The sequence below is a fragment of the Capsicum annuum genome, chromosome 8 (genome assembly GCF_002878395.1).
Source record: "Capsicum annuum cultivar UCD-10X-F1 chromosome 8, UCD10Xv1.1, whole genome shotgun sequence".
NCBI classification, from domain to species: Eukaryota; Viridiplantae; Streptophyta; class Magnoliopsida; order Solanales; family Solanaceae; genus Capsicum; species Capsicum annuum.
This window is the reverse complement of record NC_061118.1, coordinates 126,009,304-126,153,482: the sequence shown is the minus strand read 5'-3', so window position 1 is coordinate 126,153,482 and position 144,179 is coordinate 126,009,304.

Sequence of the window (144,179 nt, the reverse complement as noted above, 5' to 3'; positions counted from 1 at the left end):
TGAAATTATGTAGAGTTTTTTGGTTGAAAATACTTGAGTTACTTTTCTCTTGTTTTTAATGGTTTGTTCATACATTAATTGACTGGTTTTGTAACTAAATTGACACATTGTTGTAAAGGTTGGAATGGGTGAATGGGTTTCACCAAATTAATTTTTTTTGGCATGGTAATGGACTTAACATCAACCCACATTGAAACATTGGTTTTAAATATGGATTTTTACAAAAAATTTACTTATCTTTTGACACCATTGCATTGCATTAATGTATAAATAGACAAAATGGTTTTGGATACCCTTGGTGGCTATGGTTTTGGATTTTTAATTAATACCTGGAGTTAATATGGTTGAATGGTTTTGGTTTGGTATAATTGGAATAACTTACAATCTTATTGGTATGATGATACCAAATTTGAAATGCCTAATTAAAAAGACTACCTAGTTTATGGTTGGTTTGTGTGTAAATTGTTTTAGTTTAGGCTTAAAGAGAATTATGTAGCTCATCCAGAAGGTGTAGCACCCCCTGGGGACCAATACTTGAACCATATTTGTCAACGTCAGAGGTCTATACGACCATATATTTGGATACACATTATATTTTGGATAGCTATGACCTTGGTGTCTTTAGCCATTCCTCGATACATGTGGCTAACAAGGACTGAGGCCCTTACGACAAGGGGAGTCTAACCTATATAGCCAATGGGTACCTTTAGGTCGGTACGAGCTACATAGGTTAGGCTTAGGTTATTAAAAGATCATGTTTTATGTCCCTTTTCCCTATCCCGACATCTGATATATATATAAATTATTTTGTATGTGGTTTGTGACTAGATTTTGATAAATGCATTACTATACCTTGAATTATGTAATACCCCGTATTTCCCTAGCCTAGATTAACCCTCAGTAAATGGGTTATCCTAAAAAAAAATTGGGAATACTCAGTAATTTTCAAATCTGAGCCTACAATTGCGTAGGAAAGTCAATCATCTTTTCAATGATATAAAATTCATCTAAATCTGATAATCGGGTAAGAAGTTATGGTGATTTTAAGTTTCAATCATTAAACATCGCCATTCAGGCCAGTAGCGCATCATGGAGTGTGTTAAAATAGCAATTGTCAATTTCCAGTGTTGCTCCATGATATTGGCGCGTCGCTCCATAGACCCAGTTCACAATTGTCGATTTCTAGTGTACCAACGTGATTTTACCACATCGAGGAGCACTTTTAGTTCACAAACAAAGTGGCAACGTGATACCACCATATCGCGCCATCATGAAATTTCCTAGTCGTCATTTTCCAGTGGCCTAGCATGATAGCGACGCGTTGCGCCAAGGGTCCAGATCGGGAAAATTTCTCAAAAAATTAAAGTTGTGCCCAAGGTTAAAATAGTCTTTTCCCATGAATTTATTCAGCCTAGATATGGGGTTTAAGACCTAAATACGTGTAAAACCTTTCATTATTCACTTTTTCCATAATCAAAAGATAATTCTCTCTTAAGAAAACAAACCCTAGCTCTCAAGAATCATGGTTAATCCCAATAATTTCCCCAAGAACTCATCAAATTAAGGTATGTTAGATGTTCATCCATGGAACCTTAAATTCCATGGAGATCAAGAATCCTTTTTCAAAATACAAGATTTATGATTTATGATTTCAATGTTTTAATTAGACTGAATTCATGTTCATGATGTTGTTTGCATTTTAATCCATGATTTATATCACAAGTTATAAGAATTGATTTTAGTATGTGTTGAACTACATGATATTCATGATAAACCCTTCAATTTGCAAGTTGATTTTTGTAACCATGTTAACCGTAAGTGTTTATGATTTAATGAACCAAGTATGTTTCTTATGTGTTTGATAAATTGTCTATGAGGATGAAATAATTCAATTATAGCATTCTAACATGTATTCCCCATTCATGTACAAGTTAATGCATTACAAGTGGTTGATGGAATGTCTATGAATGAAATATGACCAAGTGAACATTGTTTTGTTATTCAAGATTATGCTTTTCTTTACTTTTAATGCTATCGAGTCCTGGGGGTATTTAATACCCGACAACTTAGCTATTTATTTAGATCCAGTGTCAGTTACAGAATAATATCAGTAATGTCACGATCAGAAGTACTCTCAGTCCGTTATAGAACTCAGTAGAATTCAGTCAGTTATAGAACTTAGGAAAACTCAGTAATCTCAGTGAAATCAATCCAGTTCAGTCCAGTATAATAGTTTAGTGTCTTTTATTTAGGAGTAGGATTCAACACTGAGTGAACCCAAGGATGGGATCTCACATGCCAGTAGAGGGTGTGATCCTTAGAAACAATCCTTGTATTCCAGAACTACGTAACCAGCATAGGTTTAGACATCAAACCTCCAAGTTGAGGGTTGATAAGGTGCTCTACCTGCCAGTAGAGGGTACCACCATTCTCAGTTAGGGAACCTTCCAGTAGAGGGTTACTCTTCAACTTGTCTTTACCCGTGGCATGGTACTGACACCCTTCTAATTGTAGTTATAGATTAGACCCCAACTCAGTTATCTTATCTTTTTTAAGGCATACCGATTAGATAATTACCTCTCATAGTTTTATTTTTGGTCTTAGTCTTCAAAATAGAACTTAGTTCAGTTCTACAAAATTAGGACTATCTTTTACAATCACTCAGTTAATAGGAATTTAGATTATTAGTGATCACAGATTCTTATATATTCAATTATCAGTTATCAAATTCAGATCCAGTATACTTAGTCACAATAGGCACAGTATGTTCAATAGTTACAGATCCTCTATATATGCTAATTTAACTCTTGCATATCATTCAATTAGTTATTGATCATGCATATACACCCATGCATTCAGTCTTACCTCGTATAGCATACCAATACATTCCCACATACTAATCGCATACCTATTTTTTGTGCTATGATATTTTATATCATTAGTTTGAACTGTGCTTAGCCAGATTCAGCCAGTAGTAGTATATTTAGCAGTGAGTCCTTATCTATCGAGGATATGCTTTTATTTCAGTACTTCAGCTTAGCAGTATTTTAGTAGATGTAGTTAGTTGGGGTATTGTCCCATCAACTCCACTTTTAGACAGATTCAGTTAGAGGCTTTTCATACTAGATTTTCAAATAGTATTCAGTTTTCCAGACATTATATTTTATCAGTATTTTAGATGTTTTGAACCTTATATCAGTTCAGCCCATTAATCCATATTTATTTCAGTATTATTGTTCAGTGCTCATAATAGATATTATTCATGGGTTAGCTTGTGGTCCTTCGGGGTCGTAAGCACCGTGTAATGACTAGGGGGTAGTCTCAAGTAGTTATAAACTTGGTATCAGAGGCTAAAGTTCAGTAGAGTCCTAAGGAGTCTGAAAAGACTCATCGTGTATAGTTTTGTGCATGGGTGTGCAACGTGCCACACTTATGGACAGGAGGATATAAGATGTTTTATGAAAAGCTTCCCTTCTATCAATATTCATGTCGTGTGAGTGAACATGAGCTCAAGTTAATATCTTAGTCTAATCCGCTTCTTTCTCTCATTTATAGAACATTCCTCCCAAAAGAACTAATGAAAGAAGAACCAGAAACCATTTAGCCCCTCAGCCCATTCAGGCAGATCCCCTGGATGAGCATGTCTTTCATGCAGAATTTAGAGTTGTATTCACTACTCTAGCCAGTTTAGTAGTAGCTAAGAATGAACGGCCAACTGTTGTTCCGACTAACCCAGTGGCCAATACTGCTACAGCTAGGATTCGGGACTTCGCCTGGATAAATCTTCCTTCCTTTATGGGATCTAAGTCAAAAGAGGATCCACAGTAGTTTCTCGATCAGGTTCAAAAAGTCATAGATATCATGGGAGTGACTTCCAGTGAGAGTGCTGAGTTAGCCACCTATTAGCTACAATATGTAGCCCATACGTGGTTTAAGTAGTGAAAGGTAGACAGTGGTATAAATGCAGAGCCCATAGAGTGGGAAGAGTTTGGTATTGCCTTCCTAGAAATATTCTTTCCCTTAGAGCTGAGAGAAGCCAAAGTGTTAGATTTCATCAATCTCAAACAAGGTAGTATGATCATAAAAGAGTATTTCCTCTAGTTTGCACAGTTAGCCAGGTATGCTCCCCATATAGTGGCACACAATAGGTCCAGAATAAGCAAGTTCGTATATGGGGTGTCAGATATTGTGGTTAAGGAGTGCAGAATAACAATGTTGATTAAAGAGATAGACATATCTAGGATTATGGCTCATGCTCAATAGATTGAGGAGCTGAAGCTTAAGAAGAAGGAAAGAGAGAATAAGAGGGCTAGAATAGATAGCTTTATTTCAGTCGACCTAAGTCAAAAGGTAGTAACCATTCCCAGTTTCATCTAAAGTCTTCAGTCCCAACTCTGTCCTCAGCCAATGTACCGATGACCCAGGATAGTGTAAGCAATGGTTATACTAATCCAATTTGTGGAGAGTGTGGTAAGAATCTTAAGGGTATATGCAGAGCTGGTAGTGATATTTGTTTCGGGTATGGAAATCCAGGCCATAGAGTCAAAGATTGTCCTCAGTCAGTTTCTTAGGGATAGTATAGTCGTCCTTAAGCTCAGTTAAGTCACGCAAATCAACAAGGTGTCTCTTCCAATACCACCAGTGGGCAACGCCTAACAGATTTTACACACTTCAGTCTAGAAAAAATCAGGAAAGTTCTCCTGATGTGGTCACTGGTAGGCTACTTATCTCTAGTTTACATATTTATCCCTCGATTTCAGATCCCAGATATTCTATCATGATTCAGTTTGTGCATGCCCCATCCATCATTTTATGCTTTCCTTAGTATCTCAGCCAAGTCAGCATTCTCGAGGGACATAGTGTCCCAAGGGGGAGATGCACTATAACCCCTGAGAAATCATGATCTAAACCTTCCATTTTCTTTTTAGGTAGCAAATCCAGCTAAAGTAATAGGTCCTTATAGTTGACCCTCAAGTCCCAATCTTAGCCGTATGACCATCCCCTTGTCATGACATGTATCAAAGGAATCAGTTCAGTTAATATATTATGATTCAGACTTAGTCATGTCCCTATGTTCCTATTCATACATATTTAGTCACGTATTTGTTAATCCGTTCAGACATTTACTCATGCATCAGACATACATGTTCAGAATGTAAGTTTAGTCTATTAGACCAGTCACATAATAATGCTTCAGTTTTGCATGTCTAGTTCAGTATGTAAACTCAGTCTATCCGTACTCGCTCATCTTAACTAGCCATATTCGAGGTAGAATGTTCCCAAGGGGAAGATATTGTAATACCTCATATTTCCATAGCCTAGATTAACCCTCAGTACATGGGTTATCCTAAATAAAAAATTTTAATACTCAGTAATTTTTAGGTTTGAGCTTGCTATTGCGATGGAAATTCAATTAGCTTTCCAACAATATAAAATTCACCTAAATTCGACAACCTGGTAAGAAGTTATGGTCATTTTAAGTTTCCATCATTAAACATCATCATTCAGGCCAGTAGCGCATCGCGGAGTGTGTTAAAATAGAAATTGTCAATTTCCAGTGTTGCTCTACGATATTGGAGCATCGCACCATACACCCAGTTCACCACTGTCAATTCTAGTGTAACAACGCAATTCCACCATGTCGCGGTTCAATTTCAGTTCACAAACAAAGTGACAACGCGATACCACCGCGTTGCACCACTATGAAATTTCCCAGTCGTCATTTTCCAGTGGCCTAGCACGATAGTCGCGCATCACGCCACGGGTCCAGATCGGGAAAATTTCTTGAAAAATTAAAGTTGTGCACATGGTTGAAACAGGCTTTCTCCATGGTTTTATTCCGCCCAGATGTGGGATTCAAGCCCTGAGAATGAGTGAAACCCTTCACTATTCACTTTTCCCAAAAATCAAAAGATAATTCTCTCTCAAGAAAACAAACCCTAGATCTCAAGAATCAAGGCCAATCGCAATAATTTCTCTAAGAAGTCATCAATTTAAGGTATGTTAGATGTTCATCCATGGATCCTTACCTTCCATGGAGCTCAAGAATCATTTTTTCAAAATACAAGATTTATGATTTATGATTTCCATGTTTAAATTAGATTGAATTCATGTTCATGATATTGTTTGAGTTTTAATCCATGGTTTAGATCACAAGTTCCAAGAATTCATTCTAGTATGTGTTTAATTACATGATATTCATGATAAACCCTTCAATTGACAAGTTGATTGTTGTAACCATGTTAACCCTAAGGGCTTATGATTTAATGAACCAAGTATGCTTTTATGTGTTTGATAAATTGTCTATGAGAATTAAATAATGTCATTATATCATGCTAACATGTATTCCCCATTCATGTACAAGTTAATGCATTAAAAGTTTTGATGGAATGTCTCTATTAATGAATTATGATCAAGTGAACATTATTGTATTATTGAAGATGATGCTTTTCTTTACTTTTAATGTTATCTAGTCCTGGGGGTATTTAATACCCGATAACTTCGCTTTTAATTTAGAGCCAATATCTATTACAGAATAGTATCAGTCATGTCACGATCAGTAGTACTCTCAGTCTATTACAAAACTTAGTAGAATTCAGTCAGTTGTAGAACATAGGAATACTCAGTAATTTCAGTGAATTTTGCCCAGTATAACAGTTCAATTTTTTTCAGTTGGAAGTACTATTCAGCACCGAGTGAACCCAAGTATGGAGGCTCACCTACCAGCAGAGGGTGTGATCCTCAGAAGCAATCCTTGCATTCCAGAACTATGTAGTTAGCATAGGTTGAGACATCAAACTTGCCAGTTGAGGGTTGATGAGGTGCTCTACCTGCCAGTAGAGGGTACCACCATTCTCGTTTAGGGAACATGCCAATAGAGGGTTACTCTTCAGCTTATCTTTACCCATGGCACAGTACTGACACCCTTTTAATTAGGGTTACAAATTAAACCCCAGCTCAGTTATCTTATCTTATTTGGGTCATGTCAGTTAGATGATTACCTCCCATAGTTTTAGTTTCAGTGTCTGTCTTCAAAATAAAACTCAGTTCAGTTTTATAGAATCACGACTATCAGATACAGTTGCTCAGTTAACAGTAATTCAGATTATCAGTGATCCCATATTGTTAGTATATTTAGTTATCAATTATCAAATTTATTTATAGTGTACTCAGTCACAGTAGGCATAGTATTATCAATAGTTACAGATCCTCCATGTATGCTAATACAGCTCTTTGATATCATTCAGTTAGTTATTGATCATACATATAAACCCATACATTCATTCTTACCTCATTTAGCATACTAGTACATTCCCATATATTGATTGTATACCCATTTCTTGTGCTGTGATATTTCATATCATAGGTTTGGATACTCAGATTCTTGAACGTGCTTAGCCATACTAAGCCAGTGGTAGCATATTTAGCAGTGAGTCCTCATCTATCGATTATATGCTTTTATTTCAGTACTTCAGCTTAGTAGTATTTTAGTAGATGGAATTAGTTGGGGGATTATCCCATCAACTCTACTTTTAGATAGATTCAGTTAGAGGCTATTTAGACTAGTTTTTTAGATAGTATTTTGTTTTGCAGATGTTATATTTTATCAGTATTTTAGATTTTTTGAACCTTATGGCATTTCAACCTATTATTCTGTATGTATTTTAGTATTATTGTTCAACGCTTATAGTAGATACCATTAGCTTGAATTTCTTCGGGTACCGTGTGACGACTAGGGGGTAGTCTCGAGTCGTTGCAAATTACATGCTAGTCCTTGCTTCACTAACAATCCCCAATTGCTAAATTATTTAATGATGTAGGTTTCAAGGACTTTTTTGTTGCTCTTTTGTAGTGTTAGATAGTTGGATACTTTTGTTGATCAGTTGTTGTGTGGTGAGCCTCAATCCTTTTGATGTCCAGTCATTTTATTAGGTTTTCTTTATCATTCTAGTATTTTTTTGATTTCTCTTATCATAGTCGAGGTAATGTCCCAACTTAGTTGGTGTTTTTGACTTAGATGTTTTCATGGATAGTATTAGGTCATTGTGCAATTTTATTTACTCATAGATTTTCAAACTGGCCTATCTAACTTCTTATTACTTTAGTTGGCTTTTGCTATTTAATTTTATTATTCTCTTAGGGTAAGGGTGAGGGGATTATCTCTGGCTCTAGATGAGTTTGAGATGCCTGTCATGGCCGGGCCTGTATTTAGGCCATGACAAGCTTGGTAACAGAGCATTATTTAGGTTTGTTGGGTATTTACAAAGACATGGTGAGTAAAGTCCCTCATAAGGATATGTATCACTCCAAACTTATAAGGGGGAGGCTATAAGGAATTTATGAATGTTTCCCTTATTTGAGTTCAATTTCATGCTAGAGGATCTACATTATTTTTCTTTAACTCGTAATTTACTCGTACTTTAGATCATGCCTCATTGAATATTCGATATTAGTGGGAACTCAGCTATAACCTCCATCTCAATTGGTGAAAATATAGAGGAAATTTATCTCTTTTATGGAATGCAGATTCAATCTAGGGCCCCTACACCTGATTATGTCGCTCCACCTAGGATTATAACGGTCCCTACTAGTTGTTTTCGGGCTTTTCAAACTAGTAACACTCATGCTCAATATTCCTAGGGAGATATTGCATATGTTGAGTTCTGCCTGTCCATCCATATGCTTGCTCAGCTTGTGGTATTACAGCCTCATCGAACTGATCATATTGGTTCTATTTTTAGTTCATCTAAGGTTACTGAAGTTGGCTAGTTTATGAGGTTAAATCCCCCAGCCTGTATAGACTCTAAATTTGAGAAGGATCCTTAAGGTTTATTCATGAGATGGAGAATATCATTAGAGTGATGCATGCAACTGATTCATAAGGTGTGAAATTTGCTTCTTATATATTAAAGGATGTGGCTTACTAGTGGTATTAGGAGTGGGATGAGTGAATGGGTTATGATGGAAAATACCCCAAGTATTCAAGCTCTAGACCCATCAAACTATAGGCCATAAAATTATCTTTCCAATACTTCATGTATCACCTTAATTCATTGTTATGGCAAAAAGTTATGGCATTTTGTTCAAAGGCACTATCAAGCTGCCAATTGTAATAGTTCAGGCAATGACTCATTACCTGATGTAACAAGTGATGACCTAGACTTATTACCATGGCACTAAGTGACCCAAGAATTCATATCAATGGTAACGATTCTAGTTCACGACTCTTTATCATACATAATGAGTCATCGTATAGAACCATTGCCACACCAGAGAGGAGGAATCCATAAATTTAGTCTTAGACCATGACTACTCCTAATGACTCATGAGTAGAACTAACGAGTTATTTGGAAGGGTACACTTGATCACAACATAAAGGGCCTAGACCTTAGAACCTCACGTCATGACTCAAAACATGACTATGACCAATCGTAATATGTCGTTGTTTTAGTCCTGACGACTGGAACTAGAAATCCTTCATGATTTTAAAAAGGGCTTTTTGGTATTTTTCCCATCTTTTTTACCCCAAATCCACATTGTTTGGGCACTCAAATATTAGTTTTTAAGGGATTAAATTACCCTAACACTTTATGAACCTAAAAATCCCCACACTTAGAAAAAAGAAAGCGATTCTTTTCTTCTCTAAAATTGATTAGGGTTCTCCAAGTTCAAGCACAAGTTCCAAGCTATTCTCTAAGGAATTTATTCCAGGTATGTGGGATTTTATCAATGGGTTATTTCCACCCATTGATCCTAAAATACATACCAATTCTCAAGTATATTTTTCCCGTAAGTTTGGATCAAATTCAAAGATGAGTTTTCTTTAAACTCTTAGCTTATGATGAAATAATACCATGAATACATTTTTTTCAATTAAAATGTCATTTTCTATGTTCAAAACCATGAACTCCCTTATCATGACATGTTGTTGAGCTTATGGGTTTAAATAATTAATTTCCTCTTAATGTCAGTTGATGTCATCATGTGTAGAGCTGGTAGGTTATGAACACCCAATACCTAGGAATTTAGTTATACCTATCAGTTTACATATTATTGAGTATTTCAGATTTATACCGGTTTTGTTATGCATAGAATACCATGAATTAAGCATATCAATTATCAGTTCATGTATTAGTTTATATTTTAGTGTCATTCAGTTGGGAGTAGTACTTAGCATCGAGTGTGTATGGAGATCGTAGCTTACCTATTTTATAGGCTTGAGACTGTTAGTAATAGTCCCTATGTTCTACAACTATGGTGCCACCATAGGTTATAAGGGGCCTCCTATCAATTTAAGCTTGACACCATAGTTCTTCAAAACATCATCTTAGTGGATCCATGCTATCCAGTGTCAGTACCTTTGGTAAGGTACTAACACCCTCCCAACTGGGGTTACAGGTTAGACCACAATTTTTCTCAAATTGGGGTAATGTCAATGGTAGTTAGCTCCCACATTCCTCAGTTTATTATTTAGTTCATGCTTTGGCTTCAGACTTTATATGACCTTATTTTTAGATACATAACTTATTTAGAACATGTTATTATGCTCATTCTTGAATTCAGATTATCATATTTGTGTATTTATGTTTAGTTTATGCTATTAATTTTCCACTCACATACTTACTACATTCAAAGTACTGATCGCATACTTCTTTGTGCTATATTGTCGCATAATATAGGTTCGCACACTCAGTACCCTGACCACACTTAGCACATTTCTATTTGATTCCATATAGCCTTGATGAGTCCTCATAAGTCGAGGAATAGTTATCATTTTTTTATTTTTAGTATTTTAATTTATTTCAGCTAGTCAGAGTTAGTTTAGGACTTATCCCAATAGCTTGTATTGATTTAGGGTCTTTCTAATAGTCAGACAAATGTTTACATTTTTAGTATTATTTTTATCAGTCACTCTTATTTCTAGCTTTGATTGATGTTCAGTATTTTATTATGAGTATGTCATCAGTTGTTTATTTCAGTTCATCTTCTACCCTAAATATTATTAATATCTTCCAGTAATCATAGGGTTTTCCAAGCCATCGGTTAGCTTGGAGTCACTTGTGACTCTAAGCATTATGTTAAGACTAGGGATTGTCTCAGGTCATGCCAATCTTAATATTTGAGCCAGGTTTAAATTATCCTAGGGTGTCTTAAAGCTATGTTGAGTAGAGTCTTGTTCATTGGTGTGAAGCACGCCACACTTTTAGGCAAAAGGCTACAAAATATTTTAGGAAAGTATCACTTCTTTTATTATTAATGTCATGTGATAGAGCATAATCTCAATTTAACTTCTTCTGCTTACTCATCCTTTATACGTTTATAAAAAAGGGCTAATAAAAAGAGAAATAGTTTCCAGCTAGTGCCACAGCCTGTTCCCAAAGACTTTCTAAATAAGCAGGTCTCTCATGCTGAATTTAGGGAAACTGTTACATCATTAGCCCATTATATGGTTGTTGAGATTAATCAATAAGTTATTATCCAAGCCAACCCTGCAGTGAATAAATCAACAACTAGAATTTGGGACTTCACTCGGATAAATCCTCCAGTGTTCTTCGTATCCAAGGATGGGGAGGATCCCTAGGAATTTTTTGATAGTCTAAAGAAGACTATGAGATATTGGGTTTCACCTTAAGTGAAAGGGCTAATTTAGCTTCTTACAAATTGCAAGGGTTGGCTCACACCTGGGTTAAGCAATGAAAGGAGGATACAGGATTCATTCTAGGTCCTGAAGAGTGGAATGAGTTTCATAATGTTTTTCTAGATAAGTTCTTCCTACTTCAGTTGAGGGAAGCTAAAATGCAAGAGTTCATCAACTTTAAGCAAGGCAACATAAGTATTAAAGAGTATTCACTCAACTTTACTTAGTTAGCCAGGTATGCATTGAATATGGTGGCTAATTCTAGGTCCTAAATAAGCAAGTTTGTACCTAGTGTTTCTGGGATATGGTTAAGGAGTGTAGGATAATGATGTTAATTAAAGAGATGGACCTCTCTAGATTGATGGTTTATGCTTAGTAGATTGAGGAAGAGAAGATTGAGGATTAGGAAAGGGAAAATAAGAGAGCCTAGTCCAGCAGTTTAAATTTCTCTCAGTAGAGGTTACAGAGTGGAAATCATTCTCACTTTTGCCTAAAATCTATAGTTGCAGCACAATCGTCTGCCAGTGCTCCAGTGCCTAGGTTCAAAAAGAATACTTATGATAGGGTGCCAAGCTCTATGTATAAGGAAAGCATGAATAGTGGTTGCGCTAACCCAGTTTGCCAGAGATGTGGTAGGAACCACAATGAAGAGTGCATGGATATTAGTGATGTTTTTTTTTTTTGGATATGGAAAGATAGGCAACATTGTAAGGGAGTGTCTGTTGGTTGAGCGGAAAGGTAGAAATGATTAACAGTAGCGTCACACTAACTCTTTCATCTTTCCAGTAGGTTGTGTGACTCAGTAGGGTGCCACATTAAGCGTTACTAGTGGATAGCATCATAATAGGATGTATACCCTTCAGACATGACAGGATCAGAAGGGTTTACCTGGTATGGTTACTAGTACATTATAAGTCTTTCACCTTTATATGTATACATTATTAGATCTTAGAGCCACACTTTCCTTCGTGACTCCCTATATAGAAGTAGATTTTTGTGTCATCCCTGAATTTCTTGAAGAGCCTTTCTTAATTTCTACCTCATCGATAGTTCAGTCATAGCCAGATGGGTATACAAAAATTGCCCAGTCATAGTGTCCCAGAAAGTCACCTTAGTCAACCTTGTAAAGTTAGAAATGACTATTTTTTATATTATTCTTGTCATGGATTGGATCTACTCTTTCTATGCCTTATTTGATTATAGAAACAAAGTAGTCTGATTTAGTTTCCAAAAAAACCAGTCTTTAAATGGAGGGGTAGTACCTCAGTGCCTATTGGTTAGTTTGTCTCTTTCCTTAAGAAAAGAAAAATAATTTCTTAGGGCTGCATTTATCATCTTGTTCATGTCAAAGGATCAAGGTCGGAAATTGTAATTCTTGAGTCAATTCGAGTAGTGAGTGATTTTCTAAAGTGTTTCCTGAATATCTACCTAGACTTCTTCCTAAGATGAAAATTGACTTCTGAATAGATCTCCTTCTAAATACCCAGCCTATTTAAATTCCATAATATAAAATAGTTCCAGTTAAGCTTAAGAAATTGAAATATCTCTAAGATAAGGGATTTTTCAGGCTGAGCATCTCTTGGTAGGGTGATCCAGTTCTATTCGTATGCAACAATGATGATTCTCTCAGTATGTGCATCAACTACCATCAATTGAACAAAGTCACCATCAAGAATAAGTATCTTGTATCGAGGATTGATTACTTGTTTGACCAATTGTTGGGTGCACACTATTTCTCTATGATAGACCTTAGATCCAGCTATTATCAGCCTAGAGTCAGAGAATGTGACATTTAAAGAAAACCTTCAAAACTCATTATGGTTACTTTGAATTACTAGTTTTGTCCTTTTAACTAACAAATGCTCCTGCATATTTTACGTACTTGATGAATAGGGTGTTCAAAAAGTACTTATACATGTTGGTTATAGTCTTTATAGATGATAACCTCATTTACTCTCGGAGTGAGGGTGAGCATGTATATCACATGAGGATTGCCTTAAAGTTTCTTAAAGATCACTAGTTATTCACAAAGTACAATAAGTGTGAATTCTAGTTGAAATCAATAGCATTCCTTGGTCATATCATTTCTGGTAAAGGTATTTAAGTTGATCCTCAAAGACCGAAGGAGTAAGGAACTATCCTAGACCTATCTCTCTATTAGACATCAGGAGTTTCTTGGGTTTAGCTAATTATTACAGATGGTTTGTTGAAGGATTTTCTCTATTGCTTCTCCTATGTCCAAACTGACTTACAAGAAGGTCAAATTCTAGTGGTCCGATTCTTACAAAAAGAGTTTTCAATAATTCAAGACTCAACTAACCTCCGCTCCAGTTTTGACTATACCAGAGAGTTCAGATTATTTCATAGTATATTGTGATGCTTCTAGAGTTAGTATTGATTATGTTCTTATATAGCGGAGAAAGGTTATAGCATATGCCTCTAGACAACTCAAACCTCGTAAGAAGAACTACCCGACTTATGATCCAGAGTTGGTAGAAGTTATGTTTGCCTTAAATATTTTGGGAAATTATCTTTTGGGGGGTTATGTTGATGAGTTCACAGTTCACAAGAGTCTTTAGTATATTTTAAGTCAGAAAGATTTAAGTTTTTACTATAGATGGTGACTTGAACTGTTGAAGAATTATGATTTGATTATGCTGTATTAGTCAGGTAAGCTAAATGATTTGGATGATGACCTCAATGGATTATCTATGGAAAGTGTTGCCCACGTAGGGGATGAAAAGAAGGATCAAGTTTATGAAGTTCAAAAGCTTTCTAGGTTGGGAGTTTAGTTCATTGAAACTGCCGAAGGTAGTGTGCAAGTTTAGAATAGTTTGGAATCTTTATTAGTTGTCGAGGTAAAGAAAAAGAAAAATAGTGATCCTATTTTGTTAAAGTTAAAGGAGGTAAATCGGGATCAAAAGATTAAGGTTTTCTAGATTCATTGCCAGGGCAGGTTAAGTGTACCAAATATGTATGATTTGAGGTGGCAAATTTGTGTAGAGGCTCGTTATTTGTGATATTCTATTAATCCAACAGACACTAAGATGTGTTACAATTTGCGGGAAGTCTATTGGTGGAATAGTATGAAGAAGGATATTGAGAAATTAGTGGCGAAGAGGCTAAACTTTCAGTATGTTAAGGTTGAGTACCAGAGGCCTAGTGGTATGCTTAAGGAATTTAGATTCCCACTTTGAAGTAGAAAGTGGTGAATATGGACTTCATTAAAGGGTTGCCTTATACTCATCGTTCGCATAATTACATTTGGGTTATTATGGACCAAATAACTAAGTTAGCTTATTTTATGCCAGTTAATACTCCATGTTGAGTCATAGATTATTCTAGACTCTATCTTAGAGAGTTATGAAATTGCATGGAGTCCCTTTGACCATTATTTCAGACAGAGTTACCCAGTTTACCCTTAATTTTTTGAAGACATTTTAGAAGGGTCTTGGTACCCAAGTTCATCTTAGTAATCCTTTTACCCACAGACAGATGGTCAGGAAAAGAGCACCATTCAGACTTTAGAGGACATATTGAGAGATAGTTTAATTGATTTCAAGGGTAGTTGGGATGATCATTTTCTTTGATTGAGTTTGCCTATGATAATAGCTATCACACTAGTATTAATACATCTTTATAGTATGAGCTTAATGGTAGGAGTTGTAGGTCTCCTATTGATTGGTCTGAGGTGTGTGAAGCTATATTTATAGGGCGTGATTCAGTGCATAAAGCCATGGAGAAGGTTCAACTGGTTAGAGAAAATTTAAAAATGGACTAACACCATTAAAAATCCTATGTAGACGTAAGGAGAAGGGATATTGAGTTTAATGTTGGTGATTTTGTTTACTTGAAAATCTCACCCATGAAAGGGGTGAAGAGATTTATTAAGAAAGGGAAGCTTAATCCCCTCTATGTTGGACCCCATAAGATTTTGGGTAGGTATGGGAACGTAAACTATGAGTTGGAATTGCATGTAGAGTTGGCATCAATGCACCTAGTGTTCCATGTCTCCTTGTTGAGGTAATACATTGGAGACCCAGCATAAGAAATACCTGTAGAAATAATTGTCTTGGAAAATAGCCTATCTTATTAAGAAGTCCAAGTTGAGTTCATTGATATTTAGATTCTAAAACACCTTGTCTTTAGACTTTTAGAAAATTTCCTATGAGTTGTTGGACAAGGTATAACTTGAAGGTACAAGTCATATTCTAGGGTTCAATTAGGGTGCCTTCTCTTGATGATGATCAGTGTAGGTTGGTTTCATTCTATCCAAGGTATGGTTAAGCCTCTCACTAGTCGTATAATAGTGTACAAGGTGTATGTTTCTAGGTTGTATGATTCCTTAAACTTAGCCTAGTGCATTGTGTCTATGATATGGGTTATAGGGTGCTTCTCATATTTTAGGATATGAGTTAGACTGGTGTGGTCATATGTTGGGCAGTATGGAGGTCTAATATGAGTCCTAGGGTATGAGATATGGATACCACTCGTACCCTAGGGTACTGTTTATGTAGGGGGTTCATACCCTTCGATGGCTAAGCTTTCATCTTTTAATATAAGGATATTCCAGATATTTCTCACCCCAAAACCCATAAGGCCCCACATCCTATAATATGTTGTGGCCTGTCATAACATATTTTTTAAAGATCAAACATTCCAAAAACACTCAATAACTCTCTCTTAAAGATTAGGGCTAGGGTTTCTACTAGTGTTCATCTTTAGGATCAAGTGTCAAGTTTCTCTCCGCGAATCATAGTGAATAAGTCATGTGATTCTTCCCTTATTTTTAGTTCATAAATATCATATGTTTTAAAGTGTGATTTTTATTCTTAAATGGTGGTTTTGAAAACCAAAATTGAGTGTTTTGTTGCATATGGTTTAGTATTGTTTACTCTTGGTTTAACTTTTATTCATACATGATTTTAATAATGTTTTTTACATATGGATTCTTGGTAATTGTGGTATAACAAATGGTTCATGGATAACCCTAAACTCGATGGTTTTTTACCTTGATTTTGGCCTTGATAGAAGTATGCCCTCAAAGTGTTTGTGAAAATGCCTAAGAGAATAAACCAGTCATAAGATGCATTGGGTTTGGCACTAATATTTGGTATGCTAATGAAGGATGAATGATTTTGTAAAGGGTTTGAGTCCCTAAATATTAAATTAAATTATGTTTCTATTTGATAATGGGTTCAAGTCCCTAAATATTGAGTTTAATTAATAGTTTGGTATAGACAATGAGTTTGAGTCCCAAAGTTAAATGAAAATGGTTATGGAATTATTGTAAGCTTGCAGGTGGGGTTGGTATAATGATACAAACGAGATGCCTTTGGTATGTAATTGGGTTAATAGTTGTGTATGTAAAATAATGGCTTTAAATTGGACTTTAAAGCGGATCGTGTAGCCAGAACGTGAAAATTGAGTCCAAAGGACTAACACTGGAAACCATGCTAGTCGGTGAGGGTGTCTTATGACCGGGTGATTAGAGTCCCCTATAATGAATATATGAATAGGAGGTTCGAGTCCCCCATGTTATTTACATTGGTGCTATGTCACCTTGATTATGCTGGGAGGTTCGATTCCCTTATATAGTCATATCTAATTATAGATATTCTCTAGTTCATGCGGCTACACGTACTAGGGCCTTTCAAGCTAGGTAAGAGCTTGACCCATATAGCCCCTAGGTTCCTTGTTCTATGACATTTATGCTACACAACAGATTAATATTTTAAAAGTTCACACTAATATTGTTCCCTACCTCGGTATGGTATATATGTATATGTATATGTTGCATTAGTTATATGTATTTTGTTGAATGGTTTTGAATTATTGTCACTATCCTTGAGTTACATGCCAGACCTCTATTTGCTAACATCTTCGGCGGTGTATCCCCATGTGATGCAGGTGTTGGTCATATTCCAACATATTTTACTTAGTGATTGGACTCGGGATATACTTGTGGTAACTTAAAGTGGTGAGCTTTCATACTTTGAAAGGCTCCATTTCTTATTTTGAGTTTTCTTATATCTTTATTTTCTTAGGCTTAGATATTAGTTTTTGCTATGGTTGGGGGAATGTCCCAATCGGATATTCTTGGATTATTTTTAGAGCCTTTGTATGGACAAACTGTGGACTTAGGTGTGTTGTGTGATTGTATGGATATGGACTTTGTTATAATATTGGTTACGTTATGGTTTTTAGTTGGTTAGATTGGATAGCAGGGTGATCTCTGATCCTTGTTGAACTTAAGGTGGCCATTATGACAAGGCCCTGGTTCAGTTCATGTCAAGTTGGTATCAGATACTAGGTTCATGTTCAGTTGGGTGTCCACAATGGCGTGTCAAGTAGAGTCTCTTTCATGGGTGTTTAGCGCACCACACTTATAAGAGAGAGGCTATGAGGCATTTAGGAATGTTTTACTTTCTTATGATCTTACTTTGAGCTGTAGAGTTTAAGGTCTTGAATTTTTCTAATTTTTGTTTGCTTGTCTTTCTGATCACGCCTCAAAGAATATCTAATATTCATGCAAACACTAATTTTGCAACTAGGGTCAATATTAATGAGACATACTCTACTTCTGAAGTCCAGACCTGGTCAAGGGTCGCTGTGTCTGACTATCCTAGTAGGGTTCCATCTGCCCCAACCGATGTTTCTCCTAGGGGTGAACTTATACTCAGCCGCCTTTAAGAGAGTAATGTTGTTTTCCATTGCTCTATTACTCTTTTAATTTAGTTGGTAGCTTCTCAGTCTAAGTGTGGTGTTCCTGTTACTCCATTTACTAAGGCCATAAAGGTTGGCCAGTTCATGAGGTTGCATCCTCCTATTTTTATGGGTACTAAGGTTGAGGAGGATTCTTAATCTTTTGTTGATGAAATAGAGAAGATTCTCTGGATTATACATGCTTCAGAGGTTGAAGGTGTTGAGTTTACTTCCTATTAATTGAAAGATATGGCATACTAGTGGCATGAATAGTGGGAACAATTAAGGAGAGAAGATGTTAGTTTTCATTGTATGAGGATTTCTCTAGTGCATTTTTGGATTACTTCTTTCCTTAGGAGTTGAGTGAAGAAAAAGTAGAAGATCTTTTGAACTTAACGAAAGTTAGAATGTCTGACAAAGAGTTAGCCTTTAAATTCCATCAGTTTTCGAGGTATTCTCTTGAAGTGGTTTCTACTATGAGGGCTAGAATGGGTATATTTTCTTCAAGATTATTTCGTAAGTTGATTTCTAACAGTAAGGTTGCCTTATTAATCAAGGACATGGATATCTCTAGGTTGGTTATGTATATATTATAGGTACAGAAAGAGAAAAAAAAGCAGGTTGAGTTTGGTGAGAGGTAGGGAAAGAAATTTAAGCCTTTTGAGCAAGGTAGTAGATGTGGTGGTAAGTGTCTAATGAAGAAGTTAGGGAGTTCAGGTTCTTTCTCCACAACTAGTGCTTCTTATAAAAACTTGTTAGCTGATCGTTAGTTACAGTAAGATAGTGGGTTTCGAGTACATGGTGCCTAATCTCTGGCTAGTGGGGCTCAGTGGGCTCCATCACAACCTCCTAGTAGATTTTGTAGGCGATCACACGGTGGTTTATTTTAGGTAGAGAGGAATAGATGTTTCTTTTGTGTTAGATTAGTCATATGCAGCATGGCAATCGTACTAGGATGGATTCTAGGGCTAACAAGGTTCTCATTGCCTCGTCATGTACTCCTATACCAAAGGGTGCTTCTTCTATATCTGTTTTTTCTTATGGTAACAGCACTGTCCGAAATTAGTTATATGCTCTTTCGTGTTGCTCGAATTCTAAGGCATCTCTAGATTTGGTAATTGGTATGTTTAAACTTTTCTCCCGTGGTGTGTATTATTTACTTGATTAAGGGTCCACTCTTTTTTATGTGACCCCATTTATGGCTGTGCATTTTGGTTTTGGTCCTGAGTGTCTGTTAGTTCCTTTTTCTATTTCTACCACGATAGGAGAAGTTGTGGTTATTAAAAGAGTCTATAGGGAGTTTGTGGTAGTTGTTGGTAGTAAAGAAATGAATGTGAATTTGATACAGTTGATTATGGTAGACATTGATGTCATATTAATAATAGATAGGTTGAGCTCGTGTTATGCTTCTTTTGTTTGTTGTACTTATATGGTCATGTTTAAATTCCCTAATAAGCCGCTCATTGTATGGGATGGGGGTTCTTTAGTTCTTAAGAAAAGGTTTATCGCATATCTTAAAGCCTGAAATTTGATCTCCAAAGGGTTTTTGTATTTTTTGGTTTGGGTTAAAGATTTAAACTCAGAAAGTCCTTCTCTAGGATCCATTCTCATGGTGAATGAGTTTCCCGAGGTTTTCCTTGATGATCTTCCTGGTATTCCTCCTAATAGGGAAATTGATTTTAGGATTAATCTTGTTTAGGACACTCATCCTATCTCTATTCCTCCTTATAGATTGGCTTCGACTGAGTTGAACGATCTTAAGGAGTAATTGAAGGATCTCTTAGATAAAGGTTTCATCCATCCTAGTGTGTCTCTTTTGGGTGCTCTTGTGTTTTTCGTGCATAAGAAGGATGGTTCTTTTTAGATGAGCATTGATTATCGTCAATTGAATAAGGTGGCCATAAAGAATAAGTAACCTTTCCTAGGATCGATGATTTGTCTATTCAGCATTTGGGTGCGAAATCTTTCTCTAAGACTGATCTTAGGTTGTGTTATCAATAGCTTAAGGTTAGGGAGGTTGATATCCCTAAGACTGCCTTCAAGGCCCAATATGGTCACTATGAGCTCCTAGTTATGTTATTTAGGTTGACCAGCGCTCCGACAGCATTCATGGATTTGATGAATAGGGTCTTTCGTTAGCTACTGGATTTGTTTGTTATTGTGTTCGCTGATGATATCTTGGCTACTCTAACAGTGAGGCGGATCATGTCGATCATATTTGTGTTGTTTTACAAACCTTGAAGGATCAGGGTTTGTATGTCAAGTTCTCTAAGTGCGAGTTTTAGTTGAAAGTTGTGACTTTTCATGGTCATGTTATCTCTAGTGAAGGGATAATTCTGGATGCATAAAAAGTTGTTATAGTTATGAAGTGGCCTAGACCCGCAACTCCATCCAATATTAAGAGCTTCTTGGGTTCATCCGGTTACTATAGGAGGTTAATGGAAAGTTTTTTTACTATAGCTGCCCCATTGACTAAGTTAATTCAGCAAAAGGTCAAGTTCTAATGGTCGGATACGTGTAAGGGTAGTTTTGAGAAGTTAAAGGAAAAGTCTACTTTAACTTGGTTTTGACCCTGCCTAAGGGTAATGATGGCTTCATAGTGTGTTGTGATGCTTCTTGTGTTGGGCTTGGTTATGTGTTAATGCAGTATGGTACAGTGGTGGCTTATGCATCTAGTCCATTCAAAGTTCTTAAAAAAACTACCTCACTCATGATTTGGAATAGTTAGTTGTGGTATTTGTGTTAAAGATTTGGCATCATTATCTCAATGGGGTTCATTTTGACATCTTTTTTACCATAAAAGCCCGCAGTATATGTTTAATTAGAAATAGTTGAATCTAAGGCAAATGAGGTGGTTTCAGTTGTTGAAGGTCTATGATATGAGTCTCTATTACCATCTAGGTAAAGCTAACGTAGTTGTTATTGCTCTTAATAGGTTATCCGTGGGGAGTCTAACTCATGTGAATGAGGATAAGAGGGAGTTGGTGAAGGACATTCACTATTTTGCTAAGCTTGGAGTTTGTCTCGTGGACTCTGATGATGGTGGTATATTTGTGCATCAGGTATCGCAGTCGTACCTTGTTGTTGACATAAAGGAAAAGCAAATATTGGATCCTGATGTGATAAAGATTAAGGGGAACGTGGGTCAACAAAAGGTTGTTGATTTTGTGATTAGTGGTGGTGGTATCTTTTGATACCATGGTAGTTTATATGTTTCCGATGTTGATGGATTAAGGGAAAAATTTTGGCTAAAGCTCATGGATCTCGTTATGCTATTCATCCTAGTTCTACGAAGATGTATAATAATCTTAAGTAGTTCTATTGGTGGAATAATATAAAGAGAGATGTGGTTAAGTGTGTGGTGTGTTAACAAGTGAAAGTTGAGTACATGAGTTTCGGGGGTTTGTACCAAGAGATTTGAGTTGGCCGAATGGAAGTGGGTGGTGATTAATATGGATTTTATTATTGGTATTCCTTGATCTCGAAATCAATATGATTCTATTTAGGTCATCGTGGATAGAATGACCAAGTTTGCTCACTTCTTGCCAGTAAAGACTAGTTATTCGGCAGATATCATGCTAAGTTGTACCTTGTAGAGATCCTAAAGTTTCATGGTGCTCTATTTTCTATCATTTCAAATCGTGGTACTCCTTTCTCATCTTATTTTTAGAAGTTATTTTAGTAGGGTTTAGGAACTAAGGTGTTCCTTATACAACTTTCCACCTGTATTAAGATGGACAAACAGAGAGAACTATTCAAACATTGGAAGATATGCTTCGTGCTTGTGTGATTGACTATGGTGGTAGTTGGTTTGACCATTTGCCTTTGATTTAATTTTTTTTTATAATAATGGTATCATTATGGATCCTTTTTAGGAGTTGAATGGTAGGAGATGTTGTTCTCCTATTGGGTGGTATAAAGTTGGTGAGGGTAAGTTGTTTGGCTTGATTTAGTTCACCAAGCCTTGGAGAGGGTGAAGGTGATTCGTGATAGATTGAAAGCAGCTAAAAGTCACCAAAAGTCCTATGCGGATGTGAGGTGTAGGGAGTTAGGGTTCAATGTTTGCAATTGGATGTTCTTAAACATATCTCCTATAAAGGGAGTGATGCAGTTTAGTAAAAAGGGGAAGCCTAGTCCCTAGAACGTTGGTCCGTATTTGGTTTTGAAGAGGGATTGTAATGTTTCTTATGAGTTGGATTTGCCTACTAGTTTGAGCTTCATTCATCCAGTTTTCCACGGCTCATAGTTGAGAAAGTGCGTAGGTGATCCTTCATCAATTATCCCTTTGGAAAGGTTGGCTGTCTCAAATTCTTTATCTTTTGAGGTAGTCCAGGTTAAGATCTTGGATTTTCATATTCGTCGGTTGCGAACAAAGTGGCTTTGGTAAAGGATCTTTTGAGGGACCATAAGGTTGAATAATCTACTTGGGAGGCAAGAAAGGACATGAAGTCCATGTATCCGCATTTGTTCCGTATTTCGAAAACTCGTGCTTAAGGTATGTGTTGTTCCTCTTATCCTTTGGTTATGTCTTTGTTTACTAGCTTGGTAAAAAGTTAGTTTGATGTGTGATAATATGTTAACTCGTGCATGTGTTTGCCTTTACTCATCATTCAAGGACGAATGATCCAAGTGGGGGAGAATAGAAACACCTTGGCTTTGGACCCTTAGAGAATTTCCTAAGTTTGAGTTGCTAGACAAGGTGCGACTTGAAGGTACAAGTCATACGCTAGGGTACGGTTAGCGTCCCTCTTCTCGTATGACGATTAGTGTAGGTTGGTTTCATTTTGTCCAAGGTATGGTTCGACCTCTCCCTAGTTGTATGATAGGGTATGAGGTGTATGCTGCTAAGTCATATGATACCCTAAGCATAGACTAGTGCATTCTATCTAGGGTACGGGTTATAAGGTACTTCTCGTATATTAGGATACGAGTTAGCCTTGTGTGGTCGTATGTTGGAATTATAGAGGTCTAAGATGAGGCCTAGGGTATGAGGTATGAGTACCACTCGTACCCAAGGGTACGGTTTGGGTAGGGTGGTCGTACCCTCCTGCGGTCAAGCGTTCAGCTTTTAAGCTGAGTGTATTCAAGACATTTCCCACCCCAAAAGCCTTAACTCCCCACATCCTATAACATGTTGTGGCCTCTCATAACACACTTTTGAAAGATCAAACATTCTAAAAACACTCTCTAACTCTCTCTAACTCTCTCTTGAGGATTAGGGATAGGGTTTCTACAAGTGTTCATCTAAATGCTCAAGAGTCAAGTTTTTCTCCGTGAATCCTCGTGAATAAGGCATGTTACTCTTCCCTCATTGTTAATTCATAAATATTATCTGTTTGAAAGTGTGATTTTGATTCTTAAATGGTGGTTTTGAAAAGACAAATTGAGGGTTTTGTTGCATATGGTTGAGTATTGTTAACTCTTGGTTTAACATATATTCATAGATGTTTTTAATGATGGTTTGCACATATGGTTGCTTGGGAATTGTTGTTTAAAAAATAGTTCATGGATAACCCTAAACTTGGTGGTTTTTACCTTAATTTTGGCCTTGATAATAGCATACCCTCAAAGTGTTTTTGAAAATGCCTAAGAGAATAAATTAGTCATATGATGAATTGGATTTGGAACTAATGTTTGATATAAGAATTCTAATGAAGGATGAATGATTATATAAAGTTCTTGATAACCATAAATAGAATTAGAATATGTTTTTTACAAAGGCATTAGCCTATTGAATATGAATGGTTGGTAAATGGTTTTGTAAATGCCTTGTTGTCCATGTAATGATCTGAACGTTAACCTTGGTGGATTAGTTGGTTAAAAGGGTTTGAGAACCTAAACTATAAATTGAATTATTCCATCCTATGGGTGCCTTGTTCTATCATGGTTATACGACACAACCCAAGTTAATGTTTTTAAACTTTATGCTATTCTTGTTCCCTAGCCTGACATAGTATATATGTATATATATATATGTTTATGTTGTATTAGTTCTATTTATTTGGTTGAATGGTTTTGAACTATTGGAACTATTTTATCCTTATCCTTGAGTTATATTCTAGCGCTCCAACTGTTTACCATCTTCGACGTTGTATGTCCATGCGATACAGGTGTTGGTCATATTCTTACACCTCCTACTCAGTGATTGGACTCAGAAATAGCTTGTGGTGACATGAAGTGGTGAGCTTCCATACTTCGGAAGGCTCCATTTCTTGTTTTGAGTTTTCTTATGTTTTTATTGGCTTAGTCATGGATATTGGTTTTGGATAAGGTCGGGGGCATGTCCCGATCGGATATTCATGGATTATTTTTAGAGGCTTTGTATGGACAAACTGTGGACTTGGGTGTGTTGTGTTATGGTATGGATATGTACTTTGTTAATATATTAGCTATTTTATGGTTGTTGGTTGGTTGGATTAGATAGCGGGGTGATCTCCGGTCCTTGTTGTACTTGAGTTGCCCATTACAACAAGGCCCTAGTTCGGGCCGTGTCAAATACATAGGCTGAGGAATAAAGTGGTCTCTTTAGTGAATGTTATGTAGAGAAATGAGTTAGTCGAGGAAGTTACTTGGGAAGCAGAAGCAGACATAATGACCAAGTACCCCCCTCCCCCCACCTTTTCTCTTCGAATTTAGTTCCAACTTGAGGTAATAGTTCCCCTAAATTAATTAATTCCTTAATTTCTATCTTAGTGCATGCATTTATGGGTTCAATTCAGTTCATGCATTAGGTATAAGATTAGATATCGGTTCATGATTTAGTCCTTAAGTATTCAGTGCAAGATCCCAGCTTTTCCCTATCCTCTCAGCTTAGTTAGTTTCATTCGAAGATGAATGATCCCAAGGGGGAGATATAGTAACACCCTAAAATTTCAAGCTCTAGACCAATCAAAGAATAGGCCATTAAATTAGCTTTCCAATAAAACAAGTCTCGCCTTAATCCAATGTCGTGGTAAAAAGTAATGGCATTTTGTTAAAAGGCACAGTCAAGATGCCAGTGGTAATGGTTTAGAAAATGACTCATTTCTAGATGTAACGAGTTGTGACCTAGATTTTTTACCATAGAAGTGAATGGTAGTAGAATTCATCTCAATGGTAATGAGTCTAGAACACCACTTGTTATCCGACATAACGAGTCATCATGTGGACTTATTGCCACACCAGTGAGGAATCCAGAAGCTTAGTCTCAGACCACGACTACTCCTAAGAACTCTTAAGCAGACCTAATGATTCATTAGGAGAGGGAGTTGTGATCAAATCAGAAAGGTCCCATACCTCAAAAACTTAGGTCACGACTTAGACTACTACTCGTGACCAATCGTAATGAATCATTGGGTGAATCATGACGACTGGAATAGCTTTTTGGTATTTTCCCCATCCTTTTTACCCTAAACTCACGTCATTTGGTCACTCCAATATTATTTATTGAGGGATTAAATTACCCTAACACTTCACAAACTCCAAAAATCCATACACTTAGCAGAAAAAAACTGATTCTTTTCTTCTCCAAAGAAGACTCGGTTCTTCAAGTTGAAGTAGAAGTTCCAAGCATTTCTCCAAGGAATTCACTCCAGGCATGTGGGATTTCATTAATGGGTTCCTTTCACCCATTTAATCCCAAAAACACCTCAATTCTCAATTATATTTTCCCATCAAGTTAGGCTCCAGGTCAACTATGAGCTTTCTTTAAACTTTTAGCTTATCGTGAAATAGAATCATGAATACATGTTTTTTGAATTGAAATAGCATATTCCATGTTCAAAACTATGAAATCCCTTATTATCACATATTGTTGAGATTATTGGTTAATACTGTGAATTTCCTCTTAATATTAGTTACTGTCATCATGTGTAGAGCTTGTAGATTATGAACACCCTATATCTAGGAATTCAGTTATATCTATCAGTTTACATGCTATTGAGTATTTTATATTTATACATGCAATGTTATGTACAGAATACATGACTTGAGTATATCAGTTATAAGTTCATGTATTATTTCATATTTCAGTGCCATTCAGTTAGGAGTAGACTTAGCACCGAGTGAGTGCAGGAATTTTGGCTTACCCATCAATTAGGCTTGAGATTATTTGTAGCATCCTCAAAATTCCAGAACTACGGTGCCATCATTGGTTATTAGGGGTCACCAGTCAGTTTAGGATTTAGAACCTAGTCCTTCGAGATATTTGTTTAATAGATTCACGACAGCTGGTGTTGGTACCCTTGTCAAGGTACTGACACCCTTCAAACTAGGGTTACAGGTTGGACCCTAATTTTTCTCAAATTAAGTATGTCGGTTGTAGTTAGCTCCTATAATCTTTATTTTATGATTCAGTTCATGTTTAAGCATCAGATTTTTAATGACCTTGTGTTCAGATATACAACTTATTCAGTATATGGTATTATGCTTAGTCTTAAATTCTGACTATCATTTTTATATTCTATTTTTGCCAGTTAGTTTTCCATCTCGCATACTCAGTACATTCAAAGTACTGATCGTATACTTCTTTGTGCTATATTATCTAATAATATAGGTTCGGATGCTCAGTACCCGAACTGCACTTAACCTGTTCCTATTCTTCTTAACTACAACCTTGGTAAGTCCTCATAAGTGGAGAACTAGTTATCATTTATTATTATTAGTATTTTCATTTATTGTTGCTAGCCATAATTAGTTAGGGACCTATCCCAACAACTCATCATGATTTAGAAGCTTTCAAATAGATGTTAATATTTTCAGTATGGTTTTAGTCAGTATCTTTTATTTCCAGCTTTGGTTGATGTCCAGCATTTCATTATGACTATTTCATTAGTTTTTTATTTTAGTTTAGCTTTAGCCCATAAATATTAATATTTTAAAAAAAAACATAGTGTTTTCCAAGTATGGGTTAGCTTGGATTCACTTGTGACTCGGGTAGTCTTGAGTCATGACATGATGCTGAGCAAACTGTGTGGGAAGAGTTTTCAGCTGCTTTTCTTGATCATTTTTTATCGAGAGCTGAGAGAGGCTAAGGCTGAAGAGTTTGTGAACTTGAAGTAGGGTAAGATGAGTGTTAAGGAGTATGCACTGAAGTTCCAACAGGTGTCCAGTTATGCTTTGGAGTTGGTGTCTAATATAAGGTCAAGAATTAGGAAGTTTGCTTCAAGTTTGTCCCATAGCTTAGTGTTAGAGTGTGAGACTGCCATGCTGAATAATGATATAGACATATCTAGGTTGGTGGTTTATATGTAATAGGTGCAAGATGAGAAAAGGAAGTAGGTAAAGATTGAAGAAAGGGAGAGCAAGAATCTTAGGTATGTAGAGCAGAATGAAAATTAGCAGAGTAGTGAGAAAGATGGAAGGCCATGGACTAAGAATTAAAAATGGGTAAATTCTTATTCGTTAGCCAGTTCTCCTTATCCAAAATATTTAGGTGATTATCATTTTCAGTCTAGTAGTGGTCCTAAGTCACAGGATGCCCAGACTAAGCCAATGGAGCTTAGTCAGCTTCACATAATCCTCCTTGTTGATTTTGTGGATAGCTTTATCCTGCATATTGTGAGTAAGGAGGAATTTATGTGCTAATTATGGTCAGCCTGGTCATTTGTGCAGAATTCTCCTATAGCTAAAGTTTCCACTCAAACCAATAAGGTCCTAGTTGCCACTTCTTTAGCTCTTGCACCTAAGGGTGCCATATGAAGTACCAATAATGACTGGAATTACCTCTATGTACCTGTTACCCTTCAATACTCTGAGGCATCCCCAGATGTTGTCACTTGTAAGTTACAACTTTTCTCCCTTGATGTTTATTATTTTCTTGATTCAGGTTGTACTTTATCATATGTAACCTGTTATATGGCTGTGCACTTTGGTTTATATCCTCAAAATATTTTCGACCTCTTTTTTATTTCTAGATCAGTAGGTGAGTCTATTGTTGTTAGCAAAATTAAAAGGGGCTGCTGTTATCCATTCTTCATAGGGAGACGTTGGAGGATTCAATAAAACTAGATATGTTGAATTTTGATATAATCTTGCAAATGGGTTGGCTCTATTCGTGCTATGTTTTTTTGTATTGTAGGACCCAAAAGGTCACTTTTCAATTTTCTAATAAATTGGTAATCGAATGGAAATGGAGTTCCCTAGTGCCTGGGGAGTTTATTTCTCACCTGAGAGCTTAGAAATTGATTTCCAATGGGCATTTGTATCATCTAATGCGGGTCAAGGATTCTTACAATAAAAGTCTCTCTTCGCAATTTGTCCCGGTGGTTAATAAATTTCATAATGTTTTTCTTGATGATCTTCCTAGAATTTCTTTTGATAGGGAAATAGGCTTTGGTATTGACCTTATACCGAATACCCATCCTATTCTTATTCCTCCTTCCCAGATGGCTCTAGCCAAACTAAAGGAACTAAAGGAGAAATTAAAGGAGCTTCTTTATAAGGGTTTTATTTGTCCTAGTATTTTTCCATAGGGTGATCTTGTGCTTTTTGTATGGAAGAAAAATGGGTCTCTTTGGATGTGAATAGACTATTGTCAATTGCTTAAGGTTACAGTGCCTTCCAGTCAAGTCTTTGTTCTTTTATTCTGAAATATGGGTGCTAACCAGATTCCCCATGTTATATGCGAGGTCAATAAAATTCTCCAGAGAGTGAGTTTCTGATCATAATGACCACCTAAAGTTGGATTTCCAGTTGTAGTTTTTTATCATTAGTTGAAAATTACGGAGGTTGATATTCCCAAGACTACTCATTATAAGTTTTTTGTTATGTCATTTAGGTTGACTAATTCTTCAGTTTCTTTCATGGACCTTATGATTAAGGTGTTTAGGTAGTTTATGGATTTGTTTGTTATAGTCTTCATTGATGATATCTTGTTGTACTCTAAACGTGAGGAAGATCATTCCAATCACATCCAAATTGTGTAGCAAACTCTTAAGGACAAAAAATTGTTTGAAAAATTTTCTATGTATGAATTTTGGATAAGTGTTGTGACTTTTATCGAGCATGTTAGTTCTAGTGAAGGGACCAATGTAGATGCCCCAAAAGATGGATGCAGTTAAGAAGTTGCCTAGACCCTTGACTCCAACCGACATTAGGAGATTTTTGGGCTTGGGTGGGTACTATAGGACGTTTGTGGAGAGTTTTTCATCTATTACTACTCCAATGATGAAGTTAACACAAAAAAAAGGTTAAGTTTTTGTGGTCCAATGTTTGTGAGGGAGATTATGAGAAGTAAAGGATAAGTTGACTTTTGCTCCTATTTTGACTCTACCTGTGGGCACTAAGGGTTTTTTGTGTATTATGATGCATCCCAAGTGGGACTAAGTTGTGTTCTGATACAGCATGGTGAGGTTGTCGCCTATGCTTATAGGCAAATTATGGTTTATGATAGGAATTACCCAACTCAGTATTTAGAGTTGGCGAATGTGGCCTTTGCTTTGAAGATTTGGTGGCATTATTTGTATGGGATGCATGTGTACATTTATTTAAGCCATAAGAGGTTATAGTACGTGTTTACAAAAAAAATTAAATCTTAGGCAGAGGCAATGGCTCGGGCTACTTAAGGATAAAGACATGAGTTTGCAATACCATTTAGGTAATGCTAATATTGTTGCTAATTCTCTTAGAAGGTTTTATATAGGGAGCCTGTCCCATGTTAAGGGGGAGAAGAGAAGATTGGTGAAGGACATTTACGGGCTCGCTAATTTAGGAGTTTGCCTCTTAGACTCCAAGGATGGAGGGGTAATCATTCAAGAAGTTGTTAAGATTTCTCTTTGTCTTGAAGTGAAGGAGAAGCATATTTTGGATCCCATGTTCATGCAAATAAAGGATGACATGTTCTAGCAAAATATTATGGCTTTTGACATTGGGAGAGATGGTATGTTGAGATATCAAGGAAGGTTGTGTGTTCCTGATATAGATGGGCTGTGGGAAAGGATTTTGGATGAAGCTTATGAGTCCAGATATATAGTTCATCCGAGTTCAGCCAAAATTTATCATGACTTTAAAGAGATCTACTGGTGGAATAATATGAAGAGGAATATGGAAATATTCTTTGCCAAGTATATGGGCTATCAGTAAGTCAAGGTAGAGAATATAAGTACTTTGCAAGAGATAGAATTTCCTATGTAGAAGTGGGATATGATTAATATGAATTTTGTTACTAGTCTTTCGCGGTCTCTGAATTAATTTAATTCTATTTGGTTCATTATAGATAGAATGACCAAGTCTGCTCACTTCTTGCCTTTAAGGACTAACTACACTAGAGAGGATTATGCTAAACTATTATTTCACGAGATAGTTAAGCTGAATGGAGTACCAGTGTCCATTATTTCAGACCAAGGTATGCAGTTCTCTTCTCATTTTTGGCATTTTTTTCAGAATGGTTTGGGTACTTAGGTTAACCTTAGCACAATTTTCTTACCTCAAATGGATGGACAAGTAGAATGTACTATCCATACTTTGGAGGATATCCTAAGGGCCTGTGTGATTGAATTTAAAGGTAGTTGGGTTGACCATTTTCCTCTTATTGAATTTGCTTATAACAGCATTTATCATTTTGGCATCTAAACAGCCCCTTTTTTAGGCTCATTATGGTAGAAGGTGCAAGTTTCCTATTGGATAGTTTGAGGTGGGTGAGACTAGCTTGTTTGGCCCAAACTTGGTTCACCAAGCCATAAACAATGTGAAGGTAATTCAAGAATGACTTAAGACTTCTCAAAGATGCCAAAAGTCTTACACAGATATGAGGCGAGGGGAGTTGGAATTTGAAGTTGGCGATTGATCTTGGGTGTATTTATACACTTAAGTACTATGTTTTATCCATATTTAAGCTATTTTTTTAGAACAAAAAGTCTCAATTCATACATTTTATCTTAATTTTGATGTAAATAATCTAAACAATGTGATTAGTACTATTTCAAGAGTAAATGAAGCATATGGAGACATCGGAAAATCATGAAACACAAAGAATACAAGGAAAAAGCAAAATAGCATGTCTGAAGGCTATATTTACATCATAACCCCCAAGGTTTTGCACTGAGCTTTGCACCAATACCCTTGGGGTTCGTGCTAAACTTTCCGCAGTGACCCTTAGGGTTCGCACTGAGCTTTGTGCCACAACTCTTGTGGTTCCTGCTAAGTCTGCACTGCAATGCTCTAATCTGAGACAATTTTTTTCTTTTGAATTAACTCTAGGGGTTTAGGGGTAATTTTACAAGGCAATCATAAATACGTCAAGCTCAGTTTTGAATGTTTGTTACGTATTTTTTGGAGCAGAGAAATGGAGGCTAATCATTTCCATTAGTGTTCATCTTGTAATCTCAAACAACCTTGGATTTTGGTATGAATAGTTAATTTATTTGATATTATTTCTAACATGAGTGGCTAAGCTTTTTAACAAGGGTTATGGGAACCTTTTAATTAACAATCTAAACTATGGGTTTTTGAGTTTATATTACAATTGTTCTTATAACTTATTTTCTTCACTTTTAATAAATTCTCATGGTTGCAAAATTAAGAGTGTTCCTTAAAACATAACTTGCAAGAACAAAGGAGTTGTTGTTTTGAATAGAGAATAGTGACAAGGAGTTATAGTTTTCAATCGCTAATTTGTGAATTAATTCCTTAATTGGATTAACGTCTTGGAGAATACATCTACTTGTCATATGACTTTAAGTTTGATAAAATTAAAATATGTCTTTCCTCTATAAGTACAATCTGCATATGAGTTCTTATGACCCATAGTTGAAAAGAGTTGAAATAACAAGGTGGACGTAACCCTAGTTTACTATTTATCTATGTTAAAAAATTAAATGAATTTTCTTACTTTCTTTAAACTGAATTCAAATTATACTTTGCATTAAACCCCCTTTATTTTGTTAAAACATTTGACTAAAAGGAAAGTAATCTACACACAACTTAATTAGCACTCCATTCCCTGTGGGATTCGACCCAATCCGGGTTATATATTTGATGACGACCACTTAAATTTCCATAGAAGAAGTTTTGGTCTGGATGTATCAAATTTTAGCAATGTTGTTAGGGAATATTTTTGTCAATTAAGTTTAAGTGTGTTAACTGACTCTTACTCAAGTTTCCTAAACATTAGCTTTATTTGTTGTTTTATTAATTGAAAGCTATTGATTATGTATGCCAGATATATGACGGTCTATCGAGCCTCTAGTACCATACGATCCTGAACTTCAAAGGACTTTAAGAAGGAAAGTGGAAACACAACATGAGGTAGATAGGTTGGATGGATTATCCAATGCCCAGAAGAACCGTCAGAACATTAATGCACTAGGTCATGTAAGAATTATTGATGATGATGACCTGGGAGATGATGAGTTGATTGACCTAATGAATAGGCAACATGTTGGTAATGTTGCACCAGTTAACTGTAATCAGCAAGTACGAGGTAAAAGATGCCAATAAACTTTGGTGGAATTTTCTCTAGATGATGATGATGATGATTTTGATGGTGCTAGTGCTACTGAAGCAATTATGCTACCACCATTGGCCGCAATAGTAAAGTTCAGCATCACTAGCATAATAATTCCACTATGCAACTTGTAGGGTTTGTTTGGTGGACTACCTGGTATGATCCGAACATTCATTTGGTGAACTTCATTAACATTTGAAAGTCATTTAACTATCTTGGAGGTGGAAAAATTGTTATTTGACTGAAGTTGTTTCCTTTTACAAAATCTAGGAAGGCAACTCTGTGGTTGACAAAATTGCCACCTGATTCTATAACAAACTAGAGGAAATTTAAATATGCTTTTCTAGAAAGGCTCTTTCCTCCTACCAAGATGTTACAACAGAGGGATGAGATCAGCAACTTTAGGAGATTTCCTAATGAGGATCTTCATGAAATGCGGATTAGATTCAAGAAGAAATTGACTCAATGCCTGAATCATAAGCTTACTTATGAGAATTTGATGGAGATATTTTACAGGGTTTTGAACTCAAACACAAAGCCTACAGTGGATAACGCAGTTGGTGGAGATTTTACGAATTGCAATTTTACCAAGGCTACAGAGTTATTGGATATGATTACAAAAAAAAAGTAGAGTTTGGTATACTAAGGATTCTAAGGTAGAAAGCAATACTTATTCAATTAGAATATTAGCAGAATAGTGTCAAAGAGTGGAGGAATATAATCAGGATATAGCTCATAAGAAAATAAAGATAGACTTACTCAGTAAGAATTTGTTGTTTAGTTATATGGAGAAGGTCAAAGAAGTTGGGTATCATAGTAGGTCAATTAAATCTGATTATGTGGAGGAGGCTAACTACTTGCATAACTAGGGGTTTCTAGGCATGTGTCCAAGGAAACCTAGGTCGGAACTATCAAAGGGATGATTATTATAACAAAGTTGGTTATAGATATCTTGATTAAGGAAATTGGAAAAATAAGAGTGATCGAATCAGATTATATATGCCACCTGAGAGTCGAGATAATGTGACCAATGATTCAAGGAAGATGCCTATGAAAGCTATGATGGATAAGTTGCTTAAAGGGGTAGAAATGATTGATACAGGTGTAAAATAAATGCGGGATGATCTATCATCCATGAGCCAATTATTTGATTCCCATTCTACCTCTATTAAGCACTTGGAGCAGCAAATAAACCAACTATCAGCCACTTTTAATCAAAGAAAAAGTGGAATATACAGAATAATATGGTGTAAAACCCAAGAAATGATGGTACATATTTGGTGATTAGGACTAGGAACGGCAGAGGGCTACCAGACCCACATCCAATACTACATCCACAGGTTGATGATGTTGAGTTGGGCTATGAGGTAAATGATTATACACCAGTTGCGTCTTAAAATCTAGGAAATTTGGAGGAGAAGAGTATAAAAGTAGAAAAAACATCTGTGTTGAAGAATGCTACTAATGTGGGACATGGGAAAGAGAAGGAGGTAGAGGATACCCCAATTAAAATTCAAAGGACACTACCTCCCTTTCCACATAGGTTGAAGAATAAAGTAGATGAGAGCAAGTTTAGCAAACTCATGGTTGTTGAAATAATTATCAGTAAATGTTCCTTTAGTGGAGGCATTAGAGTTGATGATGGGATACGCTAAATTTATGAAGGACTTTGTGACAAAGAAGAGAATAGTTAGTTATGAGCCTGTGGATAATCTTCAGCATTGTAGTTCCATTGCTACTAGATCACTGGTATAGAAAAATGTTGATTCTAGAGAATTCACCATCTTGTGTATGACTGGAGAATTTATTTTGCTAAAGTACTTTGTGATTTTGGGGTAATTATCAACCTCATAGCACTATCAATCTTCAAGAAATTAGGTTTAGGGACTACTAAACCAATGTCTATACATCTGTTTATGGTATACCAATCAATGAAAAAACCATTAGGTATTCTCTATGATGTGCTCATGAAAGTGTCCAGCTTTATATTCCATACAGACTGTGTAACCTTGATTATGAAGGGGACATGAATGCACCCATAGTATTGGGCAGGCTATTTTTTGTAACGAGATGAGTATTGGTTGATATGGAGCTGAATGAGCTAAAATTTAGTCTCAATAATAAAGAAGTTAGTTTTGTTGTTTGCCAATCTATGAAAAAATTAAGGGAGATGAGTGTAGTGTCATTTATTGATGTTATTAATGAAGTTGACCTGGGTGTACCAGTAGAAGAAAGGTTTGCAATATATACTTTAGCTGCAGTCTTAATGAATTTAGATAGTAAAGGAATTGATGAATATGATGAGACCATATGTGCATTGACTGAAATGGGGTCATACTCATATGCTCCTAAGAAGATGGATTTGGATTTGAAAAATTTACTACCACCACCTTCTAAAGTAAACTATTGAAGAACTACCGGTGTTGGAGTTGAATGAGCTATAGAGTGATTTTTTGTATATGTTTCTGAGTGAAGATAATACTTTAGTGGTGATCATTGCAGCTGATTTGGTAGAGTATCGGGTAGATGATCTAATTTCAGTATTGAGGCGATACAAGAGAGCCAATGGGTGAATTATTACCGATATTATAGGCATTTTATCGTGGATCTATACTCATAAGATCAAGCTATAAAAAGACTGCACTCCTACCATTGAGCATCAGTGCAAACTAAATGCACAAATGTAAGAAGTACTGAAGAAAAAGATAATTAAGTGGTTAGATGCAAGAGTGGATGACCCAATTTTTTATAGTAAATGGGTAAGTATAGTTTTAGTGTGTGCCTAAGAAAGGAGGCATGATGGTTGTAGCTAATGAGAAGAATGAGCTTATTCTACTCAAGCCCATGACTAGACAGAGGGTTTGTATGGACTACAGAAAGTTAAATTCTTGGAATTGTAGAGATCATTTTTCAATGCCCTTCATAGACCAAATGATTGACCAGTTGGTAGGAAAGGGGTTGTTATTTCTTTTTACATGGATACTCAGGTTACAATCAAATATCGATTGCACCTGAGGATCAAAAGAAAATGACCTTTACTTGTCCATAAAGAACCTTTGCTTTCAAGAGAATTTCATTCGGGTTGTGTAACTTCCCTATCACTTTCAAAAGATGTATAATGTCCATTTTCTCAAACATGGTGGAAGATACTTTGTAAGTGTTTATAGATGATTTCTCAGTGGTTGGTTATTCGTTCGATAGTTGTTTTGTGAACTTAAGCAACACATTGAAATATTGTGAGGAGTTCAATCTTGTACTCAACTAGAAAAAATACCACTTCTTGGTGAAGATGTCATAGTCTTGGGGCAAAAAATATCAGCAAAAGGTATTGAGGTGGATCGAGACAAAATAGAAGTTATTGAAAAACTACCTCCTCCTGTCTCGGTGAAAGGAGTTCATAGTTTTCTTGGCCTTGCTGGTTTAAACTGTAGATTTATAAAACATTTTTCCAAAATTGCAAACCCACTTTGCAAATTGTTGGAGAAAGAAACAAAGTTTGCATATGATTATGAGTGTTTCAAGGCCTTCTAATGCCATAAAGAAAAAATAGTTGTTGCACCCATCATTAATTCTCTAGATTGGTCCAAACCGTTTAAAGTAATATGTGATGCAAGAAAGGTTGCACTTAGGGTTGTCCTTATGAAAAAGGAAGAAAAGCTTTATCATCAAATATATTATTCCAGTAAAGCCTTGAATGAAGCACAAAATAACTACACGATTATCGAGCAAGAGGTCTTAACTATAGTTTTTGCCTTCGAATGTTCTGCACGTATCTATTTTGAACAAAAGTCGAAGTGTATACTGACCATGCAACGCAATAATATTTATTAGAGAATAAGAATGTAAAATCGAGGCTTATAAGAGGGGTGTTGCAACTTCAGGAGTTTAACTTTGAAGTCAAAGATAAAAAAGGTGTGAAAATCAAATAGCGGACCATCTGTCTCAGATGGGGAGTGAATGGAGGAGATCAAAAGATTTGGAAATTAATGATTCTTTTCTGGATGAGCAAGTTCATTCTGCTACTTTTGATTTTGTGCCATGGTATGCAGATTATGCAAACTATGTGGTCAATGATATTATTCTAGAAAACCTCAGCTTTCATCAAAAGAAGAAGTTTCTACATGAGGTAAGAAGGTATTTCTGGGATGAACATTATTTTTTTAGACGTTGTGCTGACAATATTATTAGGAGATGTGTACCAAAGGTAGAGATTTTGAATATTTTGGAGCCCTCTCATTTCTTCTCGGCTAGAGAACATTATGCAGGTGATCGGACTACCAAAAAGGCCTTGCTAAGTGGTTATTATTGGCCCTTAATTCACAAAGATGCATATGAATTTATGAGGTCTTGTGATCAATTCCAGTGACAGAGGTGAAGCTATTTGACGTATGGGGTATAGATATCATGGGGACCTTTGTGAGCATCTATGGTCACATATATATTTTAGTAGCTATGGATTATGTGTCTAAATGGGTAGAATTTGTGGCTCTAGAAAAAAATAAAGGAAAGAGAATGGATGCATCTTTGAGAAAGAACATTTTCTCCCTTTTTGGTGTTCCAGAAGCATAATAAGTGATGATGGTTTTCATTTATGCAACAAGATATTTTGGGCTATTTCAGCAACATATAGAGTGAAGCAACACAGGGTAGCTATGCCTTTTTACCCACAAACTAGTGGCCAAGTAGAAGTGTCTAACTGGGAAATCAAGAGTATTCTGGCCATAACCACTAATGCAAATAGAAGTTATTGGTCGAGAAAACTTGATGATGCACTATGGACATATTGAACTAATTTCATGACACCCATTAAAATGTCTCCTTACTAATTATTCCTTGGTAAATCTTGTTACTTACCAGTAGAGTTAGAACATAAGGTGTTGTGGGCACTCAAGTAGTTGAACTTGTGTTGGAAAAAAGCAGTTGATATGAGGCTAGATCAACTAATTGAGATAGCTGAGTTTTGCCTCTAAGCTTATGAATGGGCTGATCTTTACAAGGAGAGGATGACGCAGTACCATTATCATAAAATTGAACGAAGATACTTCAAGGTGGGTGATTTGGTCTAGCTGTGCAACTCAAGATTAAAGCTTTTTCCTGGGAAGTTAAAATCATAGTGGTCGGGATCATTCAAAATAACTCAAGCTTTTCCATTTGAGTGGTTGATCTAGAGAAAAAAAGATGGAAGTATGTTTAAGTTCAATGGACAAAGTATCAAACAATACATTTGTCCAATAGATAAGCTAAAAGAATTGCTAACGGTTTATCTTGATGAAGTTTGAGTAATCAAGATAACCGAGTCATGCATCAATGTTAAATCAGCCGCTGTATGGGAGGAAACCATGAGTGCAATGTAATAAGAAAAATAAGAAAAGCAAAACAAAAATCAGAAAAACAAAAACATAAAAATAAGTGTCGAGCCATGACCAAAACTGCGATGCTTGGTGGGAGGCAACCCACTATTCTAATTATTTTTTGCTTGTTTTGATTATTTTGTAGCTGTATGAAATGTTATTAAGGTGCGATAAGTATAAATTAAGCTTGGACCCAAATTAAATCAAGTGCGGTATGTTTTTGGATTTAAATGAGCCTTAAAGGTATGTCTAATTAGTGCAAATTGTTCTTCTAAACTAGATTTACGTCGCAAATCATCAAATTTTTCCCATGTTTGCACCGAGATGTGAACTGCGACCATCTACTGGTCAGAACTTTGGTACAAACTATGTCACAGACCATCATTTTAGCAATCTATTTTGCCCCCGCATAATAGGGGTTCCATGATTGCATCGCATCGCATACTCCGTTGTAGACAGCTATAGATTCCCAATTACCATAAATATCGCAATCCATCCTCCGCATTGCCTATGTGGCGATACCCACTGCACAACCTCTCAGACCTAGCTCATGCCACCATAGTCACAATATGAAAACAAACTTTTGTGTTACCTTCCGCGGTGCAACCCCTTCAATTCCCAAATAAATCCCAAATTAGAACTGAGTCAACCTGACTCATTTTTTCCATATAAAAGAACCCAACACCTAAACTGTCATTCTTCCTCTATTTCTAAACCTAATTTGCACTGCCAAACTCCAATTCTCTCTTAAATCCGTTCCACAATACCAATTCACAAAGAGTTTTTATTCTTTTCTACTACTTCTTTGATTCTAAGGTTTGTTTTCTCTAACTATTTCCTTGTTTTTACTACTTTATTGCTAGTGTTTACTTAGTTTATTATGGATTATGGGTGAATACACACCATAGCTATACAAAATGGCTTCTTGGTAATTTTTTTAGGATGAACTCCATGGTTGTAGTTGATGAAGCATGTGGTTGTGTTTCAATTTTTCATAATTAGCATGATTTTTTTATGTTGCCAGTAGTTCATATTCCAAGTTATCATGAAATATCACTTTTCTTAAATTGTTCTAGTTAATAGTGTGTGTTGTTCTTGTTGATATGTTTGAGGCATTATGGCATGATTTTAGTGATGGTTAATTTGAAATAATTATTGTAAAACTCATATGGTTTATGGAATTATGGTGTTGTCTTTAGAATAATAATGAAAAAGTTGAGGCAACCCATGATATGATTATGGTATTTTGAAGAACATTGGTGCGCCCTTGTTAAAGTGTACATCAATGAAGTCTGATTATTCGATAGTAGCACTTAAGTGGGTCATGCTAATAAATTAAATGTAGGGTGGTCATTGTACCACTCTCCTATTAATTTTAGATAGACATATTGATCTTGACTAATGTTAGGTGATGATAGTTGTTGCAGGAATTATGGCACCAAATGTTAATAAAGAAAAGAGAGTGGCATCTAGCTCCTACAAGGGCCAAACAAGTTCACGAACAGGGCAATCTTCTAAGGCTAATCCTAATGACCTGTTAACTCTTTAAATTCCCCGTCATAGATTTGGTGTATAATGGGTCAAAAGTAGGGTGTCCAGTGGTACATAAACAATAAGGAGTCTTAATATCACTGGCAAAGGTTATTGATAAGGATGGTTTGGCATGGTACTACCCTCGCATATTAGTCCGTATTATGCAGGTGAAACTTGACTTCATTTATGAGGATATGGACGAATTAACCGTATATATGATAAGGGAATTTTATGCAAATTGGTTCGCTAATACTTAAGGGAATAGTGTAAAGATTTGTGGTCAAATTGTAAAGCTAATTACCAAGGTGCTAAATTTTATTCTTGGCACACCTGAGGTTGATCACTCCAGATTTTGGAAACTATATAGCAAACATCCTTATATGGATATCAAGCAAACTTTGTATGGATCACTCTGCATGGCTCGTTGGGAGCATCACAATGAGAAGGGTTACCACAGTACCTTTCCCTATATTTTCTAAGCAAGGAGACATATATTTAGTTAAGGAAAGCCAGAGGTTGCCTTATTTTAGGGTCACACTTTACGAGTATTTCTTGTAATTGTGTATGTTTTAGCTATGCTCTTATGACTAACATCCCAATTAATACTAGTGCAGTGATCCACGCATCTATGTAGAAGGGTAGAGTACATAAGAAAGTTTGTTTCAGCATAAGAAGACTTTTGACTAAGTTCTTGCGACTTGAGGGTATTGAGGAAGATCTGACAGACTATAAGCTACAACAAAATTTGAGGGGTGCTGATGTGACAAAGGTCAAGGAACCCGATTCTAGGCAAGGACCATTCCTCATGATTTTAGAGTAATATGCGAGGGATGATAGCTTTTTTTTTCATCTTTATGGAATGACAACTCCATTTATAATGTGTGGTGGTCAAGAACCCACCTCTAATGAGTTGCTCCAATTAGATTACGACTATCCAATGACCGAGCATGTTAGAGCCATATGCCGAGTGGGTCACACTTTTAGGGAGCTGGTGGATGATGATGTGCCAACTTATAATGAGCTATTGTTGGTCGATTTTGTTATTGATTTAGATTTTGAAGTGGGATATCTGAGTCCCGACATTAAGGAAGACTATTATAAGGCCCAAGAAGTTCTTTTACCCATCTTCTTGTTTTATTTTATCTTCTTTGGGGACATTATTGCATTTAAGTGTGGGATGGGGTAAAATATATTCCTTGGGTATGGTTATTAGACTTCTTAACTGCTTATATTTTCTTTAGTAGTTTGGTTTGTAATAATCAGTAACTTGACTTTGGTAGACTTGTTTAATTTAATAGGAGTGATGATTATGGTTTGTTTTTATTTTTTTTTTGCTAATTTTTATGTTCTTTTATCTTTGGAGTAAAAATTGTGAAATAAAGTCATAAGTTAGGTGTTTTCTCAATGATGGATGGGTGTCAGCCGTCTTAGAGAAAAATAATTATTTGTAGAGATTAGAAAGTGGAACCCCTCTTCATGTAATTGAATTTAAGTTCTCTTATAGGTTACATGACCATATGACACAAGCATGACATACATTGGGAAAAACATGTGTTGTAGGTAAATGAATATTCACTTTTGAAACTCCTAAGATCAATTATATGACTCTTGGGTAATTCTAGCTTGAAGTTAAATTCATGTCATGGCTTGAGTTAGAATCTAACATAGGTCCATCGTGATTTGAAAATGTGCCATGTGTGAGTAAGTATTTACCTATTCCATGTTATATTATGAAGTATTTACCTATTCCATGTTACATTATGGTGTATTTACAAAGCAAAATGATGTATGTAAGGTTTAGGAAATGATATAGGCCTTCTTTGGCTAGCCTTGTTAAATGCCTTTGTTAACGACCCATTATTTATGACCTTAGTAAGCCTCATTGAGCTTTTAGCCTATTATTTGGTAGCTTCAATTTTTTATCCTAATCCTTTTGTTTGTTTACCATAATTTTATCCCAAAATTCCTAAGAGCTTTATTTGAAAAGTTTAAAGAATTTGAGTTGGAAGTGCAAAAAGAAGAATTGGTAATGAAGTCCTAACATAGTAGTTTTTTGTTCGAAAAAGAGACTGTGGATGGTGGGATTGAATTATATATATATATATATATATATATATATATATATAATATTTAATATAAAATGAAATAAAATTCCCTACATCCACTTTGTACTCTAACCCAAGGAGATAGGGCTGAAACCAAAGAAGTGTAAATTGTAAGTGGTAGAAAGGAAATGTTGTTGAGTTAAGCTTTATTGTACGGTGATGTATGAAAACTCTTAGGGAATTTATTCACAATTTCTACCCAAAATAGTGCCTATCCGTCCCTTAGCCTACACTACAACCCACTAAAGTCCTACTTGATTCTACAGCTTAACATCCTTTTATTAGTAGATTATTACACTATAGGAAAGTTTATGGGTCATTCGAGGTACATGAGAATTCTTTGAGAGAGTGAGCGTAATTGTTTTTATTTCCTTGCCTCCAAAAGTTTTTGAATGATTTGTATGTGGTGAGAAATGTGGGGGTACTCTCTTGTGGTAAGGGGCACAGGTTTAATGACAGATTGAGGCTTTAAGTAGTTTGTTAATTGGATAATGTGCATGATTTTGCAAATTTTAGAGAGTCTATTATTGAGGGTAGAAGATTTTGACTAGTTGTTCATAGATCTACATGACAAGATTGAAAGTAAGACTTTACTCATATGTGTTGAGTGATTTTAACATGAGTATCTTATTTTTAATTAGAAAGATTGGAGCCTTATGTGCAGTGCAAGTAAATTAGGTAATTGTTTGAGGACGGACAAAGCTTTAAGTGTGGGGTGGTGATCTTGGGTGTATTTATACACTTAAGTACCATGTTTTATCCATATTTGAGCTAATATTTGAGAACAAAGTGTCTTGATTTTTATGTTTTATCTTACTTTTGGTGTAAATAAGCTAACCAATGTGATCAGTACCATTTCAGGAGTAAATAAACCAATGGAGACATAGGAAAATTATGGACTGTACAGAACACAAGATGGAAGTAAAATGGCATGTCTAGAGGTTGTATTTGTGTGAAACCCCTTGGGTTTGCACTAAGATTTGTGCCGACCCTTGGGGTTTGCACTGAGCATCTGATGCGACCCTTAGAATTCGCGCTAAACTTCATACTTCGTTCACACTGAACTCTACACCGCGATGCTCTAATCCGAGACAAATATTTATTTTTAATTAAGTCTAGGGTCTTTGGGGTAATTTTGCAAGGCAATTATAAATACCCTCAGCTCAGTTTTGAATGTTTGTTACATATTTTTTTGGAGCAGAGAAGTGGAGGCTAAACATTTCCATTTGGATTCATCTTGTAACCTTAAACAATCTCGAATTTTGTTGTGAATAGTTGGATTTATTTGATGTTATTTCTAATTATGAGTAGCTAAGCTTTTTAGCTAGGATTATGGGAACCTTGTAATCAACAATCTAAACTATGGGTTTTTGAGTTTATATTACAATTGTTCTTATATCTTAATCTCTTAATTTTTAATGAATTTTCATGTTGCAAACTTGAGAGTGTGCCTTAAAACACAACTTGCTTGAACAAAGGGTTTGTTGTTTGGAAATGAGAATAGTGACAAGTAGTTAGAGTTTTCAATCTCTAATTTGTGAATTAATGCCTTAATCAGATTAATGTCTTGAAGAATATGTATACTTATCATTAACACTTTATGTTTAAGAAAATTAAAGTGTGTCTATCCTTGAAAGTTGATAAACACTTGGATAGAAATTTTAATTAGGTTCCTCTATAAGTGAAATCTACATATGAATTCCTATAACCCATGGTTGAAAAGAGTTGAAATAATAACGTTAACATAACCATTTCTATGTGTTCAAACATTACAAGATCTTCTCATTGTTTTCAAACTGAAATCACTAAATTATCCTTTAAATCAAATCGGTTTTATTTTGTAGAAACATATGGTTAAAAGTCAAATAATCTGCATACAACTTAATTATCACTCTATTTTCTATGGGATTCGACCCCGACCTTCGTTGGGTTATATATTTGACGACTACTTACATTTCTATAAAAGAAGTTATAGTTTTGGTGTATCATCGATTGGGTATTCTTGAAGGTTTCTCTTATGAAAGGATTCATGAGATTTGGAAAGAAAGGGAATCTCACTCCTCATTACATTGGTCCATATCAGATTGTGTGGATAATTAGGAATGTCGCTTATGAATTTGATCTACAAGAGATTTTAGACCTGATTCATCCCGTTTATCATGTGTCCATGCTCAAGAAGTGTGTCGGTGGCCCTTTCTTGATAGCTCCCATAGAGAATGTTGGTGTGGAGGATTCATTATCTTATGAGGAAGTCCCGATTAAAATTTTTGATAGGAAGGTTCATAGTTTGAGAACTAAGGATATAATTTTGGTAAAGTTGCTTTGGAGAAATCAAAAGGTGGAAAAAGCTTTATGGGAGTCAGAAAATGATATGAAAGCCAAATACCTGCTCGTGTTTCCAACGTTGGATGAAAGTGCTTAAGGTATGAGTTTTATTTCCCTCTTATCGCATTTAAAATTTGTCCTCGGATTCTACAGTGTTCTTTTTATTATCATGCCAAAAACGTCCTAACTTCTCTTTCTGAGACGAATGATCCAAAGGGGGGGATAATGTAAGATCCCATAAAATTTTGATGATTTTGTTTTTGACCCTCCCTGTGTGTAATGTTAATTTTTTATTTGAATTATATTAAGGATAGTTTTGGAAAGTTTCAAAACTTTTGGAATGGGTTCGGGGTAATTTATGACCTCGAGACAGTGAGGATCCGCAATAAGGGTGTGTTATGCCTCTTAGTCACCAAGATAAGAGTGCGGCACGCTGTCTACTCTCTGCGATATCGTGTTCCATGCTGCTATGCAAAAATTGCAAATTTATTCATTTAATGTTTTGGGATAGGGTCCTTTTTATCCTTTTCACTTTAAAAACGTCTTAGCATTCACCCAACTCCAAAAAAATCTCGATGCCTCATTTTACACACTACTCCTTCTTCTCCAACTTCCAAGTCAAGAAACTCAAGGATTTTAATTATTCGAGCTCCAAACTTCAATTTCTTCTATATTTCAGTCATTTTTCTCATTCCTTAACTTGTATTTTCCCTTGTGGTATAAATTTATCTAATATTCATGTGATTGGGATTGATGAGTTTGAAATTGTATTGAGAATTTTTGGTTGTAAATACTTGGATTACATTTCTCTTGTTTTTAATGGTTTGTTCATGCTTTAATTGATCGTTATTTGAACTGAATTGGTGCATTGTTATCATGATTGGAATGGGTGACATGGGTTTCACCAAATTAATGAATTTATTGGCATGTTAATGGAATTAACATCGATGTGAATTTTTACATAATTTTAACTTATATTTTGACACTATTGTATTGCATTAATGGATAAATGGATAAAATAGTTTTAGATGACCTTGATGGCTATGGTTTTGGATTTTTAACTGATAACAGGAGTCAATATGGTTAAATGATTTTGGTTTTTGCTTGGCATAATTGGAATAGCTTGCAAGCATATTGGTATGACGATACCAAAGTGGAAATGCCTAATTAAAAAGACTCTTGTCACGACCTGAACTAGGGTTTGGCCGTGATGGGTATTTCAAGTCACACGTGGACTAGAGATTATCCTATGCACCTAACCAAACCAAAACCACAACACCCCAAGGTCGGCTAAATTCCGAACATATAATCAAATAGCGTACAATAGTCTAAGAAAGTTTTAAATGCATGTCCATAACCAACCACCAATGACCGGCCAAACAACCGATCAACACCACCCAATAGCCACAGTAGTCAAAACAAAGCCTTCTAAAGTATTATAAAAAATTGAATATCAATAAAGTGTTGGTACATTCCCCCGATAATAGCCAAAAAACCAAATCCAAAGGAGTAATAAAAATATAAAGGAAACCATAGTCATCAAATAGGGTCTTCTGGAGTATGGAAGCTCACCACTTCAATTTAATTCTCTAGCTGGTCCCGAATACGAGTCACTATGCAGGAGATGTGGATGTATGGCCAATTCCTGCATTGTGTGGGGATACAATATCTGGAGATGGTTAATGGGGTGAATTCTAGCATGTAACTCGGGTGTTAGGATAACATAATGAATTGATTAACAGTTTAAAATCATTCAAGAAGAAGTACACATAATCAAATGCATTTACATATATATATATATATCATATTCCGCGGTAGGGAACAAGGCTTAACATGCTTTTCAAAGGTGGGCCCATAGTACCCACGGGTTATATAGGCCCTGGCTCTCACCCCCTGGTTGGGCCCCAGTGCGTGTAGCCACAGGAACTGGAAAATAATATCATACATATGCACATGGGGATTCAAACCACCTAACATATACAAAAGTGGCTTAAGCACCCGATCATATAATGATTTACAGGGGACTAGAACCCCTGGTCACTTTGACCCTCGCGTCGGCAAATGTGATTTCCAGTATTGGTCACTCAGACCTTCACTTTCATGACTCGGCTACACAACCCTTTTTTGAGCCCAATTAAAATAAGTATCACACATTTCCATAAGGAATACATTGTTGGTATTGTCATACAAACTACACTTGCAAGATAAAAATATCATGCCTAAACAATTCCCATTAACTTGAAAAAACTCCCCTTGTTCACTAATACACAGTGGGGGTCACTGCCTCCCTTTATTTTTTAAGTCATACCACTGTGTTTCAAACTCCTCTTTATATCATGCAATAGTTCAAGACTAGTTCAATTTATAAATTCCCAAATTTCTCACGATTAAAACAAATTTCACATTATGGGGTTGGGATCATAACCACTTAAAAAGCCACAACTTTGGAAAAATCATGATTACTTAGTTTATTCACCATACCCATGCACCCTGACTTCAAAACCATATTTAAATAATGAATAATAACAATTAAATCATGGAAAAATATCGTGCAATAAGAAGCATTCAAAAAACCCCAACCTTTGTTTCAAAACCAACATAACCATCTCATGAAGAATACTTTAAAAACTCATGCTTTTACAAAGTTAACAATGAGGGAGATACCATCAAGAACACCCAATCTCCAACCTCAAACTCCAAATCCCTACGCATCATATCCGCATAGGACTTTTGGTGACTTTGGACAGCTTTAAGTCTATCCCGAATTACTTTCACCTTCTCTATTGCTTGAACCAAATGTGGGACAAAAATCACTGCACAACAAACCTAGACCATCCAATAGGAAATATACACCTCCTACCATATAACGCCTCAAATGGATCCATCCCAATACTAGAGTGATAGTTTCTATTATACACAAACTCTATGAGAGGCAAATTATCAGCCCAAATACCACCATAGTCAATCATGTAAACCCAAAACATATCTTCCAATGTCTGAATAGTTCTTTTTGTTTGTCCATCCTTCTACAAATATAAATAGTACTAAGTCTTACCTTAGTTCCCAAACCTCTATGAAATGAATGCCAAAAGTGTGATGAAAACTGAGTACCATGATTTGACATAATAGAAATAGGCGGCCCATGCAACTTCACAATCTCCTGGACGAACAACTTCACATAATCCTCTGCTGAATAATTAGTCCTCACTGGTAAGAAGTGAGTAGACTTAGTCATCATATCCACGATTACCTAAATACAATTAAATTGATTTTGAGACTGAGGTAGACCGGTAATGAAATCCATAGTAATTATCTCTCATTTCCACACCAACATTTCATTCTCTTGAGTCAACCTACCGGGCCTTAAATGCTCAATCTTTACTTGTTGATACACCATGCATCTAGCCAAAAAATTGGCCACATTTTGCTTCATATTGTTTAATCAATAAATCTCCTTAAGATCATGATACATCTTCATCGAATCGAGATGAATGATATAATGCGACTCATGGTCCTCAACCAAGATCCTCTATCGCAACCCATATACATTGGGAACACAAAATTTGCCTTCGTACCTCAAGACACCATCACCATCAATATCGAAATCTATAACCTTTTGATCTCCCACATCCTTCTTAATCTTTATTAAGATAGTATCTAGTACCTGTTTCTCTTTATTTCAGCAGCAAGAGATGACTTAGCCACCTCTTGCATAAACACACCACCATCCTCAAAGTCTAAGAGACAAACTCCATAGTTAGACAAACAGTGAAGATCTCTCACCAACTCCCTCTTATCCTCATCCACTTGAGCTAGACTCCCCATGTGTAAACTACTAAGAGCATCAGTAATCATATTAGTTTTACCTGGGTGATAGTGGAGACTCATGTTATAGTCTTTCAGTATCTCAAGCCACCTCATCTGCCTGAAATTCAACTCCTTCTCGGTAAATACATATTACAGACTCTTATAATCAGAAAAGATATCTACATGGAATCCATACAAATAGTGTTGCCAGAACTTCAATGCAAACACCACAGCTAACAACTCCAAGTCATGAGTCGGCTAATTCTTTTCATGAACTTTCAACTATCTAGAAGCATGCCACTACCCTACCATGCTACATCAACACACAACCAAGTCCCACACAGGATGCATCACAATAAACCACAAATCCATTAGTACCCTCGAGCAGGGTCAAAATTGGAGCAGAACTCTACAGAGGTGAAACCCAAGAAACTTTGAATATGAGTTGGCGTCACGGGCCTAGGCCACTTCTTAACCACCATAACTTTTTTTGGATCCTCCATGATATCTTCAATAGAAATTAAATGACCAAGAAAAGTAACAGCTTTTAACCAAAAATTCACACTTTGAAAACTTCGCATACAAATGATGATCTTTCAATGTTTGCAACATAATACAGAGGTGATCGGCATGATCTTCCTTGATCTCAAAATACACAAGAATATCATCTATAAACACGATGATGAATAAATCTAGAAGCTGATAGAAGACTTAATTCATCAAGTCTATGAATGTCGGAGGTCCATTAGATAAACTAAAAGACATGACTAAGAAATCATAATAACCATACGGGGTTTGGAAGGTAGTCTTAGGGATATCCATCACTCTAATCTTTAGCTGATGATAACCTGACCTAAGATCAATCTTAGAGAAAGATCTTGCACCCTAAAGCTGGTAAAACAAATCATGAATCTAAGGAAGAGGATGTTTATTCTTTACTGTAACATTATTCAATTAAAGGTAATCATTACATATTTCTCTACCACCAAATGATACCACACAACCTCTATAGGCTCTTTTAACAACCAAAAAATCACCCACCAGGGTAGAAATAGAAAAGGGATCAGGGATACATTCGGTACTAAAACCAAAATATAAAACAACAAATGGGGTCACATAAGAAAAAGTAGGCCCAGGATCAAGCAAGTAATACACATCACAAGAAAAGAGTTGTAACATACCAGTGACAACATCGGGAGATACCTCAGGGTCCTGGTAGATAGCAAGATCATACAAATGACTTCGGCCAGTGTCGACACTAGAAGTAGAAGTTGCACCCTTTGGTGTAGGAGATGATGAAGTTGTAATAGGAATCTTATTTTTCCCCGAAGAAACCTTAATAGGATAATCCCTCTACAAGTGACTAATCTGACCATATTTAAACACTTGTTCCTTGTCTCTTGACAAAACACATGGTGCACCTGCCCGCAGAATCTACAAAAAGGATATAATGGAGTGGACTGGGCTCCACTAGCCTGAGATTGGGCACCCTGCGCCCTAAACCCACCGGCATGTTGAGAACAATAGTCACTTGATGGCTTCGAATAAAGAGCACTAGTTGTATAATAGGAACCAGAACTCCCCTACTTCATCTTAGACCACTTTCTACCATCACTACCACTCTATTGTTGACATCACCCTGATCTAAAAATCTAAACTTCTTATTATGACTTTCCCTCATCTCTGTCTGTTTTTTCTTATCTTTCTCAACCTGCTGCATATACACAACTAATTAGGAGATGTCCATGCCCTTGTTCAAAAAGACAACCTTACTCTCTAAGATCAAATCACGCAATAACCCAGAATAAAATTTCCTTATTCTAGCCCTCATTTTATACACTAACTCGGGAGCAAATCGAGATAACTAATAGAATTTCAATCCATACTTCTTGACTTTCATCCTATCTTGCTTCAGATTAACAAACTCTTTAGCTTTTGCCTTCCTTAACTCTTGAGGAATGAAACAATCAAGAAAAGGACTAGAGAAATCATCCCACAGCACGGATTCACCATCATCTCCCCTAGACTATTCCCATTCCTTATATTATTGGTATGTTATATCATTTAATTTATAGGCATTAAATTACGCACCATCCATATTAGTAGCATGCATCATGCGGAAGAACTTCTCCATCTCATCTATAAAGTTTTGAGGATACTCCTTAACCTCAACACTAGTTAACATAAGAGGACTCAACATCATAAATGAGCCAACCCTTTTGGCCTAAGAAGATGGAGTAACAGAAGCTACAGGCTCAGACTGAGAAGCTACCAACTGAGCCAAATATGAATAGACTGATGAAATCCCACATTCGACACATTATCCTGAAAATCTCAAGGAGGACTAGAGGGGAACGGTGGAAATCCAGGAAGGCAATCAGCAATTGGACCCCTAGACCAGGTCTGCACCCCATAAGTAGGGCATGTCCCATCAGCGTTGTCCTCAGGTGGGACAGAGGAGTTTTCATTAGCTTTAAATCATCTGGGAGGCATGATCTGAAAAGCAAACAAACGGGAATTAGAGAGACTCAAGACCTTAGACTTTATAGCTTGAAACAAAATAAACAAGGAAAGGAATCATTCCTAAATGTCTCATAACTTCTCCCTTATAAGTGTGGTGCGCTACACACCCATAAATGAGACTCTACTTGACACAGCTTTGTTAGACACCCAATGACACCAAACCTAGGCTCTGATACCACTTTTACCACATCCCAAACTAAGGCCTGGCCATGATGGATATCTCAAGTCCCATGTGGGCTAGAGATCACCCCATGCACCTTACCAATCCAAACATGCCATACCCCAAGGTTGGCTGAATTTTGAACATATAATAAGATAGTATACAATAGTCCATAACCAACAATCAACGACCAGCCAAATGACCAATCAACACCACCCAATATCTGTAGTAGAACAAATAAAGCCTTCTAAACTATGATACAAAACTAAGTATCAATAAATTTCTAAGACATACCCCCGGCAATAGCGAAAAAACAAATCCAAATAAGTAATCAAACTATAAATAAAATCATAATCATGAAATGGAGTCTTCTAAAGTATGGAAGCTCACCACTTCAATCTGAATCGCTAGCTGATCCCCAATAAAAGTAACTAAGTAGGAGATGTGGAAGTATGGCAAATTCCTATATTGCGTAGGGATACAGCATCCAAAGACGGTTAGCAGGGTGATCACTAGTATGTAACTAGAGGATAAGGATAACATAATGACATGATTAACAGTTTAATATCATTCAAGAACCAATAGACATAATCAAATGCACTTACATATATACACATATATATATACATATACCATATGCCGGGATAAGAAAAAAGGCTTAACATATTTTTTAAAACTTCATTCTTGATTGTGTAGATCAACCATCATATAATAGTACCCACAAGCTATATGGGCCCCAGCTCTCCCCCCTGATTGGGCCCCTGTGCGTGTATCCATACGAACTGAAGAATAATTTATGTGTATGCACATGGGAGAAACGAGTCTCCCAACATATACAATGGTGACTTAAACACTCGTGTATATAATGATTTGCGGGAGACTCGTACCTCCCATATCATAAAATAATAATAAAGGTGACTCGAAACTCCCTGGTCACTTTGACCCCTGCGTCGATAAATGTGGTTTCCAGTATCGACCACTCGGACCTCCACTTTCACGAATTAGCTACATAACCCTTATTAAGGACCAATTAAAATAAGTATCACATATTCTCATTCATTTAACCATATTCTCCATTAAGACATACATTATTGGTATCGTTATACCAACTACACTTGTAAGGTAACAACATCATGCCAAAACAATTCTCTTTAACATAGAGAAAATAACTTTTTTTGTTCATTAATACATGGTGGAAGTCATCGACTCCCTTTATTCATAAATTCATACCATTGTTTTTCAAACATCTCTAATGAATAGGTCTTATGATTAGCGATGGGGTCCCTGGTCACTTCTTATGTAATAGTTCAAGACTAGTGCAATTTAGAAATTCCTAAAGTTCTCATGATTAAAATCAATTTCATATTATGGAGTTGGGATCATAACCACTTCAAAAGTAACAGGTTTATGAAATTATAATTCCCTAATTCATTCATAATACCCATGCACCCACAACTTCAAAACCATATTTAAAGCATGAATAATCACATTTAAATCATGAAAAAATATTATTCAACAATAAGCATTAAAAAAAAACCCAACCTTTGTTCCAAAACCAACATAACCATTTCATAAACAATATTTTAAAAACTTATGCTTTTATAAAATTAATAATGAGGAAAGAGTAACATACCTATGATAATAAGATGTACAGAGAGAAATCGACCTTAAGAGCCCTAATTGGTCAACCTCTTGAAAACCTTAAGTGTTCTTGACCTTGAGGATTTGAGAGTATTTGAGACGTTTCTTAGATTGTTTTTGGGTGACAATGACACCCTAAAGAGGTTATAAGATGTGTGTTTCAACTTGGGTAAGAGGAAAAATATCTAGAATGCTCTCAACTTAAAAGCTAAAAAAACGCCGCCTTTGATTACGAGTCAACCCTTTAACTCGTAACCACTATTTACAAACCGTCTCCATGAGTTGTAATCAAGACAGTAATACAATTATCCTTATGACTCAATGGCACCACTCATAATGGGACACTACGACTCATAAGGTCCAGTCGTAGTCAACATAGAACCCAATTTAGGACTTACACTGGACACCCTACGATTACACCTAAGGAATCATAACATATCCTTTCACCTCTTAGTGAGCCACTCGTACTCAGAGCAGAATCAAGCCACAAACATATTTGTTTGGTTACTACTCGTCAGGACACCCTACGACTCATAGGGTCTAGTCATAACCAGGGCAGTGAGCTTAAAGCTTAAGAAGTTTTCAAGAGACAAAAATCTAGGGTGTTTTAACTCCATGGTTTATGGTTTTTTTACGTGAAAATTATTTTTATTCGGGCTTATAGGGAATTGTGTAGCTCAACGAGAAGGTGTAGTCTTGGGGGACCAAAATTGGAAACCACGTTTGTCGATGTTGGGGGTCTATATTACCATGTATCTAGATACACATTATATTTTGGACGGCTACCACCTTGATGTCTTTATCCATTCCTCAGTACATGCGGCTAACATAGACCAGTGCTCTTTCGGCAGGGAGTCGAACCCATATGGCTTGTGGGTGTGTTTAGGTCGGTATGAGCTACACAATTCAGCCTTAAGTTTTTAAACGATCATCTTTCATGTCCCTTTCCCCTATCCCGACATACTATATAAATTTATAAATTGTTGTGCATGTGGTTTATGACTAGATTTTGGTAAATGCATAACTTTATCCCTTTTCCTTGAGTTACATGTCAGTGCTCCGCCTACTGACCGTCCTCAAATGCTACATCATTTCATGATGTAGGTTTCAAGGACTTTTCTATTGATCCTGTGTAGCGTTAGGCGGTTGGGTTCTTCTATTTTTCAATTGTGGTGTAGTGAGCCTCCATCTTTCGGAAGATCGTGTCATTTCATTAGGTTTCCTTTATCATTCTAGTATTTTTGAATTTCTCTTTTTCATAATCGGGAGCATGTCCCGACTTAGTTTGTATTTTTGATTTAGAAGCTTTTGTTGATAGTATTGAGACGTCATGATTGTTTTGTTTTGACTTATAGATTTTTCAGTTGACTTATCTATCTTCTTATTACTTTAGTTGACTTCCGCTATTTACTTTTATTGTGTATCGCTATTTACTTTTATTGTGCTCTTGGGATAAGGCTAAGGAAATTATCTCCAGCTCTCGGTGAATTTGAGATGTCCATGTGACAATTATTTAACGGTGCAGGGAGATAAAAAGGTACATACACAGCTCACCTGATCATATAATAAATAATCAAACATCCACATCTTTTTCTACCAACGGTAAAGGTCTCCCTCCCATCAAAATGTCACTTTTTAAAAGTTTATATAATTTCTTTCCTATTTGTTTTTTTTTTTCTTTTTTTGTAGGTCTTGTTTCTTGATTATGTAGTATTTTTTATTTCAAGAAGTGGTACTACTCTTGATGCTTCATTAGCAAAACATACTAATACACTTCAGAAAATAAAATTGATTATGTTATATTTTTGTGTTGAGCTAAAGAGATTATGATGTTTGTCCTTGCAGTAAGTTTACTTTTTCTCATATATTATTAATTAAGTACTTTTTGTAGTTAAATCTAATTTTAAAGTTTGGACTTATTAATAGTTCTCATAAGAGATTTTACCTTTTTACGCAATATAAAATATGAGGTTGTCGCATACTGAAAGTATATGGGTATAATGTATGAATTTACATAGAGTTTTACATTTATATTAGGCATGCTCATTTTTATTTTCCTTTAATCTATGTGTTAGGTTTGAAGAAGGAAAATATCTTGTCCTTCTTTCTCATATTAGGCACAAATTAAAAATTTTCTTAACTAATAAATAGTTGAATTATTTTTTTTTTGATTTCCCTTTTACTTGAAGTTGATAATCAAACTGCAGTATATTGATACACCATGGTGAGAACTATTATGTTGGGTAATGCTTTTATGTTTCTGGAAAAACAAAATGAATGAGTGTTGTTGCTAGACATCTTTAAAATAGTTTAATTTTACCAATTTCAAATTTTGCATCATTCTTAATTATCACTAAATCATACTCAACAGAAGTATAAATTTATTATTAAATTCATGTTTTTAATATTACTTAGCTCATATTTTGTTATTCATAGCACATTTCAATAATCTTCTGTAGTTATTTATTAAGTAATTTAAGATCCACATGCAATGCAACGCATATATCAAGAGACCAGTACATAAATAAATATCATCTATTAAGCTTCTTATTGATTAATTAATTACCATTAACTTCTGCAATATACGACAATTTCTCTAACATAAAAGTATTATTAATCCCCACAATTGTTCAATTTTCTTCATGGGATAGATTTCAATTAATATTGAACCACATCAATATCCATTTTTTACCCGACATCTATTAAAGTAATTAGTGATTTTTTAGTTTTTAATATCTCTAGATTGATATTGCATAATATCTATCGATTGAGTTTGAATATCCTTCAGCATACGTCATTTGTTCAACCTAATTTTATGTATTTTATTATTTATGCGTGTATTTAATTCTGACTCTGTTTTTGAGTAAAATATCATTTATATTGAACCTCATTTATCCAATTCCTTCATTAAGACATATCATGGATGAACTCTATAAGATTAGAACAAACAAATGACGGGTCAATTAGAATTATGATAAATAAAGTAACATTACAAGTTTCCTTGGCATATGGATGTTTTTGAAGCAAGTAGGCTTTGATTTTTCAATAATGTCAAAGAATTAGAGGTTAACAACATCAACTTCAAGAACGCTAAAGTATGTCCACATACACAATATCAATCATTCAATAAATGGTATTTTAGAGATGAGATCATTAAATATTAATTTAAATAAATGATATTGTAAAGATAAAGATCGATAAGTTTTTCAAATATTTTGAAATCGGGTAGATTGTAGAGCAAACATAGATCAACTTTCAGATATTTTAATTACTGAAATGAGATAAGCTGTGAAGGTAAAAATATTTGCTGCCTAATTATAAGAGAAAGGTAAATTTCTGTATCGAATGATTAATGTCAGGATGCATTTGATGTACACTTCTTCTTACAAAAAACCGTCTAAGGATTTACCTTTCACGTATGCCTAGGCAACAAACCTAATTTACCTTCTTATCTTTTCACATTCTAACATACGAGAAATCTAAATATTGATAATTACTTGACATACTCCACCTAATTTCAATGATTTTGAGAAGCTTATTACTCTTAATATTCACTATATCATTTTTCTCCATCTAGATTTAGGGATCTCATCTCGGAAGTAGTATATATTTGGATTTATTTGATAAATTTATTAATTATGATTTATCTGATAAAACTAGATTTAGATATTCCCCAAAATATTATTTAGATGAATAATGTACAAAAATTACCAAAATATAAAGAATTAAAGCAAATAATATCTAAAAAACATAAAGAATTAAAAATAAAGATAGAAAGACTACAATATAACATAATTGTCGGAATTAGTAAAAACTCAATAAATGCACAAAAAGAAGAAATATCAAACTTAGAATCAACAATAAATAGTCTAAAATATACATACCAACATGATCTATTAACAATTAAATAAAAAATGAACAAAGAAGAATTTATAATACAACAACAACAACAAACCCAGTGTATTCCCACTTAGTGGGGTCTGGGGGGGTAAGATGTACGCAGTCCATACCTCTACCTCTGATGAAGTAGAAAGGCTGTTTCCGGAAGACCCCCGGCTCAAGGCACAAGATATCACACAAACACATAGTAAAGTACAGAAGCAGATGACATAACATAAATACGGCACCCATAAGGATTTTAAAACATGATCTATTAACATTTAAATAAAAAATGAACAAAGAAAAATTTATAATAGATGAAAAAATATATGAAAACCATGAAGAATTAAAAATAAAAATAGTATTTTCTAATCTAGGAAGAAGGTATAAGAAAATAGGTGAACATTTATATTTAATGTTAGAAAAAGAAGAATTAAAATTAGAAGATAAATTGACAGCTATGGTAAGAATAAAAAAAGAAAATGAAGAAATAGATAGAAAAAAGAAAATAGAAAAATAAAACAACAAACTACAGAAAAATACGAAAAATAGAAGAAACTAAAAATAGTAAGATTGTTGAATTAGAAAAAGAACTACAAATGTTAAAAGATCTGTATGAAAAAAGACAGAAAGAAAAAAGAAGAGAAAGCTAAAGAACAAAAATTATTAAATGAGATAAATCAATTTAAAGAAAAAATAGAAATAAACAATAAAGAAATAGAAACTAGAGAATTAGAAATAAATACAATAGATGTTGAAGAAACAAATAATTATGATTCAGAAGATAGTGAAACATATACAGAAATCTTAACAAATACAAAAAAATTTAGAAATCAATGAAAAACAAGAAGTAATTAATGAAAAAAATTTAGAAAATAGAAACACAGAAATAAATACTCTTGATAAAAAAGAAGATGAAAATATAATACCTAGAACATCAGAAATAAGAAAACCTACATATTATAAGAATAAGTTTAAAAGATATAATCTAAAGGATGAATATGACAAATGGATACCAAAACAAATAGTTAATAAAAATTATAACTTTTTAGACTTAGATTGTGTAATAGATACAGAAAAAACAATACAATTATGGATAGGATATATGACAAAAAAATTATTAGATAATAATATAAATGTAACAGATGCACCAGAATATATAATAAGAACACTAATAGGAACAGTGAAATTATGGTTTTCAAATCTAACTGAAAATAGTAAAAGGGTATTAAGAACTTACAAACCTACAGAAGAAACATCATCAACAACTATAACTAAATTAACACCTATAGAATTATTAAAAAAAATATGAAATAGCTATAAAAGATGAATTTAGCAGCATGACAACAACAGAAGAAGAACAAAATGAAGAGAAAGATACAAATTGGAATTTAATGTTAAAATTAGCAATATGTAATATGTGTTACATAGATGAATATACTTGCGCATTTAAAGAATATTATTATAAAGGAACATATAATACAGAAGAAAGCAAATAAATAAGAAAATTATATTTTAATAAATTACCTGAACCATTTAGTTTAAAAATAATAAAAAGTTAGGATAAAACAAAAATAGTAGATACTCTAGGAGCAAGAATAAATTTTTTACAACAATGGTATAGAAACCTATGTGAAAAATATAGAGAAGAAATAAAAATGGAAAAACATTAATAAATTTTTTACAACAATGGTATAGAAACCTATGTGAAAAATATAGAGAAGAAATAAAAATGGAAAAACATTAATAAGAAATTTAGCATGTTGCAAAGATAAAATAGCACCTCAATTTGGATGTGAAGAAAGATATTATAAGAAAAGAAAAAGACATAAGAAAAATAAGAAATATAAAAAATCAAAATATAAATATAAGAAACCAAGAAAAAGATGTTATGTAAAAAATTATAAACATAAAAGACCATATAGGAAAAAGAAATTTATAAAAGAATCTACTTGTTATAATTGCGAAAAATTAGGACATCTAGCAAGAGATTATAAATTACCTAAAAACCCAAAAAATAAACAAATATCAGAAACAAAAATAGAATATGCAGAATATATGCAGATAGATTATATAGATTACGAATTAGAAAGTGAAGATAGTATATATGAAATTTCATAGAATGAAATAGATAACGAAATAGATAGTGAATTAGATGAATTAAATGACTGAAGAAAATATAAGAATAAACCAAATAACTGAAGAAGATATAAAAATAATAACAAAAGAAGAATATTTAAATGAAGAAGGAACAGATCAAAAAATAATATTTGATAGTCATATATTTGATGAAATAAAAGAAGAAGAATTAGATTTAAGTGTAGAAAAAATATTTAAAATACCAACAATAAAAAACATATTTAGTAGAAGAAAAGAAGAATACTACGTAGTAAGTCAAAAAGAACATGTAATAGATTGAAGATATGTAAAAGGATTAGCTAGTCTACCACTAGTAACAAAAAGAATAATTAATAAAGAAATAAACAATATAAAAAGTAAAGACCCAATAAAATATGTATACCTTTGAGGAACAGAGATATTGATAAAAGCATGTTTTAGAGAAGGAATAAATACACCAATAGAATTATACCTAGCAGATGATAGAATTATAAAACCTATAGAAAAAAGTATAATAACTGCCATAAAAAAAATTTAATATACCAAAAATTTAAATTTATAATAAGTGTGAATTATTCAGTAGCAATAATAGATAAAAATATAGATAAATCATTAGTATTATATTGGAAAATATTAAGAATATAACTAACTGCGGGAAGTAAAATATTTACAGCAAGATGTAAAAATCTATATGTATTAACAACAAAACATAAAATAACGGGAAAAAATAAAATTAACAAAATACAAAAAGAAAGTTCTTTCGAACAATTTGTAAAAACAATTGATAATAATGATTATAGTTATAGAGACATAGATATAGAAGAAAATTTAGAAATAATAAATGATAAAATAAGTACAACAAAAAGAATAGCTTATGAAAAATCAGAATCATCAAGTTCATCAAAAAGAACAAGTTATGAAACAAGTTCAACAACTAATTTAAACCAATATTACATTACAAGAACAATAAATGAAAAATAATATTTAATACTCTTAAATACAGGACAAGAAGAAAATTATATAGCAAGATATCTAGTAAAAAATGAGAAAATAAAATTTGACAATAATATATGCCCAGATCTACCAAGAAGCTTAATAAACACTAAAAATATAGCAGAAAAAAATAACAATAGGAGTTAGAAAAATAAAAATAGAATTTGAAATAAAGAAAGAAATGCAAAAAGCAGACATAATATTAGGAATAAAATGGCTAGAACAAGTAAAACCATATAATATAGAGCATACACAATTATCTATAACATATAACAGAGAGAAATTATTCTTAAGAAGAGCTTTAACATGATATGAAAATATATGTATTAATGAAAATAGTAGTAGAAGGGTATTACAGTAGATATTATACGCCTGTGATAGATATAGGAGCAGAAGCTAATTTATGTAGATATAATTATTTATCAAAAAGTAAATGGGATAAATTAAAAATACCAATAATAGTTAAAGGATTTAATAGCGAAGGAAGCTTAATTACTTATAAAGCTAAGAATGTAAAAACACAAGTATGAGATAAAATATTAACAACAGAAGAAATCTATAATTGTGAGCTAACATCAAAAGATATACTTTTAGGAATGCCGTTTTTAGATAAATTATACTCACATATAATAACTAGAACGGATTGGTAGTTTACAACACCATATAAACAGAAAGTAAGAGAAAAAAGAGTTACTAATAAAATAAGAAAGAAAACTGATTGGATGAAAGGAAGTGAAAAAATTACACAAAAATTCGAAAATATAAAAAATACTGAAGATACAATAGAACTAGTCGTATTTTCAATAAATAAAAAGGAAATAACTATATTTTCAATAAATAAGATAGAAATAATTAAGAAAAAATTAAAGCATTTATATAGTGAAGATCCGTTAAATGGGTGGAAAAAATATAAAACTACTATAAAAATTGAATTAATAGATAAAAATAGCATAATAACTCAAAAAATATTAACATATACTTTTGACGATTTAAAAGAATTTAAAATGCAGATAGATGAATTATCAGAAAAACAATATATACAAAAAAGTAATAGTAAACACAATAGTCCAGAATTTATAGTAAATAAACATTGTGAACAAAAAAGAGGAAAAAGTAGAATGTTTATTGATTATAGAAATCTAAATGCAAAAACTATGACATATAATTACCTAATACCAAAAAAGATATTAAAAATAAGACAAATAGAAGGATATAATTACTTTAGTAAATTTTATTGTAAATCAAGATTTTACCATTTAAAGTTAGAAAAAAAATCTTAGAAAATAATCGCATTTACGGTACCACAAGGATTTTATGAATGGAATGTACTACCATTTGGATATAAAAATGCACCAGGTAGATATCAATATTTTATGGATAGTTATTTTAAACAATTGTCTAATTGTATAGTATATATAGATGATATACTATTATATACAAAAACCAAAGAAGAACATTTAAAATTATTAGAACAATTTACGGATATAATAGAAAATTCGAGAATAAGTTTAAGTGAAAAAAAAGATGAAATTATAAAAAACCAGATAGAATTTTTAGGAATACAAATAGAAAAAAGTGGAGTAAAAATGTAACAACATATAGTATAAAAAAATAATAAATTCAAAAGAAGAATTAGATACAAAAAAGAAATTACAATCATTTTGGGGATTAGTAAACCAAGTAAGGGAATATATACCAAAATTAGCAGAAAATCTAAACCCTTTACAGAAAAAAATTAAAAAAGAATGTAGAATATAATTATAACGAAGAAGATAAAAAAACAAGTCCAGAAAATAAAAACACTTTGTAAAGAATTACCAAAATTACAATTCCCAGACGAAAATAGAAAATTTAATTATATAGTAGAAGCAGATAGTAGTGAATGTAGTTATAGAGGAGTACTTAAATATAGGTATGAAAATGAAAAATAGAACATCATTGTAGATATTATTCAGGAACGTTTAATGAAACAGAAATAAAATAGAAAATAAATAGAAAAGAATTATGTTCATTATATAAATGTTTATCAGCATTTGAGTCATATATTGTATATAACAAGTTTATTGTACGAATAGATAATACACAGGTACGTTGGTGGCTAACAAAAAAAATACAAAACTTGTCACACCCTTTTTTCATACTCCAAAAGATTGAATTTTAAGTTCGAAAGGGTTTTTATTATAAAGTGACAAAATGAAGATTTATTTCGAAAAGGATTCACTGTATTCAATACTTAGAGTCGCCACTTGGTATAAATCGGGTGTGCCAAGTCACCCGTGGATATCCTTTTTCAAAACGGTTTTGACTCTGTAACACTGATCCGAGAATAGAGACTCCGGCTAAGGAATTCTGTTGACCGAGGAGAAGGTGTTAGGCAGCCCTCGATCCCGTGATTTGACCACGGTCGCTTGGTGGAGCGTATCGGCTAATTTGACATTATGAATATATAAACCACACAAAATCACACAAAACAATTAAACAAATAAACAAACAAAACAAATCCAAAATTATAATGTCCAGTCCTATTATTACAATCCCGAAATAGAAAAATGTGAATATATAAACCTATTCTATTCTATGCTAATTCTAAACTATACTCCATTGCTTTATCCGTCCGACGTTTCGGGCCTTTATCGTGCGTCGTCTTCAAGTACATGGTACTTCGGGGCATTCCCCGGATAAATCAATACAAATCTCTCGGGGCATTCCCCGGCCAAATAAATACAATAGAGGTCAATGCATAAATCAAAATCATTCCACAAACATTTCATCCTTCAACAATGACAAATCCGAAACTTTTCCTACCCAACTTACGTTTGCCTATTTGTTTCGATCTAAAATGTAATGCTATCGAGTTCGATTAACATCCATTTCTAGTCAAACAACCAATGAATCAAACTAACTAAAATTCACCAATTATGTCAAGTTTTAAATTCTCACCCCCAAACTTCTTTTTTATCAATCAACAATTAACAAATGCTATGATTATCAAATCACGTCTCAAAATTCAAAACCAACATTGACACAAACAAACAACGAAGATTCCAACTAAGCACACAACACATAAATCATCCATACACAACATCAATAAAGAATAAAAATAAGGATCGGGAGAAGAAATAGACCTTAATGTCACTTTTATTCAATCAAATGGAGGAGCTTCGCGGATTCGGCACCTCGACTTAAACCAACTTTGAGCAAAACCCTATTTGGTGTCGAATTTGACCTCAAAACAGATTTGGAAACCGATCAAAACCTCAATCACGACTAAACTTGCAAACCTCAATCGACAGATGAAACAAAATAAAAAGAAAACTTGAACGGAGGTGTGAAACCGCGGTACTGGTCACCAATTTTGGTGAAGGGAGGTAGTTGGGTTGCTGCTAGTACTTTGCTGGAGCTCCGACGATCTCGGTGTTTGGATGAAATCGAAGGAGACGGGGGAAATTTCTAGCCCAGTGGCCCTTTTCTCTTCCTCTCTTCCCGTTTCTCTATCTCTCTAACAACTTCTCTCTAATTTACTCAGTCTCTTTCTCGCCTCTCTTTTTCTCCCTCATGATCTCCCTCTCAATCTCTCTGTGTGTTATGTTCAGTGATTTGTGAGCGAGCCAAGCTGTGAGAGTGTGCGAAGAACAAGAAAAGGAGGGGAAAATCATCTCCCTAATGGCTTCTCTATCGATCTTTTTGAATTCACCCCAAAAAAATGGGCGTTAATGGTGAATTCTATATGGCCGTGGTGACTTTTTCTGGAAGAATAAAATATCCTGAGGTTGGATCCTTTTTGTTAGGTGTACCCTATGGGTCCCCCTTCTTTTTGTTGTTAATGTATTATGTATCATCATATGTTTCCATGAGAGAAAATAAAACATGAATGGGTAAATGGGGTCACGTAAGTGGGGTGGGCTGCCTAGGGGTGAGGTGGGGTAGTGAGGGTAAGGGTATGGGTAGGGTGTGCTGTCATCTTTTAATTGGATAGGTTGTTAGGATAAGATAAATTAGTTAGAGGTATTGTTTTTGTTTATTTTTGTATTTTTGTGGGATATAATTACATGGGGTTGGACACATGGTAAGGTGAACTAAAAATGAATAAAATTAGACTTCGGGAGGGACAAAATTAGGTGTCTACATCATTCCCCCTTTGAATGTAAACACGAAGTGTTTTCAGACAAAGAAGTAGACAGCGAGACCAAATTTTGACCCGACCATTATTCAAAGAAAGAAACAGAAGGAAGAAGGACAACCGGGTCTTGACTTAAGACATCCTACCTACCTAAGTTATGAGAGAATCAAGTCACGAGTATTTCAAAGGATTGGAAAGAGAAGGACTATGCCGAGTTGGAGAGTCGAGTGAGGTTCCATCGAGGTTCCAGTCTGCGGCTCTGTTATTACATCAAAAATAAAAATTACAAGTTAAAAACATAAATGAAATTACAAAATCTATCTATGCAGCTTCTTCTGGACTTTTCACTTGATTTTCATTACCCTATTCTTCGGGCGGGCTCCTGACTTTCAATTTGATCAACATGTTGTTTGGCTTTCAATTGTTTTACCTCGTTGCTTAACTTTCAATTTCCTCACCCTATTCCTCAGGCGGGCTCCTGACTTGATATTTTTCAATCTGCTAACTTTCAACTTTTCACGTTGTTGCTTTGTTTTCAACTTCTTCACCTTTTTGCTTGATTTTCAACTTCTTCACTTTGTTGCTTGACTTTTTATTTCTTCACCCTATTCTCCAGGCGGGTTCTTGACTTGCTATTTCATCAACTTGTTGCCATGCTTTCAACTTCTTCACCCTGTTCTGCAGGCGGGCTCCTGACTTGCTATTTTTCAATTTGTTTAACTTTCAATTTCTTTACCTTGTTGCTTGGTTTTCCATTTATTTGTCCTGTGCTTCGGGCAGGCTCCTGAAATTACATCAAAACTAAAAAGAAAATTATCCCAAATAAATATTATTGTACAGAGGTTTTATTTGCCAGAAAATTAAAGTTTCAAAAATAGAAATTGAATTTTTTCCCCAGTTTATCATCAGAAGACTTTTGGAAAAGTCACATCATACCTACTTGCATGTTGCAATAATGAATCAAAACTCTGACCAAGATATGCATCTCTTGAGAGTACAATTGAATAAGCAAGACTAGGAAGTGCATCTCCTAAGAATTAAAGTGAGGGATTCTAACTAGAAAGTGTGTCTTATAGAGATACAAGTTTAAGTTAAAAGTGTGTCACCTGACAAATAAAAACTAGCAAGGAAGTGCGTCTTCTAAGGATTAAGTTCAATAACTCGACTAGAAAGTGCATTTTCTAGAAATCAAGACTCAAGTTAGGAAGTGCATCACCAAAAAATCAAAATTCAAAATACCCAATCAAGGAAGTGCATCTCCTTACCAATGTTGCTTAAATTATCAAAACAATGAAGTGCATCACCTAAAAATTAAAATTCGAAATACCCAATCAAGGAAGTGCATCTCCTTACCAATGTTGCTTGAATTATCAAAACAAGAAAGTGTATCTCCTTACCAATGCCACTTGAATTACTCAAACAAGGAAGTGTGTCTCCTTACAAATGCTTCTTGAATTAACTAAACAAGGAAGTGCATCTCCTTAGAAATGTTTTCATGAATTAACCAAACAAGAAAGTGTTTCTCCTTACAAATGTTGCTCGAATTGCCTAAACAAGGAAGTGCATCTCCTTACTAATATTGCTTGAATTAACTGAACAAGGAAGTGCATCTCCTTACCAACACCGTTCGAATTACCAAAATAAGGAAGTGCGTCTCCTAACAAATTTTGCTTGAATTAACCAATCAAGGAAGTGTGTCTCCTTACAAATGTCGATCGAATTACCAAATAAGGAAGTGCGTCTCCTAACAAATGTCTCTTGAATTACTCAAACAAGGAAGTGCGTCTCCTCACAAATGTTTCTTGAATTAATCAAATAAAGGAAATGAATCTCCTTACAATATTGCTTGAATTATCCAAACAAACAAGTACGTCTCCTTACAAATGTTGCTTGAATTAACCAAACAAGGAAGTGCATCTCCTTATCAACACCGCTTGAATTACCAAAATAAGGAAGTGCGTCTCCTAACAAATTTTGCTTGAATTAACCAATCAAGGAAGTGCGTCTCTTTACAAATATTGATCGAATTACCAAATAAGGAAGTGCGTCTCCTAAAAAATGTCTCTTGAATTAAACAAACAAGGAAGTGCGTCTCCTCACAAATGTTTCTTGAATTAACCAAATAAAGAATGTGCATCTCCTTACAATATTGCTTGAATTGTCCAAACAAGGAAGTGCTTCTCCTTACTAACATCGCTTGAATTACAAAAACAAGGAAGTGTGTCTCCTAATAAATGTCTCTTGAATTGCTCTAACAAAGAAGTGCATCTCCTTACAAATGTTGTTTGAATTACCCAACCAAGGAAGTGTGTCTCCTTACAAGGAAGCGTGTCTCCTAGAAATCTTTAATTATGAGTTTTACCAGGGCTTTGAATACCAAATATGTGTAGAAATATTATGTCCTTCATTTGTGGAAGTGCGGTATTGCAAATTAATCTGAAGGTCTTTCTTTGGTTGTAACTTGGCTTTTGGGTAGGGTTAGAAAGAAAGGATGGCATGAGGCCCAAACGACACTTGAAGTGGGTTAGAACTTACAACTTTTGGAATCGACTCAAACAAATGAGGATAAACTCATGCCCCAGTTTCTTTTGACCGGATGATTTTAAATTAAATATTTGGTTGGACCGAGCCTTTAGTAGGGCAGCCTACGTATCTTACCCCCAAGAGAGGAGAATCAGGTTATGCGTAGTTCTGGCAGCTTGTCCTTTTGATTTGATCTGATTTTTTTTCTTTTATTCGCTCTTTTCACTTTGCGATTCTTTTTTTCTAACTCTATTTTTCTTGACACTCTTTTTTTGGAAAGATTTTTGTCTCTTTTTTGTAACTTTTGGACTTTATCTTTTTACTTGACACTATTCTTTGAACTTTGCTTACTCTATCTTAATTCCAAAAGAGAGGTATCGAAGAAAATAACACTAAGGCTCAAATGGGGTAAACAAAGAATGACACAATGTTTGGATAGTAGAATAAAATGCCTTCATTATATCAATCCTTGAGAATGCAAGTACATAACATGCAATTGGAAGTGAGAGATGAAGATCATTTGCAATATCTTTTTAAGCAGATTGAGTCTGTACGTCACTACTTCTTCTGTAAACTCCACCTTTGTTGTGCATTCCTCATATCAAATGACTCATGCTTTTGTGGAGCTGCTTATCTTCTTGTTTCTCTTGATATAGCGATTACACGTCTACTATTTGACCTAATTGGGACTTACCTTTTGATCGATGACAAAGTTGTTCTTGTGATTCTCAAAATAATTGCTTTAACTTGTCACCAAATATCTCAGCACTCTATCTATTTTCTCATATGCTCTTTTTTTCTAACTTTAACCCTCTGATTCAATGTTCATGGTTAAACTGGATTTTAAGACCTGGCTGAAAATTTCACTAGCATGTCATATCACTAGAGTTAACACAAAATGTACTATGTAAAGAAAACAAACAAACAACACATATTTAAAAAACAAAGGAAAATGAGACACTTCATTTAGTCAAAACAAAAGATAGAAGGGTTTGAACATAAACAACAAAAGGACAAAACAAGATAGATCACGAACTGTAACCCTGAAATATTTTGGAGAACAGAAAATAAAACAAAATAAGCTACCAAACCCCTTCCTATTAAGGAGAGGGTCGACTTCTCAATTGCTCATCCTGACATCTTAGCCACTGGTTTGCATATCAGCATGACTAGAGCTTTCCTCACTGTCAATGTTCTGCAGCATGATTGATTTATATTGAATCATATTTTCAATTTCTCTTTTCAAAGCACGACAATCTTCAATACTATGACCCTGAACATCAAAATGATATGTACATCGTACATTAGGATAAAAAATTCTTGAATGTGGGTCAGAAGTATACCCAAGGAGTGGAGTGATTATGCCCTGCTGTACTAATCTCTGGAATAAACTTCCATATGACTCTCCAATGGGTGTGAAGCTATCCTTCGACTTCTGTCTCATTTCGTTATTTGGCTTAAATTGAAAACCAGGCCTAGAAGGGCTTCGGTATGTATGTGGAGTTGGAGGATAACTCGGCAGAGTTGGCGTGCGCCAGTGTGGGTAAGATGGGGGTTGAACATATGGTTGCACATTATACACTTGATATGGAGATGGTGGAATGGAATATAATGGATTTTGGGAAGGATTCTGTAGAACTTGGCTATAAACTTGGGTTTGAGCCTGTGGGTAACGATGGTATGGTCCTCTTGCCCGTGCCTGTTGTCCAACTATAATAGCAGATGCATCTTCCTCATTCTTCTTTCCTCCAACACTTCCCAAACCTTTTTGAATTGCTTGAGTAGTCGCTTTCAATGTTGCAAAACTCACAATGCGACCAGTCTTAATTCCATCCTCTATCATCTCCCTCATTTTTAGGACCTCAATGAATGGCTTGCCTAATGTAGGTAACAAGTGTTGATAATATGTTTTATCTTGCGCTTGAATAAACATCTCCACTATCTTGCTTTCTTTCATTGGCGATTTTACTCTAGCAACTTGTTCGCGCCATCTGATCGCATACTCTCTAAAACTCTCAGTATTCTTTTTTTTATACCAGTTAAGGATTTTTCGTCAGGTATCAACTCCACATTGTATTGAAATTGGTGCACAAATCCATTAGCTAGGTCATCCCAACTAATCCACTTGTCAATATCTTAATCAACATACCATTTCAAAGCTAGGCCTGAAAGACACTCCCCGAAATAAGCCATGAGTAGTTCTTCCTTCCCTCTAGCGCCCCTTAGCTGGTTGCAATAGCATCTCAAATATGGTACAGGATCACCATGTCCATCATATTTCTTAAACTTTGGTATTTTAAAATCAAGAGAAAGATGTACACCTAGAAACATGCACAGATCTTTATATGAGACACTTTTGTAACCCCCAAGTCCTTGCAAGTTTTTCATGGTCAGTTCCAAACTTCTTAATTTTCTGTCTATTTCCTTTTGTTCTTCTATCATAACAGGCTTATCAGTTTTAGGAGGAAATTCATGCGGTTCAGGGCAATCGTAAGGACCAGTCGACTTAAATGTGGGCTCGAGAGCATAATGTTAATCACTAAAAATATTCAATGCAGGATCTCTTGTAGAGTAGGGAGGCACAACTTGTGGATGAACATCAAAAGTAGGAGCTTCAAGTGGGGGTGGCATCGCAAAAGCATGAATAGCAGCTGGAGCTGAATATATGGTAGTCTTAGATTGGGGAGTGAGGAAATGAACCTTGGAAGTGGTTGGATATTGTTGCCCTGGAGTCGATCCTGATGCATGTTGTGGAATATCAACAAAAATGGGAAATTGTTCATATGACACGAGAGGCAAGCTAGAAAGATATTCCAGATTATCAGTGGGAACTGGAGGAGGCGGCAACCCATTATCTCAAGCTCGATGCATTTCTATTATTTGCCGCCTTAATTTCTGAATCTCCTTATTATCTCCTACATTCTCATTCCCCGAACTTCGTATCTGATTAGTGATAACTAACTCGGTATCCTTGTTGGCCATAACTTCCTCTGTGACTTGGAGCAATATGGAGGACCAGTCAAAATGCCACAAACCAACCACCTTAAACTAATTGGACAAGAGATAGCAAATAGTTAGAGTTCAACAGTTTTTTTAAAACCTCTTTTTTTTTTCTTGAAAAGATCACCGAACCCAAGAAGAGCACCTACGTATCTCACCCCCAAAAAGAAAGAATCAGGTGTGCGTAGTTCGTGAAGTTTTGCCAAAATGGCCAATTAAACTCTTTTTTCTTTCTTGAAACAAAGTGTCAAAAGAATTGACGAAAATCTTTTTGCATTTTTTTTAGGTTTAAATCTCTATACAAAATGAAACCTGTGATTACCAAAAAAAAATCTTTTTAGGTTTTCGATTTTTGAATTTCATGTGAAAATGAAACTTGAACCTATTAAAGGAAAATCTTTTTTGTAGTTTTCTTTTAAAGACGTATATGAAACACCTACTCTAAATGAAGAGTGAAGAAATATTTTTGGATTTTTCAAATAAGATCTCCGAACCAACAACAGGTTGCCTATGTATCTCACTCCCGAAAGAGGAGAATCAGGGGTGCGTAGTTCGTCCGGATTGGACAATTAATGATTAAATAACAGGCTAGACCCTGGCTTAAGAGATACGACCAAAGACAGACGATGAACCATGTTAATAAAATCTTTTGAGTTTTCATTTTGATACTTCACAGAAAAATGACATCAACAACTATGAAAGAAAAATCTTTTTGGTATTTTCGTTACACGAAATGTAAAAAATTTCTAACATCTTTTTTTTTTTGCATTTTTTTTATAAACACATCCTATGTGAATTCTTTTTTAAGTTTTCAAATTGTGAATGCATGCTAAACGAGACAAAGGAAAATCTTTTTGATGTTTTTGAGAAAATGAGTGCGGGAGGTAAAAAAGTCCTTTTGAATTTTGGAATTTTGGAAAAAAAGCCATAAAAAAATCTAAAAACTACGAAACTCTTTTTTTTTTCTTATTTTTTTTTCATTACCCACACACTTTACTTCTAACACATGTTTTTCCCAAATCAGTCCATCAAATGACCATGTTATCCTCAAAGATGTAATATTTAGCATGTAGGGATGCTTTAGAGGTGAGTCTCCTACAAAGGACCAAGTGGGCCCCACTAGATCTCAATATGATGCACATAAGCATGACCTAAAGACTGACTACGTTGGGGTTCACTAACAAGGGTGTTCGAGGGAGCATATGGTTGATAATGGCTGCTTTGCTTTCCACCTACTCTATAACACCGACGGCTTCCCCCCTAAAATAAGGGTGACTCAATTAGAGGTCGTGTACAGCACGTATACTACGGACTTATTACAGAAAGAAGGCCTGGGGGTAGACACATGATGCCAGATATAAAAGCAGTAACATATAGGATAAATACTGTACACAAAGAGCACGAAAATGCACAACAGTGATAACAATAACACAAACAATAATCACAAATAATGTTTATACACCCATAATGCCAAACAAAGCCTATACGACTCCAAAAATAAGACCGAATTCTGAAAAGATCCCCAGCAGAGTCGCCAAAGCTATCACACCCCTTTTTCATACTCCAAAAGATTGGATTTTAAGTTCGAAAGAGTTTTTATTATTAAGTGACAAAATTAAGATTTATTTCGAAAAAGATTCACTGTACTTAAAACTCAGAGTCACTACTTAGTATAAATCGGGTGTGCCAAGTCACCCATGGATATCCTTTTTCAAAATGGTTTTGACTCTATAACACTGATCCACGAACAGAGACTCCGGCTAAGGAATTCTGTTGATCAAGGGGAAGGTTTTAGGCACCCTTCGATCCCGTGGTTTGACCACGGTCGCTTGGTGGAGCGTATCGGCTAATTTGACATTATGAATATATAAACCACACAAAATCACACAAAACAATCAATCAAACAAACAAACAAAATAAATCCAAAATTATAATGTCCAGTCCTATTATTACAATCCCGAAATAGAAAAATGCGAAAATATAAAACTATTCTATTCTATGCTAATTCTAAACTACACTCCATTATTTTTTCCATCCGACGTTTTGGGCCTTGATCGTGCGTCGTCTTCAAGTACATGGTACTTCGGGGCATTCCCCGGATAAATCAATACAAATCTCTCGGGGCATTCCCCAGCCAAATAAATACAATAGAGGTCAATTCATAAATCAAAACCATTCCACAAATATTTCATCCTTCAACAATGACAAATCCGAAACTTTTCCTACCCAACTTACGTTTGCCTATTTGTTTCGATCTACAATGCAATACTATCGAGTTCGATTAACATCCATTTCTAGTCAAACAACCAATGAATCAAACTAACTAAAATTCACCAATTATGTTAAGTTTTCAATTCTCACCCCCAAACTTCTTTTTTATCAATCAACAATTAACAAACGCTACGATTATCAAATCACATCTCAAAATTTGAAACCAACATTGACACAAACAAACAATAAAGATTCCAACTAAGAACACAACACATAAATCATCCACACACAACATCAATAAAGAATAAAAATAAGGATTGGGAGAAGAAATGGACCTTAATGTCACTTTTATTCAATCAAATGGAGGAGCTTCGCGGATTCGGGACCTCAACTTAAATCAACTTTGAGCAAAACCCCATTTGGTATCGAATTTGACCTCAAAACATATTTGGAGACCAATCAAAACCTCAATCATAACTAAACTCGCAAACCTCAATCGACAGATGAAACGAAATAAAAAGAAAACTTGAATGGGGGTATGAAACCGCGCTACTGGTCACCGATTTTGGTGAAGAGAGGGAGTTGGGTTGCTGCTAGTACTTTTTTGGAGCTCCGGTGAGCTCGGAATTTGGATGAAATCAAAGGAGACGGGGTAAATTTCAGGCCCAGTGGCCCTTTTCTCTCCATCTCTTCCCGTTTCTCTATCTCTCTAACAACTTCTCTCTAATTTACTCAGTCTCTTTCTCGCCTCTCTCTCCCTTATGATCTCCCTCTCAATCTCTTTGTGTGTCATGTTCAGTGATTTGTGAGCGATCCAAGCTGTGAGAGTGTGTGAAGAACAAGAAAAGAAGGGGAAAACCAGCTCCCTAATGGCTTCTCTGTCGATCTTTTTGAATTCACCCCAAAAAAGGGTGTTAATGGTGAATTTTGTATGGCCGTGGTGACTTTTTCTGAAAGAATAGAATATCCTGAGGTTGGGTCCTTTTTGTTAGGTGTACCCTGTGGGTCCCCCTTCTTTTTGTTGTTAATGTATTATGTATCATCATATGTTTTCATGAGAGAAAATAAAACATGAATGGGTAAATGGGGTCACATGAGTGGGGTGGGCTACCTAGGGGTGAGCTGGGGTAGTGAGGGTAAGGGTATGGGTAGGGTGTGGTGTCGTCTTTTAATTGGATAGGTTGTTAGGATAAGATAAATTAGTTAAAGGTATTGTTTTTGTTTATTTTTGTATTTTTGTGGGATATAATTACATGGGGTTGGACACATGGTAAGGTGAACTAAAAATGAATAAAATTAGACTTCGGGAGGGACAAAATTAGGTGTCTACAAAATTCAATTACAACAAAAGAGATTCTGAGACTAGTATTGAATATATTAAATTTTACATTTACAATTGAAGTAATTAGTACTAACAAAAACGTTATTGCAGATTACATATCAAGACAAAGCTACACAGACTGATATAATAGAAGATGATGCTTTAGAAAAGATATTCAAAACCCTAACTATGCTTTCAATGAAAGTGGACAGTATGGGTAATTAAATCAATTGTAGGGGGTGCAGATAACTTGTGTGGTAAAATAGATCCATTATAAATTCAATGGATCTATTTTTATTTATGCATAGCTATTTTTAACTTCTCTAAATATTTTTATTTTTATTTTGAGTTTATTTATGTTAGTTTTATCGATATTCATATCTTGGGGGTGATTATATGGTAATTGATTAAATGCTTTACTATAGTATTCTTTATTTTTTTTTCTTAGTTTTTGTAATTCTTCTATATTATTTTGAAGGTATTCTAAATATTCTATATCTTTTGTTTCAAAATATCCAATTAGATTGTCTTTCATTAGTTTTTCTAATAATATTATTTCTTCCATATTTTCTCTCCAGTATTTTAAATATTCATAGTCTATCATTTTATCCTGTAGTAATTGTAGATTTACAAATTTCTATATAATAATTTATCCTAATTGTACTATAATGTATATCTAATTCTAGATTTTCAATGTTATTTATTATCTTGTGTTGTTCTTCTCGTAGCGAGTTTTTTAAATTATATAAACTATCACATGTACTTTTTCCTAAATTTTTTAGGGTTTCTTCTATCCATATTAATTTTTTTTAGATTCTCCATTATTTTTCTATTCGGTTTCTATAATTAATTTCTTTATTTAGATTATCTTGATTTTCTCTAGTTTTTCTAATATATTCTAACATTTCTTAATTTGAATAATATCCATCTGGGTAATTATCCAGGTATAACTGTTCTATCCAATTTATAGTTTCAATTTCATAGTCTAATACTTTTTCTAATATTATTCTCTTAATATCTATAATTTCTATATCTCTAAGTATATATAAAATTAATATTTTAAGATTATCTATCATTTAAAATTGGTTAAATACTTTATTATAATACTTTTTAGTTGTTTGTTTTAATCTCATTAATTCTTCTATATTTTCACTAAGAAATTATAGATATTTTATATCTATTTTCCAAGATTCTAAATATACATAATTTATCATAGTTAGTGTGTGGGTTTGGTATGTAAGTATTTATAAGAGTAGTTCGGTAGGTGTGGTATATAATTAATACTAGTCATAAAATATCTATCAAATATTTTTTCCAATATGATTTTTCCTATATCTACTATTTCTATATCCTTAAGTACATATAAAACAAGTATTTTAAATTTATCTACCATTTCGTCGGATAAATAATTATCCATTTTTCATAAAATTGCTATTTTCAAAATATTCCCTTCAATCATGCACATAACCAAATATGATCACTTTAGATTGCTATATACTAGATTATTCTTAAATAATATATTCTTCGGTCACTATTAGCATGGTAATCTGGATACTTTTCTCTTAAACAGTGCCTCTACTCTGGTTACTCCCCTATCACGACTTTCTTACCTCATCGGTTTCACCATTAGGATGACATAGTTCTTAGGGATTTTTCTCCTTTTCCACTTTGCTAATAAACTTCTTAACATGCTATTTTTCGAATAATTCTACTATAAAGCAACTAACATGAACTTATTTTATCATATCATGATTGTTAGGAATTTATGAATTTAGCTATTCATAATAGTAAATGAATATACCTGTTCTGGTAGGTTTGATAATTCTAAGCTTTGTTCCTCCATAGATTTTTCCATTGAAATATACCTGTTTTTTAAATAATCAAAATATTTTTTGTAGACAAGAGAGAGTTTTTTTCTTCAACGCCTGAAGGCTTACTTCTTTCTGCCTTCGATGCCTTCATTTATAATGGATGATTTACATAGTTTTTCGTACTAATATTTTACACGTTCCTAAAAACTTTACATGTATCTACATGTTATTCCTAGAAAAGACTATTCTTTTACAAAGTCTTACAAAAAGAGTCAAAAAGCCTATAGTAGGCTAATGATGGTACCTACCTAACCTAACTATACAATGTCTTTTACGTAAAAGAAATCAAAAGCTATAGTAATTCACATGTTGAAAACTATAAGTCATATGTCCTTTTCATATCTTGTATGACTTTGATAACTTTTGTCTTCTTTTCTTTATCCGTAGTTGATTTTCCTTCCTTGTTGTCTTTATCGTATCTGCTATTTTTTTATCTTCTTTTCAGCTGGCATGCTTATCTTTAGTCTAGTTGTACATCTGGGACAATATTATCTTCTCCATTACATCTCGAACATTGATGGTCTGGATATTTGTGTCTAATTATCTTGCAATATTTTGTCAATAATCCGTCTAAAATAAATTCTCTCTTAATTTCCCTTGCAGTAGATCATTTTTCTGGGTTAATTAATGTCATTATCCATTGTCTAACATCTTCCATATCTTCTTGTCATAGTTCGTTTGAATTTGAATAAATCATCTGATGGTCTCTTGAATAATAGCTTCATATTCGATTTTCATTGGTATAATTGTTTGCTAGTTCTTGAATAATTGTAGCTAGTCCAATAAGTCATTTGTTTGCATAAAAATTAGGTATCTCAACTCTGGGTATCTCTGGATGGTGCACAATATCTTCTGGTATAATCATATCTCTGGTTAATCTACTTTTACAACTTGTATAAAAGGTTTTATCTCGTCGTATAATATCTCTGCTGGTGCAGTATAACACTTTATATAAAATAGATTTTCTTTGGTTACTCTTTTATAGGTGTTGAATATTTTTTGTAATTCTTCCATAGCTGATAGTTCTTCTCCATCTTGGGTGTATATGGTATTTAATAATCCATAATCAAAACAAGTTTTTATTAAGCTTGGGTTGGTTTTGGGTAATGCAATTAGCTTGTTATGACCTTGTAATCCTTGGTTTATATAGTTTGTGTTGGGTTCTTTGATATATGTTGCTCTGGGGTTAAGGTTTAGGAAGGTTTGTACTCAGTAAATATTTTCTATGTATATTTGGGCTGTATAGTTATACACTTTTTTATTTTGGTTCAGACTATCTCGATATGTGGTAATTTGTGGGGGTATGTTCAAGAGGTCTTTTTGCGTTTTTAGTGTAAATGGTTTTTCAAATGTCTTATTTAAGTTCATATTCTAGTATCTTTTTCTAATAACTCCTTTGCTTGTGCCTGCAATTATAGATTGATAAACGTTATGGGTTTTATGGAGTGTCCCAACGTCTCCTTCTAACTCTGAAATTTTAATGTCTTCCGATCGACATAGCTCTGCACACTGCTGAGTTAGCTGATTTGTAGCTACAGACTTCAGTTTATCTTCATTAGTCTTTAGCTTTTCTATTTCACTACCCATACTGTCCACTTTCATTGAAAGCGTCGTTAGGGTTTCGAATATATTTTCTAAAGTATCATCTTCTATTATATCAGTTTGTGTAGCTTTATCTTGATATGTAATCTGCAATAACGTTTTTGTTAGTACTAATTACTTCAATTGTAAATGTAAAATTTAATATATTCAATGTTAGTCTCCGAATCTCTTTTGTTGTAACTAAATTTTGTATTTTCTTTGTTAGCCACGAACGTACCTGTGTATTATCTGTTCGTACAATAAACGTGTTATATACAATATATGGCTCAAATACTGATAAATATTTATATAATGAACATAATTCTATTCTAGTTATTTTTCATTTTATTTCTGTTTCATTAAACGTTGCTGAATAATATCTACAATGATGTTCTATTTTTCATTTTCATACCTATATTTAAGTACTCTTCCATAACTACATTCACTAGCATCTGCTTCTACTATATATATAAATTTTCTATTTTCGTCTGGGAATTGTAATTTTGGTAATTCTTTACAAAGTGTTTTTATTTTCTGGACTTGTTTTTTATCTTCTTCGTTATAATTATATTCTGTATCCTTTTTAAATTTTTTCTGTAAAGGCTTTAGATTTTCTGCTAATTTTGGTATATATTTCCTTACTTGGTTTACTAATCCCAAAAATGATTGTAATTTTTTTTTCGTATCTAATTCTTCTTTCGAATTTATTATTTTTTGTACTATATGTTGTTGCATTTTTACTCCACTTTTATCTATTTATATTCCTAAAAATTCTATCTGGTTTTTTATAATTTCAGCTTTCTTTTCACTTAAACTTATTTCCAATTTTTCTATTATATCCGTAAATTGTTCTAATAATTTTAAATGTTCTTCTTTGATTTTTGTATATAATAGTATATCATCTATATATACTATACAATTAGGCAATTGTTTAAAATAACTATTCATAAAATATTGATATCTACCTGGTGCATTTTTATATCCAAATGGTAGTACATTCCATTCATAAAATCCTTGTGGTACCGTAAATGCGGTTATTTCCTTAGATTCTTTTTCTAACTTTAAATGGTAAAATCCTGATTTACCATCAAATTTACTAAAGTAATTATATTCTTGTATTTGTCTTATTTTTAATATCTTATTTGGTATTGTATAATTATATGTCATAGTTTTTGCATTTAGATTTCTATAATCAATAATCATTCTACTTTTTCCTCTTTTTTGTTCACTATATTTATTTACTATAAATGCTGGACTATTGTGTTTACTATTATTTTTTTCTATATATTGTTTTTCTAATAATTCATCTATATGCATTTTAAATTCTTTTAAATCGTCGAAATTATATGTTAATGGTTTTTGAGTTATTATGCTATTTTTATCCATTAATTCAATTTTTATAGTAGTTTTATGTTTTTTCCATCCATGTGTTTTTACATTCTTAGCTTTATAAGTAATTAAGCTTCCTTCGTTATTAAATCCTTTAACTATTATTGGTGTTTTTAATTTATCTCATTTACTTTTTGGGTAAATAATTATATCTACATAAATTAGCTTCTGCTCTTGTATCTATCATAGGTGTATAAGATCTACTATAATACCCTTCTACCACTATCTTCATTAATACATATATTTTCATACCATGTTAAAGCTCTTCTTAAGAATAATTTCTCTTTGTTATATGTTATAGATAATTGTGTATGCTCTATATTATATAGTTTTACTTGTTCTAGCCATTTTATTCCTAATATTATGTCTGTTTTTTTGCATTTCTTCCTTTATTTCAAATTCTATTTTTATCTTTCTAACTCCTATTGTTATTTCTTTTTCTGCTATATTTTTAGTGTTTATTAAGCTTCTTGGTAGTTCTGGGCATATATTATTATCAGATTTTATTTCCTCATTTTTTACTAGATATCTTGCTGTATAATTTTCTTCTTGTTCTGTATTTAAGAGTATTAAATATTCTTTTTCATTTATTGTTCCTGTTATGTAATATTGGCTTAAATTAGTTGTTAAACTTATTTCATAACTTGTTCTTTTTTATGAACTTGATGATTCTGGTTTTTCATAAGCTATTCTTTTTGTTGTACTTTTTCTATCATTTATTATTTCTAAATTTTCTTCTATATCTATGTCTCTATAACTATAACCATTATTATCAATTGTTTTTACAAATTGTTTGAAAGGACTTTCTATTTGTATTTTGTTAATTTTATTTTTCCCATTATTTTATGTTTTGTAGTTAATACATATAGATTTTTACATCTTGCTGTAAATATTTTACTTACTGAGGTTAGTTCTATTCCTGATATTTTTCAATATAATACTAATGATTTACCTATATTTTTATCTATTATTGCTACTGAATAATTCACACTTATTATAAATTTAAATTTTTGGTATATTAAATTTCCTTTTATGGTAGTTATTATACTTTTTTCTATAGGTTTTATAATTCTATCATCTGCTAGGTATAATTCTATTGGTGTATCTATCCCTTCTCTAAAACATGCTTTTATCAATATCTCTGTTCCTCCAAGGTGTACATATTTTATTGGGTCTTTACTTTTTATATCGTTTATTTCTTTATTAATTATTCTTTTTGTTACTAGTGGTATACTAGCTCTTCCTTTTACATATCTACAATATATTACATGTTATTTATGACTTACTATGTAGTATTCTTCTTTTTTTCTACTAAATATGTTTTTTGTTGTTGGAATTTTAAACATTTTTCTACACTTAAATCTAATTTTTTTTCCTTTTATCTCATCAAATATATGATTATCACATATTATTTTTTGATCTGTTCCTTCTTCATTTAAATATTCTTCCTTTGTTATTATTTTTATATCATTTAGTTTATTCTTATATCTTCTTCAGTCATTTGATTCATCTGATTCACTATCTATTTCAATATCTGTTTCATTCTCTGAAATTTCATATATACTATCTTCACTTTCTAATTCGTAATCTATATAATCTATCTACATATATTCTGCATTTTCTATTTTTATTTCTGATATTTGTTTATTTTTTGTGTTTTTAGGTAATTTACAATCTCTTGCTAAATGTCCTAATTTTCCACAATTATAACAAGTATATCCTTTTATAGATTTCTTTTTCCTATATGGTCTTTTACGTTTATAATTTTTTACATAATATCTTTTTCTTGGTTTCTTATATTTATATTTTGATTTTTTTGTATTTCTTATATTTCTTATGTCTTTTTCTTTTCTTATAATATCTTTCTTCACATCCAAATTGAGGTGCTATTTTATCTTTGTAACATGCTAAATTTCTCATTAATGTTTTTTGTATTTTTATTTCTTCTCTATATTTTTCACATAGGTTTCTATACCATTGTTGTAAAAATTTTATTCTTGCTCCTAGAGTATCTATTATTTTTGCTTCATCCCAACTTTTTATTATTTCTGAACTAAATGGTTCAAGTAATTTATTAAAATATAATTTTCTTATTTCTTTACTTTCTTCTGTATTATATGTTCCTTTATAATAATATTCTTTAAATGCACAAGTATATTCATCTATGTAACACATATTACATATTGCTAATTTTAACATTAAATTCTTATTTGTATCTTTTTCTTCATTTTGTTCTTCTTCTGTTGTTGTCATGCTGCTAAATTCGTCTTTTATAGCTATTTCATATTTTTTTAATAATTCTATAGGTGTTAATTTAGTTGTAGTTGTTGATGATGTTTCTTCTGTAGGTTTGTCAGTTCTTAATACCCTTTTACTATTTTCAGTTAGATTTGAAAATCATAATTTCACTGTTCCTATTAGTGTTCTTTCTATATATTCTGGTGCATCTGTTACATTTACATTATTATCTAATAATTGTTTTATCATATATCCTATCCATAATTGTATTATTTTTTCGGTATCTATTACACAATCTAAGTATAAAAAGTTATAATTTTTATTAATTATTTGTTTGGATTTTCATTTGTCATATTCATCCTTTAGATTATATCTTTTAAACTTATTCTTATAATATGTAGGTTTTCTTATTTCTGATGTTCTAGGTATTATATTTTCATCTTCTTTTTTATCAAGAGTATTTATTTCTGTGTTGATATTTTCTAAGTTTTCTTCATTAATTACTTCTTGTTTTTCATTGATTTCTAAATTTTTTGTGTTTGTTAAGATTTCTGTATATGTTTCACTATCTTCTGAATCATAATTATCTGTTTCTTAAATATCTATGGTATTTATTTCTAATTTTTCTTTAAATTAATTTATCTCATTTAATAATTTTTATTCTTTATCTTTTTCTTTCTTTCTTTCTGTCTTTTTTCATACAAATTTTTTAGAATTTGTAGTTCTTTTTCTAATTCAGCAATCCTACTATTTTTAGTTTCTTCTATTTTTCACATTTCTTTCGTAGTTTGTTGTTTTATTTTTTCTATATATTTCTTCATTTTCTTTTTCTATTCTTACCATAGCTGTCAATTTATCTTCTAATTTTTTTTATATTTTCTAATTTTTGTGTAATTTTTTCACTTCCTTCTATCCAATCAGTTTTCTTTCTTATTTTATTACTAACTCTTTTTGCTCTTACTTTCTGTTTACATGGTGTTGTAAACCACCAATCCGTTCTAGTTATTATATGTGGATATAATTTATCTAAAAACGGCATTCCTAAAAGTATATCTTTTGATGTTAGCTCATAATTATAGATTTCTTTTATTGTTAATATTTTGGGGAATATCTAATCTAGTTTTATCAGATAAATCATAATTAATAAATTTATCAAATAAATCCAAATATATACTACTTCCGTAACTTTAAAGAACATAGGCTCTAATACCAATTGTAAGGGGGTGAAGATAACTTGTGTGGTAAAACAGATCCATTAAAACTTTAGTACAAAAAACTATGTAAATCATCCATTATAAATGAAGGCATTGAAGATAGAAAGAAGTAAGCCTTCATGCATTGAAGCAAAAACTCTCTCTTGTCTACAACAAATATTTTGATTATTTAAAAACAGGTATATTTCAATAGAAAAATCTATGGAGGAACAAAACTTAGAATTATCAAACCTACTAGAATAGGTATATTCATTTACTATTATGAATAGCTAAATTCATAAATTTCTAACAATCATGATATGATAAAATAAGTTCATGTAAGTTGCTTTATAGTAAAATTATTTGAAAAATAGTATGTTAAGAATTTTATTAGCAAAGTGGAAAAGGAGAAAAATCCCTAAGAACTATGCTATCCTAAAGGTGAAACCGGTGAGGCAAGAAAGCCGTGATAGGGGAGTAACCAAAGTATAGGCGCTGTTTAAGGGAAAAGTATCCAGATTACCATGCTAATAGTGACTGAAAAATATGTTATTTAAGAATAATCTAGTATATAGCAATCTAAAGTGATCATATTTTGTTATGTGCATGATTGAAGGGAATATTTTGAAAATAACAATTTTATGAAAAATGGATAATTATTTATCTGATGAAATGGTAGATAAATTTAAAATACTCGTTTTATATGTATTTAAGGATATAGAAATACTAGCTATAAGAAAAATCATATCAGAATAAATATTTGATAGATATTTTATGACTAGAATTAATTATATACCACACCTACAAAACCAATCTTATAAATACTTACATACCAAACCCACACACTAACTATGATAAATTATCTATATGTAGAATTTTGAAAAAATACATATAAAATATATTCAATTTCTTAGTGAAAATATAGAATAATTAATGAGATTAAAACAAACAACTAAAAAATATTATAATAAAGTATTTAACCAATTTTAAATGATAGATAATCTTAAAATATTAATCTTATATATACTTAGAGATATAAAAATTATAGATATTAAGAGAATAATATTAGAAAAAGTATTAGACTATGAAATTGAAACTATAAATTGGATAGAACAGTTATACCTGAATAATTACCCAGATAGATATTATTCAGATTAAGAAATGTTAGAATATATTAGAAAAACTAGAGAAAATCAAGATAATCTAAATAAAGAAATTAATTATAGAAACCGAATTAGAAAAATAATAGAGAATCTAAAAGAAAAATTAATATGGATAGAAGAAATCCTAGAAAATTTAGGAAAAAGTACATGTGATAGTTTATATAATTTAAAAAACTCGTTGTGAGAAGAACAACACAAGATAATAAAGAACATTGAAAATCTAGAATTAGATATACATTATAGTACAATTAGGATAAGTTATTATACAGAAATTTGTAAATCTACAATTACTACAGGATAAAATGATAGACTATGAATATTTAAAATATTGGAGAGAAAATATGAAAAAATAATATTATTAAAAAAACTTATGAAAGACAATCTAATTGGATATTTTGAAATAAAAGATATAGAATATTTAGAATACCTTCAAAATAATATAGAAAAATCACAAAACTAAGAGAAAAAAAAATAAAGAATACTATAGCAAAACATTTAACCAATTACCATATAATCACCCCTCAAGATATGAATATCGATAAAACTAACATAAATAAACTCAAAATAAAAATAAAAATAAAAATATTTAGAGAAGTTAAGAAATATCCACGCATAAATAAAAATAGATTCATTGGATTTATAATAGATTTATTTTGCCACAAAAGTTATCCGCACCCCCTACAATTGGACTTAGATTGGTAATCTTGAAATTTCTATAGTTAATCTCAAAGATATATTTTATTGGATCATCAAAGTCTGTTTTCTTCAAGAATAATCCTATACTTGGGAAAGTTAAAGTGCAGTTTGATTCATCACTATTGTGCCAAATCCATAACCAATTTGTTCCAATATCATACAAAGTTCTTCCATTACATGTCTTATCTGAAGGAATTCAATCTCTGTGGTTTAATATTAATGGTATTTTAAATTTGTGATAACATTAATTATGTCGAATAAAATTGAGTTTGGATTAAAGACACACATAAAACATCAAATTTATGAAATCAAATTGAGCGAAAGATGTATGTTAGAAAAAAAAAATTAAATAGCAATCAATAAATATTATACTAGATCGATCTAAAGATATTAAAAATTACAAGAGTCTAGTTATCTTGACGTCAGTTGGGTAAACAACATCACCTTGAAATCCGTTGTTGATCTGATGGCTTGCAAATATTTTCGGAGTTGCAACGAGGAATTTAAAAATGTGCAAGAAAAATGAAAGTCGTTATAAGCTAGGCACAAATATTTATCGAAATCTTGGAAAAAATATACATCTATATTGATAAACATAGATGTATGTCTATCCACATTTGATGTATGTACATGTTGGAGAGATATTGCTCCAGAAACTGAAAAAAAAAGACAAATTGAAAAGCCTCTCTAGATAAGCTAATGAAGTAGTGTAGGTGTTGTTTGACAACGAAGAATATTATCTTAATGGAGGGTTAAATAAATTCGACGAAAAGCTAAGGATCGCGACATGGATGGTAATTAATGGCTATAACAATCATTATAATATGCAGAGCAGAACAAAGAACGGAAGTAATATAACCAAAATAGGAAAAAATCACTATATTTGGGTTAAATAAACCTTTGTTTAAATGCTAAAGTGACTAAGGTCAAAATAGAGAAAAAAAAAATTCACTGTACTCAGATTAAGTATCCGTTTGGATAGCATTAAAACAATAACTTTTTAGCTTAAGTGATAAAAAACTTAAAATAAGTGCATATAAATTAAACAAGTGTTTGGATATAAATGTTGAAAGTAAAAAAAGTTGTTGATTTGTTTGATAAACAAGTGATGTTAAGCACTTTTGTTTTGTCAAAATGGCTTAAATGTCCTTAAAATTGTTAACACCATAAATAAGTTGAATTATGTATAATTTTAAATTTTAATAATTAAAAAATAATTTTTATTTAAATGCACTTACAACGTTATGTGATTATGTGAGGTCAATTTATAAATTTAATTTACTTTTTTATTTTTAAATGTAAGAAAACAAAATTTTAGGACATTTTTGTATATAAATATAGTATATATTATAATATTGCAATCCGAAAGTCAAATGTCATGGCAATTGGATTCATTCAGCATTCATCGGTTTACTTTAAAAAAAAGATTATATATAAATGGATGGTGAAGAACTTACCATAAGCTCGACTTGACAATAAAATTTTTGAGCAAACCTGTGATGTAATGACGAATTCGCTGAATGTTAAGGACAAAGATGAAGAGAAAATTGGAGGGTAGAGATGAAAAGAAGTGTCAAAGAGAAAAATAAAGAAAAATTATATATTTAAGGGCTGCATGTTCAGGGTATTGTTAGAATTAGAGAAAAATATAAGGGATAAAAAGGTAAATATTATGGTCCAACCTAAAAGAATTTTAATCTAAATGTAAAAATATCGGGTACCCAGCTTCTCCCTTTTTACTTTTTTTAATCAGTTTTTCGCTTTTTTTAAGAACTTTTTGATTTTACAAAATACCTAAAAATGCTTAAAAGAAGATTAAAAGCTTATTTGACAAGATTTTTGTGAAATAGAAGCATTGCAGCCTGATAGCTTACAATCAAGGAGAAAAAGAAGATAGACTGAAGCTGAATTTTTTATTATTCTCTATTGAAGCTTTACAATTATAAATCTATTTATAGGTTTGAGCTAAGAATGAGATAAGAAGTGAATCATGTATTCAACTCATTGACAACTCATTGTAACTAACTAACCATTATCTAACAACCTTCAACAACTTCTACAACTAACTCAGCTATTGGGTAACTAACTAACTACTCCTATCTGTATTACACACCAATGGAACAGTAGTTGTGTATGTAGCAGTGTATGTAGTAGTCAAAACACTCCCCTTTAAGCTGCAGGGTGCAGAATATTTAGCACACCAAGCTTGCCAAGTAAATGAGTATGTTGAGCAAGGCTCAGGCCCTTGGTAAGTAGGTCAGCAAGTTGATCATGAGACTGAACATGCAGAGCCTTAATTAAGCCATCTTTGATCTTATCCTTGATGAAATGACAATCAATCTCAATGTGTTTGGTTCTCTCATAAAACACAGGGTTGTTGGCCAACTGAATGGCTGAATTTCTGTCACTAAAGACTGAAACAGAAAGGGTGAAATGGACCCTGAGTTCCTGAAATAAATCAACCAGCTAAGTGAACTCTGCAACTGCTGAAGCCATGCTTCTATACTCAGCTTCAGCAGAACTCTTGGAAATAGTGTACTATTTTTTTTATTTCCATGATATTAGTGATTCACCAAAGTGAATGGCATAACCAGTAACTGATCTTTTGGTGTCTAGAAAAATAGCCCAATCTGAGTCATACCAGCAAGTTAGAGTATTAGCAAGCTCAACCTTCAACCAGAAACCTTGACCAACAGAACCTTTAAGGTATCTGACCACCCTAGTAGCTACTTCCCAGAGAGACTTCTTGGGGTGTTGCATGAATTGGCTGAGAGTTTGGACAACAAAGTTAATGTCTGTCCTTGTAATAGTGGCATATATAAGTTTGCCAACAAGTCTTTGGTAAGATGAAATATCAGGTAGCAACTTATCTCCTTGTGCGCCTATGGTTTGATCATACTCAATTAAGGTTAACTTGGCATTAGACTCTAAATGAGTGATAGCAGGTTTAGAACCACTAAGTCATGTGTCAGCAATCAACTCAAGAATGTACTTTCTTTGGTTCAATATGATCCCTGATGCTGATCTTAAAAAATTCAATACGCAAAAAATACTTGAGATCCCCCAAGTCTTTTATTTTGAACTGCTGATGCAACTTGATTTTGGTGGTATTGATCAATGATGCACTGCTCCTAGTAATTAGCAAATCATCAACATATACAAGCACTATAACAATATTATCACCTTGATGTAAAGTGAATTGGGAATAATCATGTGCACTCTAGGTAAAACCAACATCCAGTAAGGCACGAGTGAGCTTCAGATTCCACTGCATGGAGGCCTGCTTAAGCCCATACAAGGATTTGATCAACTTACACACCTTGTACTCCCCCTGTCTTCTAAATCCTTCTAGCATTTACTGTTGACTTTCTCCTTAAGATCCCCTTATAGGAATACATTGTGCACATCCACTTGATGAAGATTCCAACCTTTAGATACAGCTATTACAATGACACATTTGACTGTAACCATCTTATCCACTGGTGAGAAGGTTGCATGATAATCTAACCCCTCCTTTTGACTATATCCTTTGGCCACTAACCTTGCTTTGAACCTCTCCATTTCACCATTTGCAAGATATTTGACTTTGTATATCCACTTGGAACCAACAATATTCTTCCCTTTAGGTAGATCAATAATGATCCATGTGTTGTTGTCTTCGAAGGCTTGAATTTCTAACTTTATAGCTTCTACCCACCTTTCATCTTGTACATCTTGTTTAAAGTGCTGAGGCTCAGTCAAAGTGGAGAATTTGGTTAAATGGAGTCAAATATTTGTAAGACAAGCTATTGGCTAATAGATGCTTGCATCTCTAGTTTTTGGAAGTGTCAACATAATCCTGTATCGATACTAGTGGTCTGCTTATTCTTGTTTGTCTATAGAAAGATAGTTGAGGCAGGAAAGGCTCATCTTGACAGGTTTTTTCATGATTTGTTCCAGGTGAAACTGCACCAGGTAATGTAGTACCAGGTAATGTAGCATCAGTAATGCCATCTTCCTCAATTAGAGCATCTTCAGTAACACTCTCAGTAGATGTCTCAGTGAGTATTTCAGCATCTGTGGGGATCAAGAAGTCAGTGATAACTTCTTCAGATAAGGAAGCTTGTGTATTTTGTACTGGTGAGGAAGCAAAAGAAAATGTATCTTCATGAAACACAACATCTCTACTGACTAATAGTCTCTTTGAGATGAAATCCAACAGCTAATATCCCTTCTGAGACTCTGAATATCCCACTAATGCTACAGGTTTGGCCTTTTCTATGAATTTATCACCTCTTGGTAGGATAGTTACATAGTATAGGCATCCAAATACCCTGAGATGAGACAACTTAGGATCCTTGGAAAATAACAACTGAAATGGGCTTTTACCACTCAGAACAGAAGATGGTAACCTGTTCATTATACACAATGCAACCTTTACACATAGTCCCCAATACTCAATGGGCAAGTAAGATTGAAACTTGAGTGCTTTGTATATGTTTAATATGTGCCTGTGCTTCCTCTCCTCAACTCTATTCTGTTGAGGAGTGTGAGGACAACTGTTCTGATACAAAATACGTAGGGATTAAAATAATTTCTTACATTGATAGTTGATAAATTCTGTTCCATTATCAGATCTGATGTTTTTCACCACAATTCCAAATTGAGTTTTAATCATAGAAATGAATGTTTTAATGGCCACTATGGTCTCAGACTTTAACTGCAATAGGTGTACCCAAGTGTATCTACTATAGTCATCTACCATAGTCAAGAAATAGCATTTGTTTTTAAAAGTAGTAGTTTTATATGGACCCCACAAATCCATGTGTACAAGTTCAAAAAAGTGGAACATCTAGTAATACCTATAGGAAATGAAAATCTTATCTGTTTAGCTAGTGAACACACAGTACATTTATTCAACTTATTTACATCACTGAAATTCTTCAGAATGTCTAACATTTGAGAATCTGAGAAGAAGGGTGTCCAAGTCTTTGGTGCCATAATCTGCAACTAAAAGTTGACACTTTTGCAATGAATTTGCAGGTTTTTCATCCTGACTAGTTAGTATCTCATGTCCAACCACCTTTAAGAATATATAGTCCACCTTCTCGTCTACCAATCCCATTCACCTTGCCATTGAAGAGGTCCTGAAAGATACAAAAACTAGGATAAAAGGACACAAACCATGAAAGTTCTTTGGTTATCTTAGCAACAGACACCAAATTGAGTTTGAAGTCTATAACAAGTAGAACATCTTTGATCACTTCATCTGCAAAAATGTAGGCTTCTCCAGTATGTGAGATTGTCACTTCATCACCTGTTGGGAGGTGAAACTTGTCCAAATGTTTAGAATCTAATCTGGTACTACTTTTGAATAAGTGTCTATGTGCAGACACATGATGTGTAGTACCTGAGTCTGCAATCCAACTGTCAAGACTTGATTTGGATAAAAAACAAGTATTAATACCTGTCATATTTACTTGTTTCATATCTTTGGTATCCTTTCTTAATATGGTCATAATCTGAGTGCACTCTTTCTCAGTAAATGTGTGAGGCTTGGCTAATGGTGCGCGAGTCACCTTATGACTAAAGCTAGCAGCATCAACCTGAACAGCTACCATAGTTGGAGCCTGAGAAGACTTATTACCAGTATTGACAAAGTTGTTACCACCATTGTGTGTGGAGAAGCTGTTACTACCAGTGTTCAATGATTTGAAGTTAGAATTATAGACTTTTTTCTTTTTGTTCTTTCAGTCATTTGGATACCCTACAAAATTATAACAAGTTTCCTTGGTATGACCTAAGAGATGGTAGTATTCATATTTTCTGCCTTTATAGTTAGTGTTGACTTGTCCAAAACCATAATTTTAATTCACTTGCATAGCAAGTGGTTCTGATCTGTCATTCACAGTTATCATACAAGCTGAGTGTTGGATTTCATTTTCTATAAGCATAGCATAAGCTTGATTAAGAGTAGGAGTCACTCCTTTGAGCAATATCTGTCTTCTAGCTTGATCATAGAACTTATTTAGGCCTCTTAAAAATTGTAAAATTCTAAGTTGACACATATGATCTGAGTACTCTCTAGACTTATGGCAATCACAACTAGGATTTGGCACTAGTACATCATACTCACTTCATAAACTCTTCAATTTGGTAAAATAAGCTGAGATTGAATATGTACCTTGAGAGGGCATATATTTATTTCACGATGCAATTAATATATACACATACAATTTACCTTGTCATATCTCTCCTTCAAATCTTCCCAAAATGCACAAGCATTCGTGGCATAAACAATTCCAGATAGCAAACTTTCACTCACAGTGTTCATGATCCAGGAAAGTACAATTGCATTACATGTTTCCCACTTCTCATGAAGCTCCTCTCTAAATGACTCTATGCTACAGGTTCTCGTGATAAATCCAAACTTTTTCTTTCCTAAGAAAGCAATACGCATCGATTGACTCCAAAACTATAATTTTTTGAACCAATTAACTTGATTGGAACAAGTACAGCACTGGAACTATCAGATGCACCAATGAAAAGTAGATCACTTTGATCAATTTTGGGTGCCAGGATTGATAGGATATAACTATAATGTAGATCTAAATCTTGAACAAGAAGAAACTAAAAATAGAGATTTAAAATATACTGAAACAGAGATCTCAAATTGCATAGAGAACTCAGTGAAATAAGATCAAAAACACACTTAGTGTTGAGCTCGGGGCTCTGATACCATGTGAAATAGAAGCATTACAGCCTGATAGCTTGCAATCAAGGAGAAGAAGATAGACTGAAGCTGAATTTTTTATTATTCTCCCTTGAAGCTTTACAATTATAAGTCTATTTATAGACTTGAGGTAAGAATGAACTGAGAAGTGAATCATGTATCCAGCTCATTGACAGCTCATTGTAACTAACTAAACATTATCTAACAACCTCTAACAACCTTTAATAACTTTGACAACTAACTCAACTATCGAGTAACTAACAAACTACTCATATCAGTATTAGACAATAATGGAACAGTAGTTGTGTATGTAGCAGTGTATGTAGTGGTCAAAATAATTTTAATACTATCCAAACAGGCTCTAAGTAAATCTAATATTTGAACTGCAAATTGACTAAGGTCCTCACTATAACATTTAAATATGAGATGATTAGATTTACACAATCTAGGTATTAGTTCTGACTTTGGTGCATACATCAATATCTCATAAACATTTTCTTTATGTAAAGATATTCAATATTGCAAAAGAACTAAATGAAATTGGGGCTATAAACTATCACATGTACTTTTTCCTAAATTTTCTAAGGTTTCTTCTACCCATATTAATTTTTCTTTTAGATTCTCCATTATTTTTCTAATTCGGTTTCTATAATTAATTTCTTTATTTAGATTATCTTGTCTAGTTTTTCTAATATATTCTAACATCTCTTAATCTGAATAATATCCATCTGGGTAATTATCCAGGTATAATTGTGCTATCCAATTCATAGTTTCAATTTCATAGTCTAATACTTTTTCTAATATTATTTTCTTAATATCTATAATTTCTATATCTCTAAGTATATATAAGATTAAGACTTTAAGATTATCTATCATTTAAAATTGACTAAATATTTTATTAGAACATTTTGTAGTTGTTTGTTTTAGCCTTAGTAATTCTTGCATATTTTCATTAAGAAATTCTATATATTTTATATCTTTAGCTTCCATGTATTTGTCTAAATTTACTTTCATCTGTTTTTCTATTAACTGTATGTTTCTCATATCTTTTTCCAAAATTTCTAGATATATGTAATTTATCATGGTAAGTATTTGTAAGAGTAGTTAGGTAGGTATGGTATGTAGTTTATTCTAGTCATAAAATATTTACCAAATGCTTTTTCTAATATGATTTTTCTTATATCTACTACTTTTATATCCTTAAGTGCATACAAAATAAGTATTTTAAATTTATCTACCATCACATCAGATAAATAATATTCATTTTCATAAAATTGCTATTTTCAAAATATTCCCTTCAATCATGTACATAACAAAATATGGTCATCTTAGATTACTATATACTAGATTATTCTTAAATAACATGTTCTTCGGTCACTATTAACATGGTAATTTGGATACTTTTCCCTTAAACAGTGCCTCTACTCTGGTTACTCCCCACCACGACTTCTTGCCTCATTGGTTTCACCTTTAGGATGACATAGTTCTTAGGGATTTTTCTCCGTTTCCACTTTGCTAATAAACTTCTTAACATATTATTCTTTGAATAATTCTACTATAAAGTAACTAACATGAATTTATTTTATCATACCATGATTGTTGGGAATTATAAATTTAGCTATTTATAATCATAAATAAATATACCTGTTCGGGTAAGTTTGATATTTCTGAGGTTTGTTCCTCCATAGCTTTTTCCATTGAAATAAATCTGTTTTTTAATAACTAAGAAAAATATTTGTTGTGGACAGGAGAGAGTATTTGTGCTTCAACAGATGAAGGCTTGCTTTGCAATGCCTTCGGTTCCTCTTATTTATAGAATGAATCTTTACAAAAGTATTCACATTTCTTTTCACATTTTCTAAAATTAGTCTAAAAAAGTCTCCTAATGAGACAAGAATTATTAATGCTATAGTCAAAAAGCCTAAAAAGTCTAAAAAGGCTAAAAAGGCTAAAAGTCTAAAAATCTAGCCTATACAAAAACTTTACGTAAAATGAATTTAATATCTTGTCTTCTATTATTACTCCGTTGATATCTTCTCGTTGTCGTATCTGCTGCTTTTCCATATCTCCATTATTGCTTCTTATCTTGTATCTTCCAACTGGCATGCTTATCTTCTTGATTCTTTTATTCTAGGTGGACTTCTGGGATAATATTATCTTCTCCATTACATCTCGAACATTGATGGTCTGGATATTTGTGTCCAATTATCTTGCAATATCTTGTCAATAATTCGTCTAAAATAAATCCTTTCTTAACTGCTTTTGCAGTAGATTGTTTTTCTGGGTTAAGTAATGTCATTATCCATTGCCTAACATCTTCCATATCTGCTTGTCGTAGTTCTTTTGAATTTGAATAACTCTTGAATAATAGCTCCATATTGGATTTCCATTGGTATAATTATTTGCTAATTCTTGAATAATTGTGGCTAGTCCAATGAGTCATTTATTTGCGTAGAAATCAGGTATCTCAATTCTGGGTATGTCTGGCTGTTGCATAATATCTTTCGGTATAATCATATCTCTGATTAATCCTATTTTTACAACTTGTATAACTGGTTTTATTTCGACGTATAATATCTCTGCTGGTGCAGTACAACACTTTATATAAAATAGATTTTCTTTGGTTATTCTTTTATAGGTGATGAATATTTTATGTAATTCTTCCATAGCTGTTAGTTCTTCTCCGTCTTGGGTGTATATGGTATTTAATAATCTATAGTCAAAACAAGTTTTTATTAAGCTTGGGTTGGTTTTGGGTAGTGTAATTAGCTTGTTGTAACCTTGCAATTTTTAGGTTACATAATTTGTGTTTGGTTCTTTGATATTTGTAGCTGTGGGGTTAAGGTTTAGGAAAGTTTGTACTCTGTAGATATTTTCTATGTATTTTTGGGCTGTATAGTTGTATCGGTTCAAACTATCTCGGTATGTGGTAATTTGTGGGGATATGAACAAGGGGTCTTTTTGTGTTTTTGGTATAAATAGTTTCTCAAATATCTTATTCATATTCATGTTCTGATATCTTTGTCTACCAACTTCTCTGCTTGTACCTGCAGAAGTAGATTGATAAGCATTATGGGTTTTATGGAGTGTCCCATCGTCTTCTTCTAGCTCTGGAACTTTAATGTCTTTCGATCGACATAGCTCTACACACTGGTGAGTTAGCTGATTTGTAGCTATAGACTTCAGTTTATCTTCATTAGTCTTTAGCTTTTCTATCTCATTACCCATACTGTCCACTTTCATTTAAAGCGTAGTTAGGGTGTTGAGTATTTTTTCTAGAGTATCTTCTTCTATTATATCAGTCTGTGTAGCTTTGTCTTGATATGTAATCTGCAATAACATTTTTGTTAGTACTAATTATTTCAATTATAAATGTGAAATTTAATATATTCAAGACTAGTCTCCGAATCTCTTTTGTTGTAACTAAATTTTGGATTTTCTTTGTTAACCATCAGCGTACCTGTGTATTATCTGTTCGTACAATAAACTTGTTATATATAATATATGGCTCAAATGCTAACAAACATTTATATAATGAACATAATTCTTTCCTATTTATTTCCCATTTTATTTCTGTTTCATTGAACATACCTGAGTAGTATCTACAATGGTGTTCTAATTTTTCTGCTTCATATCGGTATTTAAGTACTCCACCATAATTACATTCACTAGCATCTGCTTCTACTATATATATAAATTTTCTATTTTCATCTGGAAATTGTAGTTTTGGTAATTCTTTACAAAATAATTTTATTTTCTGAACTTGTTTTTTATCTTCTTCATTATAGTTATATTCTACATCCTTTTTTAATTTTTTCTGTAGTGGTTTTAAAGTTTCTGCTAATTTTGGAATATATTCTCTTACTTGATTTACTAATCCTAAAGATGATTGTAATTTCTTTTTTGTATCTAATTCTTCTTTCGAATTTATTATTTTTTGTACTATATGTTGTTGCATTTTTACTCCAATCTTATCTATTTGTATTCCCAAAAATTCTATCTGATTTTTCATAATTTCAGCTTTCTTTTCACTTAGACTTATTTCCAATTTTTCTATTATATCTGTAAATTGTCCTAATAATTTTAAATGTTCTTCTTTATTTTTTATATAATAATATATCATCTATATATACTATACAATTAGATAATTGTTTAAAATAACTATCCATAAAATGTTGATATCTACCTGGTACATTTTTATATCCAAATGGTAATATTTTCCATTCATAAAATCCTTGTGGTACCGTAAATGCGGTTAATTCTTTAGAATCTTCTTCTAACTTTAAATGGTAAAATCCTGATTTACAATCGAATTTACTAAAATAATTATATCCCTGTAATTGTCTTATTTTTAATATCTTATTTGGTATTGGATAATTATATGTCATAGTCTTTGCATTTAAATTTCTATAGTCAATAACCATTCTACTTTTTCCTTTTTTTTGTTCACTATATTTATTTACTATAAATGCTGGACTATTATGTTTAGTATTACTTTTTTGTATATAATTCATCTATATGCATTTTAAATTCTTTTAAATCGTCAAAATTATATGTTAATGGTTTCTGGGTTATTATGCTATTTTTATCTATTAATTCAATTTTTATAGTAGTTTTATGTTTCTCCCATCCTTTTAATGGATCTTCACTATATAATTGTTCTAATTTTTTCTTAATTATTTCTATCTTATTTATTGAAAATATAGTTATTTCTGTTTTATTTATCGAAAATACAACTAGTTCTATTGTATCTTCAGTATTTTTTATATTTTCAAACTTTTGTGTAATTTTTTCACTTTCTTTTATCCAATCAGTTTTCTTTCTTATTTTATTATTAACTCTTTTTGCTCTTACTTTCTGTTTACATGGTGTTGTAAACCACCAGTTTGTTCTAGTTATTAAATGTGGGTATAATTTATCTAAAAACGGCATTCCTAAAAGTATATCTTTTGATGTTAGTTCATAATTATAAATTTCTTCTATTGTTAATATCTTGTCCCATACTTCTATTTTTACATTCCTAGCTTTATAAGTAATTAAGCTTCCTTCATTATTAAATTCTTTAACTACTATTGGTGTTTTTAATTGATCCCATTTGCTTTCTGGTAAGCAATTATATCTACATAAATTAGCTTCTGCTCCTGTAGCTATCATAGGCGTGTAATATCTACTGTAATATCCTTCTACTACTATTTTCATTAATACATATATTTTCATTTTATGTTAAGGCTCTTCTTAAGAATAATTTCTCTCTATTATATGTTAAGGTTAATTGTGTATGTTCTATATTATATGGTTTTACTTGTTCTAGCCATTTTATTCCTAATATTATGTCTGCTTTTTGCATTTCTTCCTTTACTTCAAATTCTATTTTTATTTTTCTAATTCCTATTATTATTTCTTTTTCTGCTATATTTTTACTATTTATTAAACTTCTTGGTAGATCTGGGCATATATCATTATCAGTTTTTATTTCTTCATTTTTTACTAGATATTTTGCTATATAATTTTCTTCTTGTCCTGTATTTAAGAGTATTAAATTTTCTTTTTCATTTACCTTTCCTGTTATGTAATATTGGTTTAAATTATTTGTTGAATTTATTTCATAACTTGTTCTTTTTGATGAGCTTGACGATTCTGGTTTTTCATCAGCTATTCTTTTCGTTGTACTTATTATATCATTTACTATTTCTAAATTTTCTTCTATATCTATGTCTCTGTAGCTATAATCATTATAATCTATTGTTTTTACAATTTGTTCGAATGGACTTTCTATTCGTATTTTGTTAATCCTATTTTTTCCTGTCATTTTATGTTTTGTTGTTAATACATATAAATTTTTGCATCTTGCTGTAAATATTTTACTTCCTGGGGTTAATTCTATTCCTGATATTTTCCAATATAATACTAATGATTTATCTATATTTTTATCTGTTACTGCTACTGAATAATTTGCACTTATTATAAATTAAAATTTTTGGTATATTAAATTTCCTTTTATGGTAGTTATTATGCTTTTTTCTACATGTTTTATAATTCTATCATCTACTAAATATAATTCTATTGGTGTATCTATTCCTTCTCTAAAACATGTTTTTATTAATATCTCTGTACCTCTAAGGTGTACATATTTTATTGGGTCTCTACTTTTTATATCATTTATCTATTTATTAATTATTCTTTTTGTTACTAGTGGTATACTAGCTTTACCTTTTGCATATCTACAGTCTATTACATGTTCCTTTTGGCATACTACAAAATATTCTTCTTTTTTCTTAGTAAATAGATTTCTTATTGTTGGTATTTTAAATATTTTTTCTACACTTAAGTCTAATTCTTTTCCTTTTATTTCATCAAATATGTTGCTGTCAAATATTATTTTTTGTTCTGTTCCTTCATCATTTAAATATTCTTCCTTTGTTATTATTTTTATATCTTCTTCAGTCATTTGATTCATCTATTTCACTATCTATTTCATTATCTATTTCATTTTCTGAAATTTCATATATACTATCCTCACTTTCTAATTCATAGTCTATATAATCTATCTGCATATATTCTGTATTATCTATTTTTATTTCTGATATTTGTTTATTTTTTGGAGTTTTAGGTAATTTATAATCTATAACTAAATGTCCTAATTTTTCACAATTATAACAAGTACATTCTTTTATAGATTTCTTTTTTCTATATGGTCTTTTGTATTTATAATTCTTTACATAATATCTTTTTCTTGGTTTCTTGTATTTATATTTTGATTTTTTATATTTCTTATGTCTTTTTCTTTTCTTATAGTATCTTTCTTCACATCCGAATTGGGGTGCTATTTTATTTTTGCAACATGCTAAATTTCTTATCAATGTTTTTTCCATTTTTAATTCTTCTCTATATTTTTCACATAAGTTTCTATACTATTGTTATAAAAATTTTATTCTTGCTCCTAGAGTATCTACTATATTTTCTTCTTCCCAACTTTTTATTATCTTTGAACTAAATGGTTCGGATAATTTATTAAAATATAATTTTCTTATTTCTTTACTTTTTTCTATATTATATGCTCCTTTATAATAATATTGTTTAAATGCGCAAGTATATTCATTTATATAACACATATTACATATTGCTAATTTTAACATTAAATTCCTATTTGTATCTTTTTCTTCATCTTGTTCGTCTTCTATTGTTGTATCTTTTATAGCTGTTTCATATTTTTTTAATAATTTTATAGGTGTTAGTTTAGTTGTTGTTGATGATGTTTGTTCTGTAGGTTTATTAGTTCTTAATACCTTCTTGCTATTTTCAGTTAAATTTGAAAACCATAATTTCACTGTTCCTATTAGTGTTCTTTCTATATATTCTGGTGTATCTGTTATGTTTATATTATTATCTAATAATTATTTTGTCATATATCCTATCCATAATTGTATTATTTTTTCTGTATCTATTACACACTCTAAGTCTAAAAAGTTATAATTTTTATTAACTATTTGTTTTGGTGTCCATTTGTCATATTCATTCTTTAGATTATATCTTTTAAACTTATTCTTATATATGTAGGTTTTCTTATTTCTAATGTTCTAGGTATTATATTTTCATCTTCTTTTTTTATCAAGAGTATTTATTTCTGTGTTGATATTTTCTAAGTTTTCTTCATTAATTACTTCTTGTTTTTCGTTGATTTCTAAATTTTTTGTATTTATTAATATTTCTGTATATGTTTCACTATCTTCTGAATCATAATTATCTGTCTCTTCAACATCTATATTGGTCTCGGACCAAAACTCCTAGAAATGACTTTAAATGATGATAACAATAGTGCCAGCAACTCCAAAACATTGATTTTAGGGTAGAGGTACCCTTCGTTCAGGCCTCGAGGCTTCAAGACTCATTTTGAGCTATTGGGTAGATTTAATGAAAAATAGAACAAGGCATGAGACCCACATTTAATCAAAAGGATCTTGAATGCATGTTTTTATGGTTTTGTTGAGTCCAAAAATTTGATTCTGTATTGTAACATAGTTCATTTCTGCACACAAGGTTATGAACAAATATCGAGAACTCAACCAGAGTTCATTTAGACTTAGGAAAATGCTAGTGTTCAGCATCTAGTGTAGGGAACCTTTCTTTTTCATGTTCCCAAGGATTTAACCACATTCGTGAAAGGTCAAGTAATAAACCTTTGCTATCGTGAGCCTTTTATCACATTCGTGATGAAAGGTCAATATATCTTGGTTTAATTCCTTCTTCACATTCGCGAATGGTCCATCGCATTCACCATGGCTTTCCCAAGTTATTCATTGTGCTCATGATGAACTATTTTCTTGAGCTTTACGATCATGGTAAGGGGGCCTTGCATTCACGATGAGTAACTCTATGGTAGTATACATTTTACCCTCGTATTTTCCACCTTTTTCTAAGTCCCAATTTGCCATTGTTGAAATCTAGAGCTTGGAAAAAATTGGAAAATCATCTGTTGAAGCTTAGGTAAGCTAGTTTATTACTCCTTGATCATTTTCCCTTATTTTTCTCATTAAATTCCATCCTTTTTCATTGTAAAGTCCTCAAATTTATTTCTTATGTTCGTCAACTTTTAGGGCTTATTTGGACCCCCAATTAGTACTTTACTTGTACTCAACTTTTAAGCAGACGTTTCTTGTCTTTCGATGGACCTCTTAGCAGATTAAATTTTTGAATTTCATTAGCCGATCCCGTGTGGCCATTATTGACCTGAATTGGGGCCCAGAGTTTTATATAGAAATATGGGTATCATTTTCATCTCATTAAGGAACAAATGATTGTTTTAATAGTGAGACATTATTTTCAAGATCGTGGATCAAAGAATAGCGATTTGTAGATGGTTCAAGAATGAGGTACAACATTGAGATAGGCTTCGGTCTGCATTTCAATATGAGATTGTGTATAGTATATATTAGATACTAGGTAGATACGATAGGATATGTTTGACCCGACCCAACCCGGGGCATTATCATAATGGGCATCCCAAGTCCCACCGAGATTAGAGACTATCCCACTACCCAACCCAATCTCCAGTCGCCTGCCCTTCGTTCGGTGAATTTCGAGCATATAAAAAGATAGTGTAAAAGCTCATACGAAGAATCTAGGATAGGATCACGACCATGACTGACCCAACCAAGTCTAACCATCCTATACCAATCATTCAACTATACCAAACCAAACCGAAGCCATAAATCCGACGATAACCAAATAAGTTCCATTAATAATTAAATATAACACTGGGTATGTTGTTGTTCTTGTAATAATTAAATATATAAACCCAAAATAAAAGAGGATGGAAAAACCCACAATATCGTCAACTGGTATCAGTCCCAATACCAATACCGATGCTAAGGCTAACACCAATATCGATCACGCCCATTTCAACCCATACTAGATCCACAAAAGTCTCTAACCAAGAGAATGCAAAAATCCTGTTGGGACATGCCCCCGACAATAGCCAAAACCAATATCCACAAATAATCCAAAGTATGAAATAAAATCCATGAAATGGGGCCTTCCGAAAAAATAGAAGCTCACCACTTCAATCCAAAGCTAACCCCCAAATGTCTGAATGCTAAGCAGGAAGAGTAAAGCGGTCCGTTCATGTATTACATGGAGATACAGCCGCCCGAAGATGGGTTAGAGGATGAACGCTAGCATGAACTCAGGATAAGGATAAAATAATACCATTTAAGAAAACACAGTAAAACCATCCATATGCACACAACCCATGCATATATATAAAACCCTGTCGAGAAAAAAGAACCGTGTTTAGCATACATTAAAAACCTTAAACATGGGTATGTGAAGCTTAACCGTCCTAAAACCACCCACAGGCTATATGGGTCTAGTGTAACCCCTTGAACGAGCCCTAATACGTGTGGCCATATGGACCAAAGATACCATATGACTCATGGATTCCTATGTACCCTTTACTCTTTATGATACATATATACATTGTACTTATAGGATTCTCGTGTACCTCATGAGTATCATATAAGATCCCCATGACCTACCTTCATGTCAGCAAACATGATTTTTTGATGTTCATCCATTGGACTCCCATCTTCACAGTTAGCTTTCACACCCCACCATTATTGCTGAATTAGAACCAATTTCCAACCAAACCATTATTCCATTGTTATAAACCAAAGCTATTCGTAGTGGTATCATCATATCGATTATAACTTGCAAGTATTGTCCTTAGCCAAACCTTTTAGTGGTCAAGGGATTCCCATGTACCCATAGACCCTATTATCCAATTAACTTGAGGAATTCCCATGAACCCCACAAGTATCCATTACAATATTAGCTTGAGGGATTCCCTTATGCCCCACAAGTATGTTTATTAAGCCAAAACATTCCAAAACCATTTAAACTAGTCATATTATTTAAGGTTCCATTACCAAGTTTAAACCATGCATAAGTTCCACTGAAAGCCCAATAATATGGCAAAAACATTGTTTAGGTATTTTATCAAACACATTGGGGGCATAGTATTTCCAAAGCCAAAAACAATTACCAAACAACTTTTGTATGCAACCAATTATTCAAAACCACCATTTATGCATATAAAACATAATTAAAACATGGGAAAATCATAACCAAGCATTTATAACCAAAAAAAAAAATCATATTTGAAAACCCAAAAATCATATAACATTTAAATCATGAAATAATTGTATAAAATCCATGCCTTTAGTTGGAACTAACAATGAGGGAAAAGAACATGCCTTAAACCAAGATGATTATGGAGAGAAATCACCAAGACAAGACCCAATTTACTCCTTAAGATAAAACCCTAGCTTTCTTTGCCCAAGAATTCTAGAGAGGATTTAAGAGTGTTTTCTAAGTGTTTAAGAATAGAATAGTAGGGAAAATAACCTCCTAAGTCTAATATATGTAGTGGGACCTCATTAGGATAATTGGAATAATGTCCAGATTATCCTCACTTAAACTGCACTTAATTTCCTTCATAGGGTACGACTGACCCTTACGAGTCGTACCCATTCTATATGAGTGGTACCCACCTCTCATCCCCTAGGCTTTCCCTTAGACCCAATACTGTCCAAGGTACGACACTCCCAAATCCAAGTCATATCCAAGTGTATGATTAGTACCATAAACCGTACCCCTGGTAGAATAGAATCCCAAGAGGTTTGAACACTGACTACTATACGAGTCCATAGTATGACTCATACCCTAGCTTACAGCTCATGCTGATCCATTTGTACTCAGATCCAACGTAAGTTACAAAGTCTATGGTTAAATAAAGTAACCAACCAACCCGTATACACTAATACTACTAGTACCACCTAAATCGTACCCATTCCAGTAACAAATTCCATCCCGCCAACCAACACTGGTAAGCATACGACTAGACCATACCTCTAGTACCTAAGCGTATGACTCATTCCCTTAAGTCGTATCTTTCCCAAACTAAAAATCAAGAAATTTTTCTAATGTCCAAAAATTATGGTGTTTCAGTCTCTCTCACTAGGAACATTCATCCTCGAGTAGCATACAAGGTAGGGGGTAACCACACGCACGAGTCATTTTAGTTATCAAATATATTCCCAATCTTTAATAGACTGACCAAATATAGGCTAAGGTCATTTTTCTCTACGTTGCTCACATTTTGGCTATCCCTAGTTCTTTTTGCAGCCTTGGTTACTCCCTTGTTAAGCCTAAATGTATTATCCCTTCAAGAAAATATGGATTTGATTGCTTCAGCAACAGTTATTTCTTTAGTGACATTTTAGTTCAACCCTTGTGAGAGTAATTATATATATGCTTGATTTCTTGTAATGAAATTGATTTTGGGTATTTGATCTTCTTAAAGTTCATAGACTGTAGTTGTGATTTCTAACTCTTTTTAATGATAGCTTAGGTGTCACGATGGATTTCAATATGTGGATGCTTGCTTGCCAACATGATCAGTTTGGAAAGTTAAGATCGAGTAGTTCAGCTTTGGTGTTGAAATTATAGATATGGATTGCGTAATTTGTTTGCAGACTATTTATAAGTTTTTTTTAGTTGAGCATTCATTTATAGGATGACTATGCCTACTCTTTACCTACTGATTCAATTATCCTTAGTTTAGATGGATTATGTTTGATAATTGCTAGAGGGATAGTTTGTTGGTACACAATATTGGCTTCTACTACTCTTGATCTCAGCTCTCAACATTTGTCAAAATTTTGAATGTTTTCTTGGTAGAAGAAGCGTGCTTAAGTTTGGCTTATCATGATTTCACCCCGAGTCAATGGGTTGTTCTAGAGAGGATCATTCGACTTTGAAAGATTATGATTGGATTCATGATTATTGGTTTTGAGGGATATCTAGACCTGTTATAGCTTTGGCTAGAGATCACATGCTTTGTTCATCTCTATTTGTGTGTCTAAGTAGCACCTTATGGGCTTATTCTTATTCTTGTCATTATGGATATTAAGTGGATTAGCCTCAAATATTTGGGTTCAGTATGATATGACTATGCAGGTAGGGCTCAGATGATATTTTTGCAGATCAAAGTAGATATGAGGTTTGAAAAGGCAAAACAAGGTTAGATTGGGAAATTAGAGTTGATTGCATAATTCATACCTTTGATTGTCTTTAGATTGGTTGAGTATCTGCTTGGTTGTATTGCTTTGGTGCGATAACAACATGTTGCAGTTTGGGTTTTAGAAGAAAAAGGCAAAAGTGGAGAATGATAAGAATATAGAGATTGCCTTTGTAAAATATGAAAATGCAGACAAGCAGGCAATGTGATGGAGATAGTAAACAGTAAGAATGCAGATATGGATGATGAGAATATGAATGACAATATTGATAATGCTACAATGATAGGGGATTTATCATCAGAGCAAACATGATTTTTGAATCAGAAGCATGGACCAAGAAAGAAAAAGAAAAACAAAGTGAGTGGAAGCACAACGCAGACAAAGAGTCATATGCTGAAGTCACTATCAAAATGAATGCTTTAATATAGAATATCAGATCTGTGAATACTCAGAAAGCATTCATAAGGTTTATTATTATGCATAGAAGGTTTCATTTTGGTTTCATTGGCATCATGGAACCTTTTTAGCAGAGTCAAAGTGTTGAAGATTACAAAAGTAGATTAGGAATGCAGCATGCAGTGGTGAATTGCTTAGGTAAAATATGGGAATTTATGGAGAACTATATTGAATACACTGTGATAAGGGATAAAGAGATGCTAATTACTATCAGAATAGAGAATTAGATGGTGGGAGTACAAGTTTATGTTACATTAGTATATGTTAAATGTACTCAGAATGAAAGACGTAGTTTGTGGGAGTCTCTAGGAAAACTTGAAAACAACATACAATATCCTTGGATAGTGGGAGGGGACTTTAATATGATTAGAAATTTTGAGGATAATTTGGGTGGTTCGCAGGTTATAGTAGACGAGACTGATGGCTTTAATCACTGCATTAGTATGAGTAACCTGGAGGAATATACATTCAAAGGGAGCAAATTTAAATGGTGGAATGGTAGAACTGATGATGATTGTATTTTTAAAAGGCTAGATAGGGTCTTTGTTAATGAAAAAATACAGGAGTTGTTTCCAGTAACGGATTTGGAAAATCTGGTAAAAAGTGGGTCTGACCATACTCCAATGTTGATGACTTTTAGCCAAACAACTGAGAAATTGATTAAACCTTTCAGATTTCTTAATTTTTGGCTCCAGGAAGAATCATGCATAGATGTTATTAAAGATAATTGGAGTACTGAATGTGAAGGAAATCCTTTCATCAAGTTTCATCTAATATTAAAGAAAACAAAGGCTGCACTGACTAAATGGAGTAAGCAAACTCTTAGAAATATATTCCAAGAAATTGCAACTTTAGAGGAGGTTATTAAGGAAAAGAGAAGCAATTTGAGCTGGTACCATCAGGTGCTAACAGAGCTAAGTTATCACAGGCACAGGCTAAACTGGTGATTCAATTAAAAGGGAGGAAGAGTATTGGAGACAAAAGGCTAGTTCTGAATTTTCAAGGATGGAGAGAAGATTACTAAGTTCTTTGACACTATAATCAAAGGGAGAAGAGCCAGGTTAAAAATTCAAAGGATACAGAATGAAGATGGGTATAGGATAGATAAGCAAGAGGATATAGCCGAAGAAGCAGGAGTTTTTTTTCAGAAGCAATTTGAGAAGTAAGAGGATGCACAAGATTTTTCAATGTTAGATGAAATTCCTCAAGTAGTCACTAGCACTCAGAATGAAGAGATAAAGAGAATACCAACATTGGAAGAAGTTAATAATGTTTTCATGGGATTAAATAGGAACAGTGCAGGTGGACCTGATGGTATGGCAGGAGCCTTTTTTCAAGATGCATGGTCTATTGTTTCACACGATATCCACCAGATGGTAATAGCCTTTTTCTGTGGCTTTGATCTCTCAAGATTAATCACTCACACTAATTTGGTAATATTACCAAAGAAGCTAGTGGTAAATACTTTTTCAGACCTAAGACCTATATCTCTTAGTAACTTTGTGAATAAAATCTTCTCAAGAATTATTCATGAAAGGATTAAGAGTATACTTCCTTACATAGTATCAGAAAAACAAGATGGTTTTGTACAAGAGATGAGCATAGCTAAAAATATTTTATGGTTCAAGAGATAGTTTCTGAGATAAGGAAGAGAGGTAAACCACAAAATATGGTGACAAAGCTGGATATGATGAAAGCATAAGATAGGGTTGAGTGGTTGTTTATGACCATGGTGCTAAAGAGACTAGGTTTTTGTGAACAGCTAATAGACATGGTGTTCAGGCTGCTGGTAAATAATTGGTAATCCATTCTGCTAAATGCACAACCAAAGGGTTTCTTTAAATCCACTAGAGGTCTTAAATAGGGTGATCCTTTGTCACCTACTCTCTTTATCATTGCAGCAGAGGTTTTATCAAGAAGCTTAAAGTAACTCATGGTTACAAAGTAGTTCAAATTGTTTATCAGGGATAAATCCTTCTACAAATGTAATTATCACTATCCAGAAGGCAATAGCAAAATTTTTTTGGAGTAGTACTAGAGGAGAAAGAGGAAAGCATTGGGTATCATGGTCATCTATGTGTTTACCAGAGGCAGAGGGAGGATTGGGCTTTAGAAGACTGTAAGTTATGTCAATAGCCCTCTTTTGCAAGCTGTGGTGGAATTTTAGAACTCAGAAGACTAATTAGAGTGATTTTATGTTCAATAAGTATTGTAGGAGGTACCATCCCAAAGAAGTTATGTGGAAGGTAGGAAGAGGTACTCAGGTTTGGAAGAAAATGCTACAAACAACAGAACTGGTAGATCATCTCATTTTATGGAAAGTTAGAAGAGTGGATTTTTATCTATGGTATGATAATTGGAGTGGGTTGGGTGATGTTTATACTATCATAGAAGAAAGTGGTGAAGGTGATGAAAACTTTCAAAGGGTGAATGATCTAATGAATGGTGGGATTTGGAATGAGAATAGATTGAGGAGTCTATTTGCAGATGACATTGTGACTCATGTTTTGACTAAAAGAGGATTAGGGAAGCAAACCAGTATGATTAGCCAATTTGGAGTTTGGAGGCAAGAGAAATTTCACAGTAAAGTCTGCATGGAACTATGTCAGGTAGAGGGAGGTAGTTAATGAATTTTATAAGCAAATGTGGATTAAGGGACTTCCTTTCAAAATTGTGTTTTTTATGTGGAGAATGTTGAAGGGAAGAATATCTATTGATGATATAGTTATAATATGGGGGATATATGGTCCTTCAAGGTGTTGTTGCTATCAAAATCCAGCACAGGAGACTATAGCCCATGTGCTATTGAGATCAGTCTCAGATAATAGGATATGGTCCTACTTTTCTTCTTTTGCAGGAATAAACATTCAAGGAAGAAGCTCAATAGAGACAATCTATGTATGGTGGGATATCCAAGACAAAAAAAGGGAGAAAGCCTATTATAGAGCATTACCAACAATCATCATGTGGGAATTATGGAGAAAAAGGAACTCTAGGAAGCTTGAGGGTAAGGATGCCAGTGTGTATAGACTAATATTCAATGTCATATACAGTTGAGGATGTTTCTGAAGGTAAGGAAACAAGCTTTGGAGTTTGCATCAGATGACCAACTATAATGTAGCAGCTAAATTAGCTAAAGCCTATGGTAATAGCTAAGGTTGTTCTAGGGGAATTACCAGAGCAAGGTTGGGTTAAATATAACACTGATGGTGCATCTAAAGCGAATTGAGGAAGTAGTTCATAGGCCTATTGTTTAAGGGATGTAAAAGGGGACTTACTACATGCAGAAGGAGCATTAATGGAAGACACAAATAATATGGTAGCAGAAGCTGAAGCCATAATGAAAAAAACATATAATTGCATTAAGATAGGGCAAAACAAGATCATTATTCAGACAGATTCATTGGCAATGCAGAAGTTTTTAAATAAAGAATAGGAAATTCCATGGAAAATTGCAGATGCAGTAAAAAGGACAAACAAGTTGTTACAACATAAGAAAGTACAGATAGTTCATATGTTTAGGGAGGGAAATCAACTTGCATATTACTTAGCTAACTTAACATTTTAGTATGAACAGGTCAAATTTACAGCATTTAACCAGCTACCAAGTGAAGGGAGAAGGATACTAAATAGTGATAAGTACTAATGTCCCTATTTAAGACTAAGCTTAGTAAAGGGCTAACAAGACCGGAAAGGCTACAGTAGTTTCTTACATATTCACCATATTTACAAGAAGAAAAGTTTAACAAAAAGGTGAAAATGCTAGTCTGCCTATTTACACCAGCAAATAAAATGGGATTTTCAGTAAGTTGGGGGTCACCAAGTCAGATCAAATTAAACCAACTGAGCTTCTTGGTCCTCTTCAGCTATCAACAGTTCTAAGAATCCCATTATCTCCATCCTAGCTACAATTATATAAGGAGAAGAAGAAGAAGAGGATCAACAACAACATATGGATTAAAGTGCAAAGATAAGGAAGACAGAGTACTCACAAGAAGAATAAATTAAGTGTCAGAAGATGAGACCTAGAGAGTAAGCACCAAAAACCATGGAAACATACTGAATATTTTACCTAGCACAAAATATAAGATGAAAGATTTAGAGTTCAGCCAGTTGTGAAAATACGAGGTACTAGAGAAGATTTCTTACTCAATGCAAGATGGAATCATTATCTTGAGGCACAAAGGAAGGGTATTTATGACCCACAGATGCAGAAGAATGAATTGATGATTCTTGATGAAGAACATGGCAAAGGAGGCAGAGGAAATGGAAGTTTAGCTCATTTGATGGATTCAGAAACCCTACTCACTTTTAAGGAAGGTGGATCGGGTCAATATAGTGTATCGGTTCTGTTATTTTTAATTTGGGTTATTTTAATATTGGGCTTCTTTAATTATTCTTTGTAATGGCTTTTGTCCAACTTATCTGATTATATTAATAAAATCCAAATTAAACCAAAAAAAAGTTGGCGGCTAGTTGGTTTTTGAGGTTATGTTTGTGTCTATTTATGATGTGAAGTAAGGAAGTTCGCTAAAAAAGTGATACCTATATCAAAATTCCTTGGAAGAATTATTTCTACTTAGTGGTCTATTTAGGGATTTATGCTCAAGGCATAAGGGCCCAGTACCTCATCCTTTCGAGCTTTTGGACTCTTCTTATTCATTGACTTTCACAGAAGAAAGTCCTTTTAGTAGTGGATATTATAATAACCATCCAAATCATTCTCAATTTATTTGCATTTTGACCCTTTGAGTCTTCCCAAAACAACAATATATCATCTACGCTTTGCTAGAACTGTTTGTACGGCTATCAAACAATTTATTTGTATTTAGGCTCATGTTCTTATTTTGGAGCATTCATTGTTATGGAATTTGTCTCAAACCAAAACTCTTTGTAAATGACTTCAGATGATAATTTTGAGAGCACCATTACCATGAAATATTGAATTTAGGAACGGGGGACCCCTTGTACAGGTTCTAAGGCTTCCAGACTTATTTTGGGCTATTTGGTAGATCTGATAAAAATATAACTAGGTGTTGGACCCACATTTAATCTAGACAATCTCAAATGTATGTTTTGATGGTTTTGTTGAGTCTAGAATGTTAAAATTAGTATGTTAGCATAGATTGTTTGAGTGAGTGGGGTTCTAAAAATCTAGAGCACCTACTTATAGACTCTTTGGACTTAGGAAAATGCTGGTATTCGGCATCTGGTGTAGGGCACATTTCTTCATTGCATTCGCAGGGAGTTGACCATATTACTAGCGGATCATGTTATATACCTTCGCGATTGTGACCCTCCTATTTCATTTGCAATAAAGTGTCAATTCACCTCTTTCTAATTCCCTTTTTACATTCATGATAGCTTTCCCCAGTTGTTCATCGTGTTCGCAACAAACTATTTTCCTGAGCTTCAAAATTGCTTCCAGGGGGCCTCGCGTTCACGATGAGTAACCCCCTTGCAACATATATCTTTTTCTTTCACTTTTTTCCATATTTTTCTAAGTGCTAATCTACCATTGTTGAAACGTATATCTTAGAAAAAAGTGGGAAATCATCCATTGAAGAAAAGGTAAATAGTTAAATGCTCATTGGTCATTTCCTATTATTTTTTCCGGTCAAATTCCATTCTTTTTCATTGTAAATTCCTAGAATTTAGGATTTGAATCCCTTAAATTTAAGGACTAATTTAGTCCCCGATTCATACTCTATTTATGCTCAATTTTGTAGCATACATTCTTTGTTCTTCGAGGGTCCTCATGACAAATTCACTTTTGGGTTTTAGTTAGAGCGCCCCACAGGCCCATTATTGAACTAATTTTTGGCTTAGAGTTTTTTTACAACAACATGGGCATCGTTTTAATCCTATTAATGAGTAGATAATTTTTTGATAGTGCAATATCATTTTGGAATCGTGGAGCAAAGATGAGAAATTTTTGGATGGTTCAAGAATGCAGTTCACCATCGAGGTGGCTTCAGTCTACTTTTCTCTATGAGATTGTGTGTATAGATTCCATTCTAGCTAAGGATGATAGGAAATGCTTATGACTAGAATAACATGATTCAACCTGATTAGAGAATTTAGGATAGAAAGGTCACCCAAACTTAAGCCTAGAATACCTCTTAAGAAGTAAATATTATTAAATTTTATGATGTACTTGATTTATCATATAATTGCATAAGGAACCCTTTAGTATAATACATAGTATTTGGGGCGATATTTCCTGATTAGACCCTAGTTGTAGCTTTATGCCCTTGTTTACCTTAGTTTTTTAGTTATGGTGTTAATATTATATTAAATATTATATTATGAGCCTGAGGCCATGATTATGCTACCAGTCGAGCACCAACTTAGTATTCTATCCATTGTGAGAATGTGATTGCGGTTTATAGATGCTTGTAGTTGTATTTTTTTTTATGATGGTGATGGCATGCATACTCTTAAGCACATTCAAGCTCACTTAGTGTTAGATTCCAACATAAACCTTGATTTTACTGTTGTTATCTAGAAATGGGATTCACACCCACTTTTCTTTTTTAAAATGAATTCTTTTACCATGAGAATTGTAATACCTTATTCAATGATTTATAAGCTTTATGAACTAAATATGCTATTTTAGAAATTTTACTGAGTATGATCCCGATCTATTATAAATCTACTCTTTTGCCACTACTTTTTACTTCGATTGAGAGAGATTCTGACCCTTTCTATGCAATTATGCGTATTTAGCCCTGACATTGATCCCAGAAAAGTTTATACTCTTTTAGTCAAAGTTTGAGTCCGTTCACTTGTTACACTTAATTATATCACATTAATACTAGACAAGGTAGATTGATAATGATGGTTATTGGAAATCTTGGATTAGGATCAGACCGTATGTATAGATATCCAGAGTAGGATTTAGGTCCCTTCATCCGTGAGCCTCAGTGCAGGAGAAGGATGATTGTCATAGGTCCTTCCTGCCATTGCATGCTATTAAGCTGGAGAAGGTGTATTCAATTGTTACATTATGTTTCATGGATTGGACATAGTTTACTATTGGTTTATTTTGTATTCATTATCCATTGCCTATCACTAGTATAGTTGTTTGGTGCTTATATATATCGTCCTTATGGGGTGTTGTATAGGTATAAGTTTTGATTACAATTTTTTGAGTTCTTGCTTTTACCTTTAGGGCATATAGGGATTGCTTGGGTATTTTGGTCCTGACTAGCCGGTTATAATATTATTGGTTTATGATAGTTTGTGGTTGGATGGCCATTGACTGTACCCAAAGTAGATCATGCATTTGTTATTCTTTATCTTTCACCATTATTGTTCAGTTACGTTATTTATAGGTTATCTCATGTTTAGTAATCCATTGGTTAGAGTCAATGATTATGCTAGTATTAGCTTTCCTTCTTGTTTATGATCCTTGAGAGGTTAGATTGGTTTCTCAGGTTATTATATTAGAGGTTAGTCCTATATAGTGTGTGGGTATTTGTGTGTGTGTATATATATATATGACACTTCCCAATATCCTTTTTTTATTCTTTATTCATATTGTATATGTATCATTTTTCCTTATATTATGAATATATATCCTTCCTTTGCTCTTCATTTGTATATTGGAATGTGATATATGTTATTGTACTTTAGCTCCCAGATACTGTTAGAATACGAGAGTGTACACTTATAACTCCATTAGCATGATTATGTTTAGTTTCCTGGTTAGTTGACTGTAGTTTATATTCTTGTTTTTATGTTAATTATGCCTGCATGATATTTGGAACTTAATCGGTTGATTCCTACTGAGTACCACGTGGTTTATACTTGAACTACAATTCTGAAGCTTGCAGATAATAGTGCGAGTTCTCGTCATTGATTGGTGCATCGTGCGGAGCAGCTATGGATCAAAGATTTAGGGTGAGATCCTGACATTCGAGGCATTCTTCCTCTTGCTCATATTGATTAGACTTATCTATTTTTTGTATTTTTGAAATAATTTATTCATGTATATTTATTCTATATTTCCCTTATACTCTAATTGTGTTAGAAGCGTTTGTTCCAACTTTATCAGGTCTTAGGAATACCTTATATATATATATATTAGTCTCTTTATCATGTTTATTCTACTGTTTACAGTGCCCAAGCGCACACACAAGTGTACGTGGTCTACCAAGTAGTAAAGTGGCCTTCAAGAAGCCAAGTATCAATCCCCCAGAGACTTTATCTAACAACTATTCGATTCTAGTTCACAGTTTAGATTAATTTGATGCAAGAGTAACCAAAAGGGAGTTTGGAATTTGTAACTATAAGTAACATAATAATGCGTAAAGTAAAGATCTTGGATAATCAATAAAATTAAAACCCAGGGTTGAAGCACTTTGAACACTCGTACTAAGTTATTGAACTTAATTCATTAACTTTCTTATCTTGGTTGATGATTCACAGGGTTAATCGCATGATTATGGCCTCCCGAGCTCTAACCAATTATCGAATGTAGACATTACAACTACATCGTTGAGCGGGAATGTAATAATCCAATTAAGTTCTTTAAGCTATCATCCTATATTTGAATTAAGTAAGGTATTTAAGTATATCCTTATCCTAGACACTAATTCATATTCCTTTTTCATAAAAGACTACGAACCATACTTTGTTCAATCCCACGTACTATCTCCCTATTCCCTCTCCCGAGTTCACAAGGTTGATAATAGGTGTATTATAAGTGTGATCAAGTCTCAAAATAGTTAAAATAATATTGAACACACAACCAACAATAATAAGCAAATCAATGAACTTAACTCAAAACAATAGTACTCATGTTTTTGGCTTCAACCCCGGAAAGGGGGTTTCTAGTCACTTATAATATTCATGATCCAAAAGGTTGAAATCATGTTATGATATACAATAAATATCAAACCTAATTTATTAGGTTGTAGTAGCCTCATTTATTCTCCAATACGTTCCAAGATTCTAAATAACATGTACAATGTTCTATTTATAAGTATGAGATAAGCCACAGCCGTGTAGGACTCATATTGAACTTTTGGACGTGTGTGAATTTGAATTCCCACACTTGATGAAAATGGGAGTGGAATTCGTGATGCACCAGATGGAAATGGGAGTGTAAGTCATGACGTTCCCTCATCGCAACATCTCTCTGGAAATTGCATCTTGAAATTTGGTTAAGTGTTGAACATTCCTCCTTGTACCCAAATCTTTGTGGTGTCTTTGCAATAGTTTTCCTGCCTCCAAATCATATATATATATATCTATATCTATATCTCTCTCTCTCTCTCTCTCTCTCTCTCTCTATATATATATATATATATATATATATATATATAATCATATTAAGCTTACAAAACATCCTACAATAGTACACCACACGAATTAGAGGTTCAAACAACACAACAGCCATCATGACGAATCAAAAATAAGAGCTAAGACAAGGCTAATCTCCATGATCTTCCACATCATATTTCGACTCTTTACTTAACTCACTTGAACTTTGTAAACTACCAAAAAGTTGTTACACATGTAATAACACCATTAAAACTATTTGGTACACATTAAAAATAATATAATCCAACGAGATGAACTAGACAAGCACCTAGCTCAAGCTAGTAACTCTAGTTTCCAAGATTGAACTCTAAATGAATCTTTTAGGTACAAACTTGTTTCATTCACTTTGAACATTATAAACACATGATTTAACACTTAGATGCATATTCGTCTCATTATCAACCCATATAGAACACAAATCAAAACAAGGCTAAAACAACTAGAATAGTGACACTAGGGTGCATAAATACACCCAATATCACTACCCCACACTTAAAGCTTTGTTCATCCTCGAACAACTCTTTTCTCTAAGTATCATAGGCTAAGGACTCTACACTTATACTACATGCAAGAAATTTAAGCTAGTACAACCATGACTAAAAAGAATGCAAGTTTCTCCACGAAGCATGTTGTATACACAATTTAAAGCTCATGAAAACTACTCTAAATCATCCTAGCCTCAAGAATTGACTTGACTAGTTGGAAAAATCAGGTGTATTTATCGATCAAGAACATCCTAAAAATCACCCACATTCATCAACTATGTGCCACTCACAACAAGAAAGTTACCTATAATCACTCACATAAATGCAATTTATCACCTAATGGGTACAAGAATCAAATTCGCTCTCTCTCACAAAGAATTCACTAGTTAGACACAATGAACCATTGGCTTGCCCTTAGTGTAATGCTCCACTAATATAAGAATGATGAACTTAGGATCAAATAGGTCTTTTTTGGCTTATAATGTAGGCTAAGGGGATGAGTAGGAATAATTTGGGAATAGTGACTAACCTCTCTAAGAACTTTAAATCACTACATTATACATTTAAAAAAAATTTCCAACATCTAAATAGCACTTTTTCCACCCACCAACCACCTTTTTTTTTCCCCATCTCTTTTAAGCATTTTCACAAACATATGGTGGAAGTATTATTTATCACCACATGAATCAATTTCTTTTTTTATTTTTCTTTTTTCACAAACATGGTAATATTTCTAGCATAATGTCTATCACACGGGTCCACCACACATCAATTATCAACACCAATAACTATTACCTTGGGGCACCAAATTTACCTTTTCCCTCTTCAATTTCGCTCGCCTAACTTGATTAGTTTTTTTTTCATTAAAGCGCCTAGGAGATTTTTGGATCAAATTAAGGTCTATCAAAAAAGGAATTAGGCTACAAATAAGGCTACCAAAGAAAAAGCTTAAGGCTCATCGGGACTCACTAGGATTATGCACAAGGGTATGTCCAAAAGAAGGTGTAAAACTAGGCTATCAAAGAAACACCAAAATCATCTCCTAAACTCACACTCTTTATTTTGCTTTACACACACACCAGGAAAGTTCTAGACATCACATGCAACAAGGAATATTTGAATACCTCACACGCACATGGCATATGTTCAATTCAATAGGATTATCATAGACTCTCTACCAAATAATAGTATGAATTCAGATTTAAGCAAATAAGAACAAGAGTCACAAACATGAGCCTAAGTGTCTCAAAAGTAGTAATTAACTCATTTAACATGCTTTTACAATCAAAACACTTGTACTATGCAATTAAAAATAGCACCAACTCAAATATCATACACAAAATTTTGAAATTGAGCCTAAAATTGGGAATTTCCCCAGCCCACACACAAAAATTTAATTTTTCCCCAAAGTGTACTTTTGAAGTAAGAGATAGAAATACTTCCTGAGGCTTCTAGGCCTAGCTAGTAGCATATTTTGCATTAATAAAATGCGATAGGACCCCATACTTACTCTTTGCCATGCTCCTTAGCTCAAGTTTTCGGTACTCAGACCTCCCATCAACCCGTGACTCAATCAAAAACAAAAACTATGTGAAATAAAAACTAAAAACTCATTCACATATATACATTGATGGTTTGTATATCCTCATATTGATTTGATTGTGAGTATTACATCCTCATTCCATGAATATACATTCACAAGATATTGGTACCATTGAAATACACTACTTTTGACAAAAAATGAGACACTTTTATGATGACCCTCTTCCTAAACATGAGAAGAAGAGGTGAGTTGAGTTTAGATATAAGATATAGTATATGGATTGCGAATCCCCCATGGATCCTACCTGACATCTTTGAGCTAGGTGAGTGTATAAACAAAATTATGCATTAGCTTTCATCATTCATCCCATCCACATTATATTGCATTGCATTTCCACACGCATCTTGCTTGTTTTCCTTAATTTTCTTGAGTTGTACTTATTTTTAGTGTAATTTTCCATATGTCTATGTTCTTTCTATTTTGGTACTTATGTATATTAGAATTCTTAGCAGAGATGGTGTCAGCTACTATTTGAGACTTTTCTACTTGCAGGTGATGTGCTCATACTATATTTTATGTATATTATTTTCTACTTTTCTTATCTAGCTTATGATACCTACTAAGTACAAGTGGATCATATGCGTCCCTACTATTCCCCTTTAGTGTAGATCCTAGTTTGAGTACTACGTGAGGTGGCTGAGTTTGTGCGTGATGAAGGTGGATACTCGAGGTACTAACATAATTTAGGTGTCCAAAGTCATTTCTAACTGTCATCCTATGTTTTTTTATGTTTTTAGCAGTTTTAGAGATTATGTTACTTTTCAGACTCTATAGTATTACTAGAGCTTCATTATTTTCTTTTTTGTTAGTGACTACGACTCGAGACCTGCCCTTATTTTAGTGACTGATGGGGTGCTTCATACATATGACTAGGTTTTGGGATTTGGATTATGTATTTCTTTTGGAGTTTCACTTTGTTTTATGTTTTAGTGCCTAAATTCATTCTAGAAGTCTAATAGTGTTTTGTTTTATTATTGTTTTTTAATATTCTTCACACTTATGCTGTTCATCTTACTTATCAATGTTGGGTCTTGATAAGTGTCATCATGACCCTAAATTTTGAGTTTTGACAAATTAGTATTAGAGAAGCCAGGTTCACCGATCTCCTAAATGTAAGATTAGGGTGTTTCATGGAGTCTCACAGATTGGTATGTAGACATCTATATCAATCTTCAAAAGGCTATAACATATCTTTAGAAAATTTTTGCTATTTCAATACCTAAGTTGTATGGTTTATTCTTTCCTAATGTTTTAAGTTGTGTTCCACTTCCTCTTTACCAAATGGTAAGGACTAGATCTCATGATTCTAGGAATGATAAACCAACACTCAAGGATGGAGCCCAAACTAGTGGGATAGGAGGGGGTCGAGGGTGGCCTTGAGGTAGAGGACGAGCATGAGGAGTTACCCTAGTAGACGTGGTGCAAGGAAGACCTTCCCTGATCCCGCGATTTAGCATATAAAATAAGTAAAGACAGCTCAGTTCCTATATGGTTCTATTGCTACTCCAGCTCTAAAGGGTTTGTTGATTTAGTTATTGACTTATTTGGATGGTGTTTCCTTAAATTCACCTAGTATTCATCTGATTTTTATTATTGTACTGCCATTAGTATTGATATCTGCTTGTGCTACTCCTTTGATACTAAGTGTTTCTCTACGGCTTGTACCAATATCTACTTATGGCATTTCTCAAACTTTGGGTGGTGTTACACTTTCTATGCTAGTATCTTATTAGGTGTTCCTAGTTCAGGGTCTCAACCATCATCTATGCTACCCCCATGTATGGATTTTTAGCCTGGCAAACATACTATTTCTTTTGTTGCTTTGGGTATAATTATGTCTTCTAATAATCAAAAAAGGTTTGAGAAGTTTCTTCCCTTAGTTCTTTCCAAGTTTAGTTGTCCCATTGGAAAGGTTCTTGGATCCTTTGTATCTTATGTAGTTGCTTATACTACATATTAGTTGATAGATCTGGCTAAGGATTGATGGAGGTTGTTTGCTTTTCCTATAATGTCTTGGATTCAATTTCCAATGGCTTTATGAAGAGATTTCTACCTTACAGTTTGAGGGATCAAATGTGCGATGAGTTTGATCACTTGGAGTAGGGCACCGTCACTATTGTTGAGTATGAGGCTTTTTTCACTCATTGTCCAAATATTTGGCCGCTAGCATCTCTACAAAATTTAAGAGGATTCAAAAGATTGTTAAGGGGTTACATAGTACTTACCAGTTGGCTATAACTTAGATTTTAGTTATAGGGTCGTCTTGCTAGAGTATTATTAAGAAAGCCAAGATGACCAATTCTATCATGCAGGCTACTTAGGGAGGCACCAAAATGGTGCATCATCGGGGTAAGCTTAATAGACATTCTTCTTCAGCTAAAGAGTCCTGTGGTTATCATGGTATTCAATTCAGTCTACTTTTTAAGGATCAATTAGTAGACCTTAAAGTTCAGTGACTTCAGGTAGCCAGTCATCGGGCTAGAGTGGTCAACCAAGTTTAGTCGTATCTTCTCCGATTAGGTTCAATTATAGAGGATATATTTTATTCGATGAGTTTAGCCATATGTCCAAGTATTATCCTCAAAATCTTTTTGCACCTACACCTATATTTGTTTTCAAATATGGTTCACAGAGGGGTTTGAGTACTTTTAGAATTTCTCAAGGTAGAGGTAAAGGTGCACATAGTGGTAGTCATGGGATTACTCAATTTGGGATAGGATATGGTTAGTGTTATGATATATTTTATAGAATCAAGAAAGATGCCTCTAATTTTATTATTACAAGCATCATCCTAGTTTTCTATACATTTGATTTCATGTTATTTGACCCCGGGTTGACTTTCACTTATGTTTCTACATATTTTGTTTCTGTTTCTAATATTACATGTGAGACTCTTTCTATGCCTCTTAGGATTTCTACCCCTATAAGAGATTCTTTAGTAGTGGATGTGGTGTACCGATCTTGGGTGATCACCTTTGTAGGTTGTGAAACTTGGCTATATTGTATTGTCCAAGATATGCTTAATTTTGATGTTATCTTGGGTATGGATTGATTATCTCTTTCTCATGCTATTTTGGACTGGTATGCCAATACCGTGAACTTAGCTATCCCAAGAATGACAAGGTTAGCTTGGAAGGATATGCTTACTTTGGGTTTGACGAGTATTATATCATTTTTGTATGCTCATCATATAATATAGAAGGAGTGTTTGTCTTATTTATATCATATTCATGATATTAGCATTGCTGCACCACCTCTCAAAGATTCTATTCAGGTTTCTCATAAGTTTTTGGATATGTTTCTTACGAATTTTCCTAGTATTGCTCTAGATCATGATATTAATTTTTCCATTGATGTGTAGTTTGGCACCAAGCCTAGTTCTATCCATCATTATAGGATGGCCCCCATAGAGTTGAAGGATTTGAAAGAGTAGTTGTTGGATTTTTTGGGTAAGGAGTTTATTAGACCTAGTGTATCTCTTTGGGGTGCACCCATATTATTCTAAAGAAAAAAGTTGGTTTTATGCATATTTGTATTGATTATAGATAGTTTAACAAGGTTAAGGTTGAGAACAAGAATCCTCTACCTCACAATGAAAATGTTTTTGACTAGCTTCAGGGTGATTTTGTGTTTTCCAATATTTATTTAAGATCTGGGCATCATTAATTGAAGATTAGAGCATCAACTATTCTAGAGACAACTTTTCAAACTTGATATGACAATTATACAAACAACTCAAGCATAATCCATCTGAATCCAACTCAAGCATACTACTCTCGTTGAGTAAACCATCCAAAAAATTTGGAAAAATTAGATAACTAAGGTCAAAGTTAAAGGAACCAACACTATTTCTATGGACTATTATATGAACACCAATTAACCATAATCCATCTAAACTGAAGAAGACCGAGTAGGTAATCACAGTGTAGGTTTAACCATCCTATAGATGGAATCCCAACTGATACAAAAAAAAAAGGTTGTAACCAAAATCTACAACTCCAAACTAAATTATAGAGACCAGTGCTAAGCCGCTTGATCTTACCAAACCAAATCTGAGGATGACTAAGAATCCCCACTCAAAATCTATCATAACCTATAAATCACCATTCCAAGGCGCCAAATCTAAAAATGAGCCAACTAGCCTAAACTAAGGCCAAATACTCCAATTGACCTTACTATAAAAAAAAATCTAAACATAGCTAAAGAACAAAATCATGATAGAGGATAAACAAACAAAAAATACAAACAACTAACTCCATATCTACTGGAAGGCATGAACATCCAAACCATACTCAAGAACTCACCAAGGCTACAAATAATACTAGAATAGCAAGAAATCTAGAAGTTCTAAGAAATGCAACTTTAGGAGGGAACTTGTAAATCAAATACTCCATCTTAGTAATGAATACACATAATCACATATCAATAAGGAGAAGCTCTCCACCAAGTCTTACTTGAACAATTTCAAAAATGAGGATTCCCTAAATCCACCCAATCAGGATTCCTTTTTTGACAAATCATGACCCATGACTTAAAATATCTTTAGGGTATAATTATCACTCCATAAACAATTGAAATAGCTGTGTAAACTCTCTCGATTATCCAAGGTCAAGATACTTACAGTTTCTAAGAAGTTGATCAATTAGGGCTTCTTAGGGCAAATTTTCTCCATAACTCTTGATATTTCAAGCATGTTATTCTTACCAAAAAATTATTTTGTAAAAGCATGTGCTTATAATTGTACCCATGTGATTAAATTGTGTGTTGTGAATATTGGCTAGAGGATTTTGGAATGAATGTAACTTGAATTGATTTCCCATGGTTATAATATAATTATTCATGCTTTGAAATTAATGTTTTGAACTTAAGGGATGCATGGATGTGGGAATTGGAATGAGGGTCGAGGTAATCCCTCGAATTGTTGTTTGAATGTGGAATTTGTTTGAATAATTATTTTCCCTCAATTTACATATGTAAGTGGCTTGAATTATGGATTTTATCACAGAATTTGACTTTCTCATATATACTATTGCATTGCATAAATGGTTAAGCAATGAACATGGCTTTTGAAGGTTGTGTTGGATATATTTGATTTAATGAACAAAGGGATTCGAGGCATTCTCTTAAGATAATGTGATTGTTATGGCATGGAGATAATCTTGCAAGGGTAGTGGTATGACGATAACAATGATGTGCCTTAAAGGTTGATTCCTTGGTTAATAAATGGTTTATGGTATTTTTTGGTACAATTGGTTCATGCAGCTAACACACAGTAGGCCCTTTCAATAGAGGAAGCTGAACCCATATAGTCCATGGGTTCTTGTTTATGATGGTTGAGATACATAGTCTAGAATTATGTTTTATTTTATGCTAAACCTTGTTCCCTATCTCGGCATATTATTTGTATATGTATATGATGATGTTCATTTGGTTTTGAATTAAATTTGACTTGGCATTATTTTATCCCTTATCCTCAGGTTACATGTTTGTGCTCAACCCACTAACCATCTCAAGATGATGTATCCCTAGGAAATTTAGGCACCAAAGATACTTCTAGTTTTCCTGTGTAGTGTTAGGTGGATCAACTCAATTCGTTGATTGGTTGAGGTGAAGTGGTGAGCTTCCATACTCTGGAAGACTTAGTCAGTTCATTAGTTTTCCTCCACATATTAGAATTTAAGACTTCACATTTAGATTTTCATTATCATTGTGATTGTCATTGTCAGAGTCGGGGTCATGTCCCAACTTAGATAGGTTTTCATCTTTGTTAGAGTCTTTGTAGATATTACTATTGATTGGGTTTTTGATGATTAACACTACTAGTTGTCTTGAGTTTATTATCCTTGTATCTTATTATATGTTCAAATTTCTTCCATTTCTAGGTGTATTTTGTTCTGTGTGTTTAGTCAACAGCGGTAGTTTTCGGTCCTCAGTGGATTTGAGATATCATCACGGCCAGGCCCTTATTCATGTCATGACAAAGTTTGTATCAAAGATTAGGTTTGGTGTCATTTGGTATCCACAGAGCTGTGTCATGTAGATTTTCTTTTATCGATGTGTAGTGCACCACACTTATAAGAGAGAGGATACTACGCATTTAGGAATGTTTCCCTTGTTTATGATCTACTTTAGGGCTATAGAGTCTAGGGTGTTAGAACCTCCTCTTATCCCTATTTTTTTCCTTTTATATTATGCCTACAAAAAGATATGATTCTTGTAAAAAGCCTTCTGTCCTATTTGAGGATAATGTCGATGGAGCTCGTCCTAATAATGGAGCTTAGACTCGATCTAGGGTTGCTGCTTATGATTACCCTAGTGGAGTTCCACCAGTCCCTTTTGATTTTTGTCTTTCTCATGGCATCCTTGCTCAGTCACCTCCAGGAGATATTACTAATGTTAAGTTCCACCATTATATGTATTTCTTAACCTAGTTGGTGACATCAATGTCACGTCAGTAGGGTCCTGTTAGAGTTAGCCAGTTTATGAGATTGAACCCTTTGGTTTTCACTGGAACTTAGGTTGAGGAAGATTCTCAGGGGTTTATTAATGAGATGGGGAAGATTTGTTATGTGATGTATGCTACTGATTTGAAGGATGTAGATTTCACCGCATATCAGTTAACGAATGTGGAATATCAGTGGTATGCTGAGTGGGATTAGTCTAAGGATGATGAGGCTGAATCAGCTTTGTGGGATGATTTTTTGAGAACCTTTCCAGATTGCTTGTTTCCTTAGAAGTTTGGAGAGGCAAAAGTTGAGAAGTTCATGAATATGAAATATGGTAGGATGACGGTGAAAGAGCATGCCCTAAAATTTCACTAGTTGTCCCGTGATTCTCCTAAGGTAATGTCGAGCATGTGAGCTAAGATGAGAAAATTTTTTTTGGGCTTGTCTTGAGACATGGTGTTAGAGTTCAAAATCGCCTTGCTAAGTAGTGACATAGACACTTCGAGGCTTGTGGTGTATATAAAACAAGTCAAGAAGGAAAAGAAAAAGTAGGCAAATATAGAAGAAAGATAGAATAAGAAGTTTTATTCTTCAGATCAGGGTGAATTTTAGTAGTAGAGTGGTAGAGATAGGCGAAGATGTTCTAAGAAGAAGTAGGGCAATTTCAATTCATATTCTACGGCTAGTGCTCTATATGCTAAGTCGTACGGTGATCATCCTTTTAAGAGCAACTGTGGTTTTAAGGCACAAGGTGCCTAATATCTGGCTAATAGGGCCCAGTAAGCTCCATCCCATCCTTCTTAAAGATTTTATGGAGAGTTGAACCATGGATTTGTGATAAGGGGATGAGTAAGTGTTTTAAATGTGTCTAGCTTAGCCATAATTAGAGGAACTACCCTTCAAGCCATGTTTCTACTAGGTTTAATAAGGTCTCAATTGTTACTTCTTCAGCTTCTGTACCAAAAGGTGGTACTTTTGTGTCTGACACTGGTCAAAATCATCTGTATGCTCTTACCACCTGTTAGAATTCAGAGATGTCTCTTGATGTGATGTATTTTATCTGCTTGACCCCAAGTCTACCATTTCTTATGTAACCCCTTATGTGGCTAGTCATTTTGGTGTTGGTCCCGAGTGTATTCTTGATCTTTTTTCCATCTCTACCCTGTTGGGTGACTCTGTTATGGCTAAAAGGATGTAAAGGGGTTATGTGGTGTCTATCAGTGGTAAGGAGACCTTTGTATACTTGATAGAATTGGATATGGTTGATTTTATCATTATTCTGGGGATGGATTTGCTCTATTCATGCTATGCATCTCTTTACTATAGAACTCAAAAAGTTAGTTTTCAATTCCTGAATGAACAATTGATTGAGTGGGAAGGTAGTTCCTTAGTGCCTAATGGAAGGGTTATTTCATATCTTAGAGCCCAAAAATTGATTTCCAAGAGGTGTCTTTATCATTTGGTCTGGGTTAAAGATTCTAACTCAGAGGGTCTTACATTAGCATCTGTTTACATTTTTAATGAGTTTCCTGAAGTGTTCCGCTATGATCTTCTTAGTGTTCCTCCTAATAGGGAAATAGATTTTGGTATTGATCTCCTACTGGACACTTGTTCTATCTCTATCCCTCCTTATAGAATGGCTCTGGTTGGGTTGAGAGAACTCAAGAAGTAGTTGAAATATCTTTTTGATATGGGTTTTATTCACCCTAATGTTTCCTAGTGAGATAATTTGGTGCTCTTCATACATTTATATTACCACCAGCTGAATAAGGTAACGGTGAAGAACAAGTATACTCTTCCTAGAATTGGTGACCTATTTGATCAACTTTAGAAAGCTAAGTACTTTTCTATGATTGATCTCCGATTGGGCTATCACCAGTTTAAGATTAGGGAGGTGGATATCCCTAAGAATACTTTACGAACTTGATATGGTCATTTCGAGTTCTTAGTGATATGTTTTGGTTTGACTAATTCCCCAGCAGAATTTATGGATCTAATAAACCAAGTTTTTCATCAGTTCCTAGATTTGTTCATAAATATATTTAGTGATAACATTTAGGTGTACTCAGAGAGTGAGGTAGATCATTTCGATCACCTCCATATTGTCTTGCACACCCTTAAGGATCAGTAGTTGCATACTAAGTTTTTAAAGTACGAGTTTTCGTTGATTTTTGTTACTTTTTTGGGTCATATTTTTTCTAGTGGAGGAATCATGGTGGATCCACTAAAAGTTGTAGTGGTTAAGGGATGGCCTAGACCCACGACTCCAATTGGAATTTAAGGATTCTTTGGTTTAGCCGGGTACTATAGGATGTTTATGGAGAGATTTTCTTCTATTTCAGCCTTATTGACTAGGTTGACTCAGAAAAAGGTGAAGTTCTTGTGGTCGGATGCTTTTGAGTATAGTTTTAAGATGCTGAAAGACAAGTTAACTTCTGCTCCTATCTTGACCCTTCTCGAGGGTACCGATGGCTTCATGGTTTATTGTGATGCATCTCGTGTAGGACTGGGTTGTGTGTTAATACAATATGGCAAGATGGTTGCATATGATTCTAGATAGTTGAAGGACTATGAACAGAATTATCCACTCATGATTTGGAGTTGTTGGTTGTGGTATTTTTCTTGCAGATTTGGTGCCATTACTTTTATTTAGTTTATGTTGACATCTATTCAGATCATAAGAGCTTGTAGTATGTGTTCACCCAGAAAGAGTTAAATCTCAAGAAAAAGAGATGGCTTGAGTTTCTTAAGGATTATGACAGGATACTGCACTACTATCCAGGTAAAGCTAACGCGGTTGTTGATGCCCTTAGCAGGTTATCCATGGGGAGCTTATCTCAAGTTGAGTGGGAAAAATGAGGTTAGGCGAAGGATATTTACCATTTGGCTAATCTAAGAGTTTGACTCTTGGACTATGAGGACGGTATTGTGATTGTGCAAGAGGTGTTGAAGTCATCTCTTAGTTTTGAGGTAAAAGAGAAGCATATCTTAGATCCTATCTTTATCTGAATGAAGGATAATGTGGGTCACCAGAAGGTGGTAGATTTCAAGATTGGGGGTGATGGTATCCTAAGGTACCAAGGTAGGTTATGCATTATAATATTAATGGACTGAGAGAGAGGATCTTGGATGAGGCCACGAGTCAAGGTAGTCTGTTTATCCTAGTGTGATGAAAATGAACCATGTCTTAAAAGAAATCTATTGGTGGAATAACATAAATAGATATGTGGCCAATTTTGTGGCTAAGTGCTCGATATTTTAGAAAGTCAAGGTCGAGCACTTGAGGCATAGTGGGTTGTTATAAGAAATTGAGATTCTTATATGGAACTGGGAGGTAATTTATATGGATTTCATTATCAGTCCTTTGCGGTCTCACAATAAGTTTGATTCAATTTGGGTCTTTGTAGTTAGAATGAACAAGTCTGCTCACTTCTTTCCTATGAGGACAATTACTCAACTGAGGGTTATGCAAGGTCATTCATTCATAAAATCTCAAGTTACATGGTGCGCCTATTTGTATTATTTCAGATCGAGGCACGCAGTTCTCGTCTCACTTTTGGCATTCTTTTTAGAGAGGTTTGGGAACTAAGGTAAGACTTAGCACCACTTTCCTTCCTCAAGTGGATGGTTAAGCGAAGAGGGCCATTCAAACGTTGGAGGATACTCTTTGGGAATGTGTGATTGACTTTGGTGGTAGCTAGGTTGATTATCTACCTTGCATTGAGTTTGCTTATAATAATAGTTACACTTTAGCATTTGAATGGCTCTGCTTGAGGCTTTGTATAATAGGATATGTTGCTCCATTGGGTGGTTTGACGCATGGAAGGCTGGGTTATTTGGTCCTGATTTGGTTCATCAGGCAATATAAAAGGTAAATGTGATTCAGAATAGGATTAAGACCACCCAAATTTGCTAAAAGTCCTATGCAGACGTGAGGTGAAGAGAGTTGGAATTTGAAGTTGGAGACTAGTGTTCTTGATACTGTCTCCCATGAAGGGAGTGATGAGGTTTGGAAAGAAGGGAAAGCTCAGTCCCAATTATGTAGGCCCATATATATTCCTGAAGAAAGTGGGTAATGTGGATTATGAATTAGATTTTTCTCTTTGTTTGTGTTTTGTTAGAATGGGTTTTCATGTTTTGATATTGAAGAAGTGCGTGGGTGATCCTTCCTTGGTAGTTCCATTAGAAACTGTTGGTGTTTCAGACTCCTTGTCATATGTAAAGGTCTCAGTTATGATTTTGGATCGACAATTCTGCCTGTTGAGGACAACAGAGGTGGCTTTGGTAAAGGTTCTATTGAGAAACCAAAATTTTGAAGAAACTACTTTGGAAGCTGAAGAGGACATGAAGTCCAAGAACCTATTCTTATTCCCCAATCTAGATAATCGTGCTTAAGGTATGTGTTAATCTTAACATATTTGTTTTATGACATTGTTAAAGGAGATTGTGATCTCCTTGACATCATTATCTTTTGTCTTTGTTAAAGGTAAGTGTTGTTGTATTCCATGTTAAATCTTTCTAAGGGATACCTTGTCCCATCATTCGAGGATAAATGATCCTAAAGGGGGAAGATTGAAACACCTCAGGTTTTCTTCTTTGAAAAATTTCTGATTTTTAATACAGGTCATAGGACCAAAGTCATAGGGTGTCCAGTGGAGGTTGCCCTTTATTTCTGCTATTATTATGATTGTACCCTATAGAGTCATAAAGACTCTTTAGGAGTTGTATTGTCTAAGTCATTGGGTGTCTAGTGTTTGCCCAAATGGTTTTTGTGTTGACAACGATTAGACCCTATGAGTCGTAGGGTTTCATTACGAGCCATAGGGCTCAAATTGTTAGGTCAATTTTGTGTAATACCAAGGGAAACTATCCACCCTACGACTGGATGATATGAGTTGTAGGGTGATCGTACGAGTCGTAAGGACACCCGTAATGACTGGGCGACAAGTTTCAGTCTTTTCAGCAAGGGCACTTTAGATATTTCCCCTTTTTCCCCAAATCATAACCCATGACTTAAAACCCATTTATGGTGTCATTATCACTCCATAAACAATTGAAATAGCTTCTTAAACTCTCTTAATTCTGTAAGGTCAAGATACTTAGGGTTTCTAAAAAGTTGATCAATTAGGGATTCCAAGGGCAGTTTTGCTTTATAACTCTCGATATTTCAGGGATGTTTCTCTTCCCCAAACATTTATTTGTTAAAGAATATGTTTGTAATTATGCCTATGTGATTAATTTTTTGGTTGTGAATATGGGTTTGGGGGTTTTGGAATGAATGTATCTGGGGGTTTTGGAATGAATGTATCTTGAATTGATTTCCCATGGTTTTAATACAATTATTCAAGCTTTAAAATTGATGTTTGGAACTAATGGGGTGAATGGGTGTGGCAATTGGAATGGGGGTCGAGGTAATCCCTGAAATTGATGTTTTGATCTTGGAATTGGTTTGAATAATTGGGTTGCCTTAACCCACTTATGTAAATGGCTTGAATTATGGATTTTGTCACATGATTTGACTTCCTCACTTACACTATTTCATTATATAAATTGTTAAACAATAAACATGGATTTTGAAGGTCGTGTTGGCTATGTTTGATTTAATGAACAAAGGGGGTCGAGGCATTACCCTAAGATAATATGATAGTTATGGACTAGAGATAAGCTTGCAAGTTTAAAGGTATGACAATACACATTGTGTTCCTTAATGGTTGATTCCTTGGTTAATAAATGGGTTATGTTAAACTTGTTTTAAGTTGGGCTCAATGAGGGGTTATATAGTTAATTCATAAAGGTATGGGTCTTGGATGACTTATACTAAAAACTCTTTTTTGCCGACAGGAGGTTTGGTCTTGATAACCGTGTGCACAGTTTGCACTATTGATATATACTTGTATCTTTTATTGACATAGGGTCGGGGCATTCCCTGGTCTTCCTTTATACCTCTAGTTCATGCGGCTAACACTCATTAAGGCCCTTTCAGTAATGGAGCTGAACACATATAGCCTGTGAGTGCCTGTTTATGATGGTTGAGCTACATAGTCTAGGATAAAGTTTTACTTCATGATAATCATTGTTCCCTATCCCGGCATATTATTTATGTATGTATATTATGATAGTTCCTGTTTATGATGGTTGAGCTACGTAGTCTAAGATAAAGTTATACTTCATGCTAAACATTGTTCCCTATCACGGCATATTATTTATGTATGTATACGTTGATGTTCACATGGTTTTGAATTAGATTTGACTTGGAATTATCTTATACCCTATCCTCGAGTTACATGCTAGTGCTCAGCCCACTAACAGTCTCCGAATGTTGTATTGCCACACGATGCAGACACAAGAGATCCTTCTACTTTTCCTGCACAGTGTTAGGTGGATCAGCTCGGTTCGTCGGTCAGTTGTGGTGAGCTTCCATACCCCGGAATTGGTCATTTCATTTGTTTTCTTCCATAGATTAGAATTGAAGACTTCACATTAACGTTTTCATTATCATTGTCATTGTCATTGTCATTGTAGGAGTTGGGGGCATGTCCCGACTTAGATTGGTTTTCGGTTTTGTTAGTGTCTTTGTGGATATTACTGTGGATTGAGTTTTTTATGATTGACATTATTAGTTCTCTTGAGTTTATTATCCTTTTCTCTTGTTATATGTTCAGATGTCCACTACTGCTAGGTGTATTATGTTTCCTGTGTTTAGGTAACGATGGTGGTCTCCGATACTTGGTGGACTTGTGATACCCGTCACGGCCAGGCCTTGGTTCGAGTCATGACACCACTACCAGAAAATTAATCAAGCAACTCAAGATAACAAATTTCCAATCTACCAACCAAGAAGAGGTCATAGGAAAGATCATGTATCCCCAACTCTTAAACTGTATTTAGACAAAAACCACATCACAACAATAACATAGTATCTAACTCCATACCATTAAAAGGAGAAAACCATCACCAGGAAATAAACCCAATAAATCTGAATGATGAACCATAACCTCTCAACATTAACAACAAAACTACTATAGGGAGATAAAATAGCCACAAAAAAAGAATGGAACCCAAACTAATCATCCTCAGAAATAGTTTACATAGAGAGGGATAACCCAAGAAAAAAACTTAGCAAACTAGTAGGCAAGTCCAAAACTCTCAAGTTAATTGCCATCTCTAGGACCATGAAAAAATCAAGAAAGGTCAACTTACCTTCACTACTATAAACCACTCAACAATTAATCTAGCTTACTCTAACAAAAAAGAAAAACAACCAACCTCATCTCGCTATAAGAGAGAAAACATATAACCAAGTTAGAGGCCCAAGCCAATGAATAAAAACCGTAAGGAATGGAATTCTAACTAGATACTAATAGTCTAGCCATGTATCAAGCGAGGATAAATTAACAACACATAATGACAATAGTGCCAAATGTAATACAAACATCAATATAAAACATAAGTGGTACTCAAAAATAAAATCAACAACAAGTACCACTATAGGGCCATAAGAAGGCCAATATGCCATGGTAAATGGGAATCAAACACAAATGCTACCCCCATTATATAAAAATGTCAATATTGATCCACTACATCAACAACTAAAAGAAACAATATTTGGGGTAGTCATATCATTATGAACTCTATATCAAGGACCCCAATATATACCAATGAAAAGGTAAGGTAAAAAATAAAAAGCCATACCTATCACTGTGAAATCCAAAGTCACATGCCTGACATATCCGAGGGAGAACAAATCTAAAATGGTCCTAACTTAGATTGACTGACTGACTCATCAACTGAAGCGCTATGCATACTTCCTATAACAGATGGTGTCACACTAAGAGACTGACTTAAATGAGTCGAAGGACTAATAATCTTATGCTAGGAACACTCGCTAGACTAGGAATAGGAAGCATGAGATAACCTCAAGTAGTTTTCAAACTAACATCGAGGGAACTCTCTACAAAAAACTATTGCCCTTCTGTAGTTATAAGACACCTCAAGAACTATAGGCTGGTAAGGAATATATGCCAACTTTATCTGAACAACCAACTTGTGTCTAGGGTACTCTCTAGACCTATGTTCGATCTCACCAATAAAACAAGAACCTAGAATACTCCAAGATACTATCCCTCTTGACCTAGAATGGCCTCCATTACTTGAAGACCCACATCAAAAACTCCACAAGGTATGATGGGAACTTTGCCCGCTATGATCACCTTGATAAATCTTAGGGCTACCCAAAGTTTTAAAGGGTACATGCATAGAACTGATAGGTTAAAAGTTATGATGACCTTCACAGAGAGGATACCCACTCTCGAAAGGAATACCACTAGCACCGTACTAATGATATGGCCTCTTACCTCCATCTCTATAAGTGTCAATTCTCCTAATAGTTCCAGTACTAATTTAAGGCCCTCTTATAGTTCCATTTTTCATATAATCATCCCAATAACCCAAAATAAGTTCGGAAGCTTCACGACCTAAACCAAGGGTCCTCCATTCTTTAAATAATTTTTTTAGAGTTGATGGTGCTGTCACAATTCTCATCTGAGGTAATCTTCTAAGAATTTTGGTCTGAGACCAATTCCTTAATAACAAAAGCTCTAAAATAGGAAAATGAGCCTAAAATCCAAAAGAACTATTTGATAACCAAACAGATAGTTCTGGAAAGTGATAAATAACCTTTAGACACTGTGGGAAATCTCAAAATGGAAAAATGAATGAAAATAAGGAAAATGGCCTGGAGAGTCATTACAAGTTATATCTATTAGTATGTACAGGTAATGCCTAATGATCTTATTATCATGCTTTCTAGTATGCATATTAGTGGATCAACTTTTGTTCATCGAAGATCGTATGATAAAATTACATGGACAAGACTCGTGTGACTTTCTTCTTATGATAGAGTGGATAGCAGGTTTAAAAAGGAAAAAAAGATATATTTTTATTCTGGAATTGGTTGCATAGTTCATGCTTAGGATTGTCTTAGTATTAGATGTATTATGATTTGTTGTCATAGTATAGATGTGGTATCAGTATGTTGTGGTTTTGTATTTAGGTGCGTTAACATTCCTTGATTAAGTTGGTGGCTTATTGGTGGTTGGGGTTTAGTCTTGGTTATTTGAGAAGGAAATAAACAAAGTTGGTTGAAAAAGGGATACTTATGGTAAAATCCATGGAGGTTACTTTGGGAGTCATGATTGGATCATGCAAGCCCAGTATCTCATTCCTTTGAGCTTTTGCCATCTGTCTATCCATTGACTTTTGCGAATAAGTATCTTTTTGGTAGTGGATATTGTAATGACCCACTAGGTCAATATATTTATTTATGTGTGTTTTCATTATTTCTATCCTTTCTATAGTGGGTACAATTCATTTATCGCATGTCATTCCAATTATCAGATAGTTCATTTGGTTTTTAGTCTTATTTCCCTATTCTGGAGCTTTCATTATTTAGGATTTAATGTCAGACTAAAACTCCTAGTAGACGACCTTGGATTAGAATTCAGACAATATCATCAGCTCCAAATTATTAATTTTAGGAAAGGGGGACCCTTGGTTAAGCTCTCGAGGCTTTCAAACCTGTTTTGGGATACTGGACGGATTGTATGAAAAATAAAATTATAGGTATGGGCCAACATTTAGGTGAAACAACCTCGAATAAAAATCTATAGTTTCACTGAGTTCGAAATATTAAATTTTGTATGGAATTATATTTGTTTGAGTATACAGGGTTCCGAATAAATCCGATCACTTGATCAAAGTCTATTCAAGACTTATCAAAATCTGGTGCATGCACCTTATAGGACTGCTTAAGTGACTATTGGTTTGATTTAACATCCCTGGCCATTTATCAGTGGTGTGCTTTATCACCCAATAGCAACTAAAGTAGTCCCTATTTTAGTGTCATTGGTCCATCATTAGCTGTACCTATTGTTGTTGCTAGACTCCTTCAGTAGTCGTGTTTCTACTTTAGTGGTAAGAACTTTAGAGCCTAGCTTTCCGTTTTATCGGCACTTGTTTCCTTTAAATTCCCTCTTCCCCACCCAATTTTCTGTCACTTCTTCCACAATGTTTACACTAAATTGATAGATCAAAGCGACGAAAAAGTGGAAAATCATCCACATAGGTTAAGATATGCTAACCTAACTCATCATGCTTATTTTCCATTAATTTTTTCGTCAATTTCCATCCTAATTATTTGTAAAATTCATAGAAATTAGGGCTTTAATTCCTAAACTTTGAAATTTGATGTAAGACCCAAATTCTTCTATTTTTTGTACTAAACTTTTGACCACATCTTCATTTTCCTTTGAGGGACCTCGTGACGGGTTCAATTTTGGATTTTCATTTGCAGGCCCTGTGGTCCTATTCTTGGCCTTAAATTTGACCCAACCAAAGTATAACGGCTTATAGATTACTATTTGGATAACGCAATGCCATTTTGGCATCGTGGAGTAAAGACAGACATTTTATGGATGATCTAAAGGTTGGAGTTCATCATCGAGGTAGGCTTTTGTCTACTCTTCTTCTTAAGATAGTGTTTATATATGTTTTATGTCAGATAAGGGTGTTAGAATGTGATTGTGGGTAAAACATAGTGACTTATCTTAAATTATGATTTTGGGAGCTAAAAGGAATTTGACCCTTATGTTGAAATACTTATTATAATTCTATAATTCTATTACCTTATTTAAAAATAGAGCTAATTCCTGGTATAATTATGATATTATGTTTGATATGGATTATATCTAGGTATTGAAAGTGTGATTGGTATGATTAGTCTTATTATGACAGCTTAAGTTAGCTTGAAATTGTAACTTAGGTGAATTTGACTTATTTTCCCATGTTAGAGGTAGAATTGCTATCTTAGGGTGAATTATGATTTTTTTATCATTTATAAATAGATGTAGATACATTAGCCTAGCCCTAGGTAGAAGCTTGTCTAAAATGGATTTCAGGGACTAGAAGTGGGCCTTTTCAGCCCACCTTATTGCGTTATTTCTGAAGAATTATATTCATATGTTGTTGACATAGATGGAAATAATGAACCTCTAGTATAAAGTGGCTATGTGACTTGGTAGGATGCAATGGTTTTTTCCTAAATTATGATGTCATGATTATGGCAGATATACATTAGGCCTATGGTCATGATTATGATTCTATGGTTATGTCGGATATATATTTGGCCCAAGGTCATGATTATGATATTAGTTGGGTTTTGGTAAGTATTTTAACCCTTTAAAGGAAATGGTCATAGTTTATATACATATTATTTTGTATAATTATATTTTTGAATACTAGTGATATCATGCATAGATCCAATACAATCATGATCACTTTGATGGTAAATGGTATGATTCAAACTAAAATATGATTTTATCACTCATTTTCCTAAAAAGGGATTTATTCCCACTTTTCACCTCATAAACTAATTTATTCATAAGAGGAATTGTACCATCTTAATGAGTAACTTATGGGACTTTGAGAATAAAAATGATGATTTAGAGATATGACCTAGATAGATTTCGGTCCATGATTTTTTCTATTACTATTTACCTTGGTCGTGAGGGATTTCGACACTTTCTACACCGTTATGATGATCTAGTCCTATATTTTACCCCAAGTAGTGGATTTATGAACTTATACTCTTTTAGACATGGTCTTAATCATGCATTTTATATGTATATATATATATATATAAATATATTATACTGCACAGAGTAGATTGATGATGATTTTAATGATATGAGTTCTGGTTCAAGTCCAGAGATTGATGATATTGATGATGTGAATTCTGGTTCAAGTCCAGTTATAGTATTATAGATTCTCCTTGAATTCATACATGCATGTGCATTGCCTATCACTAGTATTTGCCTATATCTATCATCCTTATGGGGGTTCATAGGTATCGGTAAAGAGTATGGTTTGTGGTAGGTTGTGTGTTTATTAAAACTTCTAGGCTTATGGTGGCGAGGGTCTATGAAAGAACTAATTAGGTATTATTTTTCAAGCATTATTGTTGTTATTATGATTTCATGATACGTTGATTATTGGACTGGTTTTGAGATTTGAGGTATGATTTTGATTCTTTTACCTTATGGTTAAGTTATTATTACGCATGTTTATTCCTTGGTTAGGCATTATGGACTTAGACCCTAATAATCTGATTTCCTTATTTGCGGTTGCTTTATTATAGTAATTATCTTATGTTTAGATGTATAGATTAGAGACTTTTACTATATTAGCACTAGTTCCTACTATGATTAAGAGGGTTAAAGATGCTAGTGTGGTTTCTTATCTTGTACCCTTGAGTTATGCTTGTTATGTATATTTATCTATCTATAGTAGTTATGGTATAACCATATATCCCTCCCTTCTTTCATTTACTCATGTGGAATATCCATTTCTTGGTCTTGTATACTACTATACATACCTTTCTTCTATGCTTTATTCATATATTGGCTAGTAATATAGGTATAGTGCTAGGGTGTCAGAGTATGGTTTGAATAGGGTAACTTATCTTTATTGTTCCATACGATAATCCTGTTAGTTTATTGAATATGAATAGAATAGTTATCCGTATGGTCTTCTTAGATTTATTATGTAGTTTGCTTGATATTTGGTTTAGTTTACATTCCTACTTGCATGCTATTTATATTTGCATTATCTTTGGAGCTCAGCCGACAGTTGTGTAACAACCCAATTTTCTAAACCGGAATGCTACACGGTGCTCATAACCCCAAAAGACCATAAGCTAACTGTAACGCCTCGAAAATCGAGTCTCGAGATGCCATATGGTGCTTAGGGTCACAAGTGACCCTAAGCTAACCCTTTCATAGATATAACTCAAAAACAGCTGATTTAAAACATAATTCTGAGAGAATGAAGCTGAAAATATCTCAATACAGAATCTGTTCAATACAATATTGGAATTACAAGATGATAATTCTACTCACATATACATATATAAGAAGGAGACTGAATACATCAACCACTACTACTTTCTATGAAGCCTCTACTAGTATTGTCTGTACATAAACGGGTTATGACTCCCAACCATCCCACTCAATATGGCCGACAGAAGAAGGTACAGTGTCTCTGAACTGAAACAACCAACACAAGATCTTGAACTATAAGGATTCCTTTACCTGCTAACCAGATGCTGCAACTGAATAGAATAGTAGATGAGGGTCAGCACAAAGAGAATGTACTGAGTATGTGGGGGTGCATGTAACACTTTAAATAACATCATCAATTTCATGAAAACATGCATACAGACAATGATGACTCACTTGGCTTGAGTTCTATCAAATCATACTCTTCATACTTTCATAATAAATAGTTCAAATGGTAAAATCTCATAATCCATGTAAATCATCAAAAATCATAAATTATGATAAATCATCATAAATTATCATATCGTCAAAATTCATCATAGGTAATCATAATTCATCATAATATCTCAACTCTTTGACTCAAATCTCGGAGTGACTCGATAATTCAAGAAACATAACTTTTATGGATAAGGGAGTTTCCTATAAATGACAACCCCACGTGAGCTATGTGGAATACCAACATTTGAAACCCCCATTGGTGGGAGCGTCATACTCTTTGCCAGGGAGTACGACCTTAAAACTGCAATAATCACAATCGGGCTCTCTGGCCATTAATATCATCATCAAACAACCCTATGGTGGCACATAGGTTTGGGGAAAAACCAAATTTCCCTCTCAGTGCTAAGTACTACTCCCCGACAAGCTCAGAACGCGTTAGGAAATCCACCATCATCATCACAAGGGTCTATCATAGAGACCAAAACAAATATCTCAATTTATAATTCATCAACAATATGTGGATTCCTAACCCCAACTTCGACTTAAAACATTTCAATCTTTTTCAACATCAACAAGGTATCAATGCATTAAACCATAACCAACTCGACATTTGGACAAGGATATGAAGACTCAATACGTAATATTTCCAACAATTCAACTCATCAAAATCATCCAGAAAAAAAAATACCAAACTTCATCTCAACAGCTATATCAAAATCAATCTTTCTCATAGTCAAAATCATTTGACTTTGTGAGTTCAAGGTCAATGTAATCAAATGATTATTCTTTCAATTCGACAATAAAATCATGACAACAGCTTTTGAAAAGCACTTGAGACCTTCAATTCATAATAAGAATACATATCCTATAGTACAACTCAAATCACGACTTTTATCTCAAAAGCCTTTAGAAATATCAATTCATTGTAGTAGTATGCAATTCATAGCATAAATTCTCAATTTAAGAAGTAGAGTAATGAAGTAATCATGTATATCCATATTGAAAAAAAAATCAAAGTCTTATAAATCCTTCATAAAGTAATTTGAGTGTATACCCATTTTCGAATATCATGAAATTTCAATAATAGAACTCAACCTTTTTAAATATCAAAATGTAACAATTTATCAAGTCATGACAATATCAATATTTTTTAGAAAATATCAAGACTCATGGTAACATCTCAAATGTTCTATCTCAATATGCTCAATGGTTCAATTTCGTCATAAAGAAGCTTTAAGCTTATCATAAATCTCAAAATCATTCCAAAATACCATTTCAACATATATCTCGAAATCATTCAAAATAAAAATATGAAATTTACAATTATAGATATCAAGACATCTCATGTCTCAAATATATATTCAATAATTCAAATCGTCATTGGGAAGAAGAAATATTCACACATATCTCAAAATATTATTCCTAAATACCATCTCGACATACGTCCCAAAATCATTCAAAATACCACCTCGTGGTAAAAGTGTGCAATTCGCAATGATAATTATTAAATCATATCATGAAAACATTGTGATAATCATATAAATCAAAGTTTATTCATTCAACCATCATAATCTCATCATTGAATTATTTAGACATAATCTCACTTGCAAAATCATGTAAAACCATAATAAAATTACAGCTTTGGGCACAAGAACGGAAAATTGCTCTTGTTCAAAACCCCACATACCTTGAAATTGACTTCTTGATTACGGAATCCTGTTTGGACAAATAATGGGTGCTCCTCGAAGGTCTTGAAATGAGGAGTTCGTTTATCGGATTAATTTTGGATTTCTATGGTGAAATTGAAAGGTATTTGAAGGTGAAATTTGGCTAGGGTTTCATTATCCCAAATGTTTTATGGAGAAAATGAATTTTGAAGGTTCAATTATGGATTAAATGGACAAATTTTCGTCCAAGAGGGGGTGTGAAATGACCAAATTGCCCTTAAAAAAATAAATAATGTCAAATTTATCCTTTGGTGGACTGTTTTGATGGGCTGAAGTACATCGATCATAAAGTTTTACTTCGACATCTAAATTGGATAAATCTAATTTCATTAGAAAGGGGACTCTTAGATCTTTCCGTTGATATATAGGTACAAAGAGTTATGGTCGTTTGAAGTTGACCCTGAAATTCGCCTGGCTGCAGTAATTTTTAATTTCCTGCACGTTTTACTATTCACAGTTCGATCAGAATGGTCGTAGTTCGATCAGAATGGTCATAACTCATTGCTCGAGTGTCCATTTTTGATGATCTACATATCGTTGGAAAGATTATTCGATACTCTACGTAATGGTAGGTCAACATCTTAGAAATACTACACAAAAAATTTATGGATCACTCTAAAGCGTAGAACTCGAAACGTTTCTCAAAAAATCTTGACGAAGAAAATTTTTTGGGGTATTACACTAACCCATGACTGATATCTGTACCTGTATACTGCATAATATATCAATAAATGCAGAAACATGAACATGAAAGGCCATAAGCTTCAAACTGAATAAATGTCTGATAATAAAATATTCGAAAAAGGTATAACAATACAGCAAGAAGTCATAAATACTGAAAATAATGAGATCTGAATATCTAATCTGACATCTAGTCTGAAACCCTCTAACTGAACTGAATAAGGAGTTGAAGGAACATGTCTCCAACTAACTCCATCTAGCAACTGAATAGTGAATGTAGCAATAATCATATCATCGTCGAATGAGAAGGACTCACTACCAACTCTGAACACTGGAATGCTACTGCTGATCTGGAGCTCGTGCCTCTGAACCTATGGTGTAACAAAAGAGAAAACACCATAGCGCAAATGCGTTAGTACATCTGAATGTACTGAGTATACGAGAGAGGTAGAATAAATGCAAAGGGTTATATGCATGAACAATGCTAAATAATATGAATGTGAGAATACATACATGCATAAACTACTATAACTGAACTCGTGATGATGCTGGCTACTAAATCTGAATGCTGAAGACATGACTTTACTGTTACTGAGGTACTAAATAGATTATTGACTATTTCTGACAGTTCAAATTATGAAGAACTGGTTTGAATGACTGTGTCTAACAGTCCTGAAACTGAATACTGGTAACGTGAGATATGACAACTGATATAGTTGATATAACTGTAATGATCAAACTAATCAATATAACTGATACTAAGCGACTGTATCTGACAATGTAAGTTCTGATGGAACTATCTGAGTGCCATTCTACTTGGAGTAACTAAATCTGAGATTAGTCCTATCTAGTGGGTGATCATGAGTATACTGATAATAAGGATGATTTGACTTAGTTTGAGATCAGTCCTATCTAGCAGGTGATCTTTAAATCTAATGATTCGGATACTGATTAATCATAGTTAAGATCAGTCCTAGCTAATGGGTGATCTTGAAGTCTATTTACAATGATAAGCATTGATTGTATCTAAAAGTACTGAATCTGTACTACTAATCTAAGTTGAATGTGTCTGAAAGCCCTGTGGGATGTGTTCATCTAACCAACATGCCCCAAGCTAAGCTGGCTGGGGTCCAATCTCTACCCTGACTGGGAGGGTTTCAGTACCGCGCCACCAGTAAAGACATCTATTGTGGAGTTAGTCCTAATCTAGCAGGTGACTCCTGGGATCAGCCCTATACATATAAATATGCTAACGAGTGATCCCTGAGTATGTCAGTCCTATCTAACGGGTGACATCTTGTACCTGTGCTGGCTACGTAGTTCTGGAACTTAGGGATTGCTTCTAAGGATCTCAGTCCTAATATAGCGGGTGAGTCCCCATCCCTAGGATTACTCGATCCTAAATCTTACTCCCATCTAAATGACACTGAACTAAATAACTGGGTTGAACTGAATAACTAAACTGAACTGATTATCTGAACTGATACTGATTAACTAGACTGATACTAGTGGTATTGTTTAGCGGAACTAAACTAATTTTACTAGATTCTGATGACTGACGAAATGTACTGAGTTTTAAGGACTGGTTGAGAGTACTGAAATTATTGATATTGACTTTGAATACTGAGCTTACAGATGTTACTGAGTACTGAGATCACTAAGATTAATGAACTACTGAGATTACTGAGGTTACTGGATTTTGCTGAGTCACATGACTGACTGAATTCTATAGATCATGGCTTGACTGAGAGTATCATGATAACATGACATGGATCTAGAAACATAGCTATATTTTTGGGTATGAATACCCCCTGGACTCGATGGAAGGAAGCTGACACAACATGACTGACTTGATCATAAAATTGGAGTCCACAATTCACATTGTCATAAGTAGGGGATATTATACTTCATGTAGTTCTTCAACATCTTAATCATGGTAGGGAGTGCATGGATATATTTCATGCACATATAGTATATCTTCATTATCATAGATTCTTCATAACACAACAATAGCAACACATCAATAGCATGGAATTTATGTTGAAGTATATAGATAACATGGACTTGTCATTTAGATATTATGGAACCATGTAAACATGAATTTCTATCATCCTAAGCATTTTATCAAACACCTTACAAGCATAATATTGAGCATAGGTGTACTTAACAAATTTAGAAATTTTGAACCACCCAAATTCATGGGTTTCCAACTAACCTATTCACATGATTCATGAAAAACACATCAAGACACAACCTTGAATCCAAACAACAATCGTTAACATGAATATAGTCATAAAACAACAAGGAAATCACAATTTATAATTTAAAACATGATTCTTGAGCTCTATGGATGAAAGGTACCCATGGATGAACACTACGCATACCTTAAATCTTGATCTTGAAAGAGATCTAATATTTTTGAAGGTTCCTGAAGAAATCCTTAGTCTTGCCCTTGATTTTCTTGACTAGGGTTTAACCTCTTTGGGAAAGGATGTTCTTGTTACTGAGGAGATGAGCTTGAGAGGAAACCCTAATCTTGTGGTTAAAAGCATAAGCGAGGATTTTTCAGATGCTTAACTAAAGAAAAATGGAAAAAATTTTGCCTCTTTAGGGTTATAAGTCATGGAAAGTGAAAGAAAAATACCAAAATACCCTTATGAAATAAATTTCCAGTTGTTGAAAATAATAACTGACGACATTTGTGAAAAGGCATCCAAAATATGGTAAGCCATCAAAAATATCATCACACAAAAGCTGGATTATGCCTAAGGCTGATGACATTTGCGACATGGCGTCAAAAATGTGGTAAGCCATAAAAAATATTGTTACACAGAAGCTGGATTCTGCCTAAGGCTGATGACATTTGTGACATGGCATCAAAAATATGGTAAGCTACCACGAATTTCATCACTTAGGAGCTGGTTTCTACCTAAGGCTGACGATCTTCGTGATAGGGCGCCACAAATGTCGTATGCTATAACGAATATCATCACACTATTTCTAGCCTGACATGATGGAGTAAAATAGGAATAACTCTTTTTTTCGAAATTGGATTTAGGAAAAATTGGTATCGTTGGAAATATAATTCAATTATCTATCTGTTGATAGGTAATTAGCTCAAAAATTCCAAGTATAATAAGAGATATGCTCGTTTGAAGTTGACAATACCAATATTTTTCTCAAGAATTCAATCGGTAAGGAATGTTTTGATTCGTCTGATAGCTGGGAGTTATTTGAAGCCTTAATGTACATCTAACTTACTCATATAACTATAAAAGAACCATGATGTACTATGCACGAGCTTGGTACATGGCTCTAATATTGGTTTGGATTTTTTGGGGTATTATAATATCTCCCCCTTAGAACATTCTTCTTCAAATAATGACTGCTTGAGAGGGGAGAAAAGATAAAATGATGCATATATAGCATGAATGACTGATCATGATTTTATGGCTGACATGACTGAAAATTGAGCATATCATACTGTACATGCATATCTGATGCATGGGTAGCTGATTTATGAATGTAGGACTGAGTGTTTCGATAAACTGAGTTTCTCAAACTGAGAATACATATCTGATGCTTAACTGGTAAGTTGAATCCATGCATATCTGATGCATGATTATATGACTAACATGATACGTCAATGCATGAATGAAAGTACTGATAAGCTGACTACGCATATATGATACTTGAATACATGACTGAACTGACTCACGAACATGGGACTGAACATGCAATGGTAAAGACACAAAGATTGAACTGAAACATGAGAACATGACTGATTCTGCTATGTGACATATGGACTGAACATCATGAATTGAACTGAACCTCTGAATACTTGACTTACAGATGAGGTCTAACTTGAAGGTCAACTTTTGAGTACTCTCTATTCTAGACTGAATTCATTATGCAAGCAGAAATTGAAGGATCTAATGCATGAGAGCGTTAAGAGAAAGTGGGGTATCTCCCCCTTGGGACACTATTTCCCTCTAAGAACGCTTACCTTACGAAGATACTGGGTGATGCACAGGGCATCTACGAACTAGATTATAACTAAACTTTGGGAGTCTGAAACTAATGCATGATGTATGAGAAGAACTATACTTGCAACTACTAGGAGGTTCTATCTTGAAATAGTTACTTTCTCTGAGATTTTGGATAGCATGAATAGATGCAAGGATGAGAAAACAAGCTATAAAAATCCGAATGCTCGATTGCTAAACTGACTTGCTGGCTTTACTAGCTAACTCATACTGAAACATATGCTCAAATGAGAGAAAAAGATCTAACAATGCATACTATGAACAAGAAATACTGGTAACATACCCAAATTTAAGTCAGGGAAACTTTCTAGATTAGGACGGGTCTGGAGTGCATAAAGTCTATTCTGACGCTGACCACTATTGGTACCTTGCTGATGCAACTCCTTACCCCTCTGTTCTAGAACTCTACACTCTTACATCCTGTGGCCTGGCTTGCCACACTAAAAGCATACATCACTGTCTGCCATACATGCACCTATATGATTCTTACCACACTATTCGCAAAGCAGATAAGTAAGACCTCTATTTTTACTACCCTGGGCCTCAGCGCCTGGCGCTCCATCATACGGTCATTTCTGGACTTAGGTGCTGGTACATTTGCTGAGGATAGAGCTGGGACTGAAAATTTCTACTATGCTGAGAATGGTTACCACCCTATGACTAAGGCTGAGCAAAGCTGAAACTACCTGTCCTTACTCTCTTACTTTGTTTCTCTCTCATCCTAATCTTCTGCTTCTCTATCTGCTGAGCATGTGTCATAAGTCTGGCTAAAGTTATATCACTATTCAACATGGAATATCTTCACTCATTTACCATACTATCATTCACTCCTAACACGAACGTACTTATCTTAGCTCTACCGTTTGCAACCATATGAGGGGCATATATGGCTAATTGAGTAAACTTCAGAGAATAATCCTTTACCGTCATACTGCCCTGCTGAGGGTGATGAAATCTAGTACCTTAGCTTCTTTAAGATCTAGCTGAAAGAATCTCTCAAGGAAAGTAGAGGACAAATCCTCCCACTCTATAGGGTCTGCATCATCTAACCTTTCTGACTTCTACTGCTTGTACAAAGTATGAGCGATATCCTATAATTGGTATGTGGCTAACTCATCACTCTGAACAGTAGTAACCCTCATAACATCTGTCACCTTCTGATTCTAATCTAGGAATTTTTGTGGGTCCTCATCTGACTTAGACCCTGTGAAGGAAGGAGGATTCATTCAGGTGAAGTCCTGAATTCTAGCTGCAGCTAAATTGACCACTGGGTTGGCCAGAATGATAGCTGGTCATTCATTCTAGACAACAACTAACTGAGAAAGAGTGGTGATGCAGCACTGAACTCCGCATGAGAAACATGATCACCCAAAGGGTTTTTGGGCTGAGGGGCTGACTAATTCCCATTTCTTCTTTTAGGAGGCATGTTTGTAGAAGAAAGAGAGAAATGGATTAGACTGAGATTATGCTCACTGGCACGACATGAATACAAAAAAAAGGGAAACTATTCCTAAAACATCTCATAGCCTCCTGCACATAAGTGTGGTGCACAACACACGCCTATACAAGACTCTACTAGATGCAGCTTTAAAACTTCCTAGGACTCTATTGAACCTTAGGCTCTGATACCAAGTTTGTAACACCCCAATTTTCTGAACCGGAATGATACATGGTGCTCATGACCCCGAATGACCACAAGCTAACCCATGACTGATATCTTACCTGTATACTGTATAATATAGTATAAAATGAAAAAACATGAACATGAAAGGCCATAAGGTTCAAACTGAATAAACTTCTGATAACAAAATGTCTGAAAAAGGTATAACAATACCATAATAAGTCATAAATACTGAAAATAATGAGATCTAAATATCTAATCACACATCTAGTCTGAAAGCCTCTAACTGAACTGAATAAGGAGTTGAAGTAACATGTCTCCAACTAACTCCATCTCAAAACTGAATAGTAAATATAGCAATAATTATATCATCCTCGAATGACAAGGACTTACTGCCAACTCTGAATACTGGAATGCTACTACTGATCTGGAGCTCATGCCTCTAAACCTATGGTGTAACATAAGAGAAAGCACCATAGCATAAATGTGTCAGTACATCTGAATGTACTGAGTATATGAGTGAGGCAAGCTAAATGAAAATGGTTATATGTATGAACAATGCTAACTAATATGAATGTGAGAATACATATATGCATAAATAACTATAACTATACTCGTGATGATGCTGACTACTGAGTCTGAATGCTGATGACATGACTTTACTATTAATGAGGTACTGAATAGATTATTGACTATTTTTGATAGTTTAAATTATGAAGAACTGGTTTGAATAACTGTGTCTAACAGTCTTGAAACTGAATACTGGTAACGTGAGCTATGACAACTGATATAGTTGATGTAACTGTAATGATCAGACTAATCGATATAACTGATACTGAGCGACTGTATCTGACATTCTAAGTTCTGATGGAACTATCTAAGTTCCATTTTACTTGGAGTAACTAAATCTGAGATCAGTCCTATCTAGCGGGTGATCATGAGTATACTGATAATAAGGATGAATTGACTTAGTCTGAGATCAGTCCTATCTAGCGGGTGGTCTTTAAATCTAATGATTATGATACTGATTAATCATAGTTGAGATCAGTCCTAGCTAATGAGTGATCTTGAAGTCTATTTACAATGATAAGCATTGACTGTATCTAACAGTACTGAATCTGTACTACTAAGCTAAGTTGACTATGTTTGAAAGCCTTGATTCTGTAACTGAAACTGTGAGATGTGTTCATCTAACCAACATAACCTAAGCTAAGCTGATTAGGGTCCAATCTCTACCCTGACTGGAAGGGTGTCAGTACTGCACCACCAGTAAAGACATCTGCTATGGAGTCAGTCCTAATCTAGTGGGTGACTCCTTGGATCAGTCCTATACATAGAAATGTGCTAAAGGGTGACCCCTGAGTATGTCAGTTCTATCTAATGGGTGACATCTCATACTTACACTGGCTATGTAGTTCTAGAACTTAGGGATTTCTTCTAAGGATCTCAGTCCTAATCTAGCGGTTGAGTCCCCATCCCTAGTCTCACTCGGTACTGAATCCTACTCTCATCTAAAAGACATTGAACTAAATAACTGGGCTGAACTGAATGACTAAACTGAACTGATTAGCTAAACTAATACTGATTAACTAGACTGATACTAGTGGTATTGTTTAGTGGAGCTAAACTAAGTTTACTAGATTCTGATGAATGACAAAATATACTGAGTTTTGAGGACTGGTTGAGGGTACTGAAATTACTGAGATTGACTTTGAATACTGAGCTAACAGATATTACTGAGTACTGAGATCACTGAGATTACTGAACTACTGAAACTACTAAGGTTATTGAATTTTCCTGAGTCACATGACTGACTGAATTCTATAGATCATGGCTTGACTGAGAGTATCATGATAACATGACATGGCTCTAGGAACACAACTATATTTTGGGTATGAATACCCCCAGGACTCGATGGAAGGAAACTGACACAACATGACTAACTTGATCATAAGATTGGAGTCCACAGTTCACATTGTCATAAGTAGGAGATATTATACTTCATGTAGCTCTTCAAAATCTTAAGCATGGTAGGGAGTGCATGGATATATTTCATGCACATATAGTATATCTCCATTATCATACATGCTTCATACCACAACAATAGCAACACATCAATAGCATGGAATTTATATTGAAGTATATAGCTAACATGGACTTGTCATTTAGATATCATGGTACCATGTAAACATGAATTTCTAGCATCCTAAGCATTTTATCAATCACCTTGCATGCATAAGATTGAGCATAGGTGTACTTAACAAATTTAGAAATCTTGAACCACCCAAATTCATGGGTTTCCAACTAACCTATTCACATGATTCATGAAAAACACATCAAGACACAACCTTGAACCCAAACAACAATCATTAACATGAATATAGTCATAAAACAACAAGGAAATCACAATTTATTATTTAAAACATGATTCTTGTGCTCCATGGATAAAAGGGACCCATGGATGAACACTACGCATACCTTAAAGCTTGATCTTGAAAGAGATCTAATGTTTCTAAGAGTTCCTGAAGAAATCCTTAGTCTTGCCCTTGATTTTTCTTGACTAGGGTTTAACCCCTTTGAGAAAGAATGTTCTTGTTCTTGAGGAGATGATCTTGAGAGAAAACCCTAATCTTGTGGTTGAAAGCATAAGAGAGAGT